At 48.3% G+C, this 138,337-nt stretch overlaps 2 protein-coding genes, 1 long non-coding RNA gene and 1 pseudogene across 9 annotated transcripts; 1 reads left to right on the forward strand and 3 right to left on the reverse strand.

The window, feature by feature from the left end:
• Positions 1 to 7,097: 7,097 nt before the first annotated feature.
• LOC106003751 lies at positions 7,098 to 17,772 on the reverse strand. Its single transcript, XR_001176425.2, has 4 exons — positions 17,667 to 17,772; positions 8,930 to 9,130; positions 8,251 to 8,379; positions 7,098 to 7,264 (listed from the first exon to the last, which is right to left on the reverse strand). It is a non-coding gene; the product is annotated as an uncharacterized LOC106003751 (long non-coding RNA).
• Positions 17,773 to 53,772: 36,000 nt separating this feature from the next.
• Positions 53,773 to 99,535, forward strand: PIGG (phosphatidylinositol glycan anchor biosynthesis class G). Of its 7 annotated transcripts, none has more exons than XM_045072446.1 (14): positions 53,773 to 54,075; positions 54,931 to 55,139; positions 61,363 to 61,572; positions 66,886 to 67,074; positions 67,958 to 68,099; positions 76,407 to 76,619; positions 80,503 to 80,720; positions 81,082 to 81,363; positions 82,756 to 83,213; positions 86,878 to 87,069; positions 90,253 to 90,562; positions 94,367 to 94,530; positions 94,911 to 95,064; positions 99,239 to 99,535. In XM_045072446.1, the coding sequence occupies exons 1-14, from the start codon at positions 53,922 to 53,924 to the stop codon at positions 99,374 to 99,376; spliced, it is 3,033 nt and encodes a 1,010-aa protein (XP_044928381.1). In that variant the 5' UTR covers positions 53,773 to 53,921; the 3' UTR covers positions 99,377 to 99,535. The 7 variants fall into 7 exon arrangements, with proteins under 7 accessions (XP_044928381.1, XP_004772421.2, XP_004772425.2 ...); XM_004772364.3 differs by having other exon boundaries at positions 94,911 to 95,009; XM_004772368.3 differs by having other exon boundaries at positions 90,421 to 90,562; positions 94,911 to 95,009.
• Positions 99,536 to 103,295: 3,760 nt separating this feature from the next.
• Positions 103,296 to 103,863, reverse strand: LOC101684110 (annotated as a pseudogene).
• Positions 103,864 to 117,812: 13,949 nt separating this feature from the next.
• TMEM271 (transmembrane protein 271) lies at positions 117,813 to 119,550 on the reverse strand. The gene has a single exon (XM_045072739.1). The coding sequence runs from the start codon at positions 119,491 to 119,493 to the stop codon at positions 118,363 to 118,365; it is 1,131 nt and encodes a 376-aa protein (XP_044928674.1). The 5' UTR covers positions 119,494 to 119,550; the 3' UTR covers positions 117,813 to 118,362.
• Between the last annotated feature and the right edge of the window lie 18,787 nt (positions 119,551 to 138,337).

Raw genomic sequence — 138,337 nt, forward strand, 5'->3', positions numbered from 1 at the left:
AGCTGCAACATGCTCCGAGGGAGAAAGGGCCCTTGGCCACAAGGAACAGGGCGGTCCGCAGGGCTGCTCAACGCCAGCCAATTCTCATGAGTGTTCTGCCCATATCGATCCTGATTTGGGTAGAACACTGGAGAGAACTGGCCAGAAAATGCCCAGTGAACTCGTTTCGGGTGCCGCACGTCTGCAGGCCGCCCCCTGGGCGTGGCCCAGGATTGCAAGTGGTTGCTACTGAACCATGCCAGAAAGCCCTCCAGGAGCCAGGCTCTTGCGAGGCCGATGCACCTGCTCCTCAGCCTCTGGGGGCTCCCTCCCTGGCTGGCAGATGGGGCCGGGCCTGCCCCGAGGCCCAGGTACAACCCCTTGTCTACTTTCTCAGCCTTCCGTTTCTAGGGTCCTGTCCCTTAGAGCCTCCAACTGGGGAACCCAGTTGAGACCCGTGCCACAACTCCGCCTACCATCCCAGCACAAAGGGGACCTTTCGGCGCTTTGGACAAGCCTCGGAGAGAGAGATACCTTCGTGGCCCCACTGAGGTCAGCCCCATCCTTGGGTGCCCCAGCCACCCAAAAAGTAGGAGGCGGACGCCCAGCCAACATCCCTCCCTCAACTCGGCTCAGGAAAGCTCCCCTGCGTGGGGGCCCTAGGCTGGGCCATGTCAGCTCGGCGTGTTTTCCAGGTGGCCTTGACATGTCCCGAGTGAGAAAGGGCACTTGGCCATGGGGAACAGAACAGTCGGCAGGGCTGTCCAAGCTGGCCTATTCTCACAAGCGTTCCACCCAAATTGATCTCAATTTGGGCAGAACCCTCATAAGAATTGGCTGGAAAATACCCAATGAACTCGCTTCCGGCACCCACGTCTGCAGGGCCGCCCCCTGGGCCTGGCCGGGCATCCCGAGTGGGCACGCCAAAACCCGCATAATGCCCTCCACGAGTCAGGCACAGCGAGGCCATCGCCTCCTGCAGCTCAACCCCTCATGACGTTGGAGATGGGGTGGGGCCTGCCCCGAGGGCAGGGCACGACCCCTCGCCAGCTTCCTCAGCCTTCCGTTTCCAGGGTCCTTTCCCTTGGGACCTCCACCTGGAGAACACTGACTCCCGTGCCACGACTCCCCCTCCCACCCCGGCCCAAAAGGTGCCTTTCAGCGCTTCGGACAAGCCTTAGAGCGAGAGAAACCTTTGGGCCCCCACTGTGGTCAGCCCCATCCTTGGCGCCCCAGACGCCCCAAATGTCGGAGGCCCCAGGCCCCGACGCCAGGCCCCAAACCCTTCCTCAACTCTGTTCAGGGAAAGCACCCCTGCGCTGGGACCCCCGGGTGGGCCATGTCATCTCAGTGAGTTTTCCGGGTGGCCACGACATGCCCCAAGCAAGAAAGTCTCCTTGGCCACGGGGAACATGGCCGTCCGCAGGGTTGCCCAATGCCCGCCAATTCTCACGAGAGTTCTCCCCAAATCTATCCCGATTTGGGCAGAACTCTCGTGAGAATTGGCCGGAAAATGTCCGTCAAACGCTTCAGGCACTGCACGCCTGAAGGGCCGCCCCCTAGGCCTGGCCCCGAATCCAGAGTAGTCCCGCCCGAAGCCCACTAGAAAGCCCTCCGGGAGTCAGGCTCCAGCAGGGCTGATGCCTCCTGCACCTCAGCCTCCGGGTGTCCCCTCCCTAGCGCTGGCAGATGAGGCCGGGCACAAAACCTCACTTGCTTCCTCAGTCATCAGTTTCCCGTGCCCTATCCCTCAGGGCCTCCAACTGGGGAACCCTGAGACCTGCGCCACGACTCCCCCTACTGCCCCGGCGCTAACAGTGCCTTTCGGTACTATGGACTAGCCTCCTATGGAGAGAAACCTTCGTGCCTCCACTGAGGTCAGCCTGATCCTTGGGGGCCGCAGCCACCCCAAAAGTCAGAGGTGGACGACCGGCCACAACCCCTCCCTCAACACTGCTCTGGGAAAGCTTCCCTGCCCCTGGGCCCCCGGGTGGGCAGCATGGTCTCCGCACGTATTCCAGGTGGCCGTGTCATGCCCTAGTGAGAAAGGGCCCTCGGCCACGGGAAACAGGGCGGTCTGCAGGGCTGCTCCATGCCGGCCAATTCTTACGAGCATTCTTCTGCATAAATTGATCCCGATTTGGGCAGAACGCTGGTGAGAATTGGCCGGAAAACACCCGGTGAATTCGCTTGGGGTGCCACATGTCTGCATGGCCACCACCTGGGCCTGGCCCGGTATCCCGAGAGGTTGCATCCGAACACCCCCAGAAAGCCCTCCCGGAGTCAGGCTGCAGCCAGGCCCACATCTCCTGCTCCTCAGCCTCTGGGGGTCCCCTCCCTGCTGCTGTCCCCTGGGGCCGGGCCTGCCACAAGGCCCAGGCTCCAAACCTCACCTCATTCCTCAGACTTCCGTTCCCAGAATGCTGTCCCTCTGGACTCCAACTGGGGAACCCTGCCTTTCAGAGCTACCTACTAGCCTTCGAGCAAGAGATACTTTCATTCCCCACAGACGCTAGTGCCATCCCTGTGTGCCCCATACACCAGAAAAGTCGGAGGCGGACGCCCGGCCACCACCCCTCCCTCAACTCTTTTCCGGAAAAGGGCCCCTTTGCCGGGGCACTGGGGTAGGCCATGTCATCTTGAATTGTTTTAGGGTGCCTGTGACGTGCCCCGAGAGACTCACACCCAATTCCTCCCATGGATGGGAGCATCAGACTGACGGCAGGAGACAGCCTCTCAGCCAGGAGGAGACGTTTCATTTGGTGCTCTCTAACACCCTCAGAGCTGTAGAAACCAGCATACTCTCCTGAGGACTTTCCTGCCAACTTTGCTCCTCCAAGCCAAAAGCTCTTGAGGAGCCTCCTGAGTCCCGCCCTCAACTCAGCCTTTGGGTGAGCACATATTTGCACTGGCAGATCCGACATGCCTTGGCCTGAACACATAACCCTAACCCTACACCTAACCCTACCCCTAACCTGACTCTAGCCCAGGTTGTGTGTTCAGGAGTCCATCTTCCAACGCCTGGTCCCCAAACCCCCCAGATGGGGAACCCCTGAGCTGCGCCCCATCATTTGACCTGATCCCGGGAGGATACCCTGCCATTTAGAAATGTGCTGGAGAAACCTGCATGCCTCCCTGAGACCACTGCCATCTCCAGCGCTCTCAAGGGCCGGGAATCAGGAATCTCATGGTCCTGAAGACACATATCCTCAAATCAGGCCTCAGGATAGGTCACCACAGCGCCACTAGATGCCCCTATGACCAAACCCTAACCCTAGGTTGGGTGTTCAGGCTTCCGTCCCCAGAGGCCTGGCTCCCTAGTCCTCCAGACTGGCGATGCCATATTCCCAATGCAGGACTCTGGCTGCCACTCATGACTAAACTGGACCACATGGCCCTGTGAAGCACCCTCCTCGCTGGAGATACCTCCATGCCCCCTAAAGCCACTGTCACCTTCCGAGGAACCCCACACCACAATCCCGGAGCTTGACGAGCTGCCAGAACAATGCCCTCAACTCAGCCCTCCGGAGAGCCTGACTCTGCCCTGGCACATCAGGCCTGCCATTATCCCTGGACCAAACACTCACCCTAGGTTGGGTGTTCAGGCTCCGGACCCCAGAGGGCTGACACCCAATTTCTCCAATACGTGAGAGCATCAGAGTAATGACAGGACGCAGCCTCTCAGCCAGGAGGAGACCATTTCATTTGGTGCTCTCTAACACCCTCAGAGCTGTAGAAACAGGCATGCTCCCCTGAGGTCATTCCCGCCATTTTTGCCCCTTCAGTCCAAAAACCCAGGGCCTAGGAGCCTCCTGAGTCCTGCCCTTAACTCGGCCCTTGGGTGAGCCAGTATCTGTGCTGGCAGATCCGACATGTCTTGTCGCTAAGACATAAGCCTAACCCTAAGCCTAACCCTAACCCTAATGCTAACCCTAGCCCACATTGTGTGTTCAGGCGTCCTTCCTCCAACACTTGGTCCCAAACCCCCCTAGATGGGGGACCCCTGAGCTGCACCCCATCATTGCACCTGATCCCACGAGGATACCCTGCCATTTAGAAAAATGCTGAACCTGCAGAGTGGGAGAAACCTGCATGCCTCCCTGAGGCCACCCCCACCTCTGGCGCCCCCAAGGCCCAGGAACCAGGAGTCTCATGGTCCTGCAGACATGCGCCCTCAACTCAGGCATCAGGATGGGTCACCATAGCACCAGCAGATCAGGGCTGCCCTGCCCCTACGTCCTAAACCTAACCCTAGGTGGGGTGTTCAGGCTTCCATCCCCAGAGGCCTGGCTACCTAGCTCTCCAGACTGGGGACCCCTTATTCCCAATGCAGGACTCTGGGTGCCATCCACAAGGAAACTGGAACACATGGCCCTGTGCCAAACCCCTTGGATTAAGGACCCCTTAGCGACATTGCTGGACTCCAACCACCACATGGGATGAAACCTTGCACTTTGGAGCTGCTGAGCCCTCAGAGGGAGAGAAACCTTCAATCCCCTGTAAAGCTACCCCCACGATTGGTGGCACCACAGTCCATAAGGCCAGTTTCTGCCAAGCTACTGGACACATGCCCTCAACTCAGCCCTGAGGGGAGCCCATCTCAGCACCTACAGATTGGGCCTGCCATGTCCCTAGACCCTAACCCTAGGTTGGGTGTACAGCCTTCTGTACCCCAAGCCCATCAGACTGGGATGCCTGAGACTACCACCAGCACTACGCTGGCCTCCTAGGGCAAAATGGTGCCATTTGGAACTGTGCAGGAACCTCAGAGCAGGAGAAAACTGCATGCCCCCCAAGGACACCACCAGCTTCTTTGCCCCCCAGACACAAACCCAGACCACAACTCCTGCCTGATTCCCACCCTCCATTCGGCCTACCCAGGAGACCACCTCAATTCTAGCAGATCGGGCCTGCATGTCCCTAGGCCTTAACCCTAACTCTAGCTTGGATTTTCAGGCTTCCATCCCAAGAGGCCTGGCCACCACGCACCCCAGATTAAGGACTTCTGAGCAACACCACAGGACACAGCCTGTCACACGAGTGGAAACCTTGTGGTTTGGAGCTGCAATGAACCCTCAGAGGGGGAGAAACCTGCATGCCACCCTAAAGCCACCCCAACCATTGGCAGTCCTTCTGGCCATAGAGCTGGATTCCATCCTGCCACCAAATGCATACCCTCTACTCAGCCCATAGGGGATCCCACCTCAGCACTGGCAGATCAGGCCTGCCATGCCCCTAGCCCTAACCCTAGTTTGGGTTTTCAGGCTTCCATTCTGAGGGTCCAAGCAACAAAGCCCCCTGGATTAAGGAACATACACCCCAGGACTCCACTTGCCATACAGTAGGAACCTGTGACGTTTGGAGTTGTGCTGAACCCTCAGAGGGGGAGAAACCTGCCCCTATAAAGGCACTCCCACCATCTGCGGCCCCCCTGGCCATAAAACCTAATTCTGCTGAGCTTCTGGAAACATGCCCTCAACTCAGCCCTGAGGGGACCCCACCTCAACATCAGCAGATCGGGCCACCATGCCCCTAGGCCCTTACCAGTACCCCTGTTCAGGTTTTCAGGCTTCTATCCCAAGGGGCCTGGCCCCCACGTTCCCCAGATTAAGGACTACTGAGTGACACTACAGGACTCCACCTGCCACACGGAAGGAAACCTTGTGGTTTGGAGCTGTGCCAAACCCTCAGATGGGGAGAAATCTTCCAGCCCCCGTAAGTCACCCCCATGGCCAAAAAACCGAATTCTGCTGCAACGCCAGATCAATGCCCTCAACTCGGCCCTTAGGGGAGCCCGCATCAGCATGGGCACATTGGGCCTGCAATGCCCTTAGGCCCTTAACCTAACCCTAGGGGGGGTGTACAGGCTTTCATGCCCAGAGGCCTGCCCCCAAGCCCGCCAGATTGGGCACCTCTGGGACTCATGCCGGTATAGATTAAGGATGCCTCAGTGACACCCCAGGACTGTGTCTGCCACATGGGAGGAAACCGTGCCATTTGGAGCTCTGCAGAACCCTCAGGGTGGGAGAAACCTGCATGCAACCCTGAGGTCACCCCCAGCTTCTGTGGCACCCCTGGACACAAACTCGGAGTCTGACATGCCACCTGAGACCCACCCTAAAGTCAGCCCACCAGGGAGCCCACCTCATCACCAGCAGATTGAGCATGCCATGGCCCTAGGCCCTTAACATAACTCTAGTTTCTGATTTCAGGCTTCCATCCCAAGAGGCCTGGCCCCCAAACTCCCCAGATTCAGGACCTCTTTGTAACAAGCCAGAAACCTAACTGCCATACAGGGGAAAGCCATGCCATTTGGAGATCCATAGTTCCCTCAGAGAGGGAGAAACCAGCATGCCCCTCGAAAGCAACCCCCACCATCAGCCATCCCTCTGGCTAGAAACCCTGACTCTTCTGCATTGCAGGGCACATTCCCTGAACTCAATCCCAAGGGTATCCCACCTCAGTGTCGGCAGATCACGCCTGCCATTCCTCAAGGCCATTATCCTAAACCTATGTTGCGTTTTCAGGCTTCCTTCACCAAGGGCCTGTCCCCCAAGCCCTATAGATTGGGAACCTTGGAGCCACACTGTAGGAGTCCACCTGCCACCCAGCAGGAAACTGTCCCTTTGGAGCTGTGCAGAATCCTCAGCACCAGAGAAACCTGCATGCTCCCATGAGGACTCCCCCATGTTCTGCAGACCCCTGGCTACAAACTCAAATTATGATGCACCACCTGACCCCCATCTTCAACTCAGCTCCTTGGAGAACTCACCTCAGCACCAGCAGTTCAGGCCTGCCACGCCACTAGCTCAGCTCTCCTCAGGGACCCCTGTCAGCTCTAGGCAGACCTAGAACTCCCCTGCCTAGATCCCCTCTCCTTCTCAATTTACACTGGCCCAGGCATTCATGAGAAAGGGGAAAGCTATATCTTGGATGCTTAATACCTCCTTTCCTCTTCTGCCATATTTCTCTCCACTTACCTTTGTACCTAGGCAGACTGAAAGTAACATATCAATGGAACATGGAAATGCTCTGAGATCTAATCTCTCATGGCAGCTTTCTGAGGGCTCCTTATGCAATAGGAAACTAGTGTATCCTGTCACAGGGTGTTTCAAAATGATGAGCTACAGAACAGGAGAGCAAAAGTCATTCCAGTCTTACCTCAGTCTCATGAAGTAGAACATGGTCTTCTTCTTTCCTCCTTGACTTCAATTCCAATTTGTTTCCATGCAGTGTTCATTCCTTTGCTTCAGTGTTAATTGCGTGGATTTTGTGATATCCTCACCTGCATAGAACACCCAGAGCTCATCACAGCAAATACTCTCCCTAATAGCTGTCACCCATTTAACCCTTCCCCCCACAACCCTGTCCTCTAGCAACCCTCAGTTTGTGCTGTAGGTTAGAGTCTGTTTCCTCATTGGCCTTTCTCCCCTCACTATATTCATCTGTTATCTTTATGAAATTCCATAGAAGTCAAGTTATAGGCTTTTGGTCTTTTCTTACTGATTTTACTTAACTAAATCCACTGTAGATCCATCCACATCCCTGCAGATGGTAAGATTTCATCCTTTTTGAACCTGGCTCCTATTCCATTAAGATGTGGTAGAATGAATACACATACATACATACATACATACACAAACATGTATATAAATCTCTCTATATGTGTGTGTATATACATATATGTGTATACATATATACACACATATATATATACATATATATGTATATATATATATATATATATATATATATAAAATAACTAATCAGTGAATGGACATTTGGACACCCTCCATTATTTTACTATGGTTCATAATGCTGTTGTAAATATCACGGTGCTTGTGCCCCACTGAATGTGCATTTTTGTTCCCTTTAGGGAAATACCTAGTAGAGCAATTGCTGGATCCTAGTGTTGCTCAGTTCTTAGCCATTGGAGGACACACCATATTCTTTTCCAGAGTGGCTGCAACAACCCGCATGCCCATCACCAGTGAAGGAGGGTTCCATTTTTTTTTAAGATTTTATTTATTTATTTGATAGACAGAGATAACAAGTAGGCAGAGAGAGAGGGTGAAGCAGGCTCCCCACTGAGCAGAGAGCCCAATGCGGGGCTCCATCCCAGGACCCTGGGATCATGACCTGAGCAGAAGGCAGTGGCTTAACCCACTGAGCCACCTAGGTGCCCCCTGAGGGTTCCACTTTATGCAGAACATTCCCTGCCAGCAATTTCCTAAGGAGGAAATGTAAAACCTGTGGGATAACTTGACTCACCAAGCGTCAGGCAAGCAGCCACAGAAATTCACCCCAGGGTTCCTTATGCCAAGTCCCTTGAAACCACCAGATTGCTTTTATCCAGGGAAATTCCCAAAGACTCTCCTTCTGACTTCATCACCCATGAAACTGCAGAGAAAATACAGCATGTCCAACCATATATAGCCATTTGAGTAAAACTAGGAAGACATGCATTCCTTTTAAATTGTCCAAAGCTCCTTGGAATCATTTTGATTTTTCCCTAATTGGAACTCTTTAGAGGCAAAGACGAATCCATTAGGATACATCACCTTGGACAAAGGAGAAGCCATCATCCAAGTCTCTCTCTGACCACAAACAGCCACATAACTCTAGATGTTGGCCATTCCACCACAGCCTACGCCCAGTGGAATAAACACGGTTAGATGAAGGAATACTTTCTATGTTCAAAACACACACCAAGTCAATCTCATCTTCCCTGTCGAATCCAAGGGATTGCCTAGGAAAAAGATGTTCCAAATACCTTTGTACGCCAGAAATAAACAGAAAAAATGAGATCCCTGCCAGGTGGTCCCTGCAGAGAAACAGGAACTCTGGCACCCACACTAGATTGCTTACAGCTGGTTCAGTGTGCCATTTGTGAGCTCCACTGGAGACAAGAGAAAAGCCCAGGATGTTTAGGGTGAAAGAGAACTTTTACCTCTCATCCTGACATGGATGTGACATTGTGCCCCATGGGCCTGCTGTTTTCTCTGAACGCTGACATCCTGAGACAAGCTGGATGACTGGCTCGGATGCTGATTTCCAAACTTCAGGTCTCGTGGAGCCAGAGTGAAGAAGGGTTGTCAGGTGCGGATAAGTAGGTGTCTCCCACCTAAAGCCTGCACACCTGCTCCAATTGCTGGGAGAAGAAGAGACACATGCTTGTTTCTTAAGTGGTCATTGACTTCCTTCTAACGCCGACCAATGCCCTTGTCCTTTTTGGAGAAACAAACATACTTTTCCAAACAAACACTCAACTCCTCAGTTCCAAATGCACCATGAGTTGGGTTTGGTTTCCCCTGGCTCCAGAGCCCAACTGGGAGGACCCTCCTGAACCATCCTGACAGCAGATAATGAGCAAACCTGGGGAAACAGGGCACAATGCTGAGTGGGGGCCCAGCTCCAAGGTTTCTTATGACCACTCTTGAGTCTGGAGAAACAGAGACTATACAGCTCACCACTCCAACCTGTAAAAACAAGCTGTGGTGCCTCACATTTCAGGGTCTCTCACCCAGCACCACCCCCACTGCCCTCAAAGCCAGCAGGCTGCAGGGACTCCTCTCTGTGTGTTTCCCACTGGCCGTTCGCCCTGCCTCCAGTGGTGGCAAGCAGCATTGCCATGCCTTCCAGGGTCTCTCGCACCACCGCTCACCACCCCCTCCAGTGGCATGAATTGGCACTGCCGGGCCTTCCACAGACTCCTAATGCAGCTCACAAACCCTCCACAGGTCTAAAGCCACACTGGCACTGTCCCTCCAGATTGGGGACCTCTGGGTCACACCCCAGGAGTCCGCCTGCCACCCAGGAAGAAACTGTACCATTCGAAGCTGAGCAGAACCCTCAGAATGGAACAAACCCACATGCCTCCATGAAGACACCCCCAACTTTCACAGTCTCTGCAGTCACAAACTCACAGCCTGATGTGCTTCCTGACCCCCATGTTCGACTCAGCCCCTGGGGATCCAGCCTCAGCACCAGGAGGTAGGGCCTGGATACCCCTAAGCCCTAACCCAGGCTTCCATGCCCAGAGACATGGCCAACAATCCCTCAGACTGGGAACCCCTGAGCCAAAACCAAGGACTCCGCCTACCATCCAGGAGAAAACCATGCCATTTGGAGCTACCAAGAACCCTCAGACCAGGAGAAACCCACATGCATTCCAGAGGCCGCCCTCACCTCTGATGGTCCACATGGCAACAAAACCGGAGATTGACATACCGCTTGACCCCCGTTGTTGACTCAACCCATGGGGGATCCCACCTCAGCAATGGAAGATTGGGCCTGCCATGCCCCTAGGCCCTAACCCTAATCCTACGTTGGCTTTTCAGGCTTCTGTCCCCAGAGACATGGCCCCCAAGCCCTCCAGACTGGGGACACCTGAGACACACCCCAGGACTCTGGCTGCCACCCAGGAAGAAACTGTGCCATTAGGAGCTGCCCAAAACCCACAGAGCAGGAGAAACCTGCATGCCTCGCTAAAGCCACCCCCACCATTGGTGCCCCCCCCCAGCCATGAAGCCAAATTCTTCCATGCCGCCAGACACATACCCTCAACTCAGCCCTGAGGGGAGCCTGCCTCAGCGTTGTCAGATAGGGCCTGCCATGCCCCTAGGCCCTAAGCCTAACCCTAGGGCTGAGGGCTAGCTCCCAAGCCCATCAGATTGGGGACGCCTAAGTCTCACACCAGCACACTGCCAGCTGCCTAGGGTGAAACTGTGCCATTTGGAGCTGAACAGAAAACTCAGAGCGGGAGAAAACTGTATGAACCTGGGCCACCCCCAGCATTTGCGCACCCCCTAGACACAAACCAGAATTCCAATACACCACCTGACAACCACCCTCAACTCAGCCACCAGGGAGCCAGTCTCATCACCAGCATATAGACCCTGCCATGTCCCTAGGCCTAACCCTAACCTTAGTTTGGATTTTCAGGCTTACATCCTATGAGGCCAGGCCCCCAAACCCCCTAGATTAAGGATCCCTGATCAAGAACCCAGGACTCCACCCACCATGCAGGAGGAAACCTTGTGGTAGGGAGCTGCTCCAAACCCTCAGAGGAGGAGAAACCTGCATGCCCCCTAAAGCCGCTCCCACCATCAGCAGACCTCCTGGCCATAAAGTTGGATTCTGCCTGGCACCAGACACATGCCTTCAACTCAGCCCTGAAGGGAGCCTGTCTTAGCACTGGAAGATTGGGTCTGTATTGCCCCTTGGCCCTAACTCTATCACTAATTTGGGTTCAGGCGTCCATTCTGAGGGGCTTGGCTCCCAAGCCCCCTGGATTAAGGACCTCTGAGTGACACTGCAGGACTCTGCCAGCCATGCATTATGAAACCGTACCATCTAGAGCTACTCTGAGCCCTTGGAGGAAGAGAAAGCTGCATGCCCCCCTTAAGCCAACCCCAACCGTGGTGGTCCCCCTGGCCATAAAGCCAAATTCTGCCACACCACTGGATGTGTACCATCAACTAAGCCCCAAGGGGAGACCACTTCAGTGCTGGGAGATCAGTCATGCCATGCCACTGGGCCCTAACCCTAAATCTAGTTTGGGTTCTCAGGCCTCCATTCTGAAAGGCCTGGTCACCAAGCCCCCTGAATTATGGACCCATGACTCTGCCTGCCACCCAGGAGGAAACCATGCCCTTTGAAGCTGCACAAAACCCTCAGAACGGGAGAAACCTGCATGCCCCCATTGAGGTCATCCCTACCTTTAGCGCCCCACCAGGCTGCAAACAGAGTCTGTCGCTCAGCTGAGTTCCCTCCCTCATCTCTGAACCCAAAGAGCTCCAACAGGTGTCCCCTCCCTGACGCTGGCCCATGGAGACAGTCCTGACCTTGGCCTAGGCCCGAACCCTCGAATGCCTTCAAAGCCTTCTTTTTCCAGGGTTCTGTCCCTCGGGGCCTCTACCTGGGGAACCCTGAGTAGTCACGCACCATGACTACCCCTACCACCTTGGCACAAACAGTGCCTTTCAGTGCTTTGGACAAGCCTCAGAGCGAGAGAAACCTTCATGTCCCCACTGAGGTGAGCCCCATCCTTGGGCGCCCAAGCTGCCCAAAAGGATGGAACAGAGGCAGACGCCCAGCCACCACCCCTCCCTCAACTCTGCTCTGGGAAAACGCCCCTGGCCGGGGTCCCCTGTGTGGGGTGCATCCTCTCGGCGCATTTACCGGGTGGCCACGACATGCCCTGAGCGAGAAAGGGCCCTTGGCCACGGGGAACAGGGCACTCCCCAGGGCTGCCCAATGCCGGCCAATTCTCACGAGCGCTCTGCCCAAATCGGTCCTGATTTGGGCAGAACGCTCGTGAGAATTGGCCAGAAAACACCCGGAGAACTCACTTCAGGGGCCGCATGTCTCAGGGCTGCCCCCTGGGCCTGGCCTGGTCGCGTCCGAACCCCGCCAGAAAGCCTTCAGGGAGTCAGGCTCCTGTGAAGCCAATACTTCCTGCTCCTCAGCCTCCAGGGGTCCCCTCCCTGGCGCTAGGAAATGGGGCTGGGCCTGCCCTGAGGCCTGGGCAAGATCCCTCGCCTCCTTCCTCAGCCTTCCGTTTCTGGGGTCCTGTCCCGCTAGGCCTCCAACTGCGGAACGCTGAGTCCCTCACAACTAGTCCTCCGACCACCCCAGCGCAAACGGTTCCTTTCGGACCTGCGTACAAGCCTTTGAGTGAGAGATACATTCGTACCCCCACAGAGGCCAGCCACATCCCAGGGCGCCCCAGCCGCCCAAAAAGTCAGAGGACGACGCCCGGCCACCACCCCTCCCTCAACTCTACTACAGGATAGCTCCCCTGCCCTGGGGCCCCTGGGTGGCCGCGTCATCCCGGCACATTTTCCGGGTGGCTGCAACATGCCAGGAGTGAGAAAGGGCCCTCGGCCATGGGTTACATGGCAGTCCCCAGGGCTGCCCAACGCCGGCCAATCCTGACAAGCATTCTGCCCTAATCAATCCCGGTTTTGGCAAAATGCTCATGAAAATTGGCCGGAAAATGCCCGGCAAACTCGCTTCTGGCGGCACACGACTGCAGGGCCACCCCCTGGGCCTGGCCCAGGATCCCGAGTGGTCGTGTCCAAACCCCAGCAGAAAGCCCTCCTGGAGTCAGGCACAGAGGAGGCTAGTGCCTCCTGCTCTTCAGCCTCTGGGGGTCCCCTCCCTGGTGTCCGATGGGACTGAGACTGCTCTGAGGCCCAGGCAGGAACCCTCACCTGCTTCCTCAGCCTTCCATTTCCAGGGTCCTGTCCCTCGGGGCCTCCAACTGGGGAACCCTGAGTCACGCACCACAAGTCCCCTGACCACCCTGGCGCAAACGGTGCCTTTTGGAGCTGCGTACAAGCCTTTGAGCGAGAGATACATTCATTCCCCCACAGAGGCCAGCCCAATCCCTCGGCGCCACAGCCTCACGAAAAGTCAGAGGACGACGCCCGGCCACCACCCCTCCCTCAACCCTACTACGGGATAGCTCCGTTGCGCCTGGGCCCCCGGGTGCCACGTCGTCTCAGTGCGTTTTCTGGGTGGCCGTGACATGCCCTGAGTGAGAAAGGGCCCTCGGCCACAGGGAACAGGGCAGTCCAGAGGGCTGCCCAACACCGGCCAATTCTCACAAGCGATCTGCCCAAACTGATCCCAGTTTGGGCAGAATGCTTGTGAGAATTGGCCAGAACACACCCGGCAAAGGCAAATTCGCTTTGGGCGCTGCACGGCTGCAGGGCTGCGCCCTAGCCAGGGATTCCGAGTGGTCACCGCCAAACTCCGCCAGAAATCCCGCCAGGAGTCTGGCTCCAGCGAGGCCAACGCCTCCTGCTCCTCAGCCTCCCGGGGTCCCCTCCCTGCCACTGGCAGACGGGACAGGGACAGTCCCGAGGCCCGGGCACGAACCCTCACCTGCTTCCTCAGCCTTCCATTTCCAGGGTCTTGTCCCTCGAGGCCTCCACCTGGGGAACCGTGAGTCCCGTGCTGGGACACCCCTACCACCCCGGTGCAATCGGTGCCTGTTGGAGCTGTGGAAAAGCCTCAGAAGGAGAGAAACCTTGGTGCCCGCACTGAGGCCAGCCCCAACATTGGGTGTCCCAGTGTCCCGAAAAGGCACAGAGGAGGACGCCCGGCCACAGGCCCTCCCTCAAGTCTGCTCCGGAAAGCTACCCTGTGCTGGGCCGCTGGGTGGGCTGTGTTGTCTCGGCTCGTTTTGGGGTGGCTGCGACATGCCCTGAGTGAGAAAGGGCCCTCGGCCACAGGGTACAGGCCAGTCCACAGGCCCTCCCAACGCCAGCCATTCTCACAAGCATTCTGCCCACATTCATCCCAATTTGGCCAGAACGCTCTTGAGAATTGGCCAGAAAACACCGGGTGAACTCGCCTCTGGCGTCGCATGTCTGCAGGACCGCCCCCTGGGCCTAGCCTGGGACCCCGATTCATCTTGGCACAAACCCCGCCAGAAATCCCTCCATGAGTCACGCATAGGCAAGGCTAATACCTCCTGCTTCTCAGCCTCCTGTGGTACCCTGCGTGGTATTGGCAGATGGTGCTTGCCATGCCCCTATTTCTGTGTCCTAGACCTCTCCTGGTTATTCAGTATTCCTTTTCCAGGGACCGTCCCTCTAATCCTCTCCTGGGGGAGCCCTGAAACACTCCCCATGAGTCCTCCTCCCACCTAAGTGGAAACAGTGCCTTTCGGAGCTGCAGAAACCTCTCATAGCGGGAGACACCTGCTTGTCCCCGCCACAAGGCCATCCCCCACTCATAGCAGCAGCCTCAGCTGCTGCTTTTTTCCTGATGGCCATGCCATGCACCAAGTGAGAAATTGCTCTAGTCCACGGGGCAGTCCTATTAGCCCCCCAACATCAGCAAATTCTCACGATATGGATTTGGGCAGAATGCTCCTGAGAATTGGCCAGAAATTCCCTGGTGAACTCGCTTCCTGCAGTGCATGTCTACAGGGTCAGGGCCTTTGTCTAGATTCGGGTCCTCATTGTTCTCGACATGAACTCTGGGAAAGCCCTCTATGAGCCAGGTTATGCAAATCCAATGATTCTCGCTACTGAGCCCCTAGGTGATTGCCTCTGTCCCAGAGGATCTGACCTACCATGCCCCCAAGGCTCTATATAAACCGTAGTTTCAGTTTACATGCTTCCATTCCAAGGATCCTGGCCCCACAGCCTCCTGGATAAAGGAGGTCTGAGTGACACCCCACGCCTCCACATGCCACGTGGTAGGAATTCATGTCGATTGGAGCTGTGTCAAGCCCTCAAAAGGGGTGAAACCTGCATGCACCCATAAAGCTATCCTGACCATCAAGGCCCCCCCTGGCCATAAAGCCATATACTGTGATGCCGAGGTATGCCTGCAATTCATCCCTGAGGGCAGCCCACCTCAGATCCAGCAGATTTGTCCTACAATGACCCAAGGCCCTAACCTTAACCCTACTTTGAGTTTTCAGACTTCCATTCTGAGGAGCCTGGCCCCCAGGTCGCCCGGATGAAGGATCGCTGAGAGACACCCCAGGATCCGCCCTCTACACGGATGGAAACCATGCCATTTGGAGCTGTGCTTAGCCCTCAGAGGGGGAGAAACCTGCATGTCCCCCTAAAGACACCACTACCATTGGTGGCCCCCCGGGGACAAGCCCTGATTCTTCGGGGTGGCCAGATGAATGTCCTAAACTGCGCCAGGATGAGAGCTTACTTCAGCTCTGTCAAACCATCCCTGCCATGTCCCTAGGCCCTAACCCTAACCCTAGGTGGGGTATATAGGCTTCTATACCCTGAGGCCTGGCCCCCACATCCACCAGATTGGGGATACCTGAGATTTACCCCAGCATGCCCCAGTCTCCTAGGGCGAAGTGGTGCCATTAGAAGCTATGCAGATTGCTCGGAGTGGGGAAACTGGCATGCTCCCTGAGGCCACCCCCAGAGTCTGTGACCCCCTGGATTCAAACCCAGAATCCACGCCCACACCTGGTGCCCAACCTCAACTTAGCCCACCGTGGAACCTACCTCAGCACTGGCAGATTGGGCCTGCCATGCCCCTATGCCCTTACCATAACCCTAGTTTGGGTTTTCAGGCTTCCATCCAAAGAGACCTGGCCCCATGTCCCCCATATTATGGACTACTGAGTGACACCAAAGGACTCCACCCACCACGTGGTAGGAGAGCTTGTGGTTTGGGGCTGCGCCAAATCCTCAGATGGGGAGAAACCTGTAAGCCCCCCTAAAGCCACCCTCACCACGAGAGGACCCCATGGCCATAAAACGGGAAACTGCTGTGCCTCCAGACGCATGCCCTGGACTCAGCTCTGAGGGAAGCCCACATCAGCACTGATACATTGGGCCTGCCATGCCCTTAGGCCCTAAAAACTAACCCTAGGTGGGGTGGACAAGCTTCCATGCCCAGAGGCCTGTTCCGCAAGCCTGCTGATGGGCACCTCTGAGACTCATGCTGGCATAGATTAAGGACACCTCAGTGACACTCCAGGACTGCGCCCCCACACCCATGAGGAAATCGTGCCCTTTGGAGCTCTTCAGAACCCTCAGACTGGGAGAAACATGCATGCCACTCTGAGGACACCCCCAGCTTCTATAGCTGCCCTGAACACAAACTCGGAGTCTGATGTGTTGCCTGATGCCCACCTTGACGTCAGCCCACTGGGAAGCCCGCCTCAGCACCAACAGATAGAGCCTGCCTTGCCCTGAGCCCCTTACCATAACTCTAGTTTCTGTTTTCAGGCTTCCACCCCAAGAAGCCTGACCCCCAAACTCCCCAGATGGGGAGTTTAAGCAGAACCCAAGAATCCAACTGTCATGCAGGGGCAGACTGTGCCGTTTGGAGCTCCACAGTACCCTCAGAGAGGAAAAAAACTGCATGCCCTTCTAATCCACTCCCACCATTAGTGGTCCAGCTGGCCAGAAACACCGATTCTGCCACACTACAGGACACATTCCCTCAACTCAACCCTGAGGGGAGCCCGCATCAATGCCAGCAGAACGGACCTGCCATTCCCTAAGGCCATAACCCTAACCCTAAGTTGCGTTTTCAGGCTTCCTTCTACAAGGGCCTGTCCCCCAAGCCCTCTGGGTTGGGATCCCTGGAGTCACACTGTAGGAATCCACCTGCCACTCACCAGGAAACCAGTCCATTTGGAGCTGCACAAAACCCTCAGATCTGGAGAAACCTGTGTGTCCCCATGAGTACTCCCTCACATTCTGCAGCCCCCCAGAGCCTGATGCACCACCTGACCCCCATCCTCAACTCAGCTCCTCAGGGAACCCATCTCTGGACCAGCAGTTTGGGCCTGCCACACCCATAGCTCAGCTCTCCTCAGGGACCTCTGTCAGCTCTAGGCGACTTGAAACTCCCCTGCCTGCCGCAAAGCTCTGGGATCCCCCCTCCTTATTCTCAATTTATACCAGCCCAAGGCTTCATGAGAAAGGGGGAAGGCTACCTCCTGAATGCTTAACACCTCCTGTCCTCTTCTGCCTTATTTCTCTCCACTTACCTTTGTACCTGGGCAAACTGGAAGGAACATATCGATGGAACATGGACATGCTCTGACATCTGAATCTTTCCTGGCAGCTTTCTGAGGGCTCCTTGTGCAATTAGAAACTAGTGTATCCTACTACTGTGTGTTTTAAAATGATCATCGACAGAACAGGAGAGCAAAAATCACTCCACTTTTACCTCACCCTTCATGACGTAGAACATGGTCTTCTTTCCTTCCTTGACTTCAATTCCAATTTGCTTCTATGTAGTGTTAATTCCTTTGCTTCAGGGGTAGGATTTTGTGATTCCTCACCTGCACAGAACACCCAGAGCTCATCACAACAAGTACCCTCCCTAACAGCCGTCATCAATTTAACCCTTCCCCTCCACTCCCCTGCCCTCTAGCAAACCTCAGTTTGTGCTCTAAGTTTGAGTCTGTTTCATCATTAACCTATCTTTCTCCCCTCATTATGTTCATCTGCTTTCTTTCTGAAAATCCATAGAAGTCAAATTATAGGCTATTGGTCTTTTCTCAATGATTTTGCTTAGCTAAATCCACTCTAACTCCATCCACATCCTCGCAAATGGTAAGATTTCCTTCTTTCTAAACCTGGCTCCTACTCCTTTAAGAAGATGTGGGAGATTATAGATCTACATTCATATATATATATATATATAAATATATATATATATAACTCATCAGTGAATGGACATTGGGACTCTCTCCATCATTTTACTATGGTTGATAATGTTGGTGTCAGTATCACGGTGCTTCGGTGCTTGTACCCCATTGAATGTGCATTTTTGTGCCCTTTAGGGAAATATCTTGGAGGGCAACTGCTGGATCCCAGGGCTGTTCAGTTCTTAGCTTATGGAGGAACCACCATATTCTTTTCCAGAGTGGCTGCAACAACCCCCATGCCCACCAACAGTGCAGGAGGGTTCCACTTTAAGCAGAACATACCCCGCCAGCAATTTCCTAAGGAGAAAACAGAAAACCTGGGGGATAACATGACTCACCCAGCGTCTGGCAAGCAGCCCCAGAAATTCACCCCAGGATTCCTGATGCCATGCCCTGGGAAGCTGTCAGAATGCCTCTATCCAGTGGAATTCCCAAAGACTCTCCTTCTGACTTCACCACCCATGAAACTTCAGAGAAAGGATGCCATGGCCAACTCTCTGGATGGTCCACCAAGTGAAACTAGAAAGTCAAGCTTCCCTTTTCAATCATCCAAGGCTCTTTGGAATCCTTTGGAATTTTCCCTCTGCCCTCATCAGAACTCTTTGGATAAAAAAAAGATGAATCCATTGGGATACATCACCTTGGACAAAGGAGAAGCCATCCTCCAAGCCTCTATCTGACCACAAACAGGCACCTCACTCTAGATGCCGGCCATTCCACTAAAGCCTAGGACCAATGGAATAAACACTGTTACACGAAGGAATGCATTCTAGGTTCCAAACACACACTGAGTCCATCTCATCTTCCCTTTAGAATCCAAGGGTTTGCCTAGGAAATAGATGTTCCAAATACCTTTGTAAGCCAGAAATAAACAGAGAAAATGAGATCCCCTGCCAGGTGCTCCCTCCAGGGAAACTTGGGAATTCTAGCATCCACTCACCATTGCTGATAGCTGTATTAGTGTGACTTTTTGGCTCCACTGGAGATGAGAGAAAACCCAGGATGTTTGGGGTGAAAGAGAAGTTTTACCTCCCATCCTGGCATGGATATGATATTGTGCCCCATGGACCTGCTGTATTCTCTGAACACTGATGTTCTGGGACAAGTTGCATGACTGATTCAGATGCTGATTTTCAAACTTCAGGTCTTGTGGAGCCAGAGTGAAGAAGGGTTGTCAGGTGGGCATAAGCAGGAACCTCCCACCTAAAGCCTGCACACCTGCTCCAATTCCCAGGAGGAGAAACACATGCTTGTGTTTTCTTAAGTGGTCATTAACTTCCTTCTAAAGCTGGCCGATGCCCTTGTCCTTTTTGGAGAAGAAATATACTCCTCCAAACTAACACGCAAATCCTTGGTTCCAAAGGCACCATGTGTCAGGTTTGGTTCCCCCTGGCTCCAGACCCCCACCGGGAGGACCCTACTGAACCATCCTGACAGCACATTACCTGGGGCACTACCCAGCACAAACCAGGCGCAACAGGGCACAGTGCTGTGTGTGGGCCTGGCTCCAGCGGTTGTTACCACCACTCTTGAGCCTGGAGAAACAGAGTCTTCAGCTCAACATTCCATCCTGTAAAAATAAGCTGCAGTGCCTCATGTTTAAGGGTCTCTCATCCAGCACCTCACCACTGCCCTCAGAGCCAGCAGGCTGCAGGGACTCCTTTTCTGGTGTGTTTCCCACTGGCAGCTTGCCTCTGCCTCCAGTCTTGGCAAGCAGCATTGCCACTCCTACCACGGTCTCTTGCACCACAGCTCACCACACCCTCCAGTGGCGTGAGTCGGCACTGTTGGGCCTTCCACAGACTCCTAATGCAGCTCACAAACCCTCCACAGGTCTAAAGCCACACTGGCACTGTCCTTCAGATTGGGGACCTCTGGGCCACACCCCAGGAGTCTGCCTGCTACCCAGGAAGAAATCGTGCCATTTGAAGCTATGCAGAACCCTAGGAGTGGAACAACCTGCATGCCTCCCTGAGGACACCCCCAACCACACCACCCCCCCGTCACAAACTCACAGCCTGATGTGCTTCCTGACCACTGTGTTTGACTCAGCCTCCAGGGTTCTCACCTCTGCACCAGTAGATCAGGCCTAGATACCCCTAAGCCCTAACCCAAATCCTAGTTTATGTTTTCAGGCTTCTGGACCCAGAGATCTGGCCAACAAACCCTCCAGATTGGGAACCCCTGAGCCAAATCTAAGGACTCCACCTGCCATCCAGGAGGAAACCCTTCCATTCGGAGCTGCCCAGAACCCTCAGATAGCGAAAGAACCACATGCATTCCTGAGGCCACCTTCACCACAGACAGACCACATGACAACAAAACCCAAAGCCTGGAGTGTTGCTTGACTATGGTTCTTAACTCAGTCCACCAGGGAACCTGCCTCAGCACCGGCAGATTGGGTCTGCCATGCCCCTAGGCCCTAACCCTAACCCTTCAGTGGCTTTTCAGGCTTCCGTCCCCAGAGAACTGGCCCCCAACTCCACCAGACTGGGGACACCTGAGCCACACCCCAGGACTCTGGCTGCCACCCAGGAAGAAACAGTGCCCATCAGAGCTGTGCAAAACCCTCAGAGCAGGAGAAACACACATGCCCCCCTGAATCCATCCCAACAATCAGTGGCCCCTAGCCATAAAGCCAGATTCTGTCACAGTGCTGGACAGATGCCCTCCACTCAGCCCTGAAGGGAGCCTGCCTCATCACTGGCAGATCGGGCCTGTAATGCCCCTAAGCGTGAACTCTAACCCTAGTTTGTGTTTTCAGGCTTCCATGCCCAGTGACCTGGCCAAAAAGCCCTCCAAATTGGGAACCCCTGAACCACACCTAAGGACTCCACCTGCCATCCAGGAGGAAACCCCTCCGTTCAGAGCTGCCCAGAACCCTCAGATCGCGAGAGAGCCACATGCATTCCTGAGGCCACCTTCAATGCAGACAGCCCACATGACAACAAAACCCAAGCCCAATGTGCCGCTTGACTCCCATTCTTGACTCAGCCCATCAGGGAACCCGCCTCAGTACTAGCAGATTGGGTCTGCTATGCCCCTAGGCCCTAACCCTAACCCTACAATGGCTTTTCAGGCTTCCATCCCCAGAGAACTGGCCCCCAACCCCTCCAGATTGGGGACACCTGAGCCACACCCCAGGACCTGCAACCCAGGAGGAAACTATGCCCATCAAGGCTGCACGAAACCCTCAGAGAAGGAGAAAACTGCACTCCCTCCTAAAGCCACTGCAACCTTCAGCAGCCCCCAGCCATAAAGCTGGATTCTGCTGCAGTGCTGGACAGATGCCCTCCACTCAGCCCTGAGCAAAGCCCATCTCAGCGCTGGCAGATCGGGCCTGTAATGCCCCTAGTCCCTAACACTAACCCTAGTTTGGGTTTTCAGGCTTCCATTATGAGGGGCCTGGTCACCCAACCCCACAGATTAAGGACCCATGAGCTACACCGAGGACTCTGCCTGCCACGTGGTAGGAACCTGTGCCATTTGGAGATGCACCGCTTAACATGGGAGGAACCTTCATGCGCCCCTAAAGCTACTCCCACAATCGGTGGCCCCCTGGCCATAAAGACAGATTCTGCCAGGCCACTGGACACATGTCCTCAACATAGCCCTGAGGGGAGCCCACCCAGTGCCAGCAGAGCAGTCATGCAATGCCCCTAGGCCTTAACCCTAACCCTAGTTTAGGTTTTCAGGCTCCATTCCACTGAGCCTGCCACCTGGCCCCATAGATTAAAGACCCCTGAGCTACACCCCAGGATTCCACCCACCATGCTGTAGGAACCCATGCCATTTGGGGCTGGATTGAACCCCTAACAGGAGAGAACCTGCATGACCCCCTAAAGCCACTCCCAAAATCGGCATCCCCACTGACCATAAAGCTGAATTCTGCCACGCCACCAGACGCATGCCCTCAACTCAGCCCTGAGGGGAGCCCACCTCAGCGCAGGCAGATTGGGCCTGTAATGCCCCTAGACCCTAACCCTAATGCTAGTTTCAGTTTTCGGACTTCCATTCCAAGGGGTCTGACTCCTATGCCAACCAGATTAAAGACCCCTGAGTGAAACTTTAAAACTCCAGCAACCAGGTGGTAGGAAACCATGCCATTTGGAGCTGCACCAAACCCTCAGAGGGGGAGAAACCTGCAAGTCCCCCTAAAGCCACCCCCACAATGAGAGGCCCCATTGACCATAAAACCGGATTTTTCTGCACTGCTGGAAGCATGCCCTGAACTCAGCCCTGAGGGGAGCCCACATCAGCACCAGCCCATTGGGCCTTCCATGTCCTTAGGACCTAACACTAACCCTAGGTGGGGTGTACAGGCTTCCATGCCCGGAGGCCTGTTCTCCAAGCCCGCCAGATTGGGCATATCTGAGACTCACACTGGAACAAAATAAGGATGCCTCAGTGATACCCCAGGACTGCGGCTGCCATTCGGGACGAAACCGTGCCCTTTGGAGCTCTGCAGAACCCTCAGGCTGGGAGAAACCTGCATACCATCCTGAGGACACCCCCAGCTTCTACAGCCTCCCTGGACACAAACTCAGAGTCTGATGTGCCGCCTGATGCCCATCCTGACATCAGCCCACTGGGGAGCCCACCTCAGCACCAGAAGGCAAGCCTGCCTTGCCCAAAGGCTCTTACCATAACTGTAGTTTCTGTTTTCATGCTTCTATCCCAAGAGGCCTGGCCCCCAAACTTCCCAGATTAAGGACACCTCTGTGACAACCCAGGAAACCAACTGCCATGCAGGGAGGAAACTGTGGCATTTGGAGCTCCACAGTGCCCTCAGAGAGGAAGATACCTTTATATGCTTCTAAAGCCACCCTCAAAATCAGAGGTCCCCCTGGCAAGAACCTCCGATTCTGCTGGACTGCCAGACACATCCCCTAAACTCGACCCTGAGAGGAGCAAGCCTTCGAGCTGGTGGATTGGGCCTGCCATGTGCCTACACCCTGGCCATAACCCTCTGTTGGGTTTTCAGGCATCCTTACCCAGGGGCATATCCCACAAGCCCTCAATTTGGGGAAAACTGAAACAAACCCCATGAGTCAACCTGCCACCAGGAAGGAAACTGTGCCCTTTGGAACTGTGGAAAACACTCAGACCGAGAGAAAACTGTATGCCCTCATGAGGCCATCCCCAACTTTTGGTGCCTCACCTGGCCGAAAACTCGGAGGCTGACACCCAGCCAGAACCCCTCCCTCAACTCTGCTCTCAGAAAACTACCCTGGGCAGGGGCCCTCAGGGGGGCCGCGTGGTCACAGCCTATGTTTTCAATGGCAGAGACACACACCAAGCCTGTGATCACTCTAGACCACAGAGTGAGAGGTGGACCCAAATCACCACGCAATGCCGGCCAATTCTCACGAGCTTTCTGCCCAAATCGATTTCAATTTGGGCAGAAAGCTCGAGAGAATTGGCCAGAAAACCCAGAGAACTCTCTTCTGTGGTGCATGACAGAGTTGAGGGAGGGGTTCTCGCTGGGCATCAGCCTCTGAGTTTTCAACCCAGTGTGGCATGGAAGGTTGGAGATGGCCTCACTGGGGGCTAGAAGGTTTCTCTTGCCCTGAGGGTATTCCGCAGCTCAGAAAGGCACAGGTTCCTCCTGGGTGGCAGGTGGACTCATGGGGTGTAACTCAGGGTTTCCCAATTGGAGGGTACAGGGAAGAGACCCCTGGGGAAGGAATACTGAAAACCCAACCAAGGGTTAGGCCCAGCACCTAGGGTCATAGCAGGCCTGAACCACCAGTGCTGGGGTGCAAACACTAGAGGGTGAGAAGCAGGAGGCATTAGCCTAGCATGTACCTGACTCACAGAGGGAGTTCTCACAGGATTCGGGCCACGACCACTCGGGACACCAGGCCAGGCCCAGACAAAAGCCATGCAAACAGGCGCTGCAGGAAGCGAGTTTGCCAGGGGTTTTCTGGCCAATTCTCGCCACCCTTCTGCCCAAATCGATATCAATTTGCAAAGAAGATTGTGGGAATTGGCCGGTGTTGGATTGCAATTCGGGCCGTACTGTCACCTGTGGCCTAGAGTGATTATTCTTTCAGTGCGTGTAGCGGCTACCTAGGAAATGGGCAGTATCCATGCAGCTACCCTGAGGGCCCCCACGCAGGGCAGCTTTCCCGGGAGAAAGTTGAGGGAGGAGTTCTACTGGGCATCAGGCTCCAAGTTTTGGCCCGGTAAGGCGCCGAAGGTGGGGGATAGCCTCAGTGGAGGCATGCTGGTTTTCTCCTGCTCTGAGTGTTTTCTGCAGCTCCAAACAGCACTGATTCTTCTCATGTGGCAGGCAGATTTATGGTGTGTGTTTCAGGATTCCCCCAGTTGAGGGCTCGAGGGATAGGCCCCTGGGTAAGGAAGACTGAACAACCAACTGAGGGTTAGGGCCAGTGCCGAGGGGCATGGCAGGCCAGATCTCCCAGCGCAGGGAAGGCAACCCAGGAGGATAAGGAGCAGGAGGCGTTGGCCTTGCATGCGCCTGACTCATTGAGGGCTTTCTCACAGGGTTCTAGCTGTGACCCCTAACTTATCTCTGCCCCAAGAAAGCACCCCTGGGCTGGGGCCCTCGGGGGCGCTGCATTGTCATGGCCCATTTCCCAGGGGGCCTCCACACTCACCAAATGAAAAAGGGCTCTAGACCACGGGTAACAGTGGGGCCCAAGTCGCCACCCAACATTGGCCAATTTTCACAAGCTTTCTGCCCAGCTCAATTTCGATTTGGGCAGAAGTCTCATGAGAATTGGCCAGAAAATCCCCTGCAAACTTGATTCCAGCAGCACGGTCCCGCAGTGACGCTGCTTGGGCCTGGCCCGGGGTCCCTTGTGGTCACCCACTGAACCCTGTGAGAAAGCGCTCTACAAGGCAGGTGCCTGCGACACCAATGCCTCCCACTTCTGAGCCCCCTGGGGTGCCCACTCTGGCTCTGGTGGATCAGGCCTGCCATGCCCCTAGGCCCTGGCCGTAACCCTCCATTGGTTTTTCAGGCTCCTATCCCCAGGGGCCTGTCCCATGAGACCTCCAGGCTGGGGACCCTGGAGCCACACCCCAGAACTCCGCCTGCCACTCAGGAGGAAACTGTGCCATTTTGAGCTGCACAAAACCCTCAGAGTGGGAGTAACCTGCATGCCCCCTGGGATGCCCCCACCTTCGGTGCCCCACTGGGCCTCAAGCACAGAGCCTGATGCTCAGCCTGAGCCCCTCCCTCAACTCTGTCCCTGGGAAGCTCCCCTCAGCTCGGTCCCACATGGGGCCCACCTGCTCCTGGCCAAGTCCCCTGATGGTCACAACAGGCACCTAGCCAGAAAGTGCTCCAAACAGCGGGCGGGATTGTGGCCCGAGCAGACACACAATGCCAGCCAACTCTCACAAGCTTTCTGCTCATATTGATATCAATTTGGGCAGAAAGCTTGTGAGAATGGGCGGAAACACCCGGTGACCTCCCTTCTGGCTGTGCGGACATTCAGGGGAACCACCTGTGCCTAGCCCAAGGTCCCAAGTAGTCACGGCCCTAACCTTGCAAGAAAGCACTCTAAAAGCCAGGCACACACATGGACAAACCCTCCCTCAACTCAGCCACCTGGGGCACTGGTCTCAATATTGGCAGTTCGGCCTGTCATGCCCCTAGGCCCTAACCTGAACCCTATATTGGGTTTTCAGGCTTCCGTCCCTGGGGGCCTTTGCCCCAAGTCCTCCTAATTGGGGATCCCAGAGCCACACCCCACAAATCCGCCTGCCACCCAGATGGAAACTCTGCCATTTGGAGCTGTGCACAACCCTCTGACGGGGAGAAATCTGCATGTCTCCCTGAGGCGATCCACAAACTTGGCACCCTCTGCCCCCAGCCACCAACCTGGAGCCTGATGCACCACGTGACCCCTGTCCTCAACTCCAACCCTGGAGGATCCTACCTCTGCACCAGCAAATCAGGCCTCCCATCCCCATAGGCCCTAACACTAACTCTATGTTGGGTTTTCATGCCCCCATCCTACAGGCATGGCCCCTAGCTCACCAGATTGGGGACCCCTGATACTCAGGCCTGGAATGCACCTGCAGCCCTGGAAGAAACTGTGCCATTTGGAGCTTCTCAGAACCCTCAGACCAGGAGAAACCTGCATGTTTCCCAGAGGGCACCCCCACCTTCGGTGGCACCCTTGGCCACCAATCCAGAGCCTGACATGCTACTTGATCACCATCCTCAACTCAGACTCCCAAAATTCTGCCTTAGTGTCAGCAGATTGGGCCTGCAATGTCCATAGCCCCTAACCTTATTCCTAGGTTGCATTTTCAGGTTTCCATCCCCAGGGACCTGCCCCCCAAGCCCTCTAGATTGGGAACTCCAGAGCCACACCCTAGAAGTCCACCTGCACCCAGGAGGAAACCAGTCTATTTGGAGCTGCATAGAACCCTCAGAGCTGGATAATCCTGCATGTTCCCGTGAGGACTCCCCCGCCTTCTGCACCCCCCCAGCTACAAACCTGGAGGCTGACACACCGCCTGACCCCCTTCTTCAACTCAGCCCCCTGGGGAACCCACCTCAGCACCAACAGTTCTGCCCTTCCATTCCTCTAGCTCAGCTCTCATCAGGGACCTGTCAGCTCTAGACAGACCAAGAGCTCCCCTCTCTGCCATAAAGATCTGGGATCCCCCCTCCTTCTTCTAAAATTATGCTGGCCCATGTCTTTCATGAGAAAGGGAAAAGACTACCTCCTGAATGCTCAATAACTCCTTTTCTCTTCTACCATATTTCTCTCCACTTACCTTTGTACCTGGGCAAACTGAAAGGAACATATCAATAGAACATGTACATGCTCTGAAATCTGAATCTTTCATGGCAGCTTTCTGAGGACTCCTTATGCAATCAGAAACTAGTGTATCCTACCACAGTGTGTTTGAAAATGATCATCTACAGAACAGGAGAGTGAAAATGACTCCATTTTTACCCCACTTTTCATGAAGTAGAACATGCACTTAGGGAGAAAAGGTACAAACTCTGAGTGCGCACACGGCCTGAATTTCTGCCCAACACTGGCCAATTCTCATGACCTTTCTACCCAAATCAGTATGGATCTGGGCAGAAAGCTTGTGAGAATTGCCAGGAAACCCACGGCAAACTCACCTCCAGCAGCAGGGGCCTTCAGGGGAGCTGCCTTAGCCCTAGCCAAGTGCCCTGAAGGCCAAGCACACATGTGGCCTGAATTGCCTCAGAAGGCCAGCCACAACTGCCCTCTACTCAGCCCTCTGGGGAGCCCTGCCTCACTGCTGGCATACTGGGCTTGCCATGCTCCTATGCCCTAACCCAAACCCTAGGTTTGGTGTTCATGCTTCCATCTCCAGGGGCCTGGCCCCCAAGCCCAACAGATTAGGGAAACCTGACCCACACTACAGGTCTCTGCCTGCCATCCAGAAGGGAACTGTATTTTTGCAGCTGTGCAAAACCTGCTGAGCAGGAGAAACCTGCATGCCCCTGTGAGGCCACCACCACCATCCCCGCACCAGGCCACACACCTGGAGCTTGATTCTCAGCCTCACCCCCTCCCTCAACTCTGCCCTCCGGGAGCTTGCCTCAGCGGGGGCCATCAGGGGAGCTGTGTGGGTGCGGCCTATGGTCCTGGACAGTTGCAATACCCACTTAGTAAGAAAGCTCTTCACATGCCAGGGTCGCATATGGCCCAAGTCACCACACAATGCCAACCAATGCTCATAGGCTTTCCGCCCAAAATGATATTGATTGGGCAGAAAGCTCATCAGAATTGGCCAAAAACCCGGAGCCTGACACCTGGCCTCAACTCAGCCCCATGAGGATCCCACCTCAGCACCAGCAGATTGGGGCTGCCATGCCCCTAAGTCCTAACCCTAAGCTGGGATTTGGGGCTTTTGTCCCCAGAGACCTGGCCCCCAAGCCCTCCAGATTGGGACCCCTGAGCCAACCACAGGACTCCAGCTGTATTCCAGAAAGAAACCATGCCAGTGTAGATGTGCATAACTATCCAAGTTGGACAAACCTGCATGTCCTACTAAGTTCACCTCCACCATCAGCAGTCCCTGTGTACACAAACCCTCAGGGTGCCACTCATCCTGACCACCATGCTCAACTCAGGCACCAGAGCAGCTCACCTCTGCGCTGGCGTGTCATGCCTGTCAGGACCCTGGGCCCTAATCCTAAACCTACATTGGGTTTTCAGGCTTCCATCCCCTGAGGCCTGGCACCCAAGCCCTCAGATGGGAGCCCATGAGTCACACCATAGTACTCCAGCTGCCCCCAGAAGAGAACTGTGCCAACTGGAGCTGCACAAAACCCTCCAAGCAGGAGAAACCTGCAGTCCCCCTGAGGTCACCCCTACCATCAGCAGTCCCCCTGAACCCAAATCTGCAGGCTGATACTCAGCCTGAACCCCGCCCTCAAGTCAGCCCCCTTGGGAGTTCACCTCAGTGCTGGCTGATCGAGCATGCCATTCCCTAGGCCCTAACCCTAACCCTAGGTTGGGTTTTCAGGCTTCCATTCTCAGAGTCCTAGCCTCCAAGCCCTCCAGATTGGGAACCCCTGATCCACACCACAGGTCTCCACTTGTTCCCAAGAAGGAAGCCATGCCATTTGAAGTTGTGTAAAAACCTCTAAGCAGGAGAATCCTGCATGGCCCCCTGAGGCCATCCCCACTTTCAGCCCCCCAACCCTGGACACAAAACTGCAGCCTGACTCTCAGCCTGACCCCTGTCCTCAACTCATCCCACTGGGGAGCTCACCTCAGTGCCTGCAGATTGGGCCTGCCAGACCCCAGCAGGGAGCCTGCTTCCCCCTCTCCTTCTGCCTGCCTCTCTGCATACTTGTGATCTCTCTCTCTCTGTGTCAAATAAATAGATAAAATCCTTAAAAAGAAAGACTTTTCACCCAGTAACCTATTTGAAAAAACTATTGTTATGTAATGTTCTTAAGCCCTACCTGGGAGTATTTACTCAACAATAATTATTCACTGTATGCCTGGAATTCAAATTTCTCTAAATTCTTATACTCTTATCTGTTAATTCTAGCCCACAAGAGCCATGGTCTCTTTCTGTCCAGGCTCAGTACCTATGCATTCAAGAGCGTAAGTAGAGACAGATACCACTTCATAATCCAGAAAGCTAATATTGTTTCTGTTTTAATATGAGATAGAGTGTGGGACAGGTTTCAGAGCAGATTTGTTCTAGCTTAACACATTAGTGTAATCACAAACATACCTTTCTACAAAGAGGACATTCAAGTGACCAAGACACATGAAAAAATGCTCAACATCAATAGCATCAAGATCAAAACCACAGTAAGATACCACCTTAACAACAGTTGGCATGGCTAAAATTATCAAGGCAGGGAACAAAAAATAAAGGTGAGGATGTGGTGACAGGGGAACCCTCTTACACTGTTGGTGGGAATTCAAGCTCATACAGACACCCTGTAAAATGGTATTGAGCTTCCTGAAGAAGTTAAAAATAGAGCTACTCTATGACCCAGGAATTGCACTACCAGGTATTTACCCCAAAGATACAGATTTAGAAAAGTAGTGGCACCTGCCCCCCAATGTTTATAGCAGTAATATCTGCTATAGCCGAACTATGGAAAGAGCCCAGATATTCATGGACAGAGGAATGGATAAAGAGGATGTGGTTCATATCTACAATGTAATATTATTCAGTCATCAGAGAGGATGAATACTTACCATCACATCAACCTGGATGAAACTGGAGGGTATTATGCTGAATAAAATGTCTATCAGAGAAAGACAATAGTTATATGGTTTCACTCACGTGTGAACTATAAGAAACAGCACAGAGGATCATAAGGGAAGGAAGGGAAAATGGAATGGGAAGTCATCAGAGAGGGAGGAAAACCATGAGAGACTCTTAACTACAGAAAAAAACTGAGGGTTGCTGGAGGGGAAATGGATGGGGGATGGGGTAACTGGGTGATGGGCATTAAGGAGAGCACATGATGCAATGAGCCCTGGGTATTATACACACCTGACCTATTATTGAATACTGCATCTGAAACTAATGATAAGTTGGCTTATTGAATTTCTATTAAACAAAAAGAGCTCAAATAAACAATCCTAAAAATTTGTATGTGACCACAAAAGATACTAAACAGCCAATGCAATGTTGAGAAAAAAAAGCTGGAGGAGTCACAATTCCAGAGTTCAAGTTATACTACCAAGCTGTAGTCATCCTAACAGTGTGGTACTGGCACAAAAATAATGCAGTGACCAAGGGAACAAGAGAGAAGCTCACAATTATGTGGTCAATTAATCTTCCACAAAGCAGGCAAGAATATCAAAAAGGAAAAGGACTATCTCTAAAACAAATGGTGTTGGAAAAACTGGACAGCTACACACAAAAGAATGAAATTACTCGACTTCCTAATACCATACAGACAAACAAACTCAAGAGTTAGAAGATCTCAATGTGAGACCTGAAACCATAAAAATCCTCTAAGACAGCATAGACAGTAACTTCTTAACATGGACCATAGCAACATTCTTCTAGACTGTCTCCTAAAGCAAAGGAAACAAAGCAAAAATGAACTATTGGGACTACATCAAAATAAAAAGTTTCTTCACAGTGGAAAAACAATGAAAAAAGTAATAATAATACAACCTACTGAAAGGGAGAAGATATCCTGTGCAATAAAGAGATACTGTCCAAGGGGCGCCTGGGTGGCTCAGTGGGTTAAGCCGCTGCCTTCAGCTCGGGTCATGATCTCAGGGTCCCGTATCGGGCTCTCTGCTCAGCGGGGAGCCTGCTCCTCTCTATCTCTCTCTCTCTCTCTCTCTCTGCCTGCCTCTCCATCTGCTTGTGATATCTCTCTGTCAAATAAATAAATAAAATCTTTAAAAAAAAAAAAAAGAAATACTGTCCAAAATATATAGAACTGATACAACTCAACACCCAAAAAAAACAAATACTCCAGTTAAAATGTAGGCAGAAGACATGAACAGACATTTCTCCAAAGAAGAAATACAGATGGGGGAAATTGGAGGGGGAGATGGGAGATGAACCATGAGAGACGGTGGACTCTGAGAAACAAACTGAGGTTTTGAAGGGGATGGGGGTGGGAGATTGTGTGAGCCTGGTGGTAGGTATTAAGGAGGGCATGTATTGCATGGAGCCCTGGGTGTGGTACATAAACAATGAATTCTGGAACACTAAAAAGAAATTTAAAAAATAAATAAATAATTTTTTTAAAAAATCCTAGAGGAGATGACATGCAGTAAACTCTTTGTCTTCGGCCATAAAAATTTCCTACTAAATCGTCTCCTCAGAAAAGGGAAACATCAGCAAAAATAAACTAATGGGACTTCATCATGATCATCATCAGCAAAAACAACAACAAACTTCTACACAGTGGAGGATCCTATCAACAAAATGAAAAGACAAACGACAGGATGGGAAAAGCTAGTTGCAAATGACATATCAGATAAAGGCTCAATATCCAAATCATAAAAGGATCTTAAAAAACCAAACACCTAAAAAAATTGTAATTCAATTTAAAAATGCGCAGAACACATGAATGGAAAATTTTCCAAAGGGGACTTAAACACTGCTTACAGGCATGAAAAGATGCTCAGAATCATTGGTTGTCTGGGAAATGCAAATGGAAACTCCAGTGAGATATCAACAGACACCTGACAAAATGGCTAAAATTAACAACAGAATATAAAACAGGTGTTGGGGGGGGCAAGATGGCAGAGAACTAGGAGGAGGTGCCGTTTCAACCTGTACCCTAAAGTGAGCTGATTATCTACCAAAGAACCCTGATCATCCATGAAATCAGCCTGAGGTTAGAATTATACATGTCTGGATCTCTACAGGGGCAGAAGGTGCCAGTGGGCAGGTAAAGCGAAGTGGGAACGTCGGACTGATATTGGAAGATAAACAAAAGGGGGAGAGAGCCACCAGAAGCAACCCATTGGAAAGTAATACCCCACTACGAGAGTGCCCTGCGACTGGGGACCAGCATTAACCTGGAGTCTGGTTGAAAGCACTCAAAAAGAGCAAAGGATCATAGGGGTAAATTGTGGGAATCGGGGCAGTTAGGTACAGGGGCTTAAGTCCCCAGACCCAGGACAGCCACCCCTGGCGCTGAGCCAGAGAGAGTGCAGCAAAGAAACCAGATCTTGGTCCCTGAGCCACAAGCACACCTGAGAGTGCATGGGGTGTGGCTCCCATGAGGGGCTGGGAGCCTCGCCAGCTGGCAGAAACACAGCCTTTTTGCAGACTCCACGTGCACACTGCACCACGCTACTGGAGTCTGAGTCGCGCCCCACACCTTCCCCTGAGAGAGGTGCGTGCAGGTGCCAGCCCGGCTCTCTGGCACTCTTGGTCCTGGAAAGGCTGAGTACTCCCAGCCTGGGCCAGCAGGAAAATCTCAGTGTGCTATCGCTGCTTGGAACCTCTCTGGCAGTCTGGAGCTGCCCAGAAAGCCACTGCTGTTGTGGTTTTGGGTACTAGCAGGAGTTCCTTGGTCCCCAGGGACTGCAAATCAGAACGTACTCTGCCAGCAGCTGAGGGGGAACTTATGTGCTCTGTAACACCCAGAGAACAGACTGAGGCTTGTCTCTGAGAGGGAAGTCTGGGTGCTGTTCGCTTTCCTCTAAACCTCCAAAAACCATCAAAAGCTGTCAAGGCAAGAGAAAACAAATGAAAAAACAAACAAAACCTCCAGAGAACAAAAGTCTGAAAAACCGGTTTCCTCAGAGCCCACCCCCTTGAGGGAAGTGGGAGGACTTAACTCAGGAAACATTGCCTGAAAACCCACGTGGCAGACCCCTCCCCCAGAAAGCCAACCAGAAAAAAAAAAAAAAAAAAAGACACGAGAACAACTACCACTCCTTCATAGATACAACTTTTATTTTTAATTCGTTCCCACCATTCTGGTTCATTTTTTATAGATAATTTTTAAACCTATTTACATCACAGTAAGATGTCCAGTACATCAAATTCCATAATAACCTTTTAACCTGAACTTTTTGATACATATACCCTCGTTTTTCTTTTGCTTTTCTATTTTTTAATTTTTTTAAATTTCATTTTAGTTTAGTTGATTCTTTTTTTATTTTTGTTTTTTAATATACATATAGAATTAAACTTCAATGTAGTCCCTTTTCCCCAATCAATGCTAACCCTATAGGTAAACCAATTTTTAATCCCTCTTTATCCTAGGAAAGTTGAGTCCCTTAACAAAGATATCAAGATACATCCAGGAAGAATCAAAATAAATTTCTTCCCCCACACTGAGAATTTATAACCACTCTCCCATGTTTTTCTTCCACCAGTGTTTCTATGTATTTGTGTTTGTCCTAGTAGTATATAAATCTTAAACTTGGGGTTCTTTTTGACGAGGTTTTTTTTTTTTTTTTTTTTTTGTCTTGCTTTTATACATATATATTTTTTTTCTTGTCATCTACTTTTCTCAGTCTTTTTATTTGTCTGTTTTTGTTTGTTTACCTCATAAATCTTACCTTGGGGCCCATTTGGGCTGGACCTTCTCTTTTATTTTATCTTTTTTTTTTCCTGTCTCTCTCTCTCTTCTTTTTTTTTTTTAATCTCACTCTTTTTTCTTTCATTGAGGTGGGGACTTTGATTGCTCAGAAGTGTTCCAGGGTGCACCTCGACTGCACCACAGTCAATACATCCAGCTACATCCATTCAGCGATCTTTCACCAAAATGACCAGGAGGAGGAATGCCCAACAGAAGAAAAATTCAGAGGCTGGGCCATCTGCAGCAGAGCTAATTGCTATCAACATAGACAATATGTCAGAAAAGGAATTCAGCTAACAATTATCCAGGAAATAGCTAGGTTCGAGAAAGCCATGGAATACAAAATGGAATTGATTAGGACAGAACTGAAAGCCACCAGGGATGATGTTCACAATGTTAAGGCAGAACTGAAAGCCACCAGGGATGATGTTCAAAATGCTCTCAATGAGTTCCAATCCAATCTGAATTCTCTAAAAGCTAGGGTAACTGAGACGGAAGATAGAATTAATGATCTGGAGGACAAACAGATAGAGAGAAAAGACCAGGAGGAATCCTGGAGCAAACAGCTTAGAACCCATGAAAACAGAATCAAGGAAATAAATGACGTCATGAAAAGTTCCAACATCAGAATTATTGGAATCCGTGAAGGGGAGGAGAAAGAAAGAAGTCTAGAAGATATAGTGGAACAAATTCTCCATGAAAAATTTCCCAATCTCATGAATGGAACCAGCATTCATGTACTAGAGGCAGAATGGACTCCCCCCAAGACTATAGATACTAAAAAAAAATCAAGGCACCTAATAGTAAAATTGAGAAATCATAATTGTAGATACAATCTCTTGAAAGCCACTAGAACAAAGAGGCTCCTTATGTACAGAGGAAAACCCATCAGAATAACATCAGACCTGTCCACAGAAACCTGGCAAGCCAGAAAAGGCTAGCAAGATATGTTCAGGGCGCTAAATGAGAAGAACATGCAGCCAAGAATACTTTATCCAGCAAGACTGATATTCAAAATGGATGGAGAAATAAAGAGTTTCCAAGGCCAGCAAGGCTTAAAAGACTATGCAACCACCAAGCTGACACTGCAGGAAATATTAAGGGGAGTTCTATAAAAGAGGAAAAATCCTAAGAATAGCATTGAACAGAAATATAGAGACAATCTACAGGAAAAAAGACTTCAAAGGTAACACGATGTCAATAAAAATGTATCTCTCAATAATCACTCTCAATGTGAATGGCCTAAATGCGCCCATAAGATGACACAGGGTTACAGATTGGATAAAATAACAGGACCCATCCATGTGTTGTCTACAAGAGACCCATTTCGAACCTAAGGATTCACCCAGACTGAAAATGAAGGGATGGAGAAGCATCTTTCATGCCAGTGGGCCTCAAAAGAAGGCCAGGGTAGTGATTCTCATATCAGATAAATTAGTTTTTGAACTAAAGACTCTAGTCAGAGATACAGAAGGACAATACATCATTCTTTTTTTTTTAATTTTATTTATTTATTTGACAGAAATCACAAGGAGGCAGAGAGGCAGACAGAGAGAGAGGGGGAAGCAGGCTCTCCGCTGAGCAGAGAGCCTTATATGGGACTCGATCCCAGGACCCTGAGATCATGACCTGAGCTGAAGGCAGAGGCTTAACCCACTGAGCCACCCAGGTGCCCCAGGACACTACATCATTCTTAAAGGAACTATCCACCAAGATGATGTAACAATTGTAAATATCTATGCCCCCAATAAGGGAGCAGCCAATTATATAAGAAAACTATTAATCAAGATAAAGAGTCATATTGATATGAATACGTTAATAGTACGCTTCTCTCAGTAATAGATCTTCAAAGCAGAAAATCAATAAAGAAACAAGAGCATTGAATGACACACTGGACAAGATGGACCTCATAGATATTACAGAACATTCCACCCTAAAACAACAGAATACTCATTCTTCTCAAGTGCACATGAAACCTTCTCCAGAATAGACCACATACTAGGTCACAAATCAGGGCTCAACCGATACCAAAAGACTGAGATTATTCCCTGCATATTCTCAGATCAAAATGCTTTGAAACTGGAGCTCAATCACAAGGAAAAGTTTGGAAGGAACTCAAACACCTGGAAACTAAAGACCACCTTGCTTAAGAATGCTTGGGTCAGGGGCGCCTGTGTGGCTCAGTGGGTTAAAGCCTCTGCCTTCAGCTCCGGTCATGATCTCAGGGTCCTGGGATTGAGACCCACATCAGGCTCTCTGCTCAGCAGAGAGCCTGCTTCCCTTCCTCCCTCTCTCTCTGCCTGCCTCTCTGCCAACTTGTGATCTCTGTCTGTCAAATAAATAAATAAAATCTTTTAAAAAAGAAAAAAAAAAAGAATGCTTGGATCAACCAGGAGATCAAAGAAGAACTTAAACAATTCATGGAAACCAATGAAAATGAAGACACTTTGGTCCAAAACCTATGGGATACAGCAAAGGCAGTCTTAAGGAGGAAATACATAGCCATCCAAGCCTCCCTCAAAAAAATTGAAAAATCCAGAATACACCAGCTATCTCTGCACCTTAAAGAACTGGAGAATCAACAAGAAATTAAACCAACTCCACACACAAGAAGGGAAATAATCAAGATTAGAGCAGAGATCAATGAGGTAGAAACGAGAGATACAGTAGAATGTATCAATGAAACTAGAAGCTTGTTTTTTGAAAGAATCAATAAGATCAATAAATCATTGGCCACACTGATCCAAAAGAAAAGAGAGAAAGCTCAAATTAATAAAATTATGAATGAAAAGGGAGAGATCACAACAAACACCAAAGAAGTAGAAACAATCATCAGAAGTTATTATCAACGGTTATATGCCAATAAGCTAAGCAACATAGATGAAATGGATGCATTCCTGGAAAACTATAAACTCCCAAAATTGAACCAGGAAGAAATTGACAACCTGAATCAGCCAATCGCTAGTAACGAGATTGAAGCAGTGATCAAAAACCTCCCAAAACACAAGAGCCCAGGACCTGATGCATTCCCTGGGGAATTCTACCAAACTTTCAAAGAAGAAATAACACCTATTCTCCTGAAGCTGTTTCAAAAAATTGAAACAGAAGGAAAACTTCCTGACTCTTTCTATGAAGCCAGCATTACCCTGATCCCCAAACCAGGCAAAGACCCTACCAAAAAGAAGAATTTCAGACCAATATCCCTGATGAATATGGATGCTAAGATTCTCAACAAGATCCTAGCAAACAGGATCCAACAGCACAGTAAAAAGATTATCCACCATGACCAGGTGGAATTCATCCCTGGGCTGCAAGGATGGTTCAACATTAGCCAATCAATCAATGTGGTAAAACAAATCAATAAGAGAAGAGAGAAGAACCACACGGTCCTCTCAATCGATGCAGAAAAAGCATTTGACAAAATCCAGTATCTGTTCCTGATTAAAACACTTCAAAGTATAGGGATAGAGGGAGCATTCCTGAACTTCATCAAATCTATCTATGAAAGATCCACAGCAAATATCATCCTCAATGGGAAAAAGCTTGCAGCCTTCCCCTTGAGATCAGGAACATGACAAGGGTGCCCACTCTCACCACTCTTGTTCAACATAGTATTAGAAGTCCTAGCAACAGCAATCAGACAACAAAGAGAAATAAAAGGTATCCAAGTTGGCAATGAAGAAGTCAAACTCTCTTTTTGCAGATGACATGATTCTTTATATGGAAAACCCAAAAGACTCCACCCCCAAACTACTAGAACTCATACAGCAATTCAGCAACGTGGCAGGATACAAAGTCAATGTACAGAAATCAGTGGCTTTCTTATACACTACCAATGAAAATACAGAAAGGGAAATTAGAGAATCGATTCCATTTACTATAGCACCAAGAACCATAAGATACCTGGGAATAAACCTAACCAAAGAGGTAAAGGATCTGTGCTCGAGGAACTACAGAGCACTCATGAAAGAAATTGAAGAAGACACAAAAAGATGGAAGACCATTCCATGCTCTTGGATTGAAAGAATAAGCATTGTTAAAATGTCTATACTGCCTAGAGCAATCTATACTTTTAATGCCATTCTGATCAAAATTCCACCGGTATTTTTCAAAGAGCTGGAGCAAATAATCCAAAAATCTGTATGGAATCAGAAGAGACCCTGAATCACTAAGGAAATGTTGAAAAACAAAAATAAAACTGGGGGCATCACGTTACCTGATTTCAAGCTTTACTACAAAGCTCTGATCACCAAGACAGCATGGCACTGGCATAAAAACAGACACATAGACCAGTGGAACAATAAACAGTGGTCAAATAATCTTCAACAAAACAGGAAAAAATATAGTGGAAAAAAGACAGTCTCTTCAATAAATGGTGCTGGGAAAATTGCACAGCTATATGTAGAAGAATGAAACTCGACCATTCTCTTACACCATACACAAAGATAAACTCAAAATGGATAAAAGACCTCAATGTGAGACAGGAATCCATCAGAATCCTAGAGGAGAACATAGGTAGTAACTTCTTCAATATCAGGCACAGCAACTTCTTTCAAGATATGTCTCCAAAGGCAAAGGAAACAAAAATGAAAATGAACTTTTGGGACTTCATCAAAATCAAAAACTTCTGCATAGCAAAGGAAACAGTCAACAAAACAAAGAGGCAACCCACGGAATGGGAGACGATATTTGCAAATTACAGTACAGACAAAAGGTTGATATCCAGGATCTATAAAGAACTCCTCAAACTCAACACACACAAAACAGATAATCATATCAAAAAATGGACAGAAGATATGAACAGACACTTCTTCAATGAAGACATACAAATGGCTATCAGACACATGAAAAAATGTTCATCATCACTAGCCATCAGGGAGATTCAAATTAAAACCACATTGAGATATCACCTTACACCAGTTAGAATGGCCAAAATTAGCAAGACAGGAAACAACATGTGTTGGAGAAAGGGGGACCTCTTACACTTTTGGTGGGAATGCAAGTTGGTGCAACCAATTTGGAGAACAGTGTGGAGATTCCTCAAGAAATTAAAAATAGAGCTTCCCTATGATCCTGAAATTGCACTATTGGGTATTTACAGATGTAGTGAAAAGAAGGGCCATCTGTACCCCAATGTTTATAGCAGCAATGGCCACGGTCACCAAACTGTGGAAAGAACCAAGATGCCCTTCAACAGATGAATGGATAAGGAAGATGTGGTCCATATACACTATGGAGTATTGTGCCTCCATCAGAAAGGATGAATACCCAACTTTTGTAGCAACATGGACAGGACTGGAAGGATTGTGCTAAGTGAAATAAGTCAAGCAGAGAGAGTCAATTATCATATGGTTTCACTTATTTGTGGGGCATAACAAATAGCATGGAGGACATGGGGAGATGGAGAGGAGAAGGGAATTGAGGGAAACTGGAAGGGGAGGTGAACCATGAGAGACTATGGACTCTGAAAAACAACCTGAGGGTCTTGAAGGGGCAGGGGGTGGGAGGTTGGGGGAACAAGGTGGTGGGTATTAGAGAGGGCATGCATTGCATGGAGCACTGGGTGTTGTGCAAAAACAATGAATACTGTTAAGTGGAAAAGAAATTATAAAAAATGCAGCAACAATAAGAACATAGTTGTCTGCCATACTAAAAAAATGCTAACTTTCAAAATGGAGAAATCAACCCATATGTTTAAATTTGTCTATGTAAAGAATATTTGTAATGAAATAAAAACCTCTTATATACAAAGAAATTTTTTAAAAAAATGGAGACCCATGCTTAGCACTTCCTCAAGAAGAATCTAGTCCAGAAAAGTAAGTATATCCTAGACTTCAGGCACTGTGAGTTCTAATAGCACATATGCACTGATTCCTAGAACCAACGAAGAGTAAATCATCCAGTGTCGATTGGGGGTTTGTGACACAACTTTTCTGACCAAATGACAGTGTTTCATCCAACATGTCCAGAATCTCTCAGTTTTCCCAAGGATCTCTGTGATCCTCTGATTCTTCCATCAACATCCTTGGGAAGCTCTGTCTTGACATCTTCCTTGTCTCCTGTCTTCCTTGTCTCCTGACTCCTCAGGGACCCTTCCACGGACCCTCCTCAGGGATCGCCCCCAGGCCTCCCCTGCCAGGACTCCCCATGACCTGTGGCCTGATGCCTGCATCCTGTGCTGGGTGCTGTGAGCCTGGTGCTTTGTGCAAGGTCTGTGTGCTCCCTCTGGGGTCACTTAGCATCTCCCTTGCAATGCCCTGCATCTTCCTGCACTGGGTCTCCTCTGACAAGTCTATGAGGCCAGCCTGTGCCCATGTCATGGGCATGGAAGCACAAGTCCAGAAGGTCCAGATGATCTGCTCCCAGTCCCAGCATGTGGAGCCCAGGACAAAGATTGTCCCCGAGCAGAGGAGAACTTGGGTCTAGGGAGACTGAGGGAGGATGTGGCACCGTGAGCCCCCAGGAGGAGAGTGAGCGTAGTGTGGGCCTAGTGCTCAGTCCTGCTAGGAGACTATGTCCCACCCGCACTGGCTCTGTCCCCAGGGCTGGATGTCATCGAGTTCCACTTTCCCACTTTGCAGGCTGGCAGTGACTCACAGAGGAAGAGGCACTACTGGTGCTGGAGAGAGCCTTCGGGCAGAAAGAAGGGGGCAGGTGCTCCCCCAGCAGCAGGTGCACTGGGGCAGGCTCAGGGGACATAAAGGGACAGCAGTGCCTGCAGAGGGGTTCTCCACACAGACCCCTCCTCAGGCTCAGCACAAGCTTATATGGAAGGCCTTTGTCCCCCAAACACAAAGTCTGGCCAAGGACCACCCCCCACAAGCTCCCACTCCCAATCCTTCGTACTCAGCTCAAGTGACAAGAAAGGGCCAATAGATTAGGTGGTGTCGGGTGCACAAAGACATGTGTTTTTCTGGCCCATGTTCTAACACTGCTGGCATTTTAAGGATCTCAGGGCTTTGATTCAAAAACAGTAAGATGCTGGGAACCCCAGACAGTTTTCTGGAAACCTGTCTCTGTGCCTTGCAGCCCTCCCAACCCACCAGCTTTGCTCAGAATCACTCCAGGCCTCAGACCCACGGTCTTAAGTCCTCAGACAGCCCAGATGATGTGCCATCAAAAAGCAATCCAGGTGAAGCAGCAGGACATGCTACAGATTTCAGCAAATCCCCCTCCCAGAAAGTGAGGGTACCAATGGGGGAGTTGTCTGAAAACAGCCAGGTCAGGGTTCCAGGAAGACACCAGAGGCTCAGGAGTAACAGAGGAGCATCTGAAGGTCAGGTAGGGACTGTGGGAATCTCAGGTGGTTTGCCTAGGGGAAGTTCCCATCCCCCTAAACCCTCAGTGTGATGGCTCTTTGGGGGGATGGGGGAGGACCATGCCTGGAGGACCCATGACTCCACTGTCAGAGGTCGCCAACTTGGTCTGTGCAAAGGTGGGGAAACCTGGCCACACCCCAAAGAATTTCTGGAAACAGTATCTATCTCAGTGGCAGCTGACCTGGGAGGTCAACCTTCCAGCTGCCTGAAGTGGGATTAAGCCACAGAACAGCGTACTAGCCAGAAATGGAAGAAGGAGAACCAGTTCTTCATTTCAATAGTTTCTAAGTTACCAGTTTGTTCCTATGGTTAGTATACTTTGCAACGTCTTGAAAATGTTCTCCTCGTGTTCTCTGCTAGAGGTTCTCAGAAAAGCTTGGTTTAGGGGCGCCTGGGTGGCTCAGTGGGTTAAAGCCTCTGCTTTCGGCTCTGGTCATGATCCCAGGGTCCTGGGATCAAGCCCCACATCGGGTTCTCTGCTCAGCAGGGAGCCTGCCTCCCCCCCTCTCTCTGCCTGCCTCTCTGCCTACTTGTGATCTCTGTCAAATAAATAAATAAAATCTTTAAAAAAAAAAAAAGAAAGAAAAGCTTGGTTTATAGGTAGAAATCATCCAGAATTGACTTCAGTTGGCACAGCCATACTAGTAAAAGTATGGAACTTCCCCAAAATACTAAAGATAGATTTCCTGTCTGATCCCACTATCAGGAAATCTGATTTTCAGGAAATACCCCATTTTCAGGAAATGAAGTCAGTTTCTCAAAGTAAGATCTGCATTCTCCCGCCCAATCTCCCTGAGGAAGGGTGGCCACCCTTAGCAATGGGGTACCCATGTGGGAAGTCATAGACAACCCTCTCCTTGAGCCAGGCATCTCCCTGGACAAGGGGCTGCCCCAGGGCTGGGAGGTCTCCACAGCAGTGCATTTGATGTCCCGGATACTAGGGGGAGACAGAGGGTCATCAGGCCAGTGAGGGTTAGGACACACTACTCAAAATATGGCATCTGGGCAAATTAAATATAGAAACTGAAAGAATTTTGCATAGAGCAGAAGCCAGAAGTTCCCTCTGATCCCCAGCCATCAGCTCTTCTTCCATGAAGCAGGTCAGCATACTCCCATGCAGCACTTTCTCTCCCCAGACCACAGGGAAGACCAAGCTTATCACCAGAGTGAAGGAATTTAGGGCCACAAAGGCCATACGAACACACCTGGTTAAACTAACCCTTACCTTCCTAGTTACTTCTTTACCATTTACCAGCCCTAGTCCAATTCTAGTCTGTCAATTCTTCACACATGTATTGCTTCTTTGTCTAAAGGGAGAAGAGCTGTCTGCTCCCATTGCCTCTGCTGGTCTCCATGTTCTTGTGAGGCTCCCACCAAAAAAATCAATACACTTTGCCTGCTTTTCTCCTGTTCATCTGTCAATTTTCACACCCAGCCAGGGGTGTTAAGAGGAGCTGAAGAAAATTTTCCTCTCTTGCAGCATTGCAGAGGGGCAGAGGGCAGGGGTAGTCAGGAAAACCCATCCCATCTTCCTGGCCCTGGTTAAAACCAACCTCTTCTGGAAAGCACCAGAGGGCTGTGCATGGTTGGAAGAGCCAGGGAGAGGCAGGTGGAACACATAGGCGCTACCTGACCAACAGCCAGGGGACTTGGCCCCAGTGACAAGTCCAGGGTGTTATGATGAATATTATAATGGAGAATCCTGTATATCAAAACTTCCCCATACCAGGCTTCATTATTGCTCTCATTGTAGTTGTTACTATTAGCTTAGTGACTTTCCTGAACTAACTTTGTCAAGTTTGTGTTCTTTGCTATGTGTGACCTCTGAATCCCTGTGCTATTTACTTAGTGGTCAGCCAGTGGCTGGGCAGAGAGGTCACCCATGTTTCTGAGCTATGGCTACAGATATGGCTGTATTGGAGGTCTCACAACCTCCTCCTCCTCAGGTTCAAAAAAATCTGCTTGAGTGGCTCATGGAACTCAGAGAAACATGTTCATTAAAAAGACAGAACTCAGGACCAGGCAGCTGGAATTGATGAACAGAGCAATATGTGTAGCAGAAGCTTGGAGCTCCCCCACTTTTGGAGTGAAAGAGGCCTTTACCCACCTCCACTCTGATCTTCATCTATACTTCTTAACTAATGACGTCCTTCCTTTGGGCTCCTCTATTAACTCAAGTGAAAAAGATGCTGGGCACTGAAACAACCCCCCAAGCAATAATCACTGCCTGATGCCAACAAGACCCCAAATGACTGACCCCAAGACAGTGGTCAACTGGAACTTTACTGCCCCTGCACCTATCCATAGACCTTTGTCCTAAATTTTCCTTATATAAAAGCCCAGGAGTGGGACGCCTGGGTGGCTCAGTTGGTTAAGCGGCTGCCTTCGGCTCAGGTCATGATCCCAGCGTCCTGGGATGGAGTCCCGCATCAGGCTCCTTGCTCGGCAGGGAGCCTGCTTCTCCCTCTGCCTCTTCCTGCCATTCTGTCTGCCTGTGCTTGCTCGCTCTCCCTCTCTCTCTCTCTGACAAATAAATAAATAAAATCTTAAAAAAAAAAAAAAAAAAGCCCAGGAGTGTTTTCAACACCTATAGACCAGGCCACTCGTCTGCCTTCCAGTGTGGGCTGCAGGGAAATAGATTCCTTTCCTGTGTTACCACTACGCATCTCTCTGCCTCTGGATCTGGGCCACTGAGAATAGTGCAATGTAGAAAGTCAAATACCAGTTCTGCCCCTCCCCAGGGTTCACCGCTTCTGCTCCTCTCGCTGCAGTTCTGCTGTTGGCTTAGTAACTTTTCTGAACTGATTTTGTCAAATCTGTATTCCTTGTCATATGCAGCCACAGAAGTGTCTGTTCTGTGAATGTAGTGGTCAGTTGTTGATTGGGTGAGATTTCCTTAAACATCTGGAAACTTCCCTCCCTCTGGGAAAAAAAAAAAAACTTCCAGTCTTCAGAGTTGGGGAGGAGGGTTCTGGGTGTGTGGGTGTTGGGATATACCTTCAGCACCAGCCATGCTTTTTAGGACTCTGCCTTGGCCTTCACTTCCTACTTGCTGAGTCTGATGATCACCAGAGAGGAGAGCCTAGGGCCTTCTCAAGTCTGCCCTGCGCAGGCACTCAGCCCATGCATCTAGTGTCCTAGGAGCTTAGGAATAGATCAGAGCTTCCAGAGCCTTCTTCCGTAAAGCTCCTCATCACTTGGACTTTCTTCCAGTGATTCTGCTTGGTATCTCTTTGCACCAACTATTATCCATTGCCCCAGGGAACAGAGACTCACATATACCTTTAAATGTTTTGGTCATTGAATGCCTGCAATAGCCACCTCACTAATGGGAGATTTGGTGGTAAGCAAGAAGTCACAGAGGACTCCAAGAGCCTGGACTTGGTGTTAATTCCTCTCCTGAAATGAGGACACATGTGGGAGGAGCAAGTGGCCAGCTGATGGGGGGTGCAGGCACCTGACGTGGACGGATGGGTAGGTGAGGCCTGAGACCCCCAGGGTATGTTCCTGGCATCCAGACTGCAAGGTCTTCAAAGTGGCAGATTGGTTGGGATCATCTTCAGGCTGAGGAGGAAGATGAGGAAGGCAGAGGGGACTGAGGAGGCTCAACTTAGACAGGATGGCACTGAGCCACTTCTTTGGGGGAAAAGTGGGTCAGGTCCAGGTTCATGGGGTCAGACTTTGAGCCCATTGCACTATACGAAATAAGCCAGTCCTTAAAGGACTGATACTGGAGCACCCAACCTGTGAGGGACAAAGAACACTCTGATTCATAGAAATTGAAGGAACTGCTGAGTGCTGGGGCGGGGGAGGGGGAATGAGGTGTTAGGGTCTCATGTGTAGAGGTTCAGTTTGGGATGATGACAAAGTTGTGGTGATGGATGGAGGTAGCAGGTGCAGAACAGTGAATTTACTTATTGCCACGAATTGTACCTTGAAATATGCTTAACAGTATCACTTGTATGTCTATTACAACACAGTAGGAAAGAAGTGAGTCAAGAGGACAGGGTCATCATGAGTCCCAGGAGGGCCCTGGAGCAGGAATCCTGCATCTTAGTTCTAGCTTTCACAGTCTGCCCCTTGTTGGTGACTGAGTTCACAGTTGGCACTCAGTGAATGCTTGCTAAGACACAGTGCAAGCAGATGAGGGCACAAGTGCAAACACACCAGTGGGCACTGAGGAATCCCAATAGGACACACACCCAGATGGAGCCAGTGCCCACATTTCACAAACACCAGCACAGAAATAGCCATTTAAAACCAAGGCAGGAACCCAGAGGGCTCCATGCTCTTGGAGGCCAAGCTAGTGGCCACAGCCAAGGCCTCTGGTGGTCAGTGGACTGGGGGTCTGACAGGTGGCTTGACACACCCATGGCCCTGAAGCCCCTTGTGACTAGGAGGGAAGACCTGACCAGGCCCAGTTCTGGCTCCATGGTTGCTGCAGGGCTGCTTGCAGCCTGTGTCTGTTTAGAATCAGGGAGAAAACCTTTTCCCTCGATTGTTCTTTTTAAAGATGGTTGCACCACATTGACATAGAAAAACATCTGACATAAAACTGGAGCCATTCACAGCTGCAAATGACCCAGAAGTTATCAAAATGTAGTGACCACAAAGAGAGGACCTTGCGTCCCCAGGCAGGCCTCCTGTGTGTGGGTGTAGCTGGGGACTCTGGACATGCCCATGTGGGCAATGCTAGGCTCCACAGCCTCCCTCAAAGGGACAGAAGAAGGAACCTGCTCTGATGGCTCCACTGGAAGCACCCCCTAATGGAGATGGGGGCAGCCCCATGTGCATTCTGGGTGTCCTGGTGATTCTTAGACACAGCCACAAATTCAGTTTCTTCATGGCTGGGGTGGGGTGGTGGTTGGGTAGCTCAGCAGTCACGGGTAGCCAGAGGTCCTCCAGGGACAGCCCAGCCACCGCAAACCCCACAGGTCCTCTGCGGACAACCCAGCAGCTGCAGGTCCCACAGGTCCTCCAGGGACAGCCCAGCAGCTGTGGGTCCCACTGGTCCTCCAGAGACATCCCAGCAGCCACGGGTCCCACAGGTCTTCTGGGGACAGCCCAGCAGCCGCAGGTCCCATGGGTGCTCCAGGGATAGCATCTTGGTGAGCTTGTGGTCCAGCAGGTACCTGTTTAAGTGGCTCTCGTCATGCCACATGGCCTCCATCCCATTGGCCAGGTTGACCCCTATTGCATGGTGACAAGTCAAGGTCAGTCAGTGAACCTTCATCACTGATACCCCCAAAAAGGTTCCCAAGTAGTAAATGTTGCCCTGGTCCCTGGGGATGTGGGTCTAGGACTGTGGCTGGCACTTGTAGCTGAAGTCCTTGTGGGCTGCCAGGTAGAAACTGGAGTACAGGGTGCCAAAGAGGGGGGACAGGATCTCCACACCCATTTGGTCACAGAACTTCAGGTCTACATCTGCACAACAAGTCATCTACCTCATCTAAGTCTTGTCCAACTACCTCACATGGCTGGTGTCCTTTTGAGGTGACTACCCGCTCCCCAACATGGGGAAAGCAGCTCCCCCATCGTTAGGCAAGTGTGGTGAGCCCCTCTGTAACTGATTTTTTGTACAGACACTAAGGCTACTTCCCTATGCCTGCCCCATCACTGGCAGGTTAGTAAATTACTCACAAAGGGAAGACAGGCACTACATCTAAGTAAGGGACAGGCACACATATACACCCAGATGGCATGGGTCAGATCATTAGCAGCAAATTGAGGCCCAGAAAGTGAGGACACAAGCCAGACATGAAGCAGTGGGAGAGAAGAATGATCATAGGCTGAGGGCACAGCAAATAGAAAGACTTGGCATTGAGCTTGAGGCATAGATAAGACAACCACACCCCACAGAGGGCAGGGCACAGAAGGAGAGGTAAGGCTAGAAAGGATGGACAGGAGGGGAACAGACCACAGAAAGGCCCAAAGGAAATGTTCCAAAAAGATCACTCCAGTTACTGGAGGAGAATGGGCTCTGTGCAAAAGAGGACAGGGAGAACCTAATCCTAACCCAACCCTAACCCTAACCTTAACCCCTAACCCTCATCCTAATCACTAACCCAACCCCATTGAAATCATCACAAAATCAGCAAAACACATTCCTATACCTTTCTTAAAACAGATGTAAGAAGCCGCCTCAGGAAAAGTTAAAACCAAGAGCTCTTTTGTGCACCATAAATGTAAATATATTGTGCCCTATAAGCAAGTGTGTCTTCACAAACATCTCAAACATTGTTCAATAGAGTGATACCAAGCAATGTTATCCACCATAGTAAGTTTTCAAGTAAAAACATGTGTTCATATCAACTGATGCAGAAAATGTTCTAACCAAAATCCAACATCTGTTGCTGATATAAACACTCATGAAAGCAGGAACAAGGGGTAATTTTTTTTTTTTTTCAAGAAATCTATAGGAAACACCATGCTCGGGTCTTAAGATTGACAGCTCTACTCTGAAATCAGGAACAAGGACAGGATGCTGGTTTTCGCAGAAGGACAGATACTGTATGATTCCACTTGGATGAGGTGTCTGGAGACACAAAGTTGGATGTGGCTGTAGGGGCTGAGGGGAAGGGGAATGGGGAGTTGGTGTTTCATGCATACAGTCTCCCTCAGGGAGAATGAAAAAGGTCTGGAGAATGATGTACAACCATGGGAACTCAGCTAAGGCCAGAGAACTGTACCTGAAATATTTGAAGTGGTCAATGTTATTATGTTTAACCATAAACATATTAGTGAAAAAATGAAGGACTGGTGCATGTCACAACATGGAGACACTGAAAACAGTGCAAGTGACATAAGCCATATAGAAAATACCATTCAGATGGTGCTGAAGCCTTGGAACACCTGCCAGCGCGCCAGAGAAAGCGGCCTGAGCGCAAGCCCCACAAAGGTAGTGAGCGGGAGTCGGGCGCCCCCCTGCGGGCGGTGGGAGCGGCGCAGCATGCGGTGCGGTGACTCAGGCGACCCCTGAGAAGGCGGTGGGGGCGGTGCAGGATGCAGTGCACTCAGTTCAGGGGAGGCACCTGTTCCTTCCGGGGTCCAGCTGAATCCATTACATTTTGGAAATTGAAAATGAGACGGAATCCAATTGCCCCCTGACTTCTCCAGAAATAGAAACAATTAATTAGAAATCATACGGAATTAAGTGAAATGCAGACACAAGCTTTACAACTTACACCAAAATTCATTCAAAATTGTAGATAACTTTAAAATGTAAACCTATCAAAGTATCAAAAATAAAACATAAAAGAATATCCACATGACCTTGAGTTCGGTGGTGAGTTTTAACTCACAAAACCACAAAGAAAAAATCCACAAAAGAAAAAAATTGGTAACATGAACTTCCTAAAATTAAAACTTCTACTCTGTGAAAGACCTTGCTCAGGAAACCAAAAGACAAGCCCCAAAATGGGAGGAGATGTTTGCAAAACACATACTTGGCAAAATATTTGCATTCAAAATACACAAAAAACTGGGGCGCCTGGGTGGCTCAGTGGGTTAGGCCGCTGCCTTCGGCTCAGGTCATGATCTCAGCGTCCTGGGATCGAGTCCCGCATCGGGCTCTCTGCTCAGCAGGGAGCCTGCTTCCCTTCCTCTCTCTCTACCTGCCTCTCTGTCTACTTGTGATTTCTCTCTGTCAAATAAATAAATAAAATCTTTTAAAAAAAAATACACAAAAAACTATCAGAACTCAACAATAAGGAAACAAACGTCGTAATCGATAACAGGTAAGGATCTGAAAATGCTTAGACAAAGAAGACATACAAATACAAAATAAGCATACAAAAATACGCTCTACCTCATTACTAGGAAAGTGCAAATAGCAATAGGTACAAATAGGTGTGCAGTACTGCATGTGCACACCTATTACAAATTATAAGCTCTAAAAACAAGAATATTAATTGCTAGAAGGTGAAGGATGGCAGAAACTGTCCCTTCAGAAGACAGGCTATTTTTTCCAAACCTAAGTAAGTCTCATATTAAGATCCAACAATTACACTTCTAGTATTTAGAAAACTGCTTTGAAAAATCATTTCCAAACAAAAATTCACATGCAGTTATGCACAGTAGCTCTATTCATAATGGTTACAAACTTAAAGAAACCAGAATGTCCTTCCATGAATGAAGCAAACTGAGTGCATCCATGGGAAGGAAGCAGAATATGCCACCCATAATATGCCTCTTTAGCACAAGGGTCATTTGGGCTGATTAATTTTAAGAAACAGCAGACACGAGAGAATCTTTGAAAACTTTGCCATTTGGTGAGTGAAATGTACACTCATAAAGGAACGCTCCATTTGTAAGCCTGTTTACTTCTGTATCATGAACATAATGACTAAATCTCAAGGAACTCTTACCAAAAGAGAAGGCACAGACTTAAGTCTGTGTAACAACCATTCCCTCATTTACAGGGCTCACTGATAACATCTCTTAACTGGACTTCCCACCACCCAAAAATCTTTTGGTCTTTAGTTGAAGATAGCATTATGCTGAGGGCTGGGCCACCTCACAGAGTTATTCCGTTTACTTGTTTTTCTCCTGTTAATCTACCCAACAATAAAAAGAAATGAACCATCACCCTATACAAGGACATGGAAGAACTTTACATGTATTTTTCTAAGTGAAAGAATCCAGTCTGAAAAGGCTACATGCTTGAGTGACCCCATTTGTAGGAGATTCTGGAAAAGGCAAAACTGGAGATGATAAAAGGATCAGGGGGTGAATTGCATGATATTTTAATGATTTGTACCTGCCACTATGCATTTGTCAAGACCCAAACACTTTGGTGCACCTGACTGGCTCAGTTGGTGGAACATGTAACTCTTGATCTTGGAGTTGTGAATGCAAGGCCCATGTTGGGTGTGGTGATGACTTAAAAGTAAAATCTTTAAAAAACATAAACATTTTTATATCCCAAAGAGTAAATCACAATCTACTGAAATTAAGTTATTTGAGATGTGGGAGTGTCACAGGATGGTATAGGGGCCAAGGGCAGGCTGCCCCAAATCTGCCACTTTAACATATAGATCACTTTAATAAAAGTTACTTAAGAGACAGACTATGCAATGAGGACACCTAAACCCTCCTCTTCCCCCCTGGAAGCAGGAAATCTGTCTCCCATGTGAAGATGTCCTTGTACCAGAAGGTAGAGGATTTCAACATCATCAGAGATGGGATATCTGGAGTCCATAAGGCTGTATAAACAACCCTTGTTACTTCTCACTAATTTACTACCCCAGCCCAAATTCTGTTTAGAATCCCCCAGTGATTGAAGCTCCCAAGGTTAAGTTTTCTTTGTCCTGTGATTTAATCACAGTTTTATTTTCTCTTTGATCAAAAAGTATGAACCTGGCTTCCTGGATCATTTCTTTAGACCTCAGTTTCATTATTGGGTCTCTAGGCGCACATCATTACACTTCGGTTTTTTTCCTCCTATTAATCTGTCTCATGTCAATTTCATTCTTAGCCCCAAGGTTAGAAACTTGGACCAAGGAAAAATTCTTCCTCCCCTTCAATGGAATACAGAACGTGTCATATAATCTAACTGTATTAGAAACATATGGGGAAAAAAGACCCTCACTGTAGATTGCATAACAAAAAATGCTGACCTAAGTAACTTTGGAAATGAGTGGAATCTTTAGAGTAAAGAAAAATGTACTGTACGTACACAGTGGGCTCTATGTGATAAAGTTCTTTCCCTGAGGAGTGGTAGCTATCAGTTCTGAAGACGTCACATCTGTAATCTGGAATGGAGCAATGAATTAAATCAATGGCAGGTGGGGAGAGCCAGGTTTGTTCATGTTAGAGTAGGAAGTTACAGATCAGCAAAGGGAGAAGATTACTATCTCCTCATGGTGATGGACCATGTTGGAGACATCAGTGTAAACTCGTCTTTAGCTTGATATGGACACAGACAGTTGCACATAGAAACCTTTATAACTAGGTGTGTCAGCGTAGGTGGGAATACATGCATATATTGCCTTGCATTGTCCGCTGAGCACATTTAGACTTTTATACCATCCTCTACTAACCAGGGCTCCTTAAAGAAATTGCTGACACTAGAACTGAGACAGGAAGTATAGGAGCCAGGATAATCGGGAAGTATCAGAAAGTAAAGAAGTTCCAGGAAAAGAGCCACAGAGATGGAAAGATGTCAACAGAAAACAATAACCAGTGGAAAGTGCTCCCAATCCCAAAGCAGGAATGAGACAGCAACCAAACACTGTAGTGCTGGAGCATAACCTGCCCTGGTGTCCACACTGGTAAAAATAAATGATTCTTTAAAGATTTCATTTATTTATTTGAGATAAAGTGCATGAGCAGAAGGGAGAGGCAAAGGGAGAGGGAGAAGTAGGTTCCCCGAGGAGTAGGGAGCCCAACATGGAGATTGATCCCAGGACCATGAGATCATGACCTGAGCTGAAGGCAGCTACTTAACTGAGCCACCTAGGTGCACCAAAATAAATGACTTTTTTAAAAGAAACCACAGGCCCAAAATGGAGTCACTTGTGTCAAGAGATGCAAGCCAGCAAACCAAGACTTATTACCTGATCTAACTGCAGTTTCACACACTCTCACCTCTGTGTAAATTTTAACCAGTCAGGCTGGAAAATGAACTGAATGGCCCCTTCTGCTGCCCTTTGGAAGGAGACATTGCCTGAAATAGACTGCATCCTTTTCTAGTAATTTCTTTTTTTTCAATCCCTTCTCTGCCTTTAAATCCCTTCCCTTCCCTGCAGCTAAAAGGAGCTCCTTTCCATTTGCTAAATGGGATGCTGCCCAATTAATGAACTATTCAGTGAAGCCATTGGGATCATTTAAATTACTCAGTTGCATTTCTACCAACAGATTATATAGTTGTTGTTTTTTACAAATGGAATTGAATAGACCTCTCCTATAAGAATTCCAAATAGTAGATGTAGGCACTCAGCCATCCATTAAGGAAATGGAGCTAACTCCCTTCTCCTAAAATTTGGGCTCAGTGCAGTGTTTTCCTACTTATGAAGACACGCTGTATGCTCATGGAAAAGAGTAACTTCATGGTGGGGAACCCTGACCATCACTGCTTCAGCCAGGTGACCAACATTAACATGGACAGTGACAAGCGTTCCCTTATTATAAAATGATGACAGAGCACTTCCACTTGCTGAAAAAACAACTTTGCTCTTGGTGGGACTCAAGGCTCCTGCATCTCAGAGATGGGAAGGCACACGGACCTCACCTGTGTCCCTGTTGGGCTCCATGCTGGTGGAGCCTACTTTAAAAAAAAATAAAATCAATTAAATAAAAATAGAACAACCTCTTCCATGTTTGCTATAACTTGCTGGTCTTGCATTACAATTCTCTGCATTGCAGGTAAAATAACGGGCAGTTTTATTTTTAAAGTTAATACCTTATTTTTACTTACGTCTTTAAAAGGTATCTTTGAATACAATCAGATTCTGAAGTACTGAGGTTTAGGTTGTCAACATAATGAATTTTTGGAAGGATAAAACTCAGCCCATAACAAAGACCCCTGTAAGGGAGGATGTAATCTTTGGTTTTGTTTTGTTTTTTGGGTTTTTTAAAGATTTCATTTATTTATTTGAGAGAGAGAAAGCATGAGCAAGGAGAAGGTCAGAGGAGAAGCAGACCCTCAGCAAAGCTGGGAGCCCCATGCGGGACTTGATCCCAGGACTCTGGGATCATAACCTGAGCTAAGGCGGTTGCTTAACCAATTGAGGCACACAGGCGCCCTTTGTTTTTCTTTTAAAAGTCAACAAAGTGTGGAGATTCAAAGCACAGGCTGTCAGACTGTGGGCTCTAAATCTTTGTCCTGTGCCTCTTTAGCTGTGTCACTTTAGACACGTTACTTCATTTCTGGGTTTGCAATGAAGAATAATGACTACTTTAAAGGGTTCTTGTGATCAAATAAAATAACTTCAAGGGCTTGACCGGGTGCCTGGCAGGTGATAACTAGAAAGTCCAGCTGTTGTTCAGAGGCTGTTATTAACACTCAGGGTGAGTGAGTACTGGGAGGTGGTGGAAACCAATAACCGCCACAGCCTGAAGTCGCAGACTTGTCCTAGGGCCACATTTAAGGCCTGCAGACACCCCTTCGAGCCCGCCTCGGCCTGGGAACGGGGCTCGGGTCCAAGAAAGGTGCGGAGGGAAGGCTGGTGGAAGACGGGCGTGACCCCAGCTGCTGTCCCACGGCATGACAGCAGCGGAGCTGCGAGCACAGAGCACCGGCCAGCCCTGGAGCGGGAAACCGCGGGCTTCTCTATTGCAACCGGTCAGTCCCGGGCTCCGGAGTGCGGCGGGCAGCCGCCTCCACAGCTCAGCCCGGCGCGTCAGCCTCCCGCGAATTCCTGGTCCCAGCACACGTCGAGGCCGGGGACAGAGGAGGCGTTCAGGGAAGGGGTCGCACGAGATCCCAACACGGTACTGGCGTCTGGTCTGCATACGGACGCCTTGACCTTCTCTAGGTCACCCCGCAATGGGACAGCGGCGCAGCTTAAAGGGTCCGCGGCACACACCTGCCCACGACAGGTGAGCGCTCGGAGGCGACGGCACCTTACACAGCAGGCCGATGCTACACAGCTGAGAGCTCCTAGCAGGAGGTATGGCACAAGACAGCCTCCCACCTCCCGAACCAGACCCGGCGGGACCCACTGGGACGCGAGGGAGGGGCCTCGCGGGCGGGAGGGAGATCGCCCGTGCACGCGCCGGAAGTATTGGCAAGGGGTTCGGGGACTGTGGGGACTGCCGGCGCCGGCAAGCGCTGCCCTTTGCGTATTTCCGGCGCGACGGCGGACGTGATGACACACTGAGCCGGCACCAGTTATGCGGGCCAGTTCACGCTTGTTCGGCGGCAGCTCCCGGAAGCCGCCCGTCGGGGCGAGGCTCGTACTGGGGTCAGGGACCCGGGATCCGCGCCCAGCGGTTAGGCACGATGCGGCTGGGCTCCGGGACCTTTGCCGCCTGCTGCGTGGTGATCCAGGTGCTCGGGGTCGCGCTTTTCCTTCGGGGATTCTTCCCGGCTCCGATTCGTTCCTCCTCCAGGACGGAGCACCAAGCAGAGCCTCCAGCGCCCGAGCCCTCAGCTGGTACGGACCCCTCCCCGGCCGTCTCCGCTCCTCCCCACCCCTTTCTCCAAAGGAGCCTCCTATGAGCATCGCCTCTCGCATTTCTCGGGACTTCCGAGTGCTCTCCTCGTTGGGAGGAGAGGACTCCACGCCCAGGAGTCCTCTCTCCACCGCCCCAGCCCCTTTCTGTACGCCACAGCGTGTGGCATCCACCACTACCAGCCACGCTGCAGTCTCCTCCCTGGTCGCCGCAGAGAAAGCTCTGCACACCTGCTCTAACTCGTCTCCTGACGTCGCTCGTCCCGTCACAGCCCCGCCCCCTGCCCGAACAGTCCGTTGTGTCACTCCCTTTCCCAGGCACCCTTTCTGCTCAATAAGACACAGCATATAAGATTCCGCTGACCCCAAGCACTGCGTTTTCTTCTGTGACATTCTTTCAGTGAATGTCCCCCTTTTCCTGCCAGTGGCCCTCACTTACCCAGTAGTACGCACTAGGTAAAGGCTCTCCCGTGTTTGACTAGGTCCCCACAATACCAGCCACTGACCGTGTAGACAGTTTGTAGACGTTTGCCCATCCCCTACCCGCTGCACTGTGTTTTGAATCAAGCTCCGCAAACGTCAGATATCCAGGGTTCTCACGAAGGAACTCTCCTTCCCCAGTACACACCATGCATTGGGCAATTCATGGTTAATACGGGGGCTCCTTCAGCTTCCTCAGTATCCTCGCACTGTCCAGTAACCGGTCCTTTTCTTTGGCTTGGGTTAGGTAGATATGACAGCATATGTGCTAGAGAAGTGGGCCAGAAGCAGATTATAAGGTGCTTGGGGGCTAAATACAGTTTAAAAACTTAATTTCCTTTTTCCTTTCATTTTTAGGAGACCGTTCCAACTGGACCAAGCTCCCACCACCTCTATTCAGAAAAGTTGTTATTATGCTGATAGATGGCTTGAGAGATGATTTTGTGTTTGGGTGTGTTTGGGGTGTGAAATTTATGCCCTACACAACTTATCTTGTGGAGAAAGGAGCATCTCATAGTTTTGTGGCTGAAGCCAAGCTGCCTACAGTTACTATGCCTCGAATCAAGGTAAACAGTTTGACTTAATGTGTTGTAAGTCATGATTTGGCTCTTTGGGAGGTTTGGAGGGGCTCTCTGTACTCTTTTACCTAGAGTCCCAATTTTAACTTGGTGGAAATTAGTTGAGTGCTGTCCACTTGGCTGGGGCAATAAAATGCTGACGAAGCCGCACAAGATAGGGTAGAACTGAGACCCATGATTTGTGTCTCTTGTCAAGTAGCCCCAAGTTCGCACTTCATGGAGGGCATAAGGTGTTTAGATCCAGATCAGTCAGGTTAGCCTAATCCTGAAGATAGTGTCCTCCTTGCTAATCTGGTCTCTTCTTTAATCATCAGTGGGTCACTTACATTCCAGCCTTTCACGTTAATCTAGTTCAGTCTCTTGACTTTTAGATCAGAAACTAACTCAGGTAAGTTAGATGGCTTGTCCACAACTATGATATAAATAATGACCAAACCTGCATGATCTGGCCTCAATAATTATCACTGTTTTTACTATATAACTCACCTTTGAGGTGCTCAGCCTAGTGAGTGTGGCTTTAAAGTACATAGTGCTTTACCCATGAACTATGAGTTTAAAAAAAGAAGAAGAAGAAAGGGTAAAGCTGTATTGATTGGCTCAAGAACTATTTATTACGCAACTACTGTAAAGGGTTTGCAGTTAGGGCAACATAGTATCTGCTTTCATGGAGCTTTTCGTCACCTGTGAGAGACATAGCCATTAAGCAAATGAGCAGACAAACTGATTTATAGTTTAAAGTGTGATTAATACATGATGATGAGAAAGAGCAGGATGTGATGCTCATTACTGGGGGGGTTGGGAGGCCTCAGTGTAGATCGAGGGTCAGAAAAGCCTGCCTGAAGAAATGACAAGTTGAAACGGAAAGGGTGAGTAAAGGAGAGGAGGCAGAAAGAGACAGAGGAGCTTAAAAGTTTGTGACTATGTGGCTGGTACGGTAAGATAGTCTCTGGTTGGAGCCTTCCATCTATGGCTGATCATGTGACACCTTGTTATTTGGTGAGAAGGAGCCACTACTTGATTCAGTATTTGGTAGGTATTCAGTAATTGTTTACTGGATGAATGAAACCTTCTGGGATTGAAAGGGTTAATACCACATATCTCTCTCTCTCTCTTTTTTTTTTTTTTTAAGATTTTATTTATTTGACAGACAGAGCTCACAAGTAGACAGAGAGGCAGGCAGAGAGCGAGAGGAGGAAGCAGGCTCCCTTCGAAGCAGAGAGCCCAATGTGGGGCCCGATCCCAGGACCCTGGGATCATGACCTGAGCCGAAGGCAGAGGCTTAACCCACTGAGCCACCCAGGTGCCCCACCACATCTCTTCTTGACCTATTTTCTTGCGTTTCCCACTTTCTGCAACTTTGGGATGTAGTGTGTCCTTCACTCAGCAGTATTTCCTGAACATCTTTTGTGTATCACACAGTTTTAATTAAGAGAGATTCAATGAAGAACAAGTGTCCTATCGTCATGGAGCTTAATTTCTAATTGAGGGGAGAAAAGATATGTAATTATATAAATAAATAATTGGGATAGTTTCAAAAAGTGATAAGTGCTGTGGAAGGAATCAGGGAGGAGAGTATGACACTGATGAGAAACGGAGAGAGTGGGGCACCTTCAGTCAAGAAGCTCAGGGATGGCCTCTCAAGAATGTTCATTCTGCTGAGGCCAGTCTTGTTAAAGCTGGAAGAAAGGCATCCAGGCTCCTCACCATCAGGAGCACTGATTTCTTCATCTGTTCTATTGAAGGTGTGGAAGGAACCCATTCCTTCCCCCCTGGTAAGGAATCTGAGTAGGTTTATAAGAAAGCATGTAAGTGGGTGTGCAGGCTTCAGACTGTGTCCAGACTGCATGTCAGCTACTGTGGTTCTTGGGGCCTCCCGTTTCCAGCCTGTTTGTGTCATTTCATGGAACCAGTCTTGTGCTTCATTTTATTTGCTTTCAGGCCTTTGCAGGTTCTTGCCTCTCATTTCCCAGGAATGGAGAGCTAGAACCAGAAATACATATTGGAGTTAGGGTTCACAGCTCTAGAATTTGGTAGGATTGGGTAGTAATTGGCTAAGGAGTGTGTCCCCTACCCTGCCTCCTGTTAGGGAAGGGATATATTAATCTTGAGGTATTGATGCAGTTGTCACAAAATGCTGATCTTAGTGATTCAGACTAATAGCACTTTCCTAGCACTTTCTCGTGTTAACTAATTTGTGAATGCTTTTCCTTTCTTCAGCGAATTTATAGTCATCATAAGGAGCAGGTACTGACCAATTGACTGCAGTGAGCACAAAGCACAGATGTTATGTCATGTGCTGTCACAACAGCCCCATGACCTAGGCTCCGTGAGGCAGACACTGCCGTCTTCTTCATTTTCCTGATGAGGAAACAGGCTTGAAGTGGTAGAACCACACAGCTGGCATCAGAAACCAACCCTAGCCTATGTGTGTCTAGTTCCAGAGCCTCTGTTGGTCACTGCTGAATAGGGTGACCAGGCCACATCTTCTTCCAGTAGTTTCTGCAGAGCTCTCCTTCATTCTCAGAAGGGAAGAAACTACTGTTCTCAAGGTCACAACAACTGCAGGATGACCTCCAAGGTGATGGCAGACATGGGCTCTCACTTAGACTTCCTAGGGCTCCCAACTGCCTGCATGCTTCCTGGGGTGAAGTGTACCAAGTAGTCCCTGCCCTCCTCAAAAATGTCAGTGGGAACACAGTCTAATATGAGAAGGAGGCAAATACCTTATAAAATCCCCTGGGAAAAGGATGGACAGATTAGACCACATGGAAACCAAAAACATTTATGTGGTGAAAGACACAAAAACCAAGTCAACTGACAAATGATAAACTGGAAAAATTATTGACAGTTGACATCACAAACAAGATATTAAGCCCATGATGTGTAAAGAGAATCTGACCAAGGACAACAATCCAATGGCAAAGGATATAAAGAAATCCACAAAGGAAGACATTGAAATGGCAAGTAAACATATGAAAAGATTCTGTACTAGTAATCAGGGAAAGGCAAACTAAAGCAATTTATAAGCCCAGTTTTTGTCTGTCACACTGTAAAAATGTAAAGATTGATGATGACCTCTTCTTTATACGAAACAAGGTAGACAGTACTGTCAACACTGAGCCAGCCCCTGCACTCTTGCTACCCTGGTCCAGTCTGCTGTGGTCTCCAGCCAGGACTGTAGAAGTCTCAGCACCTCCTAGTGCCCAAGCCCCTGCAAACAAAGCAGGTCGTGGTGCTCTTCTTCAAACCCTGCACTCGTTTATATCTGCCTACTAACCCAGGCCTCGAGTCTGCATGGTCCTGTTCCCATTTACCTCATTCTCATCTGAGCTGCTTTCCCTCTTCCTGTGTCATTCATCCACATAGATCACACATACCCCAAGCATGCCGCCGTCTCTCAGCCTTGGGGCTTTCACAGTTTGCTGTGTTCCGCCTGGGAAGCCCCACTGTACCTCCCTTCCCCTCCCCTAGACAACAACATGTCAGCCTTCAGGTCTCAGCTCAAATGGCACTTGCATTGCAAGCTTGTTAAAATGCATGTCCATTAAAATGGTCTTGGTCCAAATACTGAGTACTTTGTAGCTGAGTTTTAAATAAATAAATAAATAAAGTAACTGTGAGTTTTCTGGGGAGAGAAGTTAGGGATATGTTATTAATTGAAAAATAAAAGCAAGTTGCAGAATTGTTTATATAGTTTATTACCATTGTATATTTGTGATTGTACACATACAGGAAAATATATGAAAGAGTACTTACCCAAAGTAACTGGTTGCCTATAAATAGTAAAATTCTGGGGTGAAAGAGAGGCTCACGTTTTTAAAAAATAATTTCATTGAGGCAGAATTTTCATACAGTGCAGTGCAGACATTCTTATGTGTACGGTCTGGTGAGATTTAACAAATGTGGTCTATCCGTGCAACCCTCACCTCAACTCTGGATCCTCATCCTCCCCCCCCGGGAGTGGTGGTTCTTGCTATCATTTTGCTGGTTTGTCAGTGAGTTACTTGCCTAAACTCATTCTGTAGAGTCTTTCTCCTGGAGTGCACAGTAACTGGCATCTGCTTGTTTTTGTTTTAAATTCTTGTTTTTATTTTAAGCTGGTCTTCCAAAAGGTCACCCCTGAATGAACATAGTTAGTGGTTAGCCAGTGACTGGTCGCAGGTTGTGCTTAAACAAGTAGGCCTTCCCCCCTTCCCAGGGGTCTATGTGTGGTTCGTACTCTCTGTTCAGGCACCTAATAAGCCTGCCCTGTCACTTTCTGTGTAGGGTCTCCTGTTCCGCTAAAAGGAGTGGATTATAAGGCATTATCTGTTCTCTCCTGAGTGCACAATCAGCCCCATGTGTGCACGCAGCTCAGTGGGCACTTACAGAAATCTGCTATACCTGTCTCATTCCCTAACCCCCTTTTTTTTTTAATTTCAATTTTTTTTTTAAGTAGACTCCATGCCCAGCATGGAACCCAATGTGGGGCTTTAACTTATGACCCTGAGATCAAGATCTGAGCTGAGATCAAGAGTCAGACGCTTAACTGACTGAGCCACCCAGGCACCCCAACCTAGATCCCGTTTTTTAAAGATTTTTTTTTTTTATTTGAGAGAGAGCACATGCGTGCGCACACAAGCTGGAAGAGAGGCAGAGGGAGAGAGAGAAGCTCTCTCCTGGCAATGTGGGGCTCAATCCCAGGACCCCAAGATCATGACCTGAGCTGAAGGCAGAGGCTTAACCCACTGAGCCACCCGGGTTCCCCCCAGATCCCATTTCTGAGTGTTGGGCTTGTCTGTTACCAAAAACAGCACTGAAGGCTTTGGCAGCTGTGATGTTGGCCTTCCCTGTTTTCAACACATCCCTAGCGTGGGACTTCTCCGTGCAGTTCCAGGTCAGATGGACCCATCCAGGTCCATGGCCACGACATGGTGGGAGTAGGGGAAGAGGAGCAGCCTATGTTAAAACACCACAGGTTACTCACAGCTCTTATTGAGATTCTGTAGTTTGTCTTAGATAAGAACTTCTCAATTTGTTATAAATCCTTGGTAAGTTTTCTAAGTCTTAAAATGGTTGTTTTGGGCAGTTCTGTCCCATTTTGTCATTACTCTTAGGGGAGAGGATTTGCTGAGTTCCTCTGGCATTCCAGAAATCAGGTTAATTCATATTTGGTTTGTTTGGTTGGTTGGTTTTTTGCTGTTAAAGACCTGGCAAAATTGGGCCTATTGTCATTATCCAGATTTCTGTTTATTTTCATTGCACAGGTAGGTCCCTAAATGCCAGGGCATGGGTTGTTGGATAACTCCAGATCACAGGAGACACGTGACCCATTACTATGGCCTCTGAGACTGTGCTGAAGTGAGGGAAATTGTTGACATAATTCTGCATCAGAAAGGTATGGGGGGGACGCCTGGGTGGCTCAGTTGGTTGGACGACTGCCTTCAGCTCAGGTCATGATCCCGGAGTCCCGGGATCGAGTCCCACATCGGGCTCCCAGCTCATGGGGAGTCTGCTTCGCTCTCTGACCTTCTCCTCGCTCATGCTCTCTCTCACTGTCTCTCTCTCAAGTAAATAAATAAAATCTTAAAAAAAAAAAAAAAAAAAAAAGAAAGGTATGGGGATATGTGACACCCACCCTTTCCTTCCAGAAATGATGGTGCTGTGTGTGTGTGTGTGTGTGTGTGTGTGTGTGTGTGTTTGGAGCAGGGGTGTCCCACCAGCACCCCTGGGCCAGTTTACTATGATAATTTCTGAGAGTTCTTGCACAGAGACTGTGGGAGAGGCTGCTTGTACACATGGCATGGTCATTAGAATGGCTAGGTTGTAAGGTGAGTACACAGAGTTTGCTTATCACACAGGGCAGATTTGAAGCTTAGGTGGGGACCTGATAGGCAGTTGAGTATACAGCTTTATGTTTTCAGTGTATACCATGCTTTGCCGTTTTCTTCAGTTGCTCTAACCTGCAGCTTTTCTGTCTACCACGGTGGTCCAGCTGCCCCAGCCTCCTCCTCCATCCTCTCATTGGCTGAAAGACAGTCAAGTCTTTGAGAGCAGGTTTGCTAGTTTTGCCAAAATCTGTATGCAGCTTTCCCCTCTGACCCAGCTTCCAGTATTGGGGATGTCCTAGTTTCAAGCTCTCCTCTTTCATCCATAACGTGATCTGCGGCGCTCCTTCCTATGCTGTGCTTTGGATTCCATAGTCTAACTTCATGAACGTTTCCTTCTGCAGGCAATGATGACAGGGAGCCTCCCCGGCTTCATCGATGTTGTCAGGAACCTCAATTCCCCCGCACTGGTGGAAGACAACGTGATCACACAGGCAAAAGCAGCTGGGAAAAGAATTATTTTTTATGGAGATGAAACATGGGTGAAACTATTCCCAAAGCATTTTGTGGAGTATGATGGAACAACCTCATTTTTCGTGTCAGATTATACGGAGGTCAGTTTTTAGAATAAGAACCCTTTATCACACTGGAGTCTGATACCCTGTCGGGGAGAGGCAACACTGTTTTGTATGTGGCCTTTGTTGGTGTGCTGGGAGAGGTATGGAGAGATTATAGACACCATTCATCCACATGATCAGGTTCAACCCAGGGACATAAACCCTGATGGAGATGTGAAAAAAGCTCTCTTAGAACAGCTGAGCACCTGTTGATGGGGTATAGATGACTAGGAAGGGCTTCCCAGCAAGGAGCCATTTAAGCTGTTTTGAGAAGTGAGTGGCAGCTTCCCATGTGGACAGAATGGGGGGTGGCAGCATCGGTACAAGACAAGGCAGAGGACTCCATGGCCTCCCTGGGATCCTTGAGGCTACTGGTTCTCCTGTTAGTGCAGCTGTGTCCCCAGTGGGGAGGTAGAAGGACAGATGGTGAGCTGGGTGGAGCCTGGTCCTAAGGGACACTGTCCTGTGCTGGACAGGCTCCAACAAGGAAAAAAGACCTGTAGTTAGAAAGCTGACCCTGAAGCAGAAGGAAGCCACACAGAACAAAGACAAACCCATACCAGCTCAGTTTTCTGGGCCTGATAGAGCATTTGTACTTTTACTTACATTAATACTCTTTCCTAAAGTTGACTTCTGTACATGCAGCAGTTGCTTTCAGAAGTGAGTTTCCCTGTCCTCTGTCTCATCACTCAGAGATCCTTCCCTTTGTAGAGACTTTTCAGTGGGCGGGAGGTGGACCAGCTGAATGGTCTAGACTGACCAGGCTCATGGCTCTGTCGGGGGATGCTCAACCGCTAGTTGCTCAGAGCTGTGTCTCTTTCTTCCCAGAACAGCCTTTGCACAGGACACACTTAGATGCCCTCACCTTCACCACCCCCCACCCCACCCCGGTCACCTGTGTCACCTGGTCATCAGCTAGTATTAGTTAATTCTCAGGAGGGATCCCACAGAATGTTTTTTTATTTTTTTAAGGATTTTTTATTTATTTATTCAAAAGACGGAGATCACAACTAGGCATAGAGGCTCCCTGCTGAACAGAGAGCCCGATGTGGGGCTTGATCTCAGGACCCTGAGATCATGACCTGAGCTGAAGGCAGAGGCTTAACCTGAGCCACCCAAGTGCCCCCCACAGAATGTTTTTGTCAGAACAACACTTCTCATTTAAATTACCTATATAGTATATTCTATCTATACCTTAGAAATGTGAAGACAGTATTAGTGAAAGTTTAATCTAATGCTAATATTTGTTTAACTTTCTTATGACAGATTTTTCTGTTTGTGTTTGGGGTTTTTTTGGTGTTTTCAGACTCTGAGTCCTAGATTTTCTTTTTGTTTAAAGATTTTGTTGATTTAACAGAGAGGGACAGCAAGAGAGGGAACACAAGAAGGGGCTTGTATGAGTGGGAGAAGCAAGCTTCCCACTGAGCAGGGAGCCCAATGCGGGCTCCATCACAGAGTCCTAGGATCAGGACCCAAGCCAAAAGAAGACACTTAACCAACTGGGCCACCAGGTGCCCCAAATGCCTAGATTCTATTTTTTTTTCCATTTTTATTAACATATAATGTATTATTTGCCCCAGAAGTACAGATCTGTAAATCATTAGGCTTACACATTTCATGGCACTTACCGTAGCACATACTCTCCCCAATGTCCATAACCAGCCACCCTATCCCTACCCTCCACCTCCCAGCAACCCTGTTTGTTTTATAAGATTAAGAATCTCTTATGGTTTATCTTCCTCCCAATCCCATCTTGTTTATTTTTTTCCTCCCTACCCTCCACGACCCCCTGCCCTGCCTCTCATAGATGGCTTTGATGATATCAAGGTACCCTACACTGTGAAGAGTTTTGATCAAGAAAGGATGCTGTACTTTGTCAAATGCTTTTTCAGCATCTATTGAGAGTATCATATGGTTCTTGTTCTTTGTTTTATTAATATTATATCACATTGATTGATTTGCAGATGTTGAACCAAACTTGCAGCCCAGGAATAAATCCCACTTAGCTGTGGTGAATAATCCTTTTAATGTACTGTTGAATCCTATTGGCTAGTATTTTGGTGAGAATTTTTGCATCCATGTTAATCAAGGATATTGGTCTGTAATTCTACTTTTTGATGGGGTCTTGTCTTGTTTTGGGATCGGTAATGCTGGCCTCATAAAATGAGTTTGGAAGTTTTCCTTCCATTTCTATTTTTTGGAACAGTTTCTGGAGAATAGGTAGTAATTCTTCTTTAAATGTTCAGTAGAACTCCCCGGGAAGCTGTCTGGCCCTGGGCTTTTGTTTGTTGGGAGATTTTTGATGCCTGCTTCAATCTCCTTACTGGTTATGGATCTGTTCAGGTTTTTGTTTCTTCCTGGTTCAGTTTTGGTAGTTTATATGTTTCTCTATTGTCAAATTTGCTGGTGTATAGTTGCTCATAGTATGTTTTGTAGTTGTTTGAATTTCTTTGGTATTGGTTGTGATCTCTCCTCTTTCATGATTTTATTAATCTGGGTCCTTTCTCTTCTTTTGGATAAGTCTGGCCAGGGGTTTATCAACCTTATTAATTATTTCAAAGAACCAGCTCTTAGTTTTGTTGATCTGTTCACTGTTCTTTTGGTTTCTATTTTATTGATTTCTGCTCTGATCTTTATTATTTCTCTTCTGCTGAGTTTAGGCTTTTTTTGCCGTTCTGTCTCCAGCTCCTTTAGATGTAGGGTTAGTCTGTGTACTTGACACCTTTCTTGTTTCTTGGGAAAGGCTTGTATCACTATATACTTTCCTCTCAGGACCGCCTTTGTGTCCCAAAGATTTTGAACAGTTGGGTTCAAACAGTTGGTTTCCATGAATTGTTTAAGTTCTTCATTGATTTCTGGGTCGACCCATTCATTGTTTAGTAGGATGCTCTTTAGCCTCCATATATTCGAGTTCTTTCCAACTTTCCTCTTCTGATTGAGTTCTAGTTTCAGAGCATTGTGGTCTGAAAATATGCAGGGAATGATCCCAGTCTTTTGGAACTGGTGGAGACCTGATTTGTGACCCAGGATATGATCTATTCTAGAGAATGTTCCATGTGCACTAGAGAAGAATGTATTCTGTTGTTTTGGAATGGAATGTTCTAAATTTATCTTTGATGTCCATCTGGTCCAGTGTGTCATTTAAAGCCTTTAGTTCAGTAAGGGGGGGTGTTAAAGTTCCCTGCCATTATTGTATTATTGTTGATGTGTTTCTTTGATTTTTTTATTAATTGGTTTATATAATTGGCTGCTCCCATGTTAGAGGCATAGATATTTAAAATTGTTAGATCTTCAGGTTGGACAGACCCTTCAAGTATGATATAGTGTCCTTCCTCATCTCTTATTATAGTCTTTGGCTTAAAGTCTAATTTATCTGATATAAGGATTGCCACCCCAGCCTTTTTTTGATGTCCATTAGCGTGGTAAATTGTTTTCCACCCCCTCACTTTAAATCTGGATGTGTCTTTGGGTCTAAAATTAGTTTCTTATAGACAGCATATTGATGGGTCTTGTTGTTTTTATCTATTCTGATACCCTGTATCTTTTAATTGAGATAGCCCATTTACATTCAGGGTAACTATTGAAAGATATGAATTTAGTGCCATTGTATTGCCTGTAAGGTGACTGTTATCATATATCGTGTCTGTTCCTTTCTGGTCTGTTACTTTTAGGCTCTCTCTTTGCTTAGAGGACCCCTTTCAATATTTCCTGTAGGGTTGGTTTGGTGTTTGCAAATTCTTTTCATTTTTGTTAGTCCTGGAAGTTTTTAATCTCTCCTCCTATTTTCAATGACAGTGTAGCTGGATGTAATATTCTTTGGCTGCATTATTTTTCTTGTTTAGCATCCTGAATATATCATGTCTGTCCTTTCTGGCCTGCCAGATCTCTGTGGATAAGTCTGCTGCCAATCTAATATTTCTGCCATTGTGTGTTACAGACCTCTTGTCCCAAGCTTCTTTCAGGATTTTCACTTTGTCACTAAGACTTATAGGTTTTACTATTAGATGATGGAGTATGGACCTATTTTTATTGAATTGAGTGGGGTTCTCTGTGCCTCCTGGATTTTGATGCTTTTTCCCTTCCCCAAATTAGGGAAATTGTCTACTATAGTTTGCTCCAATATATCTTCTGCCCCTCTCTCTCTCCTTCTGGGATCCCAATTATTCTCCTATTGTTTCATCTTACGGAATCTCTTATATCTAGGATTCTCCCCATGTGGTCCAGTAGTTGTTTGGTCTTGGTAGATATTCTTGGCTAATATTCTGGGGAAGGGGTATGCCATAGTGATTCACAAATGTCTTTGCCCAAGGCAGAATTACACCACCCTTGCCAGGGGCCAGGCTAAGTCATCTGCTCCAGTTTGTGCTCGGGAGCTTTTGTTCCCTGAACGCTTTCTGTAGAACTTTGGAGGACGGGAATGAAGATGGCAGCCACCTAATCTCTGGCCCTATAGGAGCCAAGAACTTGGGGCCCCACTCCTCAGAGCACCCTCAGAGAAAATTAGTCAATCCCTCCTGTCTCCCTGGTCTCTGGCATGCTCCGAGCTCAACCAGTCTGTGACTGATAGCGTTTCTATCTCTGGTGCATGGCCCCATTTGGAGTCTCCAAACCCAGCAGATCCTGCCACTTGCTTCCATGCCATTCCTCCCAGAGGAGGAAGGGTGGGCTTTTTCTGGATCTGCCACTTATGGGGTCCTTGCTCGAAGAGCAGTCACCCAGCTGTGCCTTGGATCATGGTTTATGGTAACCCTGAGCTGAGAGCCCCCTCCTTGGCTGTCTCTGCAGGTGGCATCACTGCTTCGATACCTGGGAGCACTGCCACACTCAGACACTGCTGGTCTTTCTGTGACCCCATGGATCCTGAGACCACACTGTCCCCACGAGGGCTCCACCCCCACTTAGCCTCTGGAGCAACATCCCTCAGTGGAGCCGACTTCTAAAAGTCAAATTTGTGCTCCACTGCTCTTTTGCTTGCCAGGAGCTGGCCTCTCCCATCGTGGTCTGTCTTCCCACCACTTCAGATTTACTTCTCCACAAGTCCTACCTTCTGGAAAGCAGTCGATTTTCTCTTCCTAGAATTGCTGCTCTTCTTCTCTTCTATCTCCTGTTGAGTTTGTAGATGTACAGAATGGTTTGATAACTCTAGCTGAACTCCTGGAACCTGATGATATTTCAGTCTCCTACTCCTCTGCCATCTTGCTCCTTCCTCCAAAATGCCTAGATTTTAAAAGAACTGTATCCTTTTCCTTGGAGAGTGTAGATCAAGGGAAATAAAGGAAGCTATTCATACGTACCTTTCCCCCTTTACAGGTGGATAATAATGTTACAAGGCATTTGGATAAAGTATTAAAAAGAGGAGATTGGGATGTGTTAATCCTCCACTACCTCGGGCTGGACCACATCGGCCATGTCTCTGGGCCCAGTAGCCCTCTGATCGGGCACAAACTCCGGGAGATGGACAGTGTCCTGATGAAGATCCACACCTCACTGCTGTCCGAGGTGAGGCTTACTGTGGTGCGCTGGGCTGCACGAGTGTCAACTGTGCCAGCAACTCCTAAGAGATACCGAGTTCCTGAAGTGGACTCGAGACCTATGTAAATGCCACGCCCACCATCACACAGTTTGCCTGTAAGCACAGAGCATGGGCTCAGCCTCCCAGCAGCTCTGACTGTGTCTACCATTGACCCATTCATCCCCCTCCTAGTTCTTGAATGCCTGTCTGGGCATCTGTAGAGCTTATACTGTAGCCAGGGAGGACAAGTGAGGATAATCAACGAGTACATAAGTATTCTAGGAAAACGTGGGGCAGGAGGAGGGACCAGCATCTGAGAGAAGAGTTGCAATTTGAGGCAGAATTGTGAGAGCAGCTGTCCTTCAGGATGGAGTAAGAGACTGGAGCAGAGCCTTGAAGGGAGGGAGGGGGCAAATGCGCCGTCTGTGAAAGTGCATTCCAGGTGAAGTAAGTAGCAAAAGCAAGAAAGAGCCTCCCCTGCACCTCAAGGAGCAGCAGAGGCCCTTGGCTGGAGCCGTAGGCTGAGGGGCAATCCCATGTGACACATAACATGGGTATGATAAGGCATGCGCCTAGGCTCTCACGGTCAGTAGAAACCAGGCCCAAATCCTCTACCCTGAGAGGTCCTAAATAGAACCATGCTGTGCTTCATGACCTCCATATGATTCTGTTTGTTATATTTGTGATATTACTTGTTTTTGACCCTTTGATCTAGCTGTAAGTTCATAGGTTAAGGAAAAAAAGTCTAACTCATTTATAAAGAGTTATTATTTTAAAGTAAAGGTAAAATCTGAAGTTGTTTCCTTAACAAGATCATGTGTTCTCCTCAGTCTGAATGCAATTGAAATATTTTTTTTCTTTGCCTTATAGGAGAGAGACACTCTTGTACCCAATTTGCTAGTTCTTTGTGGTGATCATGGCATGTCGGAAGCAGGAGGTCACGGGGCCTCTTCCATGGAGGAGCTTAACACCGCCCTGATCTTAATCAGTTCTGCATTTGAAAGAAAACCTGGTGAGGATTTAGGAATGTTTACTATTTTAAAACTGTATTCTGTGTATCTGTCTGGAAACTGTGTAAGTTTGAAATATCCCAAGCAATGTGAAGATGAAAATGGGGCAAAGGGCAGCCAGTATTTGGAGTTTACATTTCTTGCCCCAATTTTTAAAATATAAATGTTCTTTTTAGGAATTTTGTTTTATGAAGGTCATGGCCTGGGTATCTGAAACTTTAACAAAAATTACCAGTAGTTTTGGGACATCTGAACACATGTGAACTGAAAGAAAAAAACATTAATAATTTTAAAAAATTTTAAGATTGTATTTATCTTTTTGAGAGAGAGAAAGAGAGAGAACACAAGCAGGGAAGGGGACAGAGGGAGAGGCACAAGCTGTCTCTCCTCTAAGCAAGGAACCCAGTCTGAGGCTTGATCCCAGGTCCCTGGGATCACAACCTGAGCCAAAGGCACACACCCAAACGACTGAGCCACCCAGATGCCCCAATAATCAAAATTTTTACAATCTTTTTTTTTTTTTTAAGATTTTTTAATTTATTTGACAGAGAGAGAGATCACAAGCAGGTAGAGAGGCAGGCAGAAAGAGAGGGGGAAGCAGGCCCTGCTGAGCAGAGAGCCCAATGCAGGGCTCGATCCTAAAACCCTGGGATCATGACCTGAGCCGAAGGCAGAGGCTTAACCCACTGAGCCACCCGGGTGCCCCCAAAATTTTTATAATCTTTTGAAACTCGAGGAGTCAGGATCAGTCAGAGCAGGACTAACTGAGGGCCTGTATGTCAGCATTAAGACAGCCCAGCTGTCCACCCCAAACACACATAGGCCGGCTTACCTCATGGCCACGTGCCCTGTCTCTTCTTCACCCTGCACTTCCTCTGCTGCCTCAAGTTTACAACACGCCTACCCTCACTCACCAGTTATTTCTGAGTTGGACACTCTCTGGCTTCCTCTTACGTGATCCTTCAGAACCATTTGGCATTTCTGACCCCCCGTTCTGGTAGCTCCCATTTGCCTGGTTTTCTTTGCACCTCACTTTGCTATCTAGTCTTTGTTAGCTTAGCTCCTGGCCCTGGCACTCTTTCTGGATTGCCTCCTGGTTTCACTCTATATTCAATTCTAAGATGATCTTATCCGCGCCCACAGTTTTAAGTCCCATGAATAGGTTTGTCAGATTTATCCCACTGGCTGTCTCCTCTTTTCCAGTCTCCAGACTGTCTACTCAGCTGCCTGTCTGACACCTCCACTTGGGTCTCCCAAAGGTAAAGCAACTGTGACAGCCTCATGTCTAATCTGCCCTCTCATATTCCCCTCCCAACAAATGGCACCTTCATGTGATTCTTCCAGGTAGAAATGTGGGCGTCCCCCCTTCACCATCCTTCTCCCTCGCTCCTCACGTTCCAGACCATCCCTGATCTCCAGTACATAAAACCTTTCAGTAGCTGAACTTTGGATCAATTAACAATCCTACGTGAGGCTTCTTTCCTACCTTGCAGCTTCATCCTAAACCATATTCACCATTACTCACTGTGTCCTGGCCTCTGCCCTTCGCACAGTCCTTCAGGTGACGAGCTCTTCCCCAGGTGCCCAGCTCTGTCATCATCAGCCCCTCAGCCTGCTTGTCCACTCATCCCTGGTTTCAGCTGACATCTCTCGCTCATCCATGAAACCAAATTGCCCTCGCTGTGCTTGTCATTCACAGCAGTCCACGCTTGGTGCCCTCTTTCTTCGCTTAGATTGTAATTACAGACTTGCCCGTGTGATGCATGTAACAGCCGCCTGCTCTCTGCACTTCAGCCTGCAGTCGGGCAGGGCCAAATCTGTTTTGTTCATTGTACATGCCTACCATGGGCCTAAACATCACCTGGTATGTGATGGGTGCCAAAAAGGATTGTCGAAGGAATGAGTCTCCCGCTTGAGCGAGGATTATTTGGGGAAGAATCTCCATTGATTTCTTTCAATCATTTTGCAACACTTCCTCCTCTCGGACATCTAATCTCCTAAGATGTAAGTCCTTAGCTCTTGGGACCTGAGCCTTCCTAGTCTAGGTGTCTTAATGAAGCCTATCCTCCAGTGAGCACACACACTAGCCACCAGAACACCTGCCTTCTACACCTGGCTTTCCCCCACTGTGTACCCAAAGAAGGGTTCCATGTGGCTCCCCTATGTGAGCAAGAGCCCCATGCCAAAAATGCCCTTTCCACTCAGCCATCCAGCAGAGGTGGGCCAGGCACTGTGCTGGACACTGTGGGCAGCCTCCATCCTCAGGGAGCTTATAGTCTGCAGAGCAAAAGAGAGAACTAAGCCAGTGACTTTTATTACAGGGATGTGAGGGTCATTGTTGATGTTTCATCTCAAAGGAAGGTTGTCCTCCATGGAAGGCCTGACTGCATCTTCACTTCCAGGAACAGCCAGGGGGGCTAATTGTGCAGGACACCTGAGAGGGTGGTTCAGGCCACTGACCTCAGTGCCAACAGTGGATTCCAAGTTTTTCTTCTTTTATTGACTCCTATAAAGAGTGGTTGTGTTCAGTTGTCTCATTATGCTTATTTTATGAGCCAGGACTGCCTTGCAGGTAGCCTGCTGAGAGGAGGTATTAATTTCAGGAAAGTGTACCCCCAATTACCGCCTTTCCCTCAGCTGCCAGCAACTGTGGATCTTTTTTCCATCTCTGTAGATTTGCCTCTTTTGGACATTTCCCTTGAATGGGCCCTGTATTACATGGCCTTGTGTGACGGCTGCTTTCACTTGGCAGAGTGCTTTCAAAGGTCACCCAGGTTGTAGTGGCATGAGGACTTCTTTCTTTCTTTGGCTGAGTTATGTTCCACATGACAGATAGACCACATCATGTATCCATTCATTAGTTGATAAATATATGGGTTGTTTCCACTTTTCAGCTGTTACAGATAATGTTGCTATGAACATTTGGGAAGTTTTTTGTGTGGATAGATGTTTTCTTTCTTTTTTTTTTTTTAATATTTATCATTTATTTATTTGTGAGAGCGAGAGCGAGACAGTGTGTGCAAGCAATGGGAGGGGCACAGAGAGTGGGAGACAAGCAGACTCCACAGTGAGCGGGGAGCCCAAAGCAAGGCTTGATCCCCAGACCCTGACATCATGACGTGAGCTGAAATCAAGAGTTGGACACTTAACTGTCTGACCCATGCAGGCGCCGTTGGACAGATATTTTCATGAGGTATTGTGCCTTTATTTTTAAAAGATAGTTTTGCTGGGTAGAACATTCTGAGCCGACCATTTCTCTCTCTTTCAGGACTTCAGGTGCGCTGTCCCACTGCCTTGTGGCCTACATGGCTTCTGATGGGACTTCCTCTGTCTGCCTGGGCTTCCCTTGTCTTGTCTGTCAGCATTTTCATTATAATATGTCTTTGTGTTTTGTGTTTATCCAACTGGGAGGTCATTGAGCCTCTTGGATATGTAGATTAATGGTTTTCGTCAAATTTGGGAAAGTTTCTGTTTTTCAGATTGTATACTTTTTATCACTCTGCCTTTAAATTTGGTGATTCTTCTGCCAGTTCAGTGCAACTATAGTGAGTGAGTTTTTCATTTCAGTTATTATATTTCTCATCTTCATGGTTTCCATTGATTCTTTTCTTTATAATTTCTATCTCCTTGTTGATAATCTCAACTTGATGACACATTGTCATCAGACCTTCCTTTACTTGTCTATGCATGGTTTCCTGGAGCTCTTTGAACGTGTTTGCCATGGTTCCTTGGAAGTCCATCTATTACCTCTAATGTCTGGGTCCTTTACTGAAAGGTTCTCTTGCTTTTTCTTCTGTTTGAGTCATTGTTTCCTGTTTCTTTGCTTAATTCTTAATAGTTTTCGGTGTGAAAACTGACCATTTCAAATCATATGTTGCAGCAACTCTGGATGCTGACCCACCCCCAACCCACCCCACAGCCGTCGTCATTGTTGTTCCCTTGTTTGCCAAGCAGCATGGCTAGGCCGCTCCAGTGGCTCCCTCTCTCTCCCGCAGTGTGGAGTCAGCTGTGGCTCCCAGGCTGGTACAGCCACCCTGGGGTGCCAGCAGTCTCGCTGACACCCTGTGCCTCTCTCTATCTCTGTGACAGCTGTGCCAGGCTATTGCCTCTATTGCTGTCACACCCAGCTTCAGGCTGCACTCATTGCCAGCTGACTGCCTTATTTTTGACAATTTATAATAAATGTGCTGCATAATCTGATCCCGTGTTTGAGCCCCTTTGCAGGGTCATTTTCGAGGCCATTCTGTGAGGTGGTTCTGACCCTTCTCTCCTGGCCCTCTCTGTGAGAGCCCAGCTAGTTTGTGGTTTTAGCTTGTGGCTGTCATGAAACTACCAGCCTCCACTTACCTGCACACCTCCAAAATCTCCATTGTTTTCAAGAGCATTCCTAGGCTTGAATTCACTATCTTCTGTTTCAGACAAAGTCAGTTCTTTTGTGGGGAGCTTTGCTCTGTTCTGTGGCCTGCCACAGGAAAAGCCTGTGGTCTTTTCCACTAGCCTCTTCTGGGGGCAGCCTCTACCCTGGAAACAAACTGGGGCAGAAGAAGAGAGAACCCAGACACTCAGCTGGGATTGAGCCTCTACACCACACAGCTGAGGAGGACGGGTGATGCTGGCAGCGTGTTCTCCCCGGAAGAGCTCAGAGCCCTCACGGGGACCCAGTGGGGAGGGGGCCCCGTGTTCTTTGCTGCACCCTCTCAGCACGGAGTCTGTCCCACGGAGCTATGGGAGGAGGGAGGAAGTCATGGTTCCTCCGGTGCCTCACACTGCTCTGTTCTTACCAAGCTTTAGGAGATTTTCTGGAACAAAGATTTCTTTATTTACTGTATGCCCAGATGGGTATATCATGGTGGTGGTGGTGCTTTTTATAATTTTTACCAGTTGCGCTTTTTTCCTGGCAAGCCAATCCACAGAGCTCCTCAAGCCACCATTCCTGATAGGTCTTTAAAGGCTTATTTTTATCCTACAGGTTTATGTCAATTTTTGTTGCTTATTCTAATAAAAATTAATCTTAAGATGTTTGTTATTCTGAAAAATAAGCAGTTTTGAATTGTGTACCATGTGATTTCAGGTGCCCCAGCCTGCTACTGTCCACCCCCGAGCTCTGGCCTCATGCCTCTGTTCCACCTTCACACAGGGCAGAGCTAAGATATTTTATGGTCCTCTTCCTGCTCACAGGATGTGAGCTCCGTGAAGGGTGGGACTTGGCCTTTTCTTTTATATTCTAGCCCTCAAGCCCAGAATCGTGGCATGTACTGTCTGTGTCCTCAGTATTTGTTGATGGAAGGTGTGAAAGGTGGCTGAGCTGTACAGAGCACATTGCAGGGGTCAGTGGAGAGGAGACAGGTGGGAGAAGGGCTGGGTGCTGAATGGGGATAATGGTTTTCTGAAATGCTTTCCTTCTTCTACAGGATAAAACCCACTGTGTAATGTGGCCTCCCTTGTAGTAGTATTACAGAATTACCATTCTCAAAATACTGCTGGTAAGAGCTAGTCATACTAATCAGTAGAGCAAAGTCAGGAGGCCAAAAATAGACCCCGGTAGATTTGGGCATTTGGTGACGAAAGGTAGCATTTCCCATTAATAGAGAAAAGACATCTGGAAGTGATGTCAGGACCTTCTGGGAAAAAATCATGCTGAGAATCTACCTTTTCTCTGAACCTGTATAACTCACAGATCAAAACATTTAAGTGTTTCTTAAAGACTCCTTATTATGTAAATTTTCAGATATACAAAAGTATTCAAAACAGTGTAATAAAGTGCACCACCCAGCCAATGTTTTTTTTTTTCTTTTTTTTAAGATTTTTATTTATTTATTTGAAAGAGAGACAAAGTGTGAGAGAGAGCGTGGAATCTGGGATCATGACCTGAGCCAAAGACAGCCGCTCAACTGACTGAGCCCCCCAGGCGCCCGTTATGCCCATTCTTTTTTTTTTTTTTTTAATATTTTATTTATTTATTTGACAGAGAGAGATCGCAAGTGGGCAGAGAGGCAGACAGAGAGGGGGAGGCAGGCTCCCTGCTGAACAGAGCCCAATGCAGGGCTCAATCCCAGGACCCTGAGATCATGATCTGAGCGGAAGGCAGAGGCTTTAACCCACTGAGCCACCCAGATGCCCCCTTTTATGCCCATTCTTATATCTTATGTCCTCTAGCTTTTTTTCCTCTTCTGTTTTATTTGGAAGCAAGTCTCTAGAAGTTATGTCCTTTTTTTACTTTCTTATTCTTACTTTCTGGAGTAGCACATTTGAAATATGGTATTCATTCCTTTATTCATCAGTGGTGGTCAGTGTTCAGATTTCCAAAGTCTGTCTCCCTCATTAGTTGTTTGAGTTAAGATCCAATAAGATCCATGCGTTTAGATTAGCTGATATGTCTTCTTATGTGTCCTCCGTCTGTAGGGCCCCACTCCAGCCTCTTCTATTTCACCACAGTTTATTTGTTGAAGAAACCTGCTTATTTGCCCTGGGGAGTCTTCCTCTGCACTGTCTGCTGACCTACCCTCTGTTCCTCTGTGAATCCTCTCTGATCAGGAGGCAGATTCAGATCCCATTGGTTTGGTTGGTTTTCCTAAGGCTGTTTCCAGCAGGATGCACACAGTGTCTGACTGTTTGATGAAGCCAATAGCCATTGATGACCAACTAGTAATTCACTGGAGGTTGCAAATAGTGATATTTTAATTACCTAATTCTGTTTTTCATTAACTAGCCAGAACAATTCTGTAAGGAGAATCTTCCCTAATTTACTTTTTGTTACCTAACTACCATTTTTTAACATGAGATAGGAGTAAAGATGAATTATTCTTCCCACTTAATTTCCAGTTCCAGATCAGTGAATTAGTTCACTGTGAGTTCGCTAGCATGCTTCAGCTATAACCAACTAGTGTTTTGTGTTGCTGGTGTTCAGTAGCATTGTGAATTCATGGATTTAAGCATAGTTTGTTTCAATTCACCATAAAAATTACCCTTATTAATATTCAGATTGTCCCATCTTTGGCCAGTAGGAGCCTCTGATTCAGATTAGCTCTTGAGTCCTTCTAACCTGAAAGTCCCAAACACCTTAGTTTCTCTGAGGGCTCTGTCGCTGCCTCATCTAAAAAGTTGTATCAGCTTCTCGTGCACAGATCCTTGCCTAAACCTGGAATCAGCTGCTTTTCCCAGATTCCTTGGTCCCTTTCAGTGCAAAGGGATCTTTGAGGGCCACCGTCTCAGAACTAGCAGTACTTGTGGATACTTGTGTAGTTATCATTTCTGGACAAAGCAAGGAAATCTTTTTAAGATAAAGTAGGTCTTGAGTTTGTACTGATACTTGCAATCCACATTCACTACTGTAAAATGAAATTCATGGATCTTACATCTGTTCTCTCTGCCTCCCAAGCTTAGAATACTGGTTGTCACCAGCCTTGGATATGAGTGTCACATAATGACCTACAATAGTCCCAGAATAACACCAGCACCACCACCTTTATCCGTGTCAAAAGCAGTTTAAGGTGGGCTTTCTGTTTTGGGTTTTGTTTTATTTCAAATCAGTGCACTTAGTATAAGAAAATACTAGAAGAAAACAAATGATAATTCTGGAGTAGAAGGTTCTTTCTAAACATAACCCAGAAGCCGTCAGTGGAGGGTTGGTCAAGAAAAGGTTAATATACTTGACCAAATTAAAAAGAAAAAAAAAATTCTATACAACCAAAAAGTACCATAATCAATACATTGTCCTGGCATGGTTAGGCTGGGTGTTCCCTTTGCAAATGAGAACAGTCTGACAAAGTTGCGTTCTTGTCCAAGGCATGAGCTAGATGGTGGCAAAGCAGGAGTGTGAGCCCAGTGTCCTGCTGTGGAACCCATTCTCCTTGGGAGGGGCAGTAGGACGGCCAACCATTGCTAGGACTTGAAGTCCTTCAGTTGCTTGGGCCATCAGTAGGCAGATGTCTTGTTTGTTGGAGTTGGTTATAGGACTTGGCCCAGCTGAATCCAGCCTCATTCTACTCTCCCCAGTTAGAGGTACCTTCTACTGCCCAGGAGCTGCTGAGATGCCTGTGTCCGGTTCTCAGCACTGTGTAGACCTCTCTGAACCCACGGGGTAGGGACCGCCAGAGATCCCACCGGCACCCTGGTTCAGGGAAGGCCCCATGCCCACACAGAATGAATGTTTGGTAAATTTGTTGACATAAACGCCAGTGAGGTGATTTCTGAATGAATATTCATGGAATGCTTTGAAGAGATAGGTAATTGGTTATAGCAGGTTGATGGAAGGACCACCATTGTACACACTTGAGAGCCTGTTGCTTAAAACACTTTCCTTTCTCTAGGTGACATCAGACGTCCAAAGCATGTTCAACAGACTGACTTGGCTGCAACCCTTGCAATAGGGCTTGGTCTGCCTATCCCAGGGAACAGTGTTGGCAGCCTGCTGTTCCCCACCGTGGAAGGGAGACCCGTGAGAGAACAGCTGAGGTTTTTACATTTAAATGCAGTGCAGCTCAGCAAATTACTGCAAGAGAATGTGCCATCCTACACAAAAGGTAACTCCGTTAATGACAATGTTTCCACTGCGCCTGGTGTTTTCCTGTTTGTTCGTGGTGTGCACGACTGTGCTTCTGTTTTGTTACAACCATGATGGTCACCATTAGCAGCACCGACAGATACAGTTATCTACATCAAGCTCTTTCATAAATGTACTCATTCAACAAATATGGACTTTTTTAATAAGCTCCTGATTGGCTGAGGACTGTTAAAAGCTCCTGAAACACCAAGGCTCTGCCCTCATGGAGCTTACCTTACAGAGATGGAGAAGGAGTAGCAGCTGTCAGATGGTGATGAGTACCTCAGAAAAAGGGTGTACTGGGGAAAGGATGGGGGACGCAGGTAGGTGAGGGATGTCGGGGCAGAGGCCCGGCCTTTGAGATGCAGAAGGAACGTGTGGCAGATGCAGGATCCTACAGAGGAGATGTGTCTGCACCTTCAAAGGATGACCAGGGGACAGAGTGGCTGGAACAGGGTGAACTGGAGCAAGGCAGAAGGAGACAAGGTCAGAGGGATATGGAGGCCGTTCAGGCCTTGGAAGGGCTCTTAATTCCATCATGAGCTGGGGGGGATCTCGTGCAGGGTCTGAGGTCTTCGAGTTGCAGTTTCAGAGGCCATCTCAGGTACCTATGTGGAAGGTTCTGCCTTGTGTTGTAGGAGAGTCTGAAGGCTGCTGCATGTCCCAATGAGAGGTGAGATGAGGGCCCAGGCAGTGGCGGTGCTGTGTCCAGGACAGACGATGGCATTCCAGATATATTTTGAAGCTGGTACAGGCAGGACTTACTGATGGTGAACCAGAGGCATAAGGAGCAAGCTGCCGTGTTCAGCAGAACAGTAGAAGAATGGGATGACCATTACTGAAGTGGGAAGTAGGGTGCTTGCAGGATGAGGGGATTAGTGTTGAGGAAGCCAAGTAAGGAAAGAATTTTAGGAAGGGAGGAGTGAGCACCCAAGTTGAATCCTGTTCAAGGTAAGATAAAATGAGGAACTGAGACTTGACCATTCACCTGGCAGGTGAGGTTACCAGCGACTTCGTCAGGACACACAGAGTGCTGGGAGAAGGCGGAACTGGAGTCGGGGCAGGGAAGGAGGTGGGGTGTGGAGATGGCTGTATTATGAGGTGAACAGAGACCAACAAAGGATATGTTTATATTTTTAAGCCAGGAGAAACTAAGGGGTAGGAATGATCCAGAACAAGAGAGCGTATCTCCCCCAAGACCATCTTTTCAAACAATTTATCTGACCGTCAAGTTGCATCAATGACCGCATGTTTGGTGCAGGGACTGGGGCTGGTTTGGGAATCTGGAAACAGTCAACTCCTGGTCTGAGGTGCATTTAACATGTTGTTGGCAGCTTTTCCTACTTGAGAAAGGGAGTACTAGTTAGTAGAGTGAATGCCTGAGTTGTAGGCTGGCCCTGACTTGCCTGTGGAAGATCAACAAGGACTAATGGGGCGCTGAGTATCCTGAATGGTGGGAGAGCTTAGGGGGCCAGCCCCTTGTCCATGAGGTGGCCCCAGTGAACAACTGTGTGAAAAGTGAGGCCAGCCCAGGTGCATATTTCAGTCCAGAGGAGAGTCAATATTTGTTTTCAAAAGTAACTTTTGAGTTTAGTGGCTTTTGAAAATTTGCTGTTGGTAATATGTGTCCTTTTTCCTCTACTAACATCTAATAAAGCACCAAACAAAAGGGACGCCTGAGGGGCTCAGTCGGGTAAGCGTCTGCCTTCGGTTCGGGTCATGATGTCAGGACCCTGGAATCAAGTCCTGGGTTAGGCTCCCTGCTTGGTGTGGAACCTGCTTCTCCCTCTCCCTCTGCCCCTCCCACTGCTTATGCTTTCTCTCTCCTCTCTCTCTGTCAGGTAAATAAATAAAATCTTTAAAAAAGTAAAAAACAAAACAAAGCCACAGTGAGGGTTGTTTGCTTATTTCAGGAGGAGCAAGTAGGGAGAATTAAGCAGTGGGTGTGGCCAGAAAGAAGCCCATGAGTTGAGCATAGGCCAATCCCTGGCATGAGAAAGCATTCAAGGGGCCTTAGGCTCCTAGGATGCCCCTTATCTATACCATCAGTGATCCTGTTTCCTGAGACAAAACTAAGTATGTGTTTGACACTAATCGATTTCAAGGCCTCCGCTAATATCCAGCCCAATCTGATACAACTCTCCCATCACTCCACTGACTTTCATTCCAGTGGGACCAACTTTTCTCACCTCAGGATCTTTGCATGTGCTACTCACATAGACTGGATGCTCTTCCTAGTTGTCACCTGGTGGATTCCTGGGCCAGCTTCCACTTCAGCTTCAGTGTCGTACCTTCTTATCCCCCACCCTCCACCCTAGATTTCAGTCCATTTCTTCAGTGTTACCAAAAGTCTCCCACATTCCCCTACTTAAACCTCCATAGCATTTTTCACAATTTGTACTACATGCACATGTGAGAACCCAGCTAGATCACAGACCCAAGCAGGCAGGAACTACACGTTTGCACGTACCATGTCGTCAGTGCTCAGTAAATACTTGTCTGGATACATACACAGGTTTCCACTTCTCTGTGATTCTAGGTGATTGGGTATAGACACAGGTATCCCCATGTCTGTGTGACTTCAGGGTGGTGGGGTATAACAATAAAGGTTTCCATCCTAGATCCAGACTAATGGCGTTTAGATCCCAGCTATCACCTGCCAGCCCATGAGCTGGTGTCTGTGTGCCTCTTCTCTGGAGTGGGCTTGGTCATCGTGCAGGGCTGTCACACTGGTCACCAGCTGGTCACGCTGGTCACCAGCGCTTTGTCACCCAGTATCCACAGCAGTGGCAGGACTTCCAGCATTTGGGCTGTGCTCAGGGTTATACAGCAACCCTAACCCTAATCCTGAAGGACAGGGCCTAGACCACCTTAGAATAGCTCTGCTGGAGGTTGGAAGAGCACAGTAAACACCAGGGAGTCTCTGAAAGGCAGTTCTTGCTTTGCAGACTAGTTGAGTCACCAGTAAGTCTGGTCCAGCTCCAGAGGGAAGCAGCTTCCTGATGCTGAGCTGCCTGCCAGTGCCGTTCCAGAGTGGGAGCCGGTGGCGTTTGGGGCTGGGCTTCAATCCAGGTGCTGTTCTGCCAGCCCTAGCTGTGTGTTGGGATGTATCTTCTAGCTCAGCATCATGGCAGGAGGGGTCGGGATGTGTGAAGAAGGGAAACAGGTTAGAGATGGATGCAGTCAGTCCACAGTGGGAAGTGGATGTGGTGGAAGAGGCCACTGCCTGCATGATCCTCACAGTGTGTAAGCGTCAGAAAGATTTGTAACACCAACGGCATGGTAATGTAATGCCTTTCTGGGCTGTTTTTGGTTTTGTTTTTTAAAGATTTTATTTATTTATTTGTCAGAGAGGGAGAGAGAGCATGCACTAGCAGGGGAGTCTCAGAGGGAGAAGCAGACCTCCCACTGAGCAGGGAGCCCGATGGGGAGCTCCATCCCAGGACCCTGGGATCATGACCTGAGCTGGAGGCAGAGGCTTAACCCACTGAGCCACCTGGTTCCCCTGGGTGTTTCTGTATTGCACATTAAAGAAGAAGAAAAACTTGGAGAGAAACTGAGAGAGAAGGAGGAGGCAAGGCCAGGGGTGGGAGGGAGAGAATGGGCAGCAGAGCAGAGGGCACACACATCTATCCATGTTGTGTGCTGCGTTGTGCCTCGGGCCATGGCAGGCTGGCAGGTGGGCAGGATGTCCCAGGACTCATGAGCATCATCGGCTGTTTTACTGAGGCACTGGAGACCACTCCCCAAGATACCAGGCTTTATGCTCATACCACGTGCTGCGAATAACTGAATATGTTGAAGTGATAAATGTGTGTGACTCTCTGTGATTTCTGCATGTAACCCTGTCCTCTTCTTGTTAGAGCCTGGATTTGAGCAGTTTAAAATGTCAGAGAGGTTGCATGGGAACTGGATCAGACTGTACTTGGAGGAAAATAACTCAGAAGTCCTTTTCAACCTGGGAGCCAAGGTTCGCAGGCAGTACTTGGAGGCCCTGAGGACCCTGAGCCTGTCCCTGAGCAGACAAGTGGCCCAGTACGACATCTACTCGATGCTGGTGGGGACTGTCATGGTTCTGGAGGTACGGGTGCTGTGTGCAGTTATGGCTCAGCTGTTAGACTGATTTCATACCTCAGCCAGAAAATTGTAGTTTAAAGCATATAAAATACTATTTTTTTCTGAAAAGGGGATAATTCCAGTTTCCGTGTTTGAAGTCTCTCATTGTGTGTCCTCATGCCCGAGGTATCCTCAGGTGTCAGGCGGCTGTGCTCCACATGGCTGCATGCATACGTTCTTGGCAGGTCATCAGAAATCGTGTTTATTGGGCTTTCTTCTGTTTCCAGCATTCGAACAGCTGGCATAAGGTCAGGAGATAGACTTTTTCTGAACAGTTCTCTCCAAGCCCAGCAGTCATGGACACAACTGTTTTTTTCCCATTCCAGGTTCTAGTGCTGCTCCTACTCAGCATGCCACAGGCTCTGAGCAACAAGGCTGAACTGGAGGTCCCTCTATGGTCGCCTGTGTTTTCTCTGCTGTTTTATTTGGTGTTCCTGGTTCTTTCTGCTCTTCACGTCATTGTGTGCACCTCGGCCGAGAGTTCGTGCTATTTCTGTGGCCTCTCGTGGCTGACGGCAGGTGGAGTGATGGCACTGATTTCTGCACTGCTCTGTGCCGTCGTGTCTGCTCTTGCCAAGGTGTTTGCTGATGGGAGACTCCTGAGGAAGGTAAGACTCATTTTTCCATGTAGGACACTGGCCATTGTCTCTTACTTTGCTGTTCTTTGTCAGACGCTGGTAAACCCCAGGTCTGTATATCAGGCCGAGTCAAGGAGCCAAGGAGAGGAGCCCATACTTCAGAGGGGCCAACATGTGAGCATCCTGACTTCTGACACTCAGATCTGTGTTGTCAGGTCACATGCCCCTTTCCTTTATGGGAAAGACAGGGTCCCCGTGAGTGTAAACATGGCAAGCACTGCATAGAGCTGTTGGTCACACATGAATAGGCAGTTGTCTGATAGGGCAGTGTGTGAATCAGACATTTCTCTGCCAGTGTTTGAACTGCAGCCAAGGGAAGAACACTTCAGAGAGAAAAGAGTCAACTTGTTAGACCTTCCAGGAAGGTAAGCAGGAGGCTGGGACCCTGTCCTCATCCTGCCCTCCTTGGGAGTCCATCCTGCCTTTTCTTTTCAAGACTGACATTTTCTTTGAGATTTCTTAGAATCTTTGGCCTCTGACACCTTTATTCATGGTTGTGCTGGCAGGCCAGTGAAGCAGAGGGGGACAGCCACAGTTGCTCCATAGTACCTGGAGCCCAAGGAACTCAGGGAAGTGATTCCAGCTCCTCCTTACCACCCCCAACCCCTGCCCAGTGCAGCTGCCTCATCTCGAAGCCATCTAATACCCTTCCCTGCGTGCATGTGTCCAAGGAGCTCATAGGTTGTTGTTCATAGTGCATTTTTATTTCCCATCAGAGCATAGGTTTCCCTAAAGCCATTTGATTCCCCGGGACCTAAATAAATTCATGGCATCTCTCCTTTCTTACACAAGCTGTACATGATAGATAGAGTAAATATTAAGTAGTTATCAACTGATAGCATTAAATTCTCATCTTTAATTGTAAATGCTTTCAGTTAGTGTATTTAAAGGGTAGTGCTAGGATGCCAACTTTGTTGTTTCAATAGAATTGACCATTTTAATGAAAACTTGTCTGGATTTCTGGAAAATACATAGTGAAATTAGATGTCTGCTTTGGTAGAATATATCCTGGGAATGCTTTGGTTTGAAATAGCAGGAGCTGACTTTAGACCACCCCTGAAGACCTCAGGCTCCCAGGGAGAGGGTGAGGGTTCCAGGAGGGCTGGTAGGTGAGCTCTCTGAGCTGCAGCACTGCCCAGATGGTATGGGTCACTCAGCTTAGGACTTGGAGTCCAGGGTGACAACTGGCTGTACCTCAGGAGAGTAGGCAGTCCCATCAGAGCAGAAGATGGGTGTGGGGCATGAGGGGCAGCAGGTACCTATCATAGCAGGTGATGCTCTGTGAGCAAGAACTTTTACATGCACATGGGATTTGTGTCATTTTTATATTTTTCCCTCACGAAATGCATTTTCCTTTTATAGAATCCAGCTCATCCAAAGGCACGATGGTCGGAGTTAGATGTCCTTATCTTACTGGGGACCCTGGGCCACGTGCTGAGTCTGGGTGCGAGCAGCTTCATTGAGGAGGAGCATCAGACCTGGTATTTCCTCGTCAACACCCTGTGTCTGGCTCTGTGTCACGAGCTCTACAAAAACTGCTTTCTGAGTGATGACTGTGAGCCCCAGCCGTGCTCACACGTGGAGCAGGGACTCGTCAGCAGTGAGCCAGCATTATGGGACAGGAACATCCACTGTAACGTGTCCAAGCCCCACAGAGTGTCTAAGAGCCCTACTTCCCTTGACACGCTCAGAGGCTACGAGAAGTGGATGGTGTTAGCAAGCCCATGGGTGATACTTACCTGCTGTCGTCTGCTGCGGTCACTCAACCAGACAGGTGTGCAGTGGGCCCACCGGCCTGACCTGGGGCATTGGCTCACCAGGTGAGAGCAGGAGCCATGGCCTTAGCAGACCTTTTATGGTTGTCTGGCCACACACAGAGTCTTTTTCAAAATGTAGGCCTGTTTTTTGTATTCAAAACAGAAGTGGTATTTGAGATCTGAGGAAATGGGGAAAAAAGACCGTAAGCCATGAATTAATGTTGAAAGATGGATTTGTTTTTTTTTTAATTGCTGAATCACTGTATTTGTTTATGTTTGAAAACCTTCGAGTTTTAAAATGACAACTGCAGCAAGCATGTAGTTTGGTCACTTGCTGCCACCTCTCTGACAAGGTAGGGCTGGGGCCAGGGTCATGCTCCCTCCGGCCACCCACTCCTCTCTCCACCCTAAAGCCAGTGGCTGGACAGCCTCATCCAAAGTATAACAGAGGGGGAGCACCAAAGTAAAGAGAGGGAACTGGGGCAGAAAAGGTCAAGATTTGGCTGTATTGGGGTGTCTGGGTGGCACAGTTAAGTGTCTGCCTCTAGATTTCAGCTCAGATCATGGTCTCGTATCTGGCTCCACACTTAGCATGGAGTCTGCTTTGATATTCTCTCTCCCTCTGCTTCTGCCTCTACCCTTACCCCTGTGCATTCTCTCTCCCCCCTACCAAAAAAAATATATATATGTGCTATATTGTGTGTATATATATATTTTTATTTTTAGGATTTCTTATTTACTTATTTGACAGAGAGAGAGAATACACACAGGCAGGGGGAGTGGCAGAGTGGAGCCCAATGTGGGGCTTGATCCCAGGACCCCAGGATCATGACCTGAGCCAAAGACAAACACTTAACTGGCTGAGCCAACCAGGCACCCCAGTATTATACCTCTTAATTGTCAGTGAAAACTTAGAAACTAAAGTAGAAGGAAGAGAACAGAATGGACCTTTGTTTCCTGTTGCTGTGAAGAACTTGGATGAAAATCACCAGCAGGAGGGGTGCTGGGGACAGTGCCAGACATGTTCCTAAAGAAGGGAATGCCAACGGAAAGAGAAAGGACATGCTCATCCTCCTGGGGATCGGGAAGCTTCAGGTCAAACAACAAGGCATGATTTTACTCAGTCAGGTAGACACACAGAAGGAAGTAATAGAACCCAGTCCGGGTATGGAGCAGAAGACCCCTGACCACATGCTGCCATGGTCCTTTGGAAAGATACCTGGAATTACCCATCAAAAGCTATAAAAATCATTCCTCTGGCCAAATAATTCTGGTGGGAAATTTTTCCCAGGTGTTAGTAACTCTGTTAGCAAACCCCTGGCAACCACCGGAGTCACAGGCAGCTTTTTCCGGGTGCCTGCCATGTGCCTGCTCATTTCATTTTCACAGCAAACCTGCACAGAGCTCACTGGCCTGTCCTACCTCAGGAGAGGAAGCAGAAGGAAGCTAAGGCACGTGCCCAAGCATGTGATTTTGGCAGCCCAGTGGCCTCACTTCTTATTTTTTCTGGAGAGTTGAAGCAGTGCAGGAGAATGTCCTGATTGCCAGCCCAGATGCCTTGCCCCCCACTCCTCAGTCTGGACCCTCCTCCAGCAGACAGGGTATGGCCTCTTCCTATCAGGATGCTCACCTCCTGAATCACCAGTCTTCCCTGTGCTGCTGAATTCTTCCTGTCTATGAAGAGGCGGCTGTGCGGTCCTGTTTCTCCCCATAGCAGAGCTTCTGGGGAGGCGTATAAACTCACCTTCCTTATTGCTGTTTTCAGTTGTTATAATTAACAGTCCAGGAGAGTGCACAAAACACGTTTTATTTTATTTTTTTCTCTACAAGACTTCATTCTTTTTTTATTTTTAATTTCTTTGCAGCTTAACAGTATTCATTGTTTTTGCACCACACCCAGTGCTCCATGCAATCCGTGCCTTCCCTAATACCCACCACCTTGTTCCCCCAACCTCCCACCCCCCTACCCCTTCAAGACCCTCAGGTTGTTTTTCAGAGTCCATAGTCTCTCATGGTTCACCTCCCCTTCCAGTTTCCCTCAACTCCCTTCTCCTCTCCATCTCCCCATGTCCTCCATGTTGTTTTGCTCCACAAATAAGTGAAACTATATGATAATTGACATTCTCTGCTTGACTTATTTCACTCAGCATAATCTCTTCCAGTCCCATCCATGTTACTACAAAAGTTGGGTATTCATCCTTTCTGATGGAGGCACGATACTCCATAGTGTATATGGACCACATCTTCCTTATCCATTCGTCCATTGAAGGGCATCTTGGTTCTTTCCACAGTTTGGCGACCGTGGCCATTGCTGCTATAAACATTGGAATACAGATGGCCCTTCTTTTCACTACATCTGTATCGTTGGGGTAAATACCCAGTAGTGCAATTGAGGGTCATAGGGAAGCTCTATTTTTAATTTCTTAAGGAATCTCCACACTGTTCTCCAAAGTGGCTGCACCAACTTGCATTCCCACCAACAGTGTAAGAGGGTTCCCCTTTCTCCACATCCTCTCCAACACATGTTGTTTCCTGCCTTGCTAATTTTGGCCATTCTAACTGGTGTAAGGTGGTATCTCAATGTGGTTTTAAATTGAATCTCCCTGATGGCTAATGACAGTGAACATTTTTTCATGTGTCTGATAGCCATTTGTATGTCTTCATTGGAGAAGTGTCTGTTCATATCTTCTGCCCATTTTTTGATATGATTATCTCACAAAACACATTTTTTTTAAAGATTTTATTTGTTTATTTGACAGACAGAGACCACAAGCAGGCAGAGAGAGAGAGGGAAGCAGGTTCCCTGCTGAGCAGAGAGCCCAATGCAGGACTCGATCCCAGGACCCTGAGACCATGACCTGAGCTGAAGGCAGCGGCTTAACCCACTGAGCCACCCAGGCGCCCACAAAACACATTTTAAAGGGCAACAGTAAATGGACACCCAGGTGACCGCCTCCCAGAGCAAGGACAAGGGCAGGGCCAGGCCCCAGCATGACCCCTGTCACCACCTGCTCTCCCTGGCCACAGGGACACTGGCCACATCTTTCCTCTGAGTCTTTCCTGAGTAATTTTTCCACTGATGTTTATTCACTTGGCAAGATAGTCACTCATCCACTTAATTCTGAGCATCTAGGTTTTGTGAGCAAGAACTGTGGTGAGTGACACAGAAGAGAACCCTGCTGTCCAGCACTCCACAAGGTAGCAGGATGGTGGCAAGGGCCAGGCAGAGGGGGGGCCCGGCTCTGCCATGACAGCTCCGTGCTCCAAATGGTGACATCCAGCCCCTCTGCAAACTCTCCCCACCTGACAGCGGGCAGACTCTCCAGTGAGTCAGTGTGTGCCAGTGAGTGAGCAAGAGAGGGCCACACTGGCAAGTGCTAGCCTCCCTGCGCAGCATGTGCCCTGGTAAATCCAGTGAGCCCAGAATCTCCTCACCTTTAGGTGGGGAAAGGGGGGCTGCCAGGGGAGCCAGGGGGTGGCATTTTGTACAGGGAAGGCCTGGCAGCAGGGGTTGTTTGTGAATGGAAACAAGTTTGGGGTAGCCATCCTTCATTTGTTGTATTTTAAGAACCTTTGAGTTTAAATCACCAATGATTTTCTTTTCTTTTTTGCTTTTCAGAAAAATCAGCTATTTTTAATACAGTTCTTAGAAAGCCACTCAGCGTAGACCCATGACATCAATGGTTATACTTGTTGGTAATTTGGGGCTCTTCCATTTTCATTTCAGCTCTGATCACAAAGCTGAACTCTCTGTTCTGGCTGCCCTTTCGCTCTTTGTGATTTTCGTGCTAGTTCAGAGGAGGTGCTCCCTGACGTCAAAAGTAGCCATGGCACTTGGCCTGCTGGGCGTCTATTGCTACCGGGCAGCCATTGGAAATGTCCTGTTCCCATGGCAACGAGACAGCAAAGACATTTCAAAGTAAGTGCACTGGCAAATCAATGTCATGTTTTATGTAGTAAAGCCAGCCATGAAGTCTTGAGAACTTTGGAGTGGTTCCTGTGAAGTGTGATCTCAGCAGCTACTAGACCTGACAAGAAGAACCTCAGCGAACAGGTTCTTCTAGCCTCTTTGCTTTGGTAGGAGGGAGACAAGTAATGCACTAAGGTCACTGAGCTTTCCTTTTTAAAAAAGGGATTCTCTTAAAATAGGGAGTTTAAAGGATTTACTTTTGCTCAGTTAAAGACATAGTAACAGGAATTACAAAGAATGGATGCTTGCTAGCAGCTGGGAAACAAAGCACACCAGAAAAATCAGTTTTCTCATAATTTACAGTGAACTCCAGGGGTGGGGAGTGTTCCCCCCATTCTGAGTCATGAAGGCCATTTTTTGTCACAAAGTGGCAGCTTTTCTTTCTTTAATGGTGATTGTGGGATAGAGTGAGCAGAACCACCCTGGAGGCTGTTTGCACAATGTTTTAAGAGCCTTGAGTGTGTCCAGCCTCTGACCGGGGCACCATCTTACGGAATGTACCTCAGGAATCCAACCAGAGAGGAGGCCTGAAACCAGGACACAGGCAGGCTCTCTGGAAACTGGAAATAGGTGCATGTAGTATAGAACAAGGTAATTGGCCACCAGCAGTGGGATGAGCCTCTAAATGCACTTTGTGCTGACTAGTGTGTTTTCATAAAAGATGTGAAGATGTGGGTCAACTGCATCTATGAAACTGTGGTATGACCCCAGCTTGTGAAGTAGGTGCATATTGTTTTATGTTCATATGAAAGGCTAAAATAGGTAATTGGTTTTAAGTATATTTAGGACATTGGAATATTTTAGACATGTATATTTTGGACAAGTATATTTTGGACATGGAATCATAGGTGGCTTGTTGTCTTCCTTTTCATGCATTTTTTTTTTTATTGCTTTTCTAATCAGAGAAAGAAAAGCAAATGTCATCTCTGAAAAGGTCAAGGTGTTAGCTGAAGGCTGTGACCAGGCTGTGTGGGTGTCCAGGAGCCATGGGGCACATCTGGAAGCCAGACCCACCAATGGTAGAGGCAGTTGAGGTGACAGCAGGATGGCAAGCCTTCTCCTGAGGCAGTTAAGTCAGGTAGGGGGAGGTAGGGGGAGACATCTCAATGACTGTCCACTTCGGAGTCCTGACTCTGAGCAGATGCCAAGGCTGGGCGTCACGTTTGATGGTGTTCAAGTGTGAAACATGAATAAATTCCTCATTTCCTCTCAGATCAATGCACCTAATTTCATCATCACTCATCTCAAGACTTGGACCACTTGCCGTTTGTGGATGCCACAGTGTACACCTTATTGGTGTCTAGAGCATAGGCCACCGAAGCCTTTCATTAACTTGCACTGCTTGGCTCGCATTCTTCCTGGAAAATGCTTCCTTCCCCACCCCCATCTACCCTGGTTCTAGATCCCTCTCCCTTCTAGGTCTACTCCAGTACTAAAGCCATCTCAAGTCTAGCTCCCTCTGCTTCCAGCTCTACCCACATTCTAGAGCTGTCCAGGTTCTAGATGGCCCTAACTGCTGCTTCTCACTGTGTAGTCTGTAGCTGTCCGTCAGTAATAAAAATCTTCCTTTACTTCTGACTTTCTTCACCACTCTGAAGCCCAGGCTTGGCTGGAGTGGAAGGTCAGATTGCCATGATCCTAGACGTGTGGGAATGGCATTGGATGGTTTAGGGCAAGGAGGTGGACCCCTTGAAGGCATTTGCTGGTGCTCTCATTTCATGTTCACCACAAATACTGCCCTGGCATTCCTCCGCCCTGATGACTTAGGGCCTTGGCTGATTACTCCTTTAACTCTTGTGGGTCAGTCATCAGCGTTCTGTTTAGCACATGCCTTGGTGACAGGGTTGCACCTGACCCCAGCTTCTAGGCCAGAGTATGACCCCCTGGGCAAGTGTCTGCACATGGGAGGAGGCATGCAGCAGACAGTGGTCTGAGTGTTTGGAGTAAACTACACTTTAAGAAAAGGGATTTTTGTAAGTGCATAAACCTCCCTAAGAAAATCTAAGATAGGAAGATTTAGTTTTTCCAAACAAATACATTATTATGGTAATGATTTCATTTAAAATTTTATTTACTTAGCATTACTTTAAGTGATCAGCTTTTCTTATATATAGAAAATATTTGATTTATGAAATTTATTTAAAATATGGGTTAGAGATACCTATGTTTTATAAGGTGAAATTTTTTGATAGAGCATCATAAATTATATCCTTTACAAATAATTGGAAATGAAGTGCTAAATTCTCTTTTTTTAAAGATTTTATTTATTAATTCGAAAGAGAGAGAGATAGGGAGAGAGGACACAGGCAGGGGGAGGGGCAGAGACAGAGGGAGGGGGCAGACCCCCTGCTGAGCAAAGAGCCCGGTATAGGGCTTGACTCCAGGACCCTGGGATCATGATCTGAGCCAAAGGCAGATGCTTCACCAACTGAGCCCCTTAGGCACCCCTCAAATACTTCTTAATAATCCTTAATACTTGTGTGCCACACGCTTTTCCTGTGTTCTCTTGCTTAATTCCCAGGACAGCTTATGAAGTATATGTACCATTTCTCTTCATTTTAGGAATGATGAAGTGAGCTTCAGAAGCCTTAACTAACTTGCCCCAGCAACAGAGCCAGGAAGCGGCAGAGCCCAGAATTAACGTGGCCCTGTCCTTCTCCAGGCCCCACAGTGTGCACTACACTGTTTTGTGTGTATGAGTGCTTGGTTGTAAACATGCCCAAATGTATCTTAACATTATGAATTTAGGGACATTTCTGACAGAGCTTGACCTTGTCCTGTTGCAGTGGTCTTTCCGATTCACCGTGAAGCAGGTGGATGGTTTTTCCGGCAGGTGATGGCTCTCATCCTGCACCAGGCCATGCTCGGGCCAAATGAGCGCAGTTTCCCAGAATCCAATTCCATTGGATAAGTGCACAGAGAGAACAGGCCTGCCAGCCTCTGGGCGAGGGTGTCCTGGGGGGCTGATATGCAGAAGCAGACACCTGCCCCTTCCACAGAGTTACCCACGTGGGCGGGAGCTGTGGCTTGTTTAGTCAGCTAAGTAGACACACGGTTTTCATGGGAAGAATATATATGAGTTTTTCAAGCTGGTGCTAACAAACCAAACTTGTTTTGCTTTTTTTTTTTTAGGGGTGTTATTGAAGCTCGTTTTGTTCATGTCTTTGTCCTTGGCATTCTGTTCACGGGCACCAAAGACTTGCTTAAATCTCAAGTCATTGCTGCAGACTTCACAATCAAGACTGTGGGTTTATGGGAAATATATAGTGGATTAGTTCTTCTGGCCGCTTTGCTTTTCAGGCCACATAATCTGCCAGTCTTAGTGTTGAGCCTCTTGATTCAGACACTAATGACTAAATTCATCTGGAAGCCTCTGAGGCATGATGCAGCTGAGATCACTATAATGCATTATTGGTTCGGTCAAGCATTCTTCTATTTCCAGGTAGGTTTTCACTATTATTGTGGAAAGTCTGTTAACTTTTTGTATGTCACTTATCTTTTTTCTTTGAGAAAAGCTTACCATAGTTTGGGACGTTGAAAAGGTTGTTTGGTGAAGGAACTGTCAATGTGGTGTGGGGAATGATGCTTAAATCCTGTGTGCATTTTATAGGATAAAATATGCTTAGTTATTTAAGATGGACACCCTCGGTATGGATCCAGGAGTGCTTAAGACAGCATGTGGTTGTGTACTGGTCTGTTTACCATGACCCGTTCGGGACACACATCACAGTTCCATTGCTTTCCCTCATGAGGCAATGACTGAACTCTCTGCCCTTCCCCCTGGCCATCAGTGCTGGATGCTGTTGGGTGTCCTCACTCAGTTGTCAGTCCTGTGGAGCCCCGTGGTCATCATGTCTTCTCCCCAGTGTTAAAGGGCCCACCAGAGGAAAGTCTAAGCCACCTCCAGGATGGACCTTAGTATTCGCTTATATGCTTGGAGTGGCACCTGGACAAGTGGACAAAGGGACCAGCTCCTAGTCTTGGAGGGACTCATTTCCAACCCAGCCTTCCTGCATCTCTGCCCTGGTTCAGAGGGCCCCACCCTCCATCTAGTGGCTGCTTCTGGTACCCTCGAGGGTAGGCACAGCTCCCCACACTCCCCGACTTCACACCCTCTGGTGGAGGAACTGTGTGGAAGGCCCTGAGCACTCTGTTGTGTTTTGCCATCTTGAAAGTGAGGTTCTGCACTGTCTCTGCGCACCCTCTTCATTCAGTCCTTAGGAGCACGTGTGGTGTGTTTGTCCCAACAGGTGGGCCTGGGGCTTCTTCCATGCTTTGCTGGTACTCCTGGTGTCACCCACAGAGCACCTCCCTCACTGTTCTCTGTCTGTTCCCGGAAGCCCAAAGGGGGTGAGGGGGAAGTTCTAGAAATCCGTAAGTCCTAGAGAATGTGACCTGACCCTCAGACCCTCCTTACCATCCATCTTTCCTAGAGGACCCCTATACTCTGTCCAGCCCTGCACATGGGTAGCTGTAGCCCCTAACACTGGTGTCTGGCACCAGTGAAGAAGAAGAAGCCAGGCGGCCTCTGGCAGGCACCTGCTGTGCCCTAGTGTCATCTATAAAATGGGCCACTCAACAGCTTATCTCCTCCTTGGCTGCTGTGAGGACCAAGTAGTGACAAACAGGAGGTAGGTATCCTGCGTAGTTGCTCTCTGCTTGCCGATGTTCCTCAGGACCTGTAGAGGAGGCCTGACTGGGGTCTGTAGGACCTAGAAAGTAATCGGACCTCCCTGGAGTCGCTGCCCATCCCAGGAAGTGTTGGTGACCGAAGACCACACTGACGACCAGCATGCAGCGCCTGGAGAAGTGCTGGTCAATTCCACCCCGTGCAGGCTGGCCTCCGCTGAGGCACACAGTGGTTCAGCTGTGTGTGTCTCCGTGGTGTCCAGTAGCCCCATCTCAGACACCACAAGCTTTTCTTACCAATCAGAAGAAATGTAAAAGGTTACCAGCCTTGTGGATGTGAGGGAGTGCAGTTTGCCCAGGAATTCCAACTCAGAAGGGGAGGAGGATGAAGGAGGGCTATTGTAAATACTGGCACAAGTCGCAGAGGAGAGAGACCGGGTCTGGAGTCAGCCTCTGGGGGAGATCTGCTTGGCCTTGTCAGCGGCTCTTTCACGCTTAGCCATTCACTGTAGCTGATGTGTTGCTGTAGAAGGACTTCAGGCTTTGCTAAGCTTTCCAGAAGTTTCTAGACGGCCTGTCCATCTCACAGTCCTCTCTTTGAAAGTCACACACAGGCCTCATCCTGGTGGTCGCCTCCATCCAGGAGTTCTGTGTCTCTGATCACAAGTGCCTTGGTGGGGAATGGGAATGCCATCACCATGGAAAATCGCCAAGCCCCCTCCCTTATCCAGTTCCTGGGAACTGTGCTGGACAGCAAGCATGTCCAGTGAGCACAGAACGCTCCTGCCCCAGAGGTGCGTGGATAGCCAGGGCTCCATGTAGGAGTGGCAACTGGTCACATGGTAGACCCTGTGGGCACAGATGGCGAGATTCTGGTGGTTTCCCTCTTAGCTCAGAAGAAGAAGGTGTCTGCTGGTTAGGCCCTCTGGCCTGTGCCAAGGCTTTGGTGTCAGGAAGAGTGATGGAGCCACTGTCATGCCCCCAGTGAGGAGACCACCTCACGTTCAGTATCCTCCTCGTTGGCCACATTCCATGGGGAGTGACGATAACGGCACCATGGTGCTGGTGCTTGGCAGTGGAACTCATGTGTCCAAGAGCCCCGGTGCCCCTGCAGCAGCACTGTGGTCTGTGCTGGGGGTCTGTCAGCATGCAGAATGAGCATAGACCCTGGTGCATCAGGCAGTGACCAATAGCAAGGCGGACCTCCCTAGTCTCAACGCTCCCCCTTGCCCTTCCCTCGTGGTCAGGTTTCCTAGGAGACCTACAGGCTTGCTTGTAGGTCTCAGCGCTTGCTTGTCTCAGCGCGGGGACTCCTGATAGCACAGGGGTTGGGAGTGTGGTACCCAGCTAGCCTCCTCTGGCATGTTCTGCCTGTTTCCCACCAGTTCCCTGAGAGTCACAATGGCACCACATCAGAACAGTTGAGGATTAAATGAGTTAAGGCAAGTAAAGCCTCAGAGCAGGCAATCTGGACCATAATGGTCTGTGGCCAATTCTCTTTCCACGACTGAGGCAGCTTTGGTGGGACCTCCATCGGCTTTCCAGTGCTGGAGCCACGAGTCTGTCGTCATCACGCCTCCCCTTGCTGCAGCACTTGGGGTTCTTGCTCTTCCCTCCTCTCAGCAGCTCTGGGAGTTCCTCAGTCTACAGTGAGGGGCTTCTAGGTAGGAATTAGGTCATCAGGAGAGAGCCTCGGCAGCCAGGGGCAAAGTGGATGAAGGGGAAGCTGCACAGTGGAGCTTGCTGTCAGGGAAGGGGCCTGCTGTAAGAGGGGTGTGAGGACAGGAGTGAATGCCTGTCTTTGAGATATTTCGGAGATCTGCCAGCATGACCCGGTGGCCACCTGAAGTGACACGGCAAAGGAGGCGGCAGTGGAGTTCCACTGTCACATTTGTGAAGCCAAAAACCCCCGCTGGAGTTGTGTCCTGGGTCATTGAGAAGTGGTTCCAGGAGGGGACTTGGATGGACCAAGGCAGACAATGTCAGATTTAAAAATGTCCTGAATAGTTGAGGAAAGGACACCAGCAGTGATAAAGACTGCATGTGGAGAGAAGAGCTGAATCTTGGGAGAGGTTTCCCTTGGATGCAAACCCCACCTTCCTGGGCAGGGTGAGCTGTACATCCCCCACCCCACTACCCCACCCCTAACCCAGGGCTGGGCTGTGACTCAGCAAGGTCTCGGGTCTCACACGTCAGCTAGACACCTAGTGGCCAAGCCCTCCCAGTGACTAGCATGCCCTGTCCTGCCTACCAGCCGTGTCTACCTGTTGCAGAGGCCATATGGCAACACCGCCCTCAGCCTCTCCTTGGCCACTTTGCCCCCCAGAGCCAGCCAGGTACAGCCCTCAGACAGGTCCTTACGCAGGGAGGTCAGCGTGTCTATCTCAGGTAGATAGAGCTGAAAAGAGTTTGGAATTTGCCATAGTGCATCAGCAGACTTACATTTTTTGAGTTTCTTAAAGGTAGAATACATTTCACTTGCTCCTCCTGACCTGGAGCGAGGTAGGACAGGAGAGGGCAGAGGCTGGGGCTCCTGTGTGTCCATATCGCCATGACCGCACGAAGCTTTTTGTGGTTGCTGGTGGCCGTGTCAGTGCTGTTTCTCCTTGTGTTCCAGGGAAACTCCAACAACATAGCCACAGTGGACGTCTCAGCAGGCTTCGTGGGCCTGGACACCTACATGGAGGTCCCAGCTGCGTTCCTGACCGCATTTGCCACGTTCGCAGGGCCTGTGCTATGGGCCAGCCACTTAGTGAGCTTCCTGAGCTCAGAAACCCGCAGGTGAAGTTCCTCCTTTGTCTTTCAGCACAAAATCTGATGGCAGGTTGACAGTTTGAAGAGAGAACTTTATTCCACATACGGGGTTCTCAACCCCAAGGGCCTAATGGCCTTCATCAGTTTTCTCTCCACAGCATGTGGGTCAGAGGCTAGTGCAAGAGCAGGTCTGTGGCCACCCTGTGTCAGGATGGCTGGGAGGCTATGGGAGTATCCAGCTTCAGCTGCTCTCTTCCAGGTCACACCAGCATGTGATTTCCTGGGGCACAGGAAGGAAAATCCCTTCTCGGCTTCTCTGCTTGCTGGTGGCCTGGTTGAGTGGTGTGGGCAGGGAGGGGTCTTCCATTTGGGGCATGAAGATAAAATATGCTCGTTCTCACCTCCAGGGGCCCTGCTGCAAAGAGGAGCCTGCACAGGCCTGAAGGGCTTCTCACTCGGTGGCCATGCCCTGTCCTGTCCCAAGAGGCCCCCTCAGGCTCCACATGGTACCGCAGACCGATGGGACAGCCCACCCCACCCTCCTGCCCATCATGCTCCTTGGTGCTTTATTATTTGTTTATGCATTGGCCCTCCCAGAAGGGGGTTTCCTAAGGCGGGGACTTGGTGGTGTTTGGGCACCATGATAACTTCAGTGCCTGGGTCCATCCTGGCAGAGTGTGGCCTGAGTGGTATGTGGGCTGTTTCTGCACTTTCCTTTGTAAAATGGGGAGATGGTATTGCCTCCGGGGTTGTGGGGCCTACACGAGGAGTCCCACGGGTGCTGCAGGTAGCATGAGCAGCCATGCCGTGTCTGTCTTCCCCAGTGCCCCCCTCCCAGAAGCCCCTGTGCATTTCTTTTCTTTTTTTTTTTTTTTTAAGATTTATTTATTTATTTATTTAACAGAGAGAGAGAGATCACAAGTAGGCATAGAGGCAGGCAGAGAGAGAGGAAGGGAAGCAGTCTCCCTGCCGAGCAGAGAGCCCGATATGGGACTCGATCCCAGGACCCTGAGATCATGACCTGAGCCGAAGGCAGTGGCCCAACCCACTAAGCTACCCAGGCGCCTGCCCCTGTGCATTTCTTAAGCTACACAGTCAACCCACAGGCATGCCCCACCACCACTGCACACCCAGATGCCAGCATCTTGCTCAGGAGCCGGGCCATCTTTGTGCTGAGTGGGCCGCAGGACATGTAGATCACAGCCAGTTAGGGAGACCCCAGGAGGACACTGTTCCTGCCTAATGTCCCACTGTCTCCTGTCTTCCCCAGGGGTATCACCTAGGGGAAGTGAAGGCTCCTGTTCCTATTACCCCTTTAACCCCCACTTCTCTGCCCCCTATTAAAAATGCAGCCCTTTTAAAAAATGCAGCCCTTGTTGTGGTGACTGTTAACCCCATGTTTGAAGCTCCAGGAACATGTTCAGGCCCCACCTCTCAGGATAGCACTTGGGGGTCCCCACATACTTCATGGGATTCCTCTCATTCTCGCCCCAGACTGGCTCCTGGGACCCAAACCATGGTGACCCTTGACTTCTGCCCTGAAGTTCCTGTCCACAAGCCACCATCTCTTGCCGTTGCCCAGTTACATATGGGGTGAAAGGGAGTGTAGGTGTGAGTAGGGTGACACTCTCAAGTCAAAGTTTAGAGCAAGAAAGCTAGTAACAGCTTCAGCTGTGGAGAGCAGGCTTCCTGTTCTAGAGACCTTCTAGCCTCCCCTCTAAATTGCCACAGTTTTTCCAAACGTGGGACTCTGTTTCCTCCAGCTGGTTTTCCTGAGGACAAGGAAGATGCCTACAAGCCACCGTGTCTTCCTCGTATACACACTTTGGGATCATCCATAATAGAGTCCTCTTAGAGGCACTGCGGGGCTGGTGGTCAGCACTTGCAAGCCAAGGTGCTGCTGGCCGAGCAGAGGGGTGTTCAGGCTTTCATTCTGTCTTTGAACCCACAGAGCCATTGGTTCTCTCCCTAGCAGGCTCCTTGATGTCTCTGTGCCTAGGATTAGGTCAGGTTGGGAGGCCTCAATCCTTGTCAGTACCATCATGTGTGGGGGACATAGGGGGCCACGAGTTGGCCTAGGAGAACTTATCTGCCACAGTGCATGTGGCTCCGGAGGAGGGCCAGACAGTGAGAGTCTGGTCTTCTATGAAGGACAGCTTCCTTGGCGCTGAAATCACAGTTTGACTTTCTTGCATTTTCATCTGTTTATACTGGGGAGACAAAAAGACAAAGCATTTTTTATAAGTAAGCTGAAAGCATTTTAATTGGCCTAGGAGTATTATATGATATTTTCCCTAATTAAGGAATGTTTCTTTTATTTTAGTAAAGGGTTTTCCTTTTCCTTTTTTAAAAGCTTAAAACATCAAAATTTACCCATTGGTTTTGGGGTGGGAGTGATTCAAAGTCAAGAAAACTAGAGCCAGAGGGCACCTGGGTGGCTCAGTGGGTTAAGCCGCTGCCTTCGGCTCAGGTCATGATCTCAGGGTCCTGGGATCGAGTCCCGCATCGGGCTCTCTGCTCAGCAAGGAGCCTGCTTCCTCCTCTCTCTCTCTCTGCCTGCCTCTCTGCCTACTTGTGATCTCTCTCTGTCAAATAAATAAATAAAATCTTTAAAAAAAAAAAAAAAGATTCTCTTTAAAAAAAAAAAAAGAAAACTAGAGCCAGATTAAAATGGTAGGAAAAAAATATTTCTCATGGCTCAAAAATTGGGTCTTGGGTGGTCCGTGATGCTTGGCTTCAGGAACTGGCTTCTGGTCTGGAGCCTGGTGGACAGCCGTGATGAGCCAGGCTGCAAGGCCTTCACCTATTACCCTTAGGTGCACATGGTTCTTTGCTGAAATTCTGTGAATGGTGACCCTACTGGGTGTTGCTATGGCAGGAAGAAGGCAGAGTCTTCTGAATAAGTCAGTGTTTGCTTTGTGTGACATTGAAATGCCAGGAGGGGCAGGTTCCTGGGAGCCCCATCACCCTCACTGTCCGGTCAGTAGGCTCTTATCTGAGCACAGACTCCATGGCACTTCCCAGGAGAGGGTAGCAGGGCCATGAGCCGCAAGCTTCCTTCATGAAGCTTTTCCCAAGAGTTTCCCTCAGCAGGTGTTGGTGCAGTGGCCCTCGAAGGAGTTAATGAAGTAATGCCACAGGGCCCAGCTCCCTTGAGATCTCTGCCTAAGGGACTGGATCTTGAGTAGGACCCAAGGTGCAGGCGCAAGGGTTCCCCCGAGGAGTTCATGGTCTGGCAGCAGTAGCAGAAAGATGAGTCAGTCATCTCCTGAGCATGTCATAGAGATGAGGTCAGAATGGCTGAGCCCCTGAGTCTGCTGGTTTTGGTCAGGAGGGCCTCCCAAAGAAGAGCATATGGGTAAAAGTAATCACAACCAATCAAGGGAGGGAGGAGGAGTACATGCACAGGGATGAGGCCACAGGATGGTGGCAAGTAGAAGCAAACAGACTGTCCCCTGCCAGGGGTCGAGGCAACAGCTAGAGAACCCAACAGGAAGAAAGGATTGGCACCAAGGCCCAAGATGGGGAGCCCGTCAGGTTTGGTGAGGGCACAGCGGAGGGCAAGAGCTGTGAGCGTGAGGGGCCAGGCATCCTTTGGCCCGAGTGGCTGTTGGCATCTTTTGTCAGACATTGAGCCTGCCGAGGTGATCTGAGTGGCACAGGTAGTGGCGCTGAGTCGCTAGGCCTAGGAACTCCTTTGCAGAGCACATACGTGCACACACATAAAGGCACACTTGTACACACTCGCTTCTCCGCCTCAAGGTCTTTGCTCCCCCTACACAGAACTCCTCATTGTTCACCCTTCGTGCCCAGACCCTTCCCAGTGTGATCATGGTGCCCCCCCGAGGTCCCCTAGAGCATAAAGACCATCTGCTCCCCACCTGGGACTCCAGTAATCCCACATCCCTATCCCTGTGCATGGCCGTGGTGATGAGAGTCCTACACAGTGAGAGTGGCTGTGTGTGTAATGGGGGTCATATTTCAGGAAGGGGAGGGCAGTGGTGATGTGCGGCATTTACCAGCCCCAGAAAGGCCACCTGTAGTCATCGTGGTGTTTGCGGGAGATGTCAGACCTGGAACTGGGCTTTAACAAGAGCCTGGAAATCCTGGCCTCTGAGGATCTGTGAGGTGTTGTGAGTGTGTGATGGAACTCTCATTTTAGAAGAAGCAGTCTCAGGAAGTTGCCTTCAAGAATACATTAGATTTCTGTAATGATTGTGTGATGGTTTGACAAGAAAGGGAGGACAGACGTATGCTTTGAGGGTGTGCACATGTTTGAGAATGCTCTTCTTTGCTCTTAATTTGCTTAGCATGCCCTCTCAGGCCAGTGTCCCCAGACCAGACCCACCAGATGCCTCACTGAGCAGCACAAAGCAGAGCTCAAAACATGTTTCTCATCCTGTGTGATTTTCATTTCATCATGTTTCATAGCGTTTGTGATGTATTTTACAGTAGTACATGCACACAATTCTTAAACATAACTATTGCAAAATTGGGGGATACACTTTTCACAAATATTTTGCAGGTTGAGTCACTAGAAAGTGACAAGGCCACCACCTGCAGCTGTTGTTCCCTTGGATGGGCCCACCAGACTGACCAGATTGGGCAGGGGGTATACCAGGAATAAGAGTTACCACGGCCATTTTCACAATAAAAATACTGATTACGTATGTGTTCATACCTTATGTGATGCAAAAAAGCCATATACTAATACACATTCCCTTTGTATTAACAGTGGTTCTGCACTGAGTCACGCTTGCTTCTGCTACGCACTGACCTGTTCTTTTCCAGTCTCCGCATATATCATTTTGGTGACATCCCTGCGTCACCATTTGTTTATATGGAGTGTGTTTTCTCCAAAACTTCTTTATGAGGGAATGCACGTCCTCATCACAGCTGCCATCTGTGTGTTCTTCACGGCCATGGATCAAACCAACACAAAGTCTTAGCCACTGCAAAAACAATATGTTTTTAAAGTCTACTATTCACTTCATGCATTTGGGTAATGAAATAAAGATCTGCCTAAACACAAGAACGTTCTAAAGAAAATTGTGAATTCTACAAAGTTGTTGAATAGTTTCAGTTTCTTTCTCTGATGTACTTGAATATAGATTAAATAACGGTTTAAAGGGTCACTTTTAAAATCATTTAGTTGGAATATGAATCATATTCCCCTGTTGACAATCACTCCATAAAGTTCTGAACTTTTAATTTCCTCTCAATAAGTTAAGATTTCACTCAAATGTGTGTGTTTTAATTGGTGAATAAAAAGGTCTCGGGTTTATTATGGTGTTTGTGGACTTCCAAGAGCCTGGGAACTCTGGGAGGAGGCTTACCTGCTGCCGGGGTTTATTCACAGAGCCCAGACCCCTTAATAACTCTAGAAACCACTGGAGGTCTCAAGGAGCATTAGTGTGTGTTACATCTTTCAACATTAAGACATTTCAAAACCTATTCATTGAAAGTATAAAGATACAAACTCATTCCATCTTAACATAGAATATTTTTAAGGAAAATAACTTTTCCAAGCCAAGAATATCTACTGTGGAGAGTGGTGGTGTTTTACCTTTTTGCACATCTCTTTAGTGTCTTAGTTGAAGATTAAGTTATTCCGTTAGACTGGGTTAGAGTTTGCATTCTGTCTGTGGTCATGTGTGTGTTTGATTGAAGTAGTCACACAGATACATAGTTGGGAAAGAGAGGAATGTCTTTTTTTATTTAAATTTAATTAACAGTATATTATTAGTTTCAGAGGTAGAGCTCAGTGACTCATCAGTGGAATATAATACCCAATGCTCATTACATCACATGCCCTCCTTAATGCCCATCACCCAGTTACCCCATTACTCTCCCACCTCCCCTCCAGCAGCCCTCAGTTTGTTTCCTATGATTAAGAGTCTCTTATGGTTTGTCTACCTCCCTGATGAAAGGGAGGAATATTTTTAAATCCTTTTTGTAGTCACTGTAGATGTTCTTTTTGACACTACTCTAAAACTTGACAGACACTGGTTCCTTAATGGTTAATTGGAGGAAAAGCAAGTGCCGGCAAAACAGGTAAAGCCCCATTGAGGTCTGCACCTGAGGTAACAGGACTGCCTGGTTGACAGGTTCTCTGTCCGTGTTAACATGCCATTGCAGGGAGCTGGGTGAACCGTACATGGATCTTTCTGTATGATTTTTTCTTATGAGATTTAAACTACTTGAAAATAAAAGTTATTTTAAAAAGGAAAATAATAGTTGCAGTGTGGACTCTGAAACTGTGTCAGTGTACTTTGTGTTCTGCTCTATTAAAGTTCACTGTCTGTGTTGCTTCCTGAGTGGGTCTGTTGCCCCGATAGGATTCTGTAGGATCATGTGGAAACAACACCTGTGTAGACGTTGACACCATACAGTATTCACGCCAGAAATCAGTCATTATTGCCAGCAGTCTCCTCAGAAAAGTCTTCCAGCGTTGGACACTCACAGAGGCAGATGCAAGTTTTCCAAAACTCTCTAGCTTACAGCTTTAACTTACACAATGATTTGATATTTGTATGCAAAATGGTCACCATGACCAATCTAGTTAACACCTCTCACCACAGAGTTACCATTTTTTCTTGTGATAAGGACTTTTAAGACCTACTTTCTTTCAGATATATAGTACAGCATCTTGAACAATCACCACCATGCTGCAAGTTATATTCCCAGGACTTTGTTTCTAACTGGAAGTTTATATCTTTTGACCCCCATCACCCATTTCACCCACTCTCCACCCTGCCTCTGATGACCACCAGTCAGTTTTCTGTATCAACGAGCTTAGTTTTTTGTTGTTTAGATTCCACATATATGTGAGATCATACAGTATTTGTCTTTCTCTGTCTGACTTACTTCACTTAGCAGAATCCCCTCAGGATCCATCTGTGTTGTCACAATTGGCAAGATTTTCTTCTTTTTCGTGTCTGAGTGAGTGTGTGTGTGTGTGTGTGTGTGTGTGTATCTATGTCGTGTTTTCTTTATCCATTCATCCGTCAGTGGACACTGAGCTTGTCTTCACATCTTGGCTATTATAAATAATGCTGCTATGAATGCAGAGATGCAGACATCTTTTTGAGTTACTGTTTTTGTTTCCTCAGGTAAATACCCGGAAGTGCAATTACTGTATCAGATGGCGGTTCTATTTTTAACTTTCTAAGGAACCTCCATATCATCTCCACAGTGGCTACACCGATTTACATTCCCACCAACAGTGCACAAGTGTTACCTTTCTCCACATCCTCAACACCATTATTTCTTGTCATTTTGATGGGAGAGTGTTTCTTAATGTACAGATATCTAGTATTTACAAATATTTAAGATTTTTTATCACTTTCTAAAATTGTTTTTTCTAGTTATAGGACATCTCCAACTTAATGATCCATTCTGAAAATCCGTTGTTTCATGCTAAAACACTAACTGGGGATCTATTTTCCATTATTTTAAATAGAAAACCATGAGACTACAATTCATGTCATAACAAAGGACCCAGCCAGTTCCCTAAAGTAAAGCTACACATAGCAAAACGTCTACATGTAAGTACCACGCTATCACGTTAGGGAGTAAAATGCTTAAAACTCGTTCCTGGCCACCGAATAGTTAATATGGTTATTAATTGGTGTCTTTTTCCCTAGCTTTTTAAAATAGAAACAGGGGTGCCTTGGTGGCTCAGTGGGTTAAAGCCTCTGCCTTCGGCTCAGGTCATGAACCCAGGGTCCTGGGATTAAGCCCAGCATCAGGCTCTCTGCTCAGAGGGGAGCCTGCTTCCCTTCCTCTCTCTGCCTGCCTCTCTGCCTACTTGTGATCTATCTGTCAAATAAATAAATAAATAAAATCTTAAAAAAAAAAAGAAGAAGAAGAAGAAGAAGGACAGTCCCTGGGACCAAGGATAATCCTATAAAATAAAATAAAATAAAATAGAAACTTAAAATCATTTTAAGTCATTTTTCCTCTCCAATATAAGCATTTAAAGCTATAAATTTACCTTTTTTATTTTCACTATATTTATAAATTTTCATATGCTGCATTTTTTATTATCATTCAGTTTGAAATATTTCCTGCTTCACTTTTATGGCCTAGCAATTGGCTTGTCTTGATGAACAGTCCATGTGCAATGGTCAAAAAAAAGGATTCAGCAATTGTTTGATATGATGTCCTATAGCTATTAGGCCAAAGTACTTGTCAACTAGACCTTCTACATTCTTACTGGTTCGTTTTCTACTTATTCTTTCAATTGCCAAGAAGATAGCTAAAATTTCCAACTATAATTGTGAATTTATGTGTTTCTCTTCTAAATCTGTTAGTTTTTGCTTCATGTATTTTGCATTTCTATACACTAACAATAAGTAGCAAAAAGCTAAATTAAGAAAACAAATCTGATTCCAATCGCACCAAAATAAAATGAAATACCTACAAGTAAATTTAACTAGGGAGGTGAAAAACCACTATTCTAAGAACTATAAGACATTGATAAAGACAACACAAACAAATGGAAAGCTATACTATGCTCATGAATGAAAGTAATATTGTTAAAAATGTCCATATTCCACTCCCCCCGCAATTCTACAGATTTAGTGCAATTCCTAACAACATACCAATTGTGTTTTTCACAAAACTAGAACAAATATTCCTCAGATTTGTATAGGACCAGAAAAGACCTTGACTTGAATAGCCAAAGCATTTCTTTTGTCTTTGAGAGAGCTGCTTTATTAATACAAAACATACAAGCTACTAAGTGCTAAGAAATTTAAATATGTAAGGCATAGCAAACAGGTGGCAATTCAACATCCAAGGTCCACAGAATGCTTGGAAGACTGCAACAGATTAGACTCCCAGGGTGGAGAGGACATCAGAGGTAAAGGGGGCCCCAGTTTTAACAGCTTTTCAAGTTCCCTCTCCTCATCAAGGATCATGAGAGGCACTCCAATCAAGGGTAGGTGTGCAATCTGGTGCTCTTCAGGCAGGTCAAAACTCTCAAAATCTAAAGGATTGAAGGGAAATAATTTTTCTATTTCTGGAAAGGTGTCATCCTAGGCAAGAATGGAGCTTTTTGCTTTGACAGTCTTCTCAGTCACCTTTTAGGCAGAAAAGGTTGGCCGCTTCTGACTGTGAGGCCCATTAGTCTTTACTGAATTTTCTGTGGCTCTGTTGACAGTTCCCAAAGACTTTGTGTCAACTCTAGCTAAGGCTGCTTGAGCATCAAACATTTTGCCTACACCTGGTACTGAAACGTGAGATCTCCCATCTAAAGCTTTGGCTGGAGTCCTAGACCCTGGCTTCAGCCTGTCCTTGGGAGCCACAGGTGCCTGGTTCTCCACCTTCCTTATTAACAAGGATCAGAGTAGCCATTCTGGACTGGGTTGGGATTGACAGCCAAACTCATCCAAGACTTGGCCTAACCAAAGCAATTTTAAGGGAGGGGTGTGGGAGGTTGGGTAAGCTTGGTGATTGGTATTAAGGAGGGCATGTATTGCATGGACCACTAGGTGTGATGCATAAACAATGAATCTTGGAACACTGAAAAATTAAAGTTAAAAAAAAAAAGCTGGAGGTATCTCAATCCCAGATTTCCAGATATATTGTGAAGCTATAATTAAAAGAGTATGGTACTGGCACAGAAATAGGCCTGTAGACCAATGGAATAGGATAGGCCAGAAACAATTCAAGGTGTGGTTTTTTTTTTTTTTTTAAGATTTATTTATTTAGGGTGCCTGGGTGGCTCAGTGGGTTAAGCCGCTGCCTTTGGCTCAGGTCAGGATCTCAGGATCCTGGGATCAAGTCCCGCATCGTGCTCTCTGCTCAGCGGGGAGTCTGCTTCCTCCTCTGTCTCTCTGCCTGCCTCTCTGCCTACTTGTGATCTCTCTCTGTCAAATAAATAAATAAAATCTTCAAAAAAAAAAAAGATTTATTTATTTATTTGACAGCGATCACAAGTAGGCAGAGAGGCAGGCAGAGAGAAAGGAGGAAGCAGGCTCCCTGCCGAGCAGAGAGCCCGATGTGGGGCTCGGTCCTGGGACCCTGGGATCCTGACCTGAGCCAAAGGCAGAGGCTTTAACCCACTGAGCCACCCAGGCACCCCAAATTCAAGTTTATATGGTCAATTAATCTATCACAAAGGAGGCAAGAATATACAACGGTAAAAAGACATCTGTTGTCTCTTCAATAGATGGTGTTGGGAAAACCAGTGACATACAGAAGAATGAAGCAGGACCTCTTCCTTACACAATACACAAAAATAAACCCAAAATGGATTAAAAACCTAAATGTGAGACCTAAAACCATAAAACTCCCAGAGAAGAACATAGGCAGTAATTTCTTTACCAGCAGTAGCATAATTTCTGTGGCTGTCTTCTCAGGCAAAAATAAAATAAAATAAAAAATAAACTATGAAGACTGTACCAAACTAAAAAGCTTTTGTACAGTGAAGGAAACCAACAACAAACAAAAAGGCAAGCTACTGAATGGGAGAAGATATTTGTAAATGATATATCTGCTAAGGGATTAGTATCCAAAATATATATAAAGTACTCCTACAACGCAATACCAAAAAAAGATTCTATTTTATTATTTTTTAAAGATTTGTTATTTGGGGAGCGCCTGGGTGGCTCAGTGGGTTAAAGCCTCTGCCTTTAGCCCAAGACATGATCTGAGGGTCCTGGGATCGAGACCCGCAATGGGCGGGTTCAGCAGAGAGCCTGCTTCCTCCTCTCTCTTTGCTTGCTTCTCTGCGTACTTGTGATCTCCATCTGTCAAATAAATAAATAAAATCTTTAAAAAAAAAAAAAAGATTTGTAATTTGAAAGAGAGTTTGGGGGGTTGCAGGGGAGGTGGGAAGAGAGTTCAGATCCTGTCATGGCTCAATCTCACAACCCTGAGATAACAACCAGAACCAAAACCAAGAGTTGGACACCTAACCCACCGTGTCACACAAGTGCTCCCCCAAAAAAGAATTTTAAATGAGCAGACATTTTTGCAAAGCAGAAATATGGATGGCCAACAGATACATGAAAAGATGCTCAACATTGCTAATCACAGGGAAATGCAAATGAAAACCACAATAAGTCACCTTACACCAGTCGGAATGGTTAAAATAAAAAAGAAATAGAAAGTGCTGGTGAGGATGTGGAGAAAAGAGAACTCTCATGTACTATTGCTGGAATTAATAACTGAAGCAACCACTATGGAAAATATGGAGTTTCCTCAAAAAATTAAAAACAGAAATACCACACAATCCAGTAATTCCATTCCTGGGAATTTACCCAAAGAAACAAGAAACTAATCCAAAAAGTTATATGCATCCCTATGTTTATTGCAGCATTATTTGTAATAGCCAATACATGGAATCAACCTAAATGTCCATTGGTAGGTGAATGGATAAAGAAGATGTGGTATATATATGCATTAGAATATTACTCAGACATAAAAAAATGAAATTCTGTTTGTTATTGTTTTGTTTTTTAGATTCCATATGACTTCACTTACATGTGGAATCTAAAAAACAAAACAACAACAAAAACAGAAACAGACCCATAAACACAAAGAACAAACTGGTTGCCAGGGTGGGGTGTATAGGAACAGGCCAAATAGGGAAAGGAGATTAAGAGTACAAATTTCCAGTTATAAAATAAATAAGTCAAAAGGATGAAAAGTACAGCATAGGGAGTATAGTCAATAATATTATAATAGTGGCACCTGGGTGGCTCAGTGGGTTAGGGCCTCTGCTTTCGGCTCAAGTCATGATCACAGGGTTCTGGGATCGAGCCCCACATCAGGCTCTCTGCTCATCAGGGAGCCTGCTTCCTCCTCTCTCTCTCTGCCTGCTTGTGATCTCTGTCAAATAAAAAAATACATATAATAATAACAATAATATATTTATAATAACATTGCCTGGTGACAGATGGTGACTACACTTATTGTGGTGAGCATTGCATAATGCATAAAAGTGTTGAATCACTATGTTGTACATCTGAAGCTAATATAACATTGTATGTAGACTATACTTTAATAATAAAATTTTTAAAAATATTTTTAAAACCTATTATTAGACACATGTACATTGATATATGTTATGTCTTCCTGATACATTTATTTTATGTCAGTATGAAATCTACTTCTTCATCGCTGGTAATACTCTTTATCTTAAAATCTGTTTTATCTGATATCAATACTGCCACTTCAACTTTCTTTTGATTAGTATTGGTATATAACTTCTCCAGCCTTTCTATTTCAACCAACTATGTCTGTATTTTAAGTGTATTAAAGGCTCTTGTAAACTCAAAACTTAGGTCCTGTTCTTTTATCCACTCTAACAGTCTCTGCCTTTTAGTTGGAATATTTAGTCCCATTTACATTTAATGCAATTATTTGTAGTGCTGGATTTAGACCTGTGACTTCTCTGTTTGTTTCACTTTTTGTCACTGTTTTCATATGTTTCTTTCTTGTCTTCTTTAGATTAATACTTGTTAGCATTATGTTTTATTTTCCTATTGTCTTTTATTCAAAAAAAATGACTGAAATTATCGTTAAGGATAGTTTTAGAGATACAGAAAAATTCATTGGGAAGTACAGGGAGTTCTCATATTACAGTCCCCCCACACACAGTTTCTTTTATTAACATCTTGCATTAGTGAGGTACACTTGATAAAATTGGTGAGCCAATGGTGATACATTAGTATTAGCCAAAGTCTACAGTTTACGTTAAGGTTCACTCTTAGTCTTGAATATTTTATTAGTTCTGAGCAATGTATAATGACATGTATATATCATTATATTATTATATAGAATAATTTTACTGCCCTAAAAAATACCCTCCGCTCCACAGATTCATCCCTCCTTCCCTTGAACCCTTGGAAACCACCGATCTTTTTATTGTCCCCATAGATTTTTCTTTTCCATAATGTCATACAGTTGGAATCATACAGTATCTATGTAACCTTTTTTTTTTTTTTTAAGATTTCATTTGCCTATTTGAGAGAGAGAGCAGAAACAGAGGGGAGGGGCAGAGAGAGAGGGAGAAGTAGGGTCCCTGTTTGGAGCCCAATGTGGGGCTCAATTCCAGGACCCTGGGGTACTGACCTGAGCCAAAGGCAGACACTTAACCAACTGAGTCACCCAAGCACCCTGTATGAAGCCTTTTTAGACAGACTGGCTTCTTGCACTTAGCAATATGCATTTAGTTTCTCCGTATCTTCTCATGGTTTAGCTTGTTTTGGGTTGTTTTTGTTTTTTGTTTTTTGTTTGTTTTCTGTTTTGTTTTGTTTTGTTTTGTTTTGTTTTGTTTTAACAAAGATGATCTATGTACCAGGAGGATAAAATGACTGCACATCTGTTTGCCTGGCACTGTCTTGGTTTGTCTTATTCATTCATTCATTCATTCACTCATTCATTCATTCATTTTTGAGAGACAGGAATGGGGAGAGGCAGATGGAGAGGAAGAGAGAGAATCTTTTTTTTTTGAAGATTTTATTTATTTATTTGACAGAGAGAGATCACAAGTAGGCATAGAGGCAGGCAGAGAGAGAGAGAGGAGGAAGCAGGCTCCCTGCTGAGCAGAGTGCCCGATGCGGAACTCGATCCCAGGACCCTGAGATCATGACCTGAGCCGAAGGCAGCGGCCTAACCCACTGAGCCACCCAGGTGCCCGGAAGAGAGAGAATCTTAAGCAGATGCCATGCCCAGAGCAGAGCCCAGTGTAGATTTCCATCTCACAACCCTGAGATCATGACCTGAGCTGAAATCAAGAGTCAGGTGCTTAACTGACAGAGCAATCCAGATGCCCCTAGCTCATTTCTTTTTAGTACAGATTAATGTTCCATGGTCTGGAAGTACCACAGTTTATTTATCCAGTAACCTATTGAAAGAGCTCTTGGTTGCTTCCAAGTTTGGGCAATTATGAATAAAGCTGCTATAAACATCTGTGACTGGCCAGTGTCACTTAAGAATTCAGCCCCACTTCCTGCCCATGAAGATATTGGGACACGGTGTATAGCTACATGCAGGGACCTAAGAGGAGCAAGGGGGGATCTCCAGTATTGACTTACAGAGACCCACAGAGCCCATGTCGGGAGGGAATGGGGACTTGGGTAGGGAGGCCCATATAAAAAGAAAGCCTGGTTTAATTGCCATGTTTGGACACATGGAGATGACGCTTCACTTTTGTCAAAAGTTGGGGATGTATTGTCAGTTTCATGGAAAACATCAGTCAGTTGTTAATTTCAAGGAAAACAAAAAAGACACTGTCTTCATGGAACACTGTATACTTTACCTGTGGACAATGTCTATGATCTTAACAAAGTAGAATACTAATTTGGTGAAAAATGAAAAAAAAAAAAAAAAGCCAAAACACTACAGGCAGTTTGGTGAGAAAATGTTGTGTGTCAAGTTGGGGGTGTAAGTTCAATAGTAATAAATCAGTAATCATGCCCAAAATAGAAATAATTAGAATTTCAGTGTAAATCATTGTTTTCTATAAATACAGAAGCATATTACCAAAGAGAGTTGGTGCTCATTAGGGTGGAAATATGGAGTAGGAGGGTGAAAAAATAGTACAACTGACTGAAAATAGATGCATTATTAGCTTGATCTAAAATTGAAAAATATATGAGAGTAATTGACCACAATAACAGATGAATTTGGAGGGAAAATGACCATGTTCATGAGACAAAGACACTGATGGAACTCAGTACCCCTTTATACAATAACAACAAAAAACCTCTTAGCAGACTACAAATAGAAGAAAATACACTTAATGTATTAACGGGTATCTACCAAGATCCCAGGTGAGCCCCATACTTAGTGCCTTCAGTCCTGTCATCCCCACCTATACTCAAGTTTATGTGGGAGATCTTAGGAAGAACACTTGGGCCAGAAAACATGCAGGGGGTTTGGAGAGCAAGAACCAAAACCATCAATAGTCATAGATGATATTGGAAATAGACGAGTTATTAGAACTGAGAAGAAATGTTTGCAACATTGCTGGGGACAAGATCCAAATGCCAGGTCAGCAATTGTCTTTAAACCAAACAAGTAGAAAATGTAGTTTTCAAACAGACAGCATTGACAATAACCACAAAACTTGAAATGTATCTCAGGGATGATCTGAAAAAAGTCATGCAAGTATTTCACAGAGAAAAATATTAAACTTTATTGACAGACATAAAGGAAGACCCAAATAAGTGAAGGGACAGACCTAGTCAAAGAAGGATGGTTGGGCTCACAATTGTCAAGGTAGCATTCCCCCTAAATTAACATACTGATCCAACACAGTTTTTTTTTTTTAAGATTTTATTTATTTATTTGACAGAGAGAGATCACAGGTAGGTAGAGAGGCTGGCAGAGAGAGAGAGGGAGGGGAGCAGGCTCCCTGCTGAGCAGAGAGCCCGATGTGGGACTCGATCCCAGGACCCTGAGATCATGACCTGAGCCGAAGGCAGCGGCTTAACCCACTGAGCCACCCAGGCGCCCCCAACACAGTTTTAGCCCACATCTTGGCAAGACTCTGTATGCCACGTGACAGTCTAATGTGTGGAAAGGTCCAAGAACAACACAGAAGACTGAACAAGCAAATACAGATGCCTCCCTAGCAATAGTGGAAATGCAAGTGAGAACAGCGAGATACCATTTCCCCAAGAACAAGAAGCCAAAGCGAGGCAGGTGTGGAGAGATGGGGGCCAGGGCATTTCCTGCCGGGGGTCCTGTGACTCTAGCAACCTGTGTCCACACTGCACAGTACACAGTAACCAGCAGCTCCCAGCAGAGCTGAAATACACATGTCCTACGATCACATCTGGGTGTGGGACCCACAGAAACAAGAGGACAGGTTTTCGCCACTGTGTGGATTATGAAAGTGGAAAGGGGAGTAATCCAGGAGTGTCTCCGTAGGGGAATGTTGAAGGAGCTGCGGTATATCTACACAACAGAATACAATATGTCAGTTTGAGTAAATATGCCAGAGGTACAGGGAAAGCCACAAATCAATCTAAAAAATGTAATGCTGAGGGCAAAACAGCATATTGCATGAAGATTAAACATAGTATGATACCATTATGTGAAGTTTAAAAACATGCAGAAACAGTACTGTATATATGGTGGTGCATGGACACACACATTGTGGCAGAAGCACAAAAATATCCCTGGGAATGACCTGAAACCAACCTGAGATGAGGGTTGGTCCAAAGGACGAGGAGGAACCTCTGGCTGCTCCTGTCATACTTTATATATTTAAAAATAGAAGAGGGGGCGCCTGGGTGGCTTAGTCCTTAAGCACATGCCTTCACCTCAGGTCATGATCCTGGAGTCCTGGGATCCAGCCCCACATCAGGCTCCCTGCTCAGTGGGGAGCCTGCTTCTCCTCCTCTGCTTTTGCCCCACCCCCTGCTTGTGTGCTCTCTCTCTCTCTCTCTCTCTCTCTCTTTCTCTCTCTGATAAATAAATAAAATCTTTAAAAAATAAATAAAAATAAAAGAGAAATATGGATGAAATATGGAGAATAACATTTTAGACTATTAAAATTTTTAAATTTGAGGTTTTTGTTTTGATGGCAATGCAAACTGAATCCAAGTGGTGGATACATGTGTGTTATTTCTATGCAATACTTCATGTTGAACATTTTCCCTAATCAAAATAAAAGAAGCCTGTACAAGAATAGGCTGTTCTAAGACCAGCAGGCAGCCACTCTCCACATGCAGCTACTGAGCATTTGAAATGCAGCTAGTCGAAACTAAGATGTACTCTATGTGTAAAATACAAGCAGACTTCTGGACTTTGTGTGGAAAAAAAAAAAAAGAAAAACCTGAATGTAAAATCTATTTACCCTCTAGTTCTCCCAAGAGCAAGCACCTGCACTTGAATCAGGACAAGTGGCAGGTCAGGGAGTGTGCGGCATGTCTGGAATTAGACATCTGGTCCAGCCAACAGTTGTTGAAGGAAACACTGATAAGCTGAGTTAACAGAGTGCTGAGTTGAAGAGCTGGGAGATGGGTGTGTGCAGGACATGTGGACAAGATTCTAGGGTGGTTGAGGGGGCAGGGGTAGAGCCACTCAGCCCAGAAGGGAAGATGTTGAATTTAGGGGAAAAGCTGAGTTTAGGGTCCTAAGGGACCCTGAAGGGAGTCACAAACGGGCCGTTGGCTGCAAGCACCCAGAGTCTGGAAGGACACAGAGATTGTCATGCTACCCATCCCATACCTGGGGTATGCTGCTTAGAAACAGATCCTTGGTCTTGCCTTGCATCTAGAACAAGGCAGGTGTCTGAGGCACCAGGAGAGACCGAGTTCAGGCCACAGCTCCCACACCGGCTCCCTCCTGGGCAGAATTGAATTCCTGAAGTCTCAGTTTTCCCACCTGTAAAGTCATCGTTCCCAGGATTGAAGGGGCAGAGAGCCTAAAGGGCCTGGCCCAGGCTGAGTGCTCCAGACAAGCTAGCCATTTATCAGGTGAGGCCCACACCACTGACAAAGATGATGGTTTATACGCCAGGCCCAAGGGCTGGCCTGCAGTCTTCAGAAACCCTTGTTGGATGGGCAAGTGAGGATGAGGCCTCTGCCAGCTGGTAGGGCCTTCCTTCCCCAGCCTCAGGAGTGGGTGGTGTTGGAAGAGCAGTGAGGGAAGGCAGTGATCTCATGGCTGGGGATGACTCCACTACGGAGAACTGGAGTAATGATAGAGGGGGAATAAGGCCAGTTACACCAAAAAGACAAGAGGGACTCTCACCGGCATGCCCACTGGGACAAGGGTAGGAATGAGGGCAGACACTGTCCTGCAGGTGAATTCAAGGGAGGTCCCAGCAAAGGTGATGGCCCAGCTGAGCCAGGACAAGGGGACACAGGGTCAGGGGACAGGGGACAGGCATTCTCACAGAATGAGCAACCATGAACCAAGGCTGGAGCTGAGACAGGAGGCAGAAAGAAAGCTCCTAAGGTGAATAAGACAGAGGCTGACCCAAGGTCCTGCAAATGCCCTGAGGTAAAGAGGCCTAGAGGAATCCCTGTCAGAGGGAGAAGGTCACTTTCCAAAATAGCCTGGGGTCCTGAAGCCTTTGTCTCCCAGCTTTACTGGCAGTCCCCCCAACCTCCCGGGCACTGAGGCCACTCCTGCCCCAAACCTGCATGGAGAGAAGAATGACATATGCCTGTCTGGATTTGCAAATTAATGTAGTTATTATGGCTGTTATCTCAAAATATTTGCAAATAGATCACATATAACTTATTTTCAGAAAGTTTTTCCCCCTTGGGCTATTAATTTTAATGTTTCAGCTTTTTTTAGAATATTCATCTGGACAATCTATTCAGTCTGTAAATACCCATAGTCTGATGAGGGCTCCAGCAGCGTCATTCGCGCACAGCATGTCCCAGGCAAGGAGTGCTGGTCCTCTGAGGTCCTCTGCAGCTAGGCCTGCACAGAAAGGCATAAATGTTTCCTGCAGGAAAGAATGAGCAAACCACAAACCTCAACTGAGCTTTGCCCTCAGTATTGTCCTCCCCAAAAGTATGGTCCACCCAGAGCATGGCATTATTTGCATTGGATTCGAGCAGGACCTAAATCCCATGAGAATGTCCTTGTAAGACACAGAGGAGGGCACACGGGGACAGATGAGAAGGCCGCGTGAAGATGGAGGCAGAGACTGGGATACCAAGGATCGCTAGCAGCCTCCAGACGCTGGGAGAAAGGTCTGGAATCTTCTTCCTCAGAGCTTCCAGGAGGAGCCAACTCTGCCAGCACCTTGATCTCAGGCTGCAGACTGTGAGCAAAGCCACCCAGTTTCCGTGCTTTGTGACAGAAGCCACAGGCGATGGATTCAAGCTCCAGGGTACCAGCCCCACACTTTGCTTGAGAGACACACCCTCCTTATTCTCCTGCTCAGCATCACAGCTCCTTCCGCTTTCCCACTGCACACCAAGGATCTGACGTGTGCCCCACTCTTTATTCATAGAGCCCTACCAGATAGGAGCCTCTGCTCAGGTTGTCCCCAGCTCCTGGTAGCTCACAGAGAGGGCCGAAGGGTCAGGCTGGGCCAGGTCCACCAGATTTTGCTTTCCTTCAGGAAAAGGGGAGTTCTTAAAGAGCAGTTTCTGAGTAGGATAGCATGATCTGACCTGTGTTTTAGGGAAATGTTGCAATGGGAATGGAGAAAAGGAAAAGGATTAGGCTGGTGGGTTAGAAAAAGGGTAAGCACCGCCACGTCTGGGGCCTGGGTGTTGAGGAGAAAGGCAGGTGAGGTGGGCACCCCTCCTGGTGCCCTCAGCAAATCCAGGGCAGAGAGAGTGCCAGGTCAGAGCAGTCTCTACCCACCCACCTACCCATCCTGCACGTTGCGGATAGATCTGGCCACATCCGGCCACAGCCTTCAGGGCCAGGACAAGACCCGGGCAGAGATAAGCAGGAAAGGACTGCTGTGTGTTTAGAGGTGGGTGCTGTGCTTTAACACAGATTTTATTGATCCCAAAGAGACAAGACATTTTATTGACATTCTCTTGATAAATGGCAGGTAAAAAGGCAAAACAGAGATCAGGGCTTCCCTAGATGAAACTCCCATGTATAAACAGATTCCCCTCTAAACATGGAGATTTTAAGACAACTGTTATAAACACAGCTCTGGGAACCACCAGGCTTTTTCCTGCCACCCCAGGAAGTCCTTAGAAAATTCAGATTGGGGGCACAATGATTCATGAATACTCTTTTCCTAAGTTCATTTTTTTTTCCATTTTGTTGGTATTTTGCTCCTGTCAGTCACCGTGTTAAAGAGTGGCAAACCAAGCAGATATTGGATCATCTGGAAAGTCAACCAGTTGGCATTAGACTGCTGCCTCCGTCTCATGTAAGAAATAGGTACGCAGGTATATAAAGTTTATACATATTTATATGCCAGAATTCACTTTTCTTAAGGTTTCTGTCATTTACTAACTTTCTTTCTTGATGAGAAAGCCGTGCTTTGGGGCAGCAATAACCTGGAGGGTACCACAGGACAGCGTGGCAGGCAGGCAGCCCTTGCTCAGAGGGGGAGTTGAGCTGAAGGTGACCCCAGAGGGGTCAGCACCAACAAGCCGTGGCAGGTATCCATGCAACACAGACCCTCCTAAGCAGCAAGGAGCTCAGCTTGCCCCACACCACTGGCACCAAAGCCAGCGCGGCTCACATGTGGCTTGCTGCGTGTGCCGGCAGCTGCTGTGTGTGCCGGCAACTGGGAGAGGGCCCACCCCCCTCTCCTCCCCCTGCATGTGACAGAGTGTGCAAAGCTCTGTGCAGCTCAGCACCCGCCAGGCACCCTCCCAGGCATGCTCCCCATAAGCAAATCCCACCACACTGCAAAGGGGCGAGTCTGCAGCCAGGCTTCTCCAACTCAGACAGGCTATACCTGGAGCCCTGGACACTCCCAGCAGGGCTGCTGCCTGGCCCTCAGACATGTCTCATGAGGCAGTGTGTGCCTCCTTGCATGCATGTCTGTGCAGGTGTGTGCACACATGCGTATGTGTGTCCGTGTGCACATGTCCTGTGTGTACACATGTCCACACGAGCACACACATGCATTTGTGTTTCTGTGCCCTCGTGTGTGCCTGTACTTGTGTGTGCGTTCATGCTGTGTGAGTGTGTGTGCCTGTTCAAGGCCTCTGGCCGTCCTGTGCCATGACACCCACCAGGACTGAAATCTTTCATCGCCAGCTGCATGGTCTTCATCACAAACACTGTCTCACTGCTCTTTAAAATCAAATGATTGTTTAATTGAATTTCAGTCAAAAATCCAATTGAGTGGTTCGGATTTGTGTTGCCAAGGGCAGACCACCCCCTCTGACAAAGGAAAGACGCCTGCAACCCTGGGAGGGCCTACTGATCAATCTAACTGATCAATCTAGGCAAATTCGCTTTGTTTGATGGCTTCCTTATGTGTTGTCTTAGAGTACTCCCTTAAAGACAAACAACCTTGTGTTGGAGACAATAACTTATAAACTCAGCAGTAAGCCACAGAGCAACCCTAAATGTGTTTGTTTCATCACGGTACTTCATCGTAGTCATGAACTCGGTCTGGCCACCAATAGGCCAGCAGCGGTTCATTATTATTCTCAGAAGCAGAGAAAGACCCATTCTAAGAAAGTTCCAGGGACTGGCTTTATTTTCTAAGGAGCATTAGGAATCAATTTTTAAAAACTGAAACTTATAGGAAGTAGGATGGACGGGCCTGAGAGGTGAGTGCCATGAGGCAGGTGCCTGTCCAGGCGTAGGAGTGGCCCAAGGAAGTCAGTTCTAATTCAAAGGAAGCTCAGTAGCTTCATAATTCCCTGCCCATTTCCCTGAGTACTGATCTTTGGAACAAGGTAAGTTTAGAGAGACTTGATTTTATTTCCCGTAATAAACTCTGAAAAAAAAAAAAAAATCCTGGTATCCCACACCATTATATCAGCCTCTATAGGAGTTAACAATGTATGTGGAGTTAGAAACACTCGCACCTTGAAATCTCTCTTCTAGTCTGTTGGTCACATAAAAGTTCGCCAGGGAAAATGCAGCTGTTGGAGCACCCCCAGGTGCTCCCTGCTGCCCCAGCCAGATAACCACACAGATGGCACGAAACTCCGGCCACCTCCTGCACTGGACCCACCCACCTCACCCCCCTTCTGCCTTCTGTTCTAGCTCAAGAAATGTCTGAATCTTTAGAGAGGCCACTGATTCTGATTGCAAATCTCAAAGATTCATAAGGCATATAACATTTTAAGCTGCACAAATTCTGTAAAGATGGAACATTTCAGAAAACCAGAAGGATACTGGGGGGTCTGACAACTTATGTCCTTGCTGTTTGCTTTCTTGGGGTGGTGCCTGCCCAGTGGCCTTCCCACCCTGTGCCCACCAATCTGGGGTTACACTGGCCTAGCAACCTCTGCTGTGTAAGTTCTGGGGGGTCAGCCTGGCAGCTGTCTATGAGAGTTCTGTTCCAGGAGTGGGGCGCATCCCTGCTCAGGAAACAGGAAACATCTGGCAATTCCTTCTTGATTTGACTTAGGTAGATTGGAGAAAGTATCTTAAAAGCCACTTTTGCTGCCACGTATCATATTTTCTGTATAAGGTTAATGGCCAGTGAGCTGGTGACGCAGAGGCATGAGAAGGACCAGGCTATGAGGACCAGCAGTTGGACTAGTTGGGCTGTGCCCTCAACCTGGCTGAATCCAGAGGCTGAATATGGGCCAATATCTGAAGAGAACTGTGGATGAGAACCCACTAAATTGGCTGTGAATCATCCTCTTCCCTCAAGCAGTATCAGCATAACAAGGAGGAAACATTGGCCTGTTGCCTCTGATCATATCCCCCATGTTACAGAGGAATTGCCCGAGCATCAGTGTGATGGGTTTGTCACCCCCACGGATCATGTGCTAACTGGTGACAGATCTCCACTCCTCTGCCTGGTCATGGGACCTCTGCTCTCTAACAGCCTCCAATGCAGCTGGGATGGGGCTTTGGTTGTCTAGGTTAGGGAACTTGGGGTTTGTGCAAGATACCTGGGAGCTAAGAAGTCTCATCCCAGAGCCTGGACCTGGAAACCACCTCCAGCCCTAAAACTGGCTACGTTCCCACAATTAGAAGTGAACCCCTATACACTAGAAAGATGTTACACGTGATTCATTTAGCTTTTCTCACCTAGAGTGCTTTGTGTGGTGCTCACCCCTGGCAGAGCACTGGGTGTGCCCACACTCCCTTTGCAGGAGGCACACACTATTCAGGCCAGGATGGGGTTCTGCTCCAAGCACCTTGAGAATTACCAGCATCCCTGTCTGGCTCCACAAATCCAGCACATGCAACAGAACTACCTTTTGCCCCAAGACTCTGAGCCAGCCTGGCTCCCAGCCAGCCCACCAGACCGGATGGAAACATATTTTGCTGTCATCTAGTACACATTTCAATATAATGTGTGTAAGTATGCACACACATGTATATATATCCTAAGGATATAGAAGTATGACCTTCACATCAATTAAGGCTATTTAAGGGGTGTATTTTAAATGAAATGCTATAATATGCAAAATTACCAGATTAATGAATTAATTAACAGGAAAATAATCTTTGCCAGAAAAACTATGACTGTGATTTTCCAAAATAGAATCGGATTGTCCATATATATTAGCCAAAAGTAAGCCCAGCTTTGCAGTAGAAACCCCACTGCCAGTCTGAAAGTTAGCTTTAGGAAGGGGTTGGTTGGATGGAGTCAACCACCAGCAGAATACAGCTGTTCAAAATCAACACTTGACCAAATTCAACCATTTGCCCCAAACTGATTTGTGTGTCGACGCCCCCTAACTCCGATTTTATGAATATCTCAATAACATAGCAATTAATTTAATAAAGGAACTAACCAATTTTAAATTGCAATAAATTTACCAAACATTTTCACTGTTTATGGAGAGCTTTACAGTAAGAAAGTATCAACAAAAGCAGGCACATCCGTGTACAAAGTGTTGCCGCTGGGTGCTGTTTCACTTCGGCCACCCATAAAGTACCCGCTGCTCTTTCTGTCCTCTCAGCGTGGGTCCTTCCTCCCGTGAAATCACCCTCGCTCTCTGAGCTCTCTCACCCTGAACCGGACTTGCCAAAGAGAAGTGCGATGGGGGCGAGGCAACCCCAAGACATTTATTGTAAACTTTAAAATGGAATCCGGATACGAACAGACACAGAAAAGAAGAGAAACCTCCCAGACACAGAAATGGTGATAGTGAAGGACCAGTCTCGCGGCGAGGAGCCCTCAGCGACGCGAGGCCAGTCCGCCCCTGAAGGTGCCACGCCACGCCAGCCCTGGTCCTCCCTCGCTGCGGCGGCCGGGCGGGGAGGCGTGCGCGGGCTCGAGCGCTGTCTATCTGGGGTGGGCCCGGGCACTCAGCAGGCCGGGCTTGGCTCCCACGGGCGCCCCGCCTCGCAAGGTGGCCGGCAGCAGTAGGGGTAGGAGGCGTTGAGGTCGGGGTCCGAGGGCGCGTACCCCGGCAGCTCCACCGACGGGTGCCCCCCGCAGCACACCTCCACACCCGCCTCGTCGAACGCGTGGAAGACGCCCACGTTGATGTAGGAGACAGCGTGGTGCGCCGCGAAGCCCGCGCAGTCCCCCGGGGCGGTGAAGTCCGACTCCTCCGGGGACAGGATGGAAGCCTCGCTCGGCCGCGGCTGCAGCCGCCGGCCCCGTCGGCCCCGCCGGCCCCGCCGCGCCCGGGAGGCTGACGGTTGAGCGCGGAGCCCGGGGCCGCCGCGGGGTCGCGCCAGGGCCCGGCCTCCCCTCCGCCGGCCGCGCCGGCCACGCCGAGCCTGCGACGACCTGTAGTTCTTGACCAGCAGGAGGCTGAGCAGGCCCAGGAGGCACTCGAGCGAGTTGAAGACGGTGGAAAGCACCAGGCCACGCTGGTAGTCCTTCAGCTGGCGGCACTTGGCGGACGTGGCGCTGTCCAGGGTGCTGCGGGCGCGCTGCGCGCCGGGGGCCGGGCCGGGGGCGGCAGCCGCGGGGCCCGGGGCCGGACCGGGGGCCGCGGCCGGCGCGCGGGGCGGCAGACAGTAGTGGGAGTACTTGCGTTCCACTAGGGACACGGTGTCGCCGTCGATCACGGCGCCCGCGAAGGCGCTGAGGACCCCGAGCATGAAGACGAGAACGCCGAGCAGGAGCAGGTTCTGGCTGTTCACTGGCCCTGAGGGCCCGGCTGCGGCCCCCGGCTCTCCCGGCGCGGCCTCTGGAGCCCCTGCCGGGGCCGCGGGGACCCCAAGCCCCGGGCCCGGCCCCGGCCCCGCGAGGGGCGCGTCCCGGGGCCCGCAGCAGAGCAGGGCGGCGCCGAGCAGCGAGAGGCCGGCGGCCAGCAACAGCCCCGAGTAGAAGGCGCCGGCGGCCGCCCCCAGCCGGAACGGCTCCCCGCGCAGCTCCGAGCCCAGCGAGAAGCACTTGAGGCCGACGGCGGCGGCGCTGAGCGCGCAGGCGAGCAGGAGGCAGGAGGAGAGCGCGGCGCAGGCCCCGCGGACGCTCCACTTCATCCTCCGCGCCCGAGCCGGCCCGCACCCCGCGCGCCCGCCGCCGCCCGCCGCCGCCCCCGCCGCCTGCGCCTCCTCCCGGCGCCGCGCGGCCGGACCGCCGGCCTCCTCCTCATCCTCCCGCGTCCTCTCTGGCCCGCGCCGCCGCCGCCGGAGTCCGCATCCTCCGCCTCGCGCCGCCGCCGCGGCCCCGCGCCGGGAACCGATGCGGCGCGGAGGACCGCAGGGCGCGCGCGCCCCCTCCCCAGCCCGCGGCGCCCCTCCCTGGACGCTCCACTCCCCCCACCCCACCCGCGGCCCCGTGAGCCTGGCCCAGGCGCCGCCCTCCTCCGCTCCCCCCAACCCCCGCAGCCCCTAGGACGCCCCTCTGCCGCCTCCCCAAGGAGAAGTGCCCCCCTCCCGTCTCTTCGCCTTCCTCCCACTATCTTGGCCGCTTTGGGAACACCACCCCCCACCCCAAGGCTCTCTCCCTTCCCCCCGGATTCCCCCTAAGGGTCCACCCCCCAATACCTCCCACCTCTTGTGCCCCTAGGTCTGCACTTCCCCGGCGACCAGGTTCCACGCCCACCGGCCTGCCAGCGGCCTGGACGCCAGAGGAAGTTAGCTTGGGGTGCAGGGAGGAGGGGAAGAGGGGAACCCGGTGCCGTCAGGCTATGAGGGAAAGCCTGGGTACAGGAGAGGGGAAGGGGACCAGTCTGCAGGACAGGGGAAGGAGAAGGACCCAAGAATGGAGAGCCCAGGTGGGGAGGAGGTTTGGGTGGGGGAACGGAGATGGGAGCCCAGAGAAGGGGTGAGCCTGGATGCTGAGGGGGATGGGTGCGGGAGTCTGGATGCCAGGGAGGGGAGGGTTAAGGAGATCAGGTGCTGGGACCCTACAGCGCAAACTGGGAATCGCCAGCTCCTGTGCATGGGGGTGGTGGGTGTAAGGTTTTGCAGCCAAGGTAAACACAACACCAGGCGAGGTAGGCGCAAGTGGGGAGGTGGGTAGAGGTGCTGCCCAGCTGGAGGTGAAGCCTCCGACAGAACCTTGGATGAATCTCATTTGGACATGCGGAATTTTCCTCAGGCTCGGGTGCGTGTGAGTTAATTCATCAGAAGGCGATTCACAGCCTGAGTGCAACGGTGGGGGAGCGGGGGGGAGGGGGGACAGTAAGAGCCTCTTTCTGACCATCCGACCTCTAGGTGGGTGAAGGAAGGCGCGTGGGGCGAGCGAGATGGCCTTTCCCCAGGTATCTCTGGGCCCTCCATCTTCTTCCTGTAAGGTGCCCTGGGATGGGACTTCTCCGGAAGGCCCTCTGAGGTCCCATCGGGCCGAGTGGCTGGGCCTGCGCCTGCGGTTCCTTCCACACCGTCTCTGCAGCTGCAGCAGCAAGGCCTGGGGAGCCCATGACTCACTCTGCTGGCGAACTGCAGCGTTAAATAACTTTGTGTTGCATCCTGGAGAGGCAGGCGTGGCTGCAGCTAAAGAGCTGGGGGCGCTGGGGGAGCAGGGGAGATGCAGGGTGCTTTGGAACACACCTCTGTTCGTGCCACCTACTTAGCCAGTTCTGGCCTACAGAGACATCCCCCTGAGCTCACAGTTTCATGCCCCTTCCTGCGAGGAGTGCGTGACCATTGGTGCCCCATGAGTACTCCGGCACAAGCCCCCAGAGGTTCCTTGTGTCTGGAGAAGCCACACCCACATTCTCAAGGCAACCCGCGTGCAAGAGCCCCTCGCCCACATTTCACGGAAACCATCTGCCCAGTAAATGTAATATGAAGGCCCTTCATGCGGCTCTCTGGACATTTGCGTGGGATTGACTCGAAATGCGATAGCTGTGAGGAGGAGCAGGTTTCACTGTATTTTTAGCAGGCAGTGCAGATTTTAGAACATCAGCTGAACCTCCTCGTTCTGTCCTGCTCCTCATGCAGGATGACTTGCCAGAAAAGTGGGAATAGTGAGCCTTCTTTCACATTTATGGTGTATAGGTTTTAAAAGGACAGTGTGTAAATCAGCTTGTATAATAATCGTGGCACCCACGCGCGTGAGCGGAGTTGCCATGAGCTTACTTCCAATGATTATTCCGGTTTCCAGGGAGACGAGGTTTGCAGCCACCTCCGTGGAGAAGGATGGAGCAGTCTCTCCATTCCTCGTGCGTGCCGCCGCAGCCAAATTGATTAGGCTTTGGGGGCGGAAGTGAACTGACGTTAGCTCTTCCTCCGCCCCGCCCTGATCCTCCGAAGAAGGCTGGAGGCCTGAGGCTGGAGTCCTTGCACCTGGCGGGAGTGGGGGCGGGGCATGGGAGGCGGGGCTGCACCGGAAGAGGCTATGTGGTAGCTACTGTGAAGGTTAGAGGCTTGGGATTTTTTTGAGATCTGGCCTCCTCTCTCCTTGAGTGCCCCCCCAAACCCATCAACCCTTGGCTATACACTTTCATTCCCCTGACCACCTCTGTTCCTTAAACTCATCATGCCTCTCCCTGTCACAGGGCCTTTGCATATGCTATTCCCTCTTTCTGCTGTATGTTTCCCTTGCCACATCCTCACCTGGCTTCTGCCTTCTCATTTCGTAGATCTTAGCTTCACCCCACTAACTTTTGTTGGGTGCCTGCTGTCTTCCAAACACTGTAGAGTGTTTTGCACAGGTTTTCTTATTTAGTCCTTGCAACAAACCCTGAGTCAAGTGGTCCTGTTACTCTCATAGAGGCTTTCCATGAATAGAGTCAGGGTTCAAACCCAGCCTCTGTGCACAGCCTCCCTACCCCTTCACCTACCTCTGCCCCACTAACCTCCCTCTCTGCTTCCCCTCCTCCCTGTCCCCCCACCTCCCTGCCTCCCAGCCCCTGGCAGAGGGTTCCCCATAACAGGTAGGAACTCCTGGTGGTTTAAATGCCTGTCTTTCCCATCATGGTTGCTCAGTGCAGGCAGTCTATTGTCCATCTTGTCTCCCTGCTTCTCCCCATCAGGATTCAGTCCTGCCCTGGTTGTGTGGAATGAGTGAATGAGCAAATGAATGAGCAGTGGTCAGCTAACCTTGTGTCACTCTGTCCTGTGACAGAACCTAAACATCTGTTTGGTTCTGCTCACTGGGAGAACAGGCAAGGCCAGCAGGCAGAAGAGGCATCCACCTCTGTGTTGAGGTTAAGGAAGGCTCTCTAGGAGAGAGCCACGAGGGAGGTGGGAGCAGGCAGCAGGAGGAAAGGCTGAGGAGGAAGCTGGGAACTCCTGGACCTCCAGAGACCTTGGGGCCAGAGAGCAGGTGACCTGTCATGAAGGGTCTTGAGCCGTGCCAGTTTGGAATTCATCTTGAGAATGGGGAAACCCTAGACGGGCAAGTGGATGCTATGGTGCATGTTTTGGAGGAACACTACCCAGGATTCAATCCAAGACTGGGTTGAGAATGAGGGGATGAAGGCATGTGGGAGTGATGGGAGCATTTGGGGCTCCCACCCATGGAGGGTCCTGCCCCAGGACCCCAGGATGGAAGGGTCCTGCCCCATCATGGTGCTCATTGCAAGTATTGTAATCTCTGCTATTTGCTGTCTGGCACTGAGCAGATAGTCACCTGTCCTCCCCTCTGTCTGTAGGAAGGAGGGCCAGCAGTCTGTGATCCCTGTGTTGTTGTTGTTGTTGTTGTTGTTTAATTTTATTTATTTATTTGAAAGATGGAGCACGAGCAGAGCAGAGGGAGGAGGATAAGCAAACTCCCCACTGAGCAGGACTCTGAGATCAGGACCTGAGCTGAAGGCAGACACTTAATCAACTGAGCCACCCAGGTGCCCGTGTGGTCTCTGTTATACAGAGCTTCCTTTTAGGGTGACCCCACAACCATCCCTCTCTCAGGGGAAGGGCCTCTCTGCACCGGAAGTGGTTTCTGACACCTATAAACAGGGGTGTGAATTGGAATGACCCATGTACATTTTGAAAACTGATTCTGTTGCTTTCTGGTGGAATCCTTTCCCTAACCCCTACCAGACTCAACTGTGAAGCCCCTTCCCTCCCAACCATGCAGCATAGCCAGAGGAGCCCCTGGGAGGGAGTAGTGTGGTCTCCAGTGGGGTGATTTGGGGCTCTCAGAGGTCAGGCAAGGGACAACGCTGGAAAGAAGCAACACCCCAGTGAGCAATGACTTCAGACCCATTGTTGGGGCAGAAGGAGTGATTCTAAACCTCACAGAGCCTACCAGAGACCCATCACAGGGACCAGGGTAGCCCCTCCAAGTGGGGCACATCATTTCCTGAGTCTAAAGACAGGGAACCAGAGCCCAGAGATGGTGACTCAAACCGTTATGTGTTGTTGTTGTTGTTGTTGTTGTTTCTGATTACAACAGTTATCATACTTCAAGTGAAGAATATTTTCCCTATCAGCCTTAAATTTCATTTTAATATTTACGTATTTATTAGCATTTGAAATCCAGTCTCCTAGAGAATTGACTTCAGTTAATTTGATTGATGCTAATTATTTTTCTCTAATTTATCATTTAACTTTTTGGTATTTTTATCCTTTATCTTTTTAACTGGATAAATAGTCAAATGTTTCTCTTATTATTAATTCTCAGCCCCCATTTTCCAGGAGCAATCAATATGAATCTTCACTTATCGATGTGGTTTGTGCATTTCCATGCCAGCTCTGCTTAGGGGATGGACAATCTGAAGAATCACTCTCACAAAACCAGAGCCAGTGAGCTCTGCAAGATGCAAGAATGCACCTTAATTATTATTTCAAGTGCTTTTGTCTTGTGAGATATAATAGATCCACAGAAAAAGTCTGCAAAATACACATGTAACAGCCTAATGACTTATAAGTGAGCATCTAGATACTTGCTGCCATGTCAAGGACCAATATGGCAGGACCTGAGTACATAGCAGGCCCCTCCCCAGTCACGCACCCCTCCCAGAAAGGCTCTGCCAACTTTACTTGAAACCACCTCCTTGTGTTCACTTAGACTTCTGTCACCTGGCATGCACCCCTAAGTACTTTAGCTTGGCTTTGTGTGGTTTTTGAACTTCTTATAAGTGGAATTATAGAACATGTTTGTTGTATGTCTGCTTTCCTTCATTCAACTTGATATCTGTAAAATGTATGCCTGTCGATTTATGTATAGCTCGTTCACTTTCATTGCCGGATACTAAGCCATTATAAGAATAAGCCACAATGTATTTATCCACCTTACTGATGATTTGATTTGATGGTTTATAGTTTAAATGACTAAAGCTGTTGTGAACTTTATGTGTGTGTACTGATGTGCTTTGGCATGCATTTTGTCAGATCATGAGGAATATATCTGTTCAGATTTTCGCACGCTTTTTTACTGAGACACAATTGACGGGTGATTAGCAATCACTAATTTCCAAGCATACAACTGCACACAGTGGTGATACAGGGTTTTTCCGCTCTGCATAAAGCCCCTCCTGTCAGTCTGCCTCTCCTCACTCCAGCTCCCACACCCTTGCTCATCTGCCTTCTGGGCTACAGTTTAAGATTTCATATACCTAGAATCATAAAATATATATTCTTTTATGACTGCTTCTTGCATTTAGCATAATGCTTTGTTTTTATCCATTCATACATATTGCTGAGCCCAATTCCACCGAAATTTGTTTATCCATCCACAAATTGGAGGATATTACAGCTTTTTCCACTTGAAGTTATTATGAATAAAGCTGCTATTAAGATCCATGTACAAGTCTTTTGTAAATATATTTTTTTGTTTTTTTTTAAGATTTTATTTATTTATTTGACAGACAGAGATCACAAGCAGGCAGAGAGACAGGCAGAGAGAGAGGGGAAAGCAGGCTCCCTGCTGAGCAGAGAGCCCCATGATCCCAGGACCCTGGGATCATGACCTGAGCTGAAAGCAGAGGCTTTAACCCACTGAGCCACCCAGGCACCCCTAAACATATGTTTTAATGTCTCTTGGGTATATACCTAGGAGTGGGATTGCTAGGTTCTACAGTAAGTTTGTATTTAACTTTATAAGAAACTGACAAACTCTTTTCCAGAGTGACTGTGCCACTGGGTGCTCCCGATGGCCTTGTATGACAGTTCCACACCCTCACCAGACCTTGGGGCTGTCTGCAATCTTCCTTCCAATGTTGACCATGCTGGTGGGTCTGCAGTGGTATCTCACTGCTGTTTTAATTTGCATTACTCTGGTGACTAATGATGTTGAACCTCCAACATTTCTTCTTTGGCGAAGTATCTGCTCCTAAGAGCTCATAAGAAGTTAATAAGTTATGGCTTTTTGTTTATCTTCTTTCATAAAATATCTTTCTAAATCTTTTTCTGATTTTTAACAATTGGGCTGTTTTCATGTACGAGCTCTTTATACATTCCAGACACAAGTTCTTCACCAGGCACTTGTACAAATAAATATTCTCCCCATCTTGGACTTGCCTTTCAATCTATTCATCAGTACCTTGTAAAAAACAAAAATTTTCCATTTTGTTGGAGTCTGTCTGATTATTACTTTTTTTTATGAGTTTTGTGTCCTGTCTAGGGAACATTTGCTTAAACCAGGGTTACAAATATTTTCTTTTATGTCTTTTAAGAGTTTTACAGTTTTAGGCCTTACATGTAAGTGTCTGATCCACTTTGAGTTAACTTTTGTGTATGGTGTAACGTAACAGCCAAGGTTGTTATTGTTGAAGATGATGTCCAACTGTTCCAGTATCATTCACTGAAGATAGTCACATTTCCTATTAAGCTACCTTGATACTTTTATTGAAGATCAGTTGTTTGGGGGGTGGGAGGTTGGGGGAACCAGTTGGTGGGTATTGGAGAGGGCACGGATTGCATGGAGCACTGGGTGTGATGCAAAAATAATTAATACTGCTACGCTGAAAAAATAAAAAATTTTTAAAATTTTTTAAAAAAAGAAAAAGAAAATCAGTTGTTTTTAAAAATGCGGGTCTATTTCTACATTCCCAATGCTGTCCCATTGAGCCATGTCTGTCCTATGCCAATATTATACTGTATTTACTACTCTAGCCCTCTAGTAAATTTTGAAATATGGCAGAATAAGTCCTCCAAATTTGTTCTTTTTCAAAATCATTTTAACCACTCTAGATCCTTTGATCTTCCATGTAAATTTTAAAATCACTTTGTCAGTTTCTACCCAAAAATGTCTATCAGACTTTTGATTGGGGTCATATTGAACCTATAGATTACTTTGAGTAGAAATGATTTGTTAGCAATATTAAATTTTCTAATCCATGAATGGGATTTGTCTCTACATTTATGTCTTTATTAATTTCTCTGAATATTTTATAATTTTTCAGTATACAGGCCTTGTACACATTTTGCTAAACTTACCTGTAAGTATTTCATATATTTAATGCTTTTATAAATGCTACTTTAAATAATATTTTATTGTCCAATTGTTTGTTAGTAGTATATGGAGGTACAATTGGTTACTTAAAATTGTCTTTTTATCCTACCACCTTGCTTAGTCCACTTATTAGTTCTAACAGCTAGTTGTTTTTTGTTTTTTTTTTTTTGAAAAAGAATGAAAGAGCATGACAGGGGGAGGAGCAGAGGGAGAGAGAGAATCTCAAGTCGGCTCCACATTTAGTGCAGAGCCCAACAGGGGCTCAACGTAGGGCTCGATCCCATGACCCTGAGGTCATGACCTCAGCCAAAATCAAGAGTTGGTCAATTAACCAACTGAACCACCCAGGCGCCTTTCTAACGTCCATTTTTGTAGGTTCCTTAAGATTTTCCACATAGACAACATATCATAAGTAAGTAGAAACGGCACAATGTTTCCCTTCTCCCTTGCATGCCTTTTATCTCTTTTTCCTGCTAGGGTGCACCTGCTTGGCCCTCACGAAGAACAGAGGTGGTAAGAGTAATATCCTTGCCTTGCCCCTGATCTCATGGGAAATCATGTGGTCCTTCAACCTTCAGTCTGACGTAAGCCGTAGGCTTTTGTAGATGACTTTTCCCCAGTTAAAATCTAGTTCTGCGTTCTGAGAGTTTTTATCATGAATAGATGATGAATTTTTTCAAATGTCTTTTTTGTTGTCATAATCTATTATCCTTTTTACACATAATTGGATACACATATCCTTTTTACATATCATGGTATTGAAGATTTTTAGGCCTGTGTTAATTAGGAGTATTATTTATAGTTTTCATTCTTGTGATGTTTTTGTCTTGTTTTAGTGTCAGAGTGATGCTGATTTCATAAATGAGTTGGGAAATGCTCTCTCATTTTGTCTTTTCTGTAAAGGTTTGTTTAAAATTGGTATTATTTCCTGCTTATTATTTCTTACTTAGGAAATCACTTCCTTAAGTGTTTAGTAGAATTCACTTGTGAAACCATTGTGGAAGTTTTCTTCCTGGGATGATTTTACCTATAAATTCAAATGCATTCAAAAAATTTGAAAACAGTTTTGGAGATATTTGGGTTAAAAAAAAATTTAATGAATGCTAATAGTTTGTGTCTTTCAAGGAATTTGTCCATTACATTTATGTTTTTAGATTTGTTGGCATAAAGTTGTCCACAATATAAGTGGTTAACTTATAAGTTGGTTTTTCTTTTTCAGTCTGTTAATGTGGCACATGATATTCCTTGAGTTTCAATATTAAACCAACCTTGCATTTCTGATAGAAATCCCACTTAGTCCTTATCAAGCACGTATCATCTTCTGCCTGTTATCAGGAGATAACAAAGATTTCTGCCCTCTACATCTTGGTGTTAGAGCCACCAAACACACACACACACACACACACACACACCACGCCACAGTCAAGCACTGAAGGGAGCAAGCTCCTCACACTAGAAGTCACAGACCAAGATGAGCATTGATGGTGAGTGTTGGTCTCCCATGGCCAGTGAGTCCTTCCCAGTGGCTGATGCATGGCCATTAGCCTGCATGCACCCCTCTTGTGCTGCAGCGGAAAACTCCAGCCATCACCGCATGGATGGGCATAGCAGTGGGCTTGGTCAGATGCCAAATGGTGTACACACTTCAACAGAACAAAGGAGCACACACTGAATCTGAAAAGGAAAGATATTCCCACACAAGGTGATAAGCCCAACAGACTGAGTTTTTGTTTGTTTGTTTACCTCTGGTTTAGTGACTTAAAATAATGTGTGAATCAAATCTCTTTTTTTTTAGATTTTATTTATTTATTTGACAGAGAAATCACAAGTAGGCAAAGAGGCAGAGAGAGAAGGGGAAGCAGGCTCGCCGCTGAGCAGAGAGCCCAATGCGGGGATGGATCCCAGGACCCTGGGATCATGACCTGAGCCGAAGACAGAGGCTTTAACCCACTGAGCCACCCAGGCGCCCCGTGAATCAAATCTCTTAATGAACTTGAATTTATTTTTAAAAGTTCAATAAAACTTAAAGAATAAAATGTTGAAAAATTTTTAATTCCTTAACATCCATAGGATCTGTAGTCAAATTCCTTATTTCATTGCTGATATTAGTAATTTGTATGATTTTCTTGATCAACTTGACTAGAGGTTTATCAATATTTCTGGTCATTTCAAAAAAACTAGTGTTCAATTTCATTATTTTCTTTTTGTTTGCTTTATATTTCATTGATTTCTCCTCTTTCATTAGTACCCTTTTTCCTGCTTACTTTGTCTTTATTTTTTTTATTGTGTTATGTTTGTCACCATACAATACATTACTTTGTCTTTAGTTTATTATTTTTCTAGTTCTGATTTGAGACCTTTCTTCTTTTCTTATATAATCATTTAATGCTATAAATTTTCCTTTAAACATTGCTTAGTAGCTTAAAATAACAAGTGAATTGAGCTTGAATTCATAAAAGAAATTTTCACTTTTTCTTTATACTCCCCCACAACTTTTTTAAGGTGCTACCTGATGGAAAATACTAAATGGAAGTCCTCAGACTTGAAGACAAGAGCTGGAAGGACAGATGGATGGTGGATGGACAGATGGTTGAGGGATGCGGGATGGAGGAGAGATGGGGGATGGATAAATAGGTTGGATGGATGGATAAAGTAAGATACAAGAGACACCTTGAATGGACCAGTGATGACAATGGCTCATGAACCAGGGAACAGGATTAACTCAATTCTGCATCTGCTATTAAAAAAAAAAAAAAAAAGTGAGCTTCTTGCATTATGCTGAGGTAGTAAACAGCCTCAGATGAGCGTGGCTTACAACAAAGTACCCTCATTCATATCACATGGTTGTTGGACAGCAGTGGTATGTCCTGTTCATTATGGGACCTCAAATAGGGAAACAGCCCCTTTGGGGATGAGGTGTTTTTATGGAAAAGGGATAAAAGGCAATGGTGGACCTATCCTATGGCTGTTTAGAAGTAACATTTTCACTTCCTCCCGTATTACCAAAGCCACAGGTCAGTTGCTTAAGGTCAGTTGCAGGGATGGAGGGGATGGATCTCAATTCTGTTACTAGAATGTTAGCCACAGCTTTACAACTCCAGCTGGGCAGTAGTGTTTTATCTCAACTCCAGGCCCTGAAGCCGCCTTCCTTGCAGCTACAGTTTCTTCTGAGCAGACCAATCCTTTGAGCCAGACTATTCTATCACAGGGCTTTTAAGTCTTCCTCTTTGTCTTTGGCTCTATGATCATTACTTGAGTTTTTCTGTCTCAATCCACTACAATCACACACCTCTCCTGAACTGAGGACCCTCTCCCTTATTAGTCGCTTTCTAATGCATTCCTTTTGTCTCTTCACTCTCACTTCCTGTGGTGAGTCCCACACCGAGATTCCAGGCTTCGGCCGTGCCAGTCTTCTTGGCTGGCTGAGAAATGGGATGAAGAGGGAAACCAAATCTACAGTACACTCTAGTCCCCATTACTGTCAGCAGTCCTTTACTCAAAGCCTGCCCCAGCAGGTGCCATTGGGTGTTTGTAGGGCCCAATTTTTGTTCAGACATCCATCCTCTTCCAAATAGCCCAGATGGCTCAGGGATAATGACCCTCCTGTTAGTTTGTGACCTCCTTGGGAGCTTCCCAGGTGAAATCTGAAACAGGTCTCCAGACCGAAAGGGCAAGGAGAGACGGAAGAAAGAGGCAGTCTACTTTGGGTTGGCAAATGGCAGGTTTAAGAAGCAGGGAAATTTACCCGTTAGTCTTGTCTGGGGCAGCCACAATACAAGAAGATCTTCACATCTGCCTTCCAGAATTTTGAACGTTTACATAGTGGTCTTAATGGTGTTCAGTCATATATACAATCCAGATAGTCTCAACACATTACTCTCTCAAGTCTGCTCTCTGGAACAGCTTCTGGGAGTGGGGAGATCAAGCAGAACAAACATTCCAAGGACAGATGAGAGAATGAAGAGCCTCAGATTACCCAGGTCCAACTCACAGGTCAACAAGCTGTCAAGTCCTCTTAGTGTCCTCCTCCAATACCTCCACCAGCTCTAGGGGTGGGCTATGATTAACCCAGTAACCAAAAGTAAGCCAGGAGGTAGCGAACATTTTTTGTCAAGGGCCAGATGGTAAATATTTTAGGCTTTAAAAGCCATTTGGTCTCTGTTGTATGCACTCAGCTGCAAGCAACCCATGTGTGAAGCCCACTGTGGGCCACCTCTCCCTAGAGGTCATGCCCCTTAGGGGTCCCTCTCATCTTCACTGTGGGCTTTCCTAGACTCTGTCACTTCTTGGGGGCCAGGCAGATAAGCCAGTCAGCCCTGCCTGCCACTGCCACCAGCTGAGGACCCCTTGGTCACTGCTGAGGGATGCAGAGCTGGCAGAAGGAGAGAAGCCAGCCCCTGAGCTATTGGGTCCACACTGCATATCTTCAGAGATCCCTGGTCACCCAACCTCTTGAACTTGGATTTTGTGAGATGACATATTTCCTTCATGTTTCAGGCAGTTCAAGCTGGTCTCTGCTACTGTCCTGGCTGCTCTGAGCAGGACCTCACAGCAGCATCGAGCATCCAGGTGGCTGGGCTACAGCTTGCCACGCCCGCACACCCCAGGACCACTCCCAGGGCACTTCCAGCTTCATCTCTGAGGCTGTCCCTATGTAACATCCACATCCTGTATGTTTGGTGCTGACAACAGTCTCTGGGTGGGAAAACCTCATTTCAGTGCTTAGAGGCAGCATGGAGCTGGGAGGCTTCCATGTGGAAGCTGAGCAGAAGATCACACACCAGAAGCAGAAGGGTAATAATGCACATCTAAGGTCCAGGTTGCCTCTGCCCCAGGTGCTCTCCTCAGAAGCAAGCATTGGCTTGGGCGTGTCTGGTGCATCTGCCTACTGGGGAGACTGTGTTCTCAGAGGACCAGGTTCCACTTGGCAGGGCCTGGTGATCCGACCTGGCTTTGTAGGGTACAGCTGATCTTGAAGTAACAGTGGTGAATTTGATGTGTCACCTGGGCTGAGTGACTGGATACCTAGATATTTGGCTAAACGTGGTTTCCAGGTGGGTCTGTGAGTGTTTCCAGATGAGGTCAGCACTTGAATCAGTGGGCTCAGTAAAGCAGCCTCATCCAACACTTTGCGGGTATGCATAGAACCAGCAGTAAATGAAGGAAGTCTTACTTCTGCTGGTCTGCTAAGCGGAGGCAGGAGCACACATTGGGTGCATTGCTTCCCTGGGTCTCCAACTTGTGGATAGCAGACTGTGGGACTTCTTAGCCTCCATAGCTGCCCAAGCCAATTTCTGGAAATAAATCTTCTTTCTCCATCTCTATATCCTATTGGTTCTGTTTCTCTGGGGGTCCCTGTCTAATAGAATAACTGAATTTTCATGCACAAACATCTTACAGTCTTTCCTCTGCAGTTATAGAAAAGCTGCTCAAATGGCTGCAACAACAAACTGCAGGGCAGGACAGGTTCCAGCTCTGTCCCTGCAAGTTCTTGGGCTCTTCCCTTCTCTGGTCTTGGCTCCACCTCAGACTTGCTTTCCCCAAGACAGCTGCAACTGGGGTCAGTCCAGGAGAAGGAAAGAACCATGATTGCTCAGTGGGGGCCAGGACCTTTCCCCTCAGCATCTGTAGCAGATGTCAGGAAAAACCTTCAGTGTGGCTCAGCTCTTGTCCCCAACAAGTCTGGCCAGAAGGCTGAGGCTGGCTTAGACCAGGCAAACCGTGGCCCATGGGCCAAATCTGGCCCACCATCTTGTGAGTCACCTAGAGCTGTCCTAACCAAATACACAAAGCAGGGGGCTTACAACATCAGAAATGTACTGTCTCTCAGTTGTGATCCAAGAACAGAAGTCCAGGATTAAGATCAGGTTTCCTCTGGGGGCTGTGAGGGGCATCCACTCCAGACCTTTCATCATCCTTTGGTGGTGCTGGCAACCCTTGATGTCCCTTGGCTTTTAAACCAGTCCTCCAATCTCTGCCTCCGTTCTTAGATGGCATTCTCCTCTGTGGCTCCTCTTATAAAGATACCAGTGGTTGTTTTAGGGCCCATGCTGATCCTGTGTGTCTTCATTTTAACTTGGTTACATCTGCAAAGAACTGATCTCCAGACAAGACCACATTCACAAATTCTAAGTTAAAAAAGCAAAAGGCACAAGTTAACTCAGCACAGCCTTCTTTATTATGGTTTTGAAAAGAAAAGACAAGGCAAACCCCAGTGGTGCTGAGGCAATGCCTGCCCCGACTTCCCCACTCCGTGAGCCCCAACCCCATGGAGGCAGAATGCTACCTGGCCAGCAGTCACAGCTACTGGTCCTCTTTTTGGTTAGGTGAAATAAAACTGTTCAGGTCTGTACGTTTAAGAGCTCCATCTCTTCTGCTCTCTTCCCCTGGATGGGTGTCTGGTAATAACCTGGGCAAATGTGGGTGGCACTGGTTCTGGCCACCTGGCCTGAACACAAGGCCACTCCTCTCATGGGGTGTCATCCACTCTCCCACCTGTTCCAGAACTGGCAGAGAACAGGGCATCATTTATTTTCCCTCAAAACTCAAAGAGAAGTAGCCTAAATATCCATGAAGAGAACACTGAATAAGCTATGGAAACCTCACAGAGTAGAATTCTGTGGAGCCACTAAAAATATTGATGGGTCAGTTACAAAACATCCTGTGTCCTGTGGTTTCATCATAGAGTGGTTCACACCACCGTGCGTGCCAAGAGGAGGGAGTCTGCAGAGATCTGACACCATCAATGCGCACAAAGCTCTTGGGATGGAAACACCATTAGAGAGTGAGGTCTGCACTCCTCCCATGGACACTTTCCCTCTTCCAGGCAGTGAAGGCGTGATCTTTCTCTGCATCTCCAGCTCTCCAGCAATACATGTTTTCCCATGTGGCTTCCAGAGGTTCTATTTCAAAGGGCAATCAGCATCTTGTTTGGTGGTGACATGCTGGCTAAGAACAGTCCCAGGTCCTTGCCTCTGGTCCACCTTAGCCACTTCTGACCAGCCTACCTGGCCCAGCTGGTACTGACCAGTCTCTTGCCCAGAGAGAGCACCTTTCCCCTCATGGGGAGCTTCTCCTGCACTCTCTGGCTGTAGATGAAATACCCTCCATGGGGTAGGGCATCTGGGTTTCTGAACTGCTGCCCAAGGAGGTGGGAGTACCCTGCAATGTGGAGAGCTCACTTCATGTGGGCAAACTGGCCAGGGGAAAGTCCCCCTCCAGCCTCCTTCTGAGGCTATTCCGAGGTGTGGTTTCTCTGTGCAAGCCTGAGGGGTAAACAGAGGTCCTTGAGAGCCCCGAGGCTCAAGATGCGAACTTGGCTTGGCTCCAACCCTCCCCGACTCCCTTTCTGCCCACCCCCACTGCTGTCTGGGATTGAATCTCCCTTATGAAGTATTCACACTTAAGCCATGCCCCACACTCTGTTTTCTAGAGAATCCAGGAGTATCAGTTACATGTGTTGCATGAAAAAATGCCCCAAAACTCATGGCTTAAACAATTTCATTTGCTCATGATTCTATGAGTTAGTCATTTGGCTTGGGCTCAGCTGGGCAGTTTTATGCCAGTCTTGCCCGAGTCACAGTGAAGCCGTGGTCAACTGACAGCTGTCCTAAGATGAACTCCCTTGTAAGTCAGGAAGCTGGGGCTAACCCTTGGCTTGTTGGACTAGGAGAGACCTCAGCCACTGCCATAGCTCCTGCCCTTCCCCTCCCCGACCTGCTGCCCCTGGGAGTGGGCTTACAAGGGACAACCAGTCAGGAACCCCCCCCAAATTACCCTTGGAAGACCCCAGATCCTGCTGGAATGGGGCTAGGGAGGTCCAGACCATCAGAAGGATGTGTGTTCTGCCTCCTGTCCCCACATCAGCCCTTTCTGCTCCCGATGAAGTCCCTAGGACCACCAGGTGTTGGTCCTCCCACCACAGCCTTAACAGAGGCACATGGTGCTGAGGTTTGTAGTCTCCCACGCCAGGACAGGGACTCAGGCACATCAAACCTGAGTCTGCCCTACCAGAAGATAACTACAAAATGAGTGAGGAAGTGCTGATTCCTCCTGGACACCATTCCCAAAACACCGAGCACAGGCCTTGCTTTCTCTTCTTGGTCCAACATTATTCTTTACCCAAGAATTTCTGTACCAGCCCCACCCCCACCGACCCACCCAGGTCAGCACAGAGCCCAGACAGGTGCTACTTCAGCCCCTCATCCCGCTACCCCCAGCTCTGCAGCCCTCCTTCCATACCCTCTCCACTTGGATCTCTGTCCTCTCCCACAACCCCCAATCTCCCCCTCCACTCTCCCCGGTCATGTGGGGGTGGGTTCCTCAGTGGCCTGTTGTCAGTAGGACCTCATGTTGTGCTGGTGCCCATGCCACACACTTTATATCACCACTTCTCACCACCACCACCACCCCAAAAAAAAAAAAAAACCCACAGCAAGATCTTGTTGGCCAGAAACCAAGTGGGGGCCTGGAAAAGCTGAAAGAATTCTCTGAGGTCAAGCAGCTGGTGGGAGCAGAGAACAGAGTCAGGGTCGTGGGTGCACACCCACCCTCAGCCCACTCGATGCCCCAAGCCCCATCCTGGTGTCAGAGTCTGAGGCATCTCCCCACTCACCAACACCCCCCTTTCCCAATGGCAACATGGCCAGTTAGCTCCTCTTCTGTCATCCGTCTGGCAAAACTCATCCTATGGAAGTAGAGAGGCTTGATGGATATGCCCTTTCTCTGCACTGGAAATGGAATGAGATTTCTGAGTGTGAGCTTTCGTTTTTCTCACCCCTGCCATCCCCTGCCATCCCTCTTGCCTAGTTAATTTTAATTTCAGGCATAATACTCCTTGTGCAATTGCATCCGCTCCACAGTTTGGGATAAGAAACTGGAGTTCTCTTCATGTAATAGCTATTTAAGACATATTTCTTTTTATAAATGGATCCCAGGGTGTACTTGCTAATTTTGAAATCCCACATTATGATGAAGTAAAATTAATAGGAACCCAGCAAAGGAGAAAACCCATTTCTCTTCAGACATCTCCCACATTCATTTGTGGAGAGGCTACCTATTGTATCTGATGGGCCTTTGGCAAGGGTGTACATCAGCAATGTATCCACAGGCCCACCTCCCAGGTGTCCAGCTCAGGTGTTCCTCATGGGTGTCTCTCACACACATCCATTACGAGAGCATCTCACAGGTGCACTCAGAGGTGTCCCTCAGGCACACATCATAGGCATACCTCGCAAGTATGCCTCATGGGTGTAGCTCAAAAGTACATTTCACAGGCTTATCTCATAGGTGTATCCCTAACCACATCCAGGGTCCATCCCTCAGGCCTGCTCAGGGCTGCTCAGGGCCATGTGCACCGTCAGTGGGTGTGCCAGGAAAGGAGATGAGGGAGGGCAGGAGCCAGTCCAGCCAGTGTGTGGTTCAGCAGTTCTCCTGGGGTCCCACAGGGGCGGTAGCTGGGATATTTACACATGACCCCATGAGCCACAGGTCAAGGACTCCTCCAGGGACGTAAAATTCTCATGCCTCTGGGCTCCCACACCTGCCAACACTGCAGGCTCAGGGGCAAGAAAACCTACAGGTAAAGTGACCCAGGTACCACAGAGTGGGTCTGGTGGGCACACTGTGTAATGGCGAGGGGTGGGGGAATGCCCATGCTCTGAGCTCCCGTGAGCTCCACCCTTCACCCCAGGTGTCGGGCTGTGGTGCAATAATGCCCTGAGTTCCTCAGCCAGCTCCCTCCTCCACTGCCCACCCACTCTGCAAGAAGCCCCCACCACCAATCCTCAGTGCATTGTGCTTCTGACCCCACAGCCATGTTGCTCCGACGGCTGCGACCTAGCCCTTCTGATACCAGACTTGGGTGCATCCCTCAGCGGCGGGCCTCCCCTGCCCTAGTAGGGCTGCCACCCAGTGCTTCATAGGCAGGGGAACTTCACACCTCGGCCCCATGCCCTAGCCCTGCCTGGAAGGAGGCAGCTGGCAGGAGTTGGGGAGCAGAAGCAGGGAGGGTGGTTGTCGCCGAGAGTGTGCCTCTGGGTGGAGTGAGCCGAGGATTTAAGAAGTGTCCCCCCAAAGACCCTGCTGCCCTGGGCCCCTCAGCCAGACAGCCACCTCATTGGCATGTCCCTCACATCAGGCATCACTTGGACTGCAGCTCTGAGCGTCTGGAGACAATGCACTGGAAGGCTCTGGGAGCCGTCTGGGAACTGAATTCAGAGCAAGGGGACCCCCAACCCTGGCCCCCAATTTAAGCACCACAGCACCCCACCCACAGCACCCCCTCCTTCTTCTCCCCCAGTCCCCAGGCAGAACTCACTATTTTTAGGAAAAGTGGGATGCTCAGAGCAGGTCCCTGAAAGGAGTCTGCTGCGTGACTCAGCAGAGACAGGAATGTCACAGCACAAGGGCCTGTGCCCGGCACTCGGCCAGCTGGGCCCATTGTGCCCAACACAGCTGCAAGGCGCCCACCCAGAGCCCACGTGGAAAGACCCCCGGAACCAAGGCTGGTGCTGAGAAAACGTGTCTGGCCACAAGAAGACCCCGGCCCTACCATCACACATGTGCCCACACTCACACGTGTACACACATATGCACACTCATGCATTCACATACACACACCTTTACCAGCTGAGCACAGTAAAATTCAGAATCACATACAAACCCTACATCCTGGTTTAAAAGCAACATGAGGAAACCTTCAACATTTCTCTCAGTCCAGGCCCCTGGTTTGTGATTCCTGATCCTTGACTTAGAGGGGCCCAAAGTCCTCCTAGCTACACTGTTCTGCTGCTGCTGCTGGGGGATGACCACGGCTACTGCTGCCAAAGGCAAGCCCAGAATGCCAGGTGCCCACCCAGGTTCTGCTGAGTGATATGCACAGCTGGCTCACACCACGGACATAGCTCCTACCCCCAGCCTTCCAGCAGTCCGTGGATGTGCACATGCACACACATGCACTTGTACACTCTACTCATGTGCACACACAAGCACATGTATGCACTTATACACTCCACCCACATGCACGCACACATGCATGCCCACGCAGGCAATCATACACTCAGCCCATGTGCACATGCATGCACTGTACACTCCGCCCACGTGCACAAACATGCACTTGTACACTCTGCCCATCTGCACGTGCACACACATGCACACGCATGCACCAGTATACTCTGCCCACATGCACATACATGCACGTGCACACTCCATGCACGTTCAGGTGCACATGCATCCACATGCATGCATTTGTACACCAGCCCACATGTACAAGCACACACATGCACATGCACTTGTGTGTTCAGCGCATGTGCACACACACTTGCACACGTGTTTATGCATGTGCAGCCTGTATACACATGATCATGCATGCACATACATGTGCACACAGTCTCTTGAGAGAAGTGGAGGACACTCCAGCGGCTGGAGAGTCAGACACACATAGAGCATGTCCTACAGCTTTAATCCAACCTTTTTTGCCACACACAACCTTTTGTCACACCTTTTTCACCCATAGAGAAGCTAGCATATGTATAACAC

This window comes from Mustela putorius, unplaced genomic scaffold (genome assembly GCF_011764305.1).
Source record: "Mustela putorius furo isolate JIRA1106 unplaced genomic scaffold, ASM1176430v1.1 tig00000083_pilon_pilon_pilon, whole genome shotgun sequence".
NCBI classification, from domain to species: Eukaryota; Metazoa; Chordata; class Mammalia; order Carnivora; family Mustelidae; genus Mustela; species Mustela putorius.

Coding starts and splice junctions, on each gene's coding strand:
- PIGG (XM_004772364.3), top strand. CDS start 53,922: ATGCGGCTGGGCTCCGGGACCTTTGCCGCCTGCTGCGTGGTGATCCAG. Junction 67,075..67,957: donor ACACCTCACTGCTGTCCGAG/GTGAGGCTTACT, acceptor TTTGCCTTATAG/GAGAGAGACACTCTTGTACC. Junction 83,214..86,877: donor CTGGGGCATTGGCTCACCAG/GTGAGAGCAGGA, acceptor TTTTCATTTCAG/CTCTGATCACAAAGCTGAAC.
- TMEM271 (XM_045072739.1), bottom strand. CDS start 119,493: ATGAAGTGGAGCGTCCGCGGGGCCTGCGCCGCGCTCTCCTCCTGCCTC.